Below are 143,562 nucleotides of genomic sequence, written 5' to 3' on the forward strand. Positions count from 1 at the left end.
ACTAAACAAAAAATAACTGGGTGGCAGGGAAAATTCTTTTTATGGCCTAAACTTGAAAAATATGAAAGGCAGTCTAGCTTTAATTAATACTACTGTATGTTACATATTAAAAACATCAAACAAAACACACTGGAATATACTTGAACATTCTGTGAATGAATGAATGAATGAATGAATGAAAGTTGAATTTTAAAGATGTTCCTATTGAAACCAAATTAAGTTTTTGCTGCTGCACTGGTGATGACAGGCAAGTTTATGGTCTATTGACATATTAAATGTAAATTGTTGACTGCACTCATTTTCATGTTTCGATGTTAAGATATCAAACAAAAAGTTGGAAATGTATTGAAATGGAATCAAATGAAATGAACAGGAAATTAGCCGCGTCGTTTTACTGATTCCCAATGAAAGTGTTCAAAACTTCTTGAATAAACTAATCATTTTGCCCTACACATGTCATACGTAGTTGCCCTTTTTAAATGGATGTTCAGTGATTATTTGGCTCTTAATGACCTAGAAATTTAGTGATGTGGCCCTCAGTGAAAGAGTGTGACGCCCCTGGATTAGCAGGAGGGCGGCACGGTGGTGTAGTGGTTAGCCCTGTTGCCTCACAGCAAGAAGGTTCTGGGTTTGAGCCCAGTGGCTGACAAGGGCCTTTCTGTGTGGAGTTTGCATGTTCTCCCCGTGTCTGCGTGGGTTTCCTCCAGGTGCTCCAGTTTCCCCTACAGTCCAAAGACATGCAGGTTACGATAATCGGTGGCTCTAAATTGACCGTAGATGTGAGTGTGAATGGTTGTTTGTCTCTGTGTCAGCCCTGCGATGATCTGGCGACTTGTCCATAGTCGCCTCTCGCCCATAGTCAGCTGGGATAGGCTCCAGATTGCCCGCAACCCTGCACAGGATAAACGGTTATAGATAATGGATGGGCTAGCAGGAACGAGAGAGCGAGGAGAGACCCTGTGTCTGAAATTGCTTCCTACCCACTATACAATGAGGACGCCATTTTGTAGTGCTGTCCAAAACTTTAATGAGGATTATTTACACCCTATATAGTGCACTCAAAGTATCCCACAATGCATCACGAAAAGTAGTGTACAACCAATGGTCACTAACCAAAGCAATATATCCCATCATGCATTGCGGTCGCGCTGAAAGAAATCAAATTAAAAGCCTCAAATTTGATTTAATAAAAGGCAGCGGCAAAGAAGAAAGGATTCAGCCTTGATTTAAAAGAACTGAAAGCTGCAGGTACTTTGTATTGATTAATGTGGGAAATACGCTCAGTATAATATGGATTTATCACAAAAATACATATATATTATTTACCAGCTTAAGGTTGGTCCGTATCGTGAAATACCATGACCTCGGCCTTGAAAATACTGACCTCGGCCAGTATGGAAAAAATATGCTTTTTTTTTTTTTTGCGGTCTGGTTTCCATCAAATCGTGCGCTCTGATTGGCTCGCAAGCGGTCCAGAATCCTACGATCCAGACCCCGGTTACAGACCTTTGGCGACTCGCTCGTTCATAACAACAACAACAAACGTAGCAATTTTTTGTCAACATTTATTTTTGCATTTCTCAGTATAATAGCATTAATTTTACAGCATGGATAGCGATAACGACAGTGTTCACAGCGAAAGCAAGTTTTACTACCCTGATGAAGATGAAATAAAAGAAAACGTTTCAGGAGAAAGCCAAAAACCTGTAACTGTTGCTAACGCCGAGCAAAAACATGGCTGACTCAAGTTTGTATAAATAGGGGACTACATAGGCGGCAAAATGTAGTTTTTTTCCTGCCATGGAAGTGCACTTGTATACCGAGGAGGAAGCCATTTGCAGTACAGCCGTGAATGAGGATTCGAAATGCCGGCTCGCCTTGGCTTTGTTTTCCCTTTCGGGTGCTCTCGTTTTCTGTTAGAATTTGGTAAAGAAAAAAAATTATCCTCCTGAGAACCAACCCATAGACTTGTGTCCTCTGTAGATGACATTAGTTTTACGTGCACACCCTCTAACTCTTTCAAGCTATTCACTTGAATCCTGGTGTCTTGTAAAGAGTACATCCTGGGCTTTCCAAGGATATATCATGTGACTAGGAGGGTTGCTGGGAAATTCCTAGTAAGGAAATCACAACAAAAGAGAAATTGAGAGACACATTTTTTTCTTGGTTCCCAGGACGTTACTATTTACCAGCTTAAGGTCGGTCCATATCGTGAAATACCGTGACCTCGGCATTGAAAACACGGTCGTTTTTTTCCATTTTACCAATGAGCTCACTATATAGTCCCCTATATAGTAATTCCCTATGTAGGGAGTAGTGAACGAGTGAGCGATTTCAGACACAGTTGAAAGATTTATTAGTATGGTATAGGTAATCGTATGGGACCGAGTAAAATTAAGGATCAATTTCATGAGTGATTTCGAAGTTTTGAAAATTGCCAATCTGAAAATTTCAAAACTTTGAAATCACGAGTGAAATTAATCCTTAATTTTATGAGGCACCATACAATTACTTGTTTATAATATATAGGGCCAAATTCATACTTCGGAAGCCATTCAAGTTCACAACATTTGTCATTCACGTTTTCTGAACCAATCAGGGCGCGAGACTATCTTGCACGTTTGAATCAGTTTCTAAAGCATCTTTCATCATGACACAGTGACACAACATGAGGATTTACATCTTTCAGGATTGATCCCGGATATTTCTCTTGTCTCAGATGCCGATCCACTGCTACCTACATTGCTTTAAGAGAGTCTGGTTTGTAGTTTTCCCCATTTTCTTTCCTCACTTCTGCATAAAAGTGCGATAGCACCTTGTCTAACTCACAGCATTCATATGCCACTAGAGAGTCGTTTATGGGCAATTCCATGTAAATGTCAACCTCACCATGCAAAAATAAAGCAACATGTAATACATCAAAACCACTCCCAGAGATCTCACCTAGGCCTGTATTTTACAGATGTGAATAAGTTGAACCAATTTGTAACCAACCTAATATGTCACTGTCAGTCTTTCTTTCTTATAATGTAAAACCCAAGCTAAAATCAACTTTGATCATGTACAATTCTATATTATTGCCACAAGCCACAGAAATGTATGCAAAAATCCACAAAACAGCAAAACAATAGCCATCCTAAATATTATTTAAGAACTTTGATAGTTTTAGCTGATATTTAGAGAGTTTTTCAAAGGGTTATGGTGGTTAAATTGCTGATTTTCTAAACATATGCCATGTCTATTTCAGACGCGTCACATCTATAACGGAATTTCGTCACATCCATAACGCTGACTTTTCCTTCCGAAACTCTGCATGAAATACAAAATATTTTAAACAAAGATTTTTTAATATTCACCTTGGACCCCTCTATCAAATTGATATCTCCATTTCGACATTAGGTTTACAATTTCACAGAGTTTGATAAAAATGTACAGTCACCCAAGAAAAGTGATACTTTTTCTGTCACATCCATAACGCATCTTTTATTGGCGTTTTCTGGCATGCCCTAGATGTACTATGGGAATTGTTCTTGTTCTATCACTTCTCCAGTATGGTACAGCCTTAAAATATGCAACACCTGTTTAAATACTGGGAGACAATAAAACATGCACTGGGTCATTTGTTGCCATTTTGAGTTCAAGTGTCACGTCCATAACGCTGGAATTGCTCTGATTTGTCTTTCTGCGGCCCATTTCTTAAACACGGAAAGCCAAAAATTGGTACTTTTTTTTTGGTATTTTCATTTTCGCCTGCAGCTTTCAATTGGTTTATCATTTCTTCGTCAAATATAGCGAAACGCGGCATTGCTGAGTCAGCAGAGTCAGCCATTTTGTTGACAAAATTTGCTAATTTTTCTAACTGTAACCAAGCAACGAACTAGCCAATAGCATTTCAGAAATATGGCCCCGTGTTAAAGGGCATATTCTGGACCAATTTCAGGTTTTTTTATATGAAAGTATGTCCCTTTGCACTCACCCAGAAAGGTAATTTTGCACAAGGCCATCTGTCTACAGCAGAAAAAAATAAAATAAAAAAACACGTCTGGAAAAATCCCAAGGGAGTCTGGAGCGAGAATCGTGACGTTATCTGCGGAAGCGCCAGCAGGCTGCGCGAGCTTTGCGTGGTTTCAGTGCACAGCCTGTGTAGCCCAAGCGCTCCCGTTTCTCTCTCATTGTCCCGTCTTTTGGGAAACGATGAGTACTAATCTCGTCATGATTGGTGTTGCTACACCCTCCTACGATACATCTGTTAACCATTTTAATAATTACGTGATAACGTTGAAGAAATTTGCAGAAAACCACCAGGTCGTTTTCTCATAAACAAACCAGCGCTGACGTAGGATTCAGAGGGAGGAGTCCCGCACGCGATGTCACGAAAATCAATGTTTCCCGGGAAATCCAAATGCCAAGTTTTTTCAGAGGCGGACCAATTCACCTCAAATGGCTTGATTTCAACTGAATTTTTCTGGTATTGCGCAAGGTAAAAAAAATTGCACAAAATGCAAAATGTGACAGATATTTGACCAAAGTTTAATATAAAATAGGAGAATTACATTGATCTTGCTTCTAAATATACCCGTGATATGCACTTTAAGAGAGTCTGGTTTGTAGTTTTCCCCATTTCCTTTCCTCACTTCTGCATAAAACTGCGACAGCACCTTGTCTAACTCACAGCATTCATATGCCACTAGAGAGTCATTTATTTGTCTTTCTGCGGCCCATTTCTTAAACACGGAAAGCTAAAAATTGGTACTTTTTTGGTATTTTCATTTTCGCCTGCAGCTTTCAATTGGTTTATCATTTCTTCATCAGGCGGCACGGTGGTGTAGTGGTTAGCGCTGTCGCCTCACAGCAAGAAGGTTCGGGTTCGAGCCCCGTGGCCGGCGAGGGCCTTTCTGTGCGGAGTTTGCATGTTCTCCCCGTGTCCGCGTGGGTTTCCTCCGGGTGCTCCGGTTTCCCCCACAGTCCAAAGACATGCAGGTTAGGTTAACTGGTGACTCTAAATTGACCGTAGGTGTGAATGTGAGTGTGAATGGTTGTCTGTGTCTATGTGTCAGCCCTGTGATGACCTGGCGACTTGTCCAGGGTGTACCCCGCCTTTCGCCCGTAGTCAGCTGGGATAGGCTCCAGCTTGCCTGCGACCCTGTAGAACAGGATAAAGCGGCTACAGATAATGAGATGAGATGAGATGATATTTCTTCATCAAATATAGCGAAACGCGGCATTGCAGAGTCAGCCATTGTCTCATCTCGTCTCATTATCTGTAGCCACTTTATCCTGTTCTACAGGGTCGCAGGCAAGCTAGAGCCTATCCCAGCTGACTACGGGCGAAAGGCGGGGTACACCCTGGACAAGTCGCCAGGTCATCACAGGGCTGACACATAGACACAGACAACCATTCACACTCACATTCACACCTACGGTCAATTGAGGTGGGGTTTACATTAGACCGTATCAGCGGATCATCAGATTAACGTTTTTAAAACGATTCGCTTGCACACAGCAACGCCAATACACGGATACGCTCGGCTCCGCAGGCATCCTGCGCTCCAAATCACTCCGCCCTGAACAGCGAGTGCCCTCTGGAGGGTGCGCACTCTGGCCCTGCGCAGCTCACAGAGCGCGCGAGTGGAGCGCACGAGCAGTGATTCGGGACTGAGCTGCTGTGTGTGTGATCCCAGTGCATATCGGGCATGCGCGTTACTTACCACTTGCAAGTGGAAGGATGGCAAGCCTAAAGACAATCATAACTACACAATAGGCAGTATTTGCATCAGTATTTGCAGTATTTTCATACTTTTATACTCTTTAATGAAAGGTGATACAAGGCGGAAGTCCGCGCCGTTTTTCAGCAGTCGCGTCACATGACCAACGCCAGCGAATCAGGAAGGTGGATGTCACAGTGACGTTGTCCAATGACGACGCCAGCTAGAGCTCAGCACAGCGTATCCGCGTATTCTCAATGTTTACACAGCACCGGACCAGACACGATCTGGATTGAATACGTGGACCCTGGCGGATTCCCGTTTCCAGGTGGTTTAATGTAAACGGACAGTGCATCCGCGAAGAAAACGAGACAGATACGGTCAAATGTAAACTTGGCCTTAGAGTCACCAGTTAACCACTGTAGTGGTAGGCGACAGCGCTAACCACTACACCACTGTGCCGCCATGAGTCAGCCATTTTGTTCAGTGTTACGGAAAAAAAAAGCCCTCCTTGATTGACCAATCAGAATTGAGTTATTTGGCCCTGCGTATTACGATAACGATTAGTAGCACTGTCTCTTTAAGGGAACTCTACTGCCGTCTTGTGGACAAAGTTTTAAAAATTTGACTTAGAGTTTTGAAGCGAGCCTGTGTGTATTTTTTCCTGCTGTTTTCAAGCATCGGAGTAAAACTAAACAAGCGCGGTGTGGAAGTGGAGCTGCGGCAGATAAATTCCAGTCCGGATGGATGTTTACATGCCGGTCATGATCGAGGAGACTTTTCAGATGATCGCCAGGATTTGACAATCTGACACTTGAGTGTTTTGTTTGTTTTTTCACTGTCGGATGACAGCAGCGATCGATCGGACTGTCGGAGCAGATTCAGCGTCTGTGATTGTTGTCTTGAATTCAGCAGCGAGGTCAAGTTTGGCTTTGTTCATCTGATGACTTGTGAATGCGTAACAAGGCTCAGCTCCAGGACGACTGCTCAGACCACTTGTTGAAATTTCGGAAAAGTTTACAGTTGCCAATGCACGAAAACAAAAACAAACTTTTCGTTTGTATTTTGCTAGTTTCGGGTGGATATATTGCTGTGCCTCGGTGGTTACAGTGCTTTGACTTACTTGCATAATAACTTGGACATCTACAAGAAGGAAGGAGTTGAATTGTGATCACTGAGAGCTGCCTCGGTGCGGGCTGCTGCTAGCTCTGTTAGCTTTACCTCACACACACACTTCACTCTCGGCTACATTAGCTGGCTAGCAAAGAAGCTAACTGAACAGTTCACAAGAGTTACTCGAAAGCATTTTAATTCACAAACAGTTTGTCCAAGATACACTTTTTTGACAACTTTCCTGCCTGGAGCGTTTACCTGAAATGTCAATTTGTAGTTATCAAGTTGGCTATTTCGCGAACTAGCCCAGGCTTACAGTAGCTTGCGAGCTAGAAAAGTTGCTATTGAGCTAAGCTAAGCTAAGCGTCAGGTAAAATACTTGCATTATTATTATCGCCCATTTATTACCAGTTCATAAATATACAACTTCAGGTATATTTGAAAAAAAAAAAAACAACAACCTTGACAGCTGCAGAGAGAGAGAGAGAGGTAATGCAGATACGAGCTAGCGTTAGCTACCAAGCTAATGTTGTGTAGCTAGCGCGGCTAAACCGGCTAACGAATCAGGACAGTGAGTAAAAAGTTATATACTCATAATATAATATTCCTTATTTTCACGCCTATATATATATATATATATATATATAAATATTTTTTTAAATGATAATAATATTGTCCTTTTTAGTTTAGACACTTTTTTGTTCCCCCTTCGACTCGCGGACTGAGTTTGACAGCTCTGCAATATTTATTTATTTATGTATTTATTTATTAATTATTAAAAATGATTTTCATCTCGAGACTAGAGGAATGTCAACCATGGGAGGACAGCTGAAACATATCTGACATTTAACTGCAAGCACAGAGCCAGTGGACATTTGTTTTTGCTGTGAAGTCGGTCTCTAAACTCTTGCGGCCTTGACGATGTCCGGGTCCCCGGGCTCGAGTAGCTCCTCTAACCCGAGGAAGTTCAGCGAGAAGATCGCGCTGCATAACCAGAAACAAGCGGAGGAGACCCGGGCCTTCGAGCAGCTCATGACGGACCTCACCGTCTCAAGGGTAAAGTAGAGGCAAAATCTGGGAATATGGCTTCATCCTTTATGATCTTCAAGAGAAAACTGAGCTGCAGTGTGTGTGTGTGTTCGTGGTAAACCAACTCCAGCGCATTTAATCGTGTGTCAGTGCTGAGAGTTCGCTTGTGACACCTGAGTACTGAGCTGTCAGGAGTCAGAATTTACCGTAATGACGTGTTTCAGTGATTGTTTTTCAAAAGAGTTTTCACCAGTTCTCTACATTCACAAAGACATGAGTACAGAAGCCTGTTTACACCAAAATAATAATTAGAAGGGTTCTCATAATTATGACATCAGGTCTTATAATAATTACTGTCTCATCATTACAAAATTCTACCTCATAACTTAGTATCTCATAATAATGACTGACTTTCTCACAATAATGACGTACTCTCTCGTAATAATGCCTTAGTGTCTCATAATGATGGAATCCTACCTTATGACTTACGAGCTCACAATAATGACTTGGCACGTTCTTATAATGAGATATTATATCATTATAATACATAGGGCCAAATTACTCAATTCTGATTGGTCAATCGAGGAGGGCTTTTTTTCCTTAACACGGGGCCGTATTTCTGAAATGCTATTGGCTATTTCGTTGCTTGGTTACAGTTAGAAAAATTAGCAAATTTTGTCAACAAAATGGCTGACTCTGCTGACTCAGCAATGCCGCGTTTCGCTATATTTGACGAAGAAATGATAAACCAATTGAAAGCTGCAAGCGAAAATGAAAATACCAACAAAAAAAAGGACCAATTTTTGGCTTTTCGTGTTTAAGAAACGGGCCGCAGAAAGACAAGTAAACAACTCTCTAGTGGCATATGAATGCTTTTGTAAAGAAGTTCCAATAAAATTTTGTAAACCACTTTCAAAATCCTTGTGTCATGATGAAAGACGCTTCAAATGTGCAAGATAGTCTCGCGCCCTGATTGGTTCAGAAAACGTGAATGACAAATGTTGTGAACTTGAATGGCTTCCGAAGTATGAATTTGGCCCTATATATTATAAACAAGTACTTGTATGGTTCCTCATAAAATTAAAGATCAATTTCATTCATGATTTCAAAGTTTTGAAATTGTCCTCGTCGCTTCGCGACTCGGGCAATTTCAAAACTTTGAAATCACTCATGAAATTAATCCTTAATTTTACTCAGCCCCATACGATTACCTATACTAATAATGACTTGATATCTCACGACTTAGTATCTTATAATTATGACTTGGTATCTCAATGATGACTTACTATCTCATAATAAGAACTTAGTATCTCATAATAATGACTTACTTTCTCACAATAATGACTGTCTCAGAATTATGATGTACTATCTCATAATAATAACTTAGTATCTCATAATAATGAAATCCTACCTTATGACTTACTATCTGACAATAATGACTTACTATCTCACAATAATGACTTGGTACGTTCTTATAATGAGATACTATCTCATAATAATGACTTGGTATCTCACGACTTAGTATCTCAATTATGACTTACTATCTCATAATAATAACTTAGTATCTCGTAATACTGAAATCCTACCTTATGACTTACAAGCTCACAATAATGGCTTAGTACATTCTTATAATGAGATACTATCTCATAATAATGACTTGGTATCTCACAACTTAGTATCTCATCATTATGACTTACTGTCTCATAATAATGAAATCCTACCTTATGACTTACTAAGTCATTATTGTGAAATAGTATTTCATGATTTACTATCTCACAATAATGACTTAGTACGTTAAAATAATGATACTGTCTCATAATAATGACGTACTATCTCATGACTTAGTATCTCATTATGACTTAGTATCTCATAATAATGAAATCCTACCTATGTCTCACAATAATGATTTAGTACCTTTATAATAATGAGATACTATCTCATAAATAATAATGACTTACTATCTGATGACTTAGTATCTCATAACCTTGACTTGGTATCTCAGAATGGTGAAATCCTACCTCATGACTTAGTATCTCATAATAATAATAGTAATAAGATCCTATCTCATGATGATGAATTATATAAGTCATAATTTTATAAAGATGAGAACATTTTCTCAAAATAGCAAGTCATTATTATGACAAGTCTGAATTATGACCTTGCATCTCATAATTATAAGATATTTTCTCATTTTTATGACTTACTGTGTGACTGCATTTTTCTCCCCAAGTGGTCTGAAACAGGCTTCCTTACATGAGGGTGTAGACTCGCCACACACTCCTGATCAGTTGTTGATGGATGTAAACCATGCAGTTGATTTGTTTATAACGTCTTCTCTGTGTATTGGTGCGTCGTGAAGCAGTGCTTCATCACCTGTACTGGCGTAGCCTGGTTCTTAGAGGAAATGACTGTAGCTCTGTAAGATCTGCATGATAATGCTCATTTATTGCTTCAGCAGTGCATCTGTTCGCCTCTTTAGTTTCAGCCCTCTCTGTCACCCAATTGGTTTGGACTCCCAGCCACTCACAATGGATGCTATTAACATTACCCCATATTCCCTTCAGATCTTTTATAAACGAAATGAAGCTGCTTTTTATAATGTCACAATTAAACTAGCAGGCTTTTTTCCATTTTAAGGAAGGAGGATTACTCACACACTCTCCCCACACCCCACTCTGCACACGTCACACCTTGAACTAACTTCCTTTTAACATCTCTTCCTAAACTGCTTCCTGTCCTTTCTTTTAGCTTAAAGTGCCATTCCACCATTGGATGTATTCTTTGGCATAAAATACAATATATTTTAACAACATGTATATAAATGGTATCACTAGATAGAGAAATCTTTTAGCTTCAAAATTATCTCATCTCATTATCTCTAGCCGCTTTATCCTGTTCTACAGGGTCGCAGGCAAGCTGGAGCCTATCCCAGCTGACTACGGGCGAAAGGCGGGGTACACCCTGGACAAGTCGCCAGGTCATCACAGGGCTGACACATAGACACAGACAACCATTCACACTCACATTCACACCTACGCTCAATTTAGAGTCACCAGTTAACCTAACCTGCATGTCTTTGGACTGTGGGGGAAACCGGAGCACCCGGAGGAAACCCACGCGGACACGGGGAGAACATGCAAACTCCACACAGAAAGGCCCTCGCCGGCCACGGGTCTCGAACCCGGACCTTCTTGCTGTGAGGCGACAGCGCTAACCACTACGCCACCGTGCCGCCTTCAAAATGATATATCAAACATAATTTTTTGACAACGACAAGTATATTAATTTTGCGACCAAAGTCACCTACCCTTTTAATTTCCGCGCGTGATGTCATCGGCAGGTTCCCCTTCTTGTGTACCACGTGACGTGTGACGTGGCACATATTATCAGCAATGGCGGATAGAATGCGATAAAAATAATACCAATAAATCTAGCTAATACCAATAAATCTAGCTAACTGAAAGATTAACTCAATTTTTCGCAATTTTTTTGGCCCCCATATACGAGGAGAAATGACTCTCTCACTTTGGGGGTTTCCTGGTCTAAAAATAGACCGACACATGGTACACAAGAAGGGGAACCTGCCGATGACATCACGTTTCACTACCGCGCGGAAATTAAAAGGGTAGGTGACTTTGGTCGCAAAATTAATATACTTGTCGTTGTCAAAAAATTATGTTTGATATATCATTTTGAAGCTAAAAGATTTCTCTGTCTAGTCATGTTGTCATAAAATATATTGTATTTTATGCCAAAGAATACATCCAATGGTGGAATGGCACTTTAACACTACGGGGATGGTCATTCTCAGGGATGGCTGGTATAAATGGGCCATCGGGGTGAAGCTCCTGTACACCACGTCATTTTTATTATGCCGTCAGTGAAACCTTGTGATATAATGTGTTGCTTAACACGAATAGTTTTATTGTCGAGCTGTTTATAGATATTAGATTTTCACACTCCTTTCTACTATCACCACCACTCGTCATTGATAGTTCGGTCTTTACAGATACGCAGGTTTCTCCATCATACCGTTATGCATCAAGCCCCATCTGACGTGCTTTAGTTCATTCGCTACGTTTCCGTCCTCCGTGATGTTCTTAAAGGGACGAATCAGTCAATCAATCAGTGGTTGAATCATCAAATCAGAAAACATCAAAGACCTTAGAAAGCCCTTTGGGCTGTAATTAACATTTTCTTTCATAAATGTTCAGTCATGATGTATTTCACAGTTATGATGTAACAGCGCAGGCAGAGGAGCTGTTTAAGACTCTGGGATGATTGTGCTTTTATAAAGGGTTCCTTTCTTTACTAAATAGTCTTTTTTTCACTCAAATGTGGGCTTGTGGCTTTTTTTTTTTTTTTTTTTTAAATTATTGGTCTGAATGCCTGTAAATATGACTCAGTGTTGACACTTTCATTGACAGCATTAGTGCAGAAAGGGAATTGATTGTGGTTTGCTTTTCATCTCATGTACACACAGTTGTTTAACATTTTAGTTAATTACGTTTATTAATTGCACCTCTTCGCTGTGTAGGACAGGAATGTTTATTAAACGTGTGCTTTTTGCATTAGGGATGAACAGAGACTTTAAAAGTGTATAGTCCGTGGTAATAATAATAATAATGGGGCGGCACGGTGGTGTAGTGGTTAGCGCTGTCGCCTCACAGCAAGAAGGTCCGGGTTCGAGCCCCGTGGCCGGCGAAGGCCTTTCTGTGCGGAGTTTGCATGTTCTCCCCGTGTCCGCATGGGTTTCCTCCGGGTGCTCCGGTTTCCCCCACAGTCCAAAGACATGCAGGTTAGGTTAACTGGTGACTCTAAATTGACCGTAGGTGTGAATGTGAGTGTGAATGGTTGTCTGTGTCTATGTGTCAGCCCTGTGATGACCTGGTGACTTGTCCAGGGTGTACCCCGCCTTTCACCCGTAGTCAGTTGGGATAGGCTCCAGCTTGCCTGCGACCCTGTGGAACAGGATAAAGCGGCTAGAGATGATGAGATATTAACCTATTAAAAAAACTATCCTTAAAACGCTCAGTGTTTATCTTAGGTCTTATACAGGTTCTATTTCTCAGACACTCAGATGTTTCTTTATAAATAGCGAGGAAGCTATGTAAAGGATTGTCTCTATTTTTTTTTAAATTTTATTAAAAAGGTGGTAGTCACAGTTCTCCGAAAGCTCTAATTAAAACTAGTTGATGTATAGCGTCTCTTGTAGCATTTTTAAAAAATGCATTGGACGCTGGTAAGATCTGAAGCTCTAGCAGCGTAAACTGGAAGGCTGTACAATATTTTCGGGAGAACGATCACATTAAAGAGATGATCGACTTCATCTTGCGTATAACCTTCATTGCACAGTCTTCTAATTACAAATAGGCATTTGTTAGCTTCATACAGCTTTTCCTTAACGTGAACACTGAATTTACAGTTATTCTGAAAAGTTACTCCGAGAATAGGCATACTACTATACTGCCTGATATTAGTCAGTGGTTTGTATGATTGAATGGTTACTGATTGTCGGTTATGACAGTAAGCTGACAGACTCGAGCTCGAGTGTTGGACTCTTCTGCCTTCAGATGCATGTCTGCTTAACTCCGTCCTGGGTTTCCACCTCTGATTCTCTGCATGGCTTTGTGTGGTGAATGGTGTGGCTTTATGGCACCGCGGGCTTTGGATCCAGTTAGATCATAGCAACAACTTTTCATGGGATCTGCTAGACTGTTTTCTGTTTGTTATTCGACTTATTGTGTTTTCTTCCTGAAATGTAAAGAAACCAACATTGAGCCTCATTCAACAGTCATAATGTCTGTGCAAGCCAAATCAAACCAAAAACTTATTATTATCCCCCTCCATGAAGTGCGCAGGGGGATATAGGAATGGAGCCCATCGGTCCGTTTCAATCTGGACAAGTTTTCTCAAACTACGTAAGTTACATCAGTGAAACTTTGTGTGCTCATATTACTATTCACGATCGACGTTGAGTTCGAAAATCATTTACGATAAATTATTATTTTCAGAGTTACGGCCCTTGATTTTCATTATTGGATTTTGTACAGGTGGACTCAATCTGGACAAGTTTTCTCAGAAACTACATAAGCTACATCAATGATCATCAACTTTGCATGCTCATACTACTGAAAAACGCTGGGTAGCATTTTACGAAGGTGTCCTAGCATTTACGACATCATAAGTCAGTATTAAAGCAATGGGCTTATAAGGGCGTAAGTGTTGAGAGGTCTTCATAAAATGCTCGTGGCGGGGGATAGTGATGGCCGTGTCGTCTTGTTCCAAATTTTCCAGGTTTACAAAAGTTTTGTAAATGATCTGATGTTCGTTGTATTCGTGTGTGTGTGTGTGTGTGTGTGTATTGATAAATGGGAATCACCTGGGAATTACCATGTGAGTGTATATACCAGAGCTGATTTGCGTTTGATGGTGCCCTCAAAACGATGTAGAAAGCCCAAAATGGATACTAAACAGCCAAAGACAAATTTCTCTTAGGAAGAAGTTGAAATACTTTTGACTCATGTCTGTGAGAATAAAAAAATATTATTTAGTAGTGTATCCAGCAGAGTCGGAGCATCTGAAGAGGTCTAAATATGGAGAGAAATTACAGAAGTGAATTCAGTGTCCTCCATCCAGCGCTATATACAGTACCAGTCAAAAGTTTGGACACAGCTTCTAATTCATAGTTTTTTTCTTATTGTTATTCATTAAAAGTCACTTAGGGTGTTCACACGGCACATATTTGCATCGATGCTGCACCGATGCATTTTGTTGCGATATATCTTACACCGGTGTAAATTTTGCGCAGCGTTCACACGTCACAACCCTGCTTACTAGAGAGAAGCGTGTTAGCACCGGTGCAGCCCCACTTGCGGTCACACGGCAGTTTCTGCGACCGTGTTATAGTAGCAAAAACTTTATTACTATCATTTCCTTTGATAGTAATAAAGTTTTGATATTTCCTTTTATTACTATCATTTCCTATCATTATTATCATTTCCGATAGTAATAATGCGGAAATGAAATATGCGCATGCGTGAAAATGTACTTCTTTTTCCCGGTTGTCATGGCATCACCAAGCGCCGGGAAAACAACGTGGATGAAGACACCAGTGTTGCCAGATATTGCTGACGTTTTCCATCCCAAAATATGTTCGAATTCGTCAAAATGCACTTAAAACTGCCAAATCTGGCAACACTGGAAGACACGCAGTTCTGTTGTTGTTGATATTCGCCATTTTGGAAGCGCAAAATACCAGGATGCAAGTTATGCAATGCCCGTATGTAATCAACTCTCCTCACGCGTAGCGAGTCGACCCCTGTAGCGTTCAGACGTCCCATTTTATATCGGTGCTGCCCCGCAAACTAGCATTTACTCCGGAGTAAATTTCTTAAACCACCTCCCGAGCAGGGTTAGATTTGCACCGGTTTAAGCAGCTTTCAGGGGCTACACCGGTATAACTTTGTACCGTGTGAACGCTCTACCGGGGCAGCCCCGGTGCTACACCGGAGTAAAAGTTGCCGTGTGAACACCCCTTTAGTTGAGCGGTTCTTGATACAGTTGTGGAATAGGGCTATTTACTGTATTTTTATTATTTACTGTTTGATCTCAAACACATTAAAGGGCATATTCTGGACCAATTTCGGGGTTTTTTATATGCAAGTATGTCCCTTTACACACTCATCCAGAAGGGTAATTTTGCACAAGGCCATCTGTCTACAGCAGAAAAAAATAAAATAACATAACAAAACGCGTCTGGAAAAATCCCAAGGGAGTCTGGAGCCAGAATCGTGACGTTACCTGCGGAAGCGCGAGCAGGCTGCGCGAGCTTTGCGCGGTTTCAGTGCACAGTCTGTGTAGCCCAAGCGCTCCCATTTCTCTCTCATTGTCCGGTCTTTTGGGAAACGATGAGTACTAATCCCATCAAGATTGGTGTTGCTACACCATCCTACGATACATCTGTTAACCATTTTAATAATTACGCGATAACGTTGAAGAAATTTGCAGAAAACCACCAGGTCGTTTTCTCATAAACAAACCAGCGCTGACGTAGGATTCAGAGGGAGGCGTCCCGCACGCGACGTCACGAAAATCAATGTTTGCTGGGAAATCCAGACGCCAAGTTTTTTCAGAGGCGAACCAATTCGCCTCAAATGGCTTGATTTCAACTGAATTTTTCTGGTATTGCGCAAGGTAAAAAAAAATTGCAGAGAATGCAGAATGTGACAGATATTTGACCAAAGTTTAATATAAAATAGGAGAATTGCATTGATCTTGCTCCTGAATTTACCTGTGATATGCACTTTAAGAAGGCAAGAAATTGCACTAATTACCTTTTGACAAGGCATAGCGGTTAATTGAAAAGCGTTCCAGGTGACTACCTCATGAAGCTGGTTACGATAATGCCAATAGTGCCAAAGTAGCACTTTTTTTTTGTTTACTGCATAATTCCATAGATGTAATTTCATAGTTTTGATGTCTTCAGTGTTGTTCTATGATGTCACAATACAGAAAAGTGATGAGTAGGGGTGTCCAAACATTAGACTGGTACTGTAATTGAGGTCTAAAGAAAATGGTTTGACACACAAGAAAAAATTACCGCGAATTGACCTTGTCCCTGCTGGAGGTCAAACCATGATGAAGCTTTTTAATGGGTGGAATCAAGAATTATACTAGTCTCTAGATCAGGGGTGGGCAATTATTTTTTCCATAGGGCCACATGAGAAACAGAAAATTTTGTGGAGGGCCGGACCAAAAGGCTGAACTAAATTCTGCATAATATTAATTGTATTTCTTTATATAAAGCAGTAAATAACATTGTTTTTACAAGCTGCTAAGACTGGTAAGAGTATGGAAAAAACGAGGTTGCCTTCCAAAAAATGTCATTTATTCAATCAAATTTCCCAAAACAATGGTTAACAAAATGTGAACGTTTGTACCTTTTTTTTTTTTCAGTCACGTTCACCCCAAAACACAATAAAGACATCACAATATTGTCTTTCTACTCCAAATATCAAGCAAGATACATCATATTATAATAATGATGCCCACATTTGTAGTCTAATCACCTCATTTGGTGTTTTTCAGTTCTTTATTTGTTCAGTGAGAGAAATCTCGTCTCTGTTGGTCTTTAACGAGTGCATCAGAGTCAGGCTGAATGTCTGAGGTGGAGATGCGAAGCACAGCTGACAGATGATCATCAGTTGATTCGGTGTAGGAGTCAGATCTTTTTTTTTATTAAATTCAAACAAACAGAATTATTTTATATTACAACATAAAATCACACCTCCTCTGAAAATATAATCTAAAAAGAAAACTTATCAAATACATATATACAATATATGTAAAATGGAAAACAAAAGGGGTTTATGAAAGGTTAACTTGTGCTCTGAATGTGTGCAGTATATTTGCATGGGGATTGTTTATATATTTCAGACATTGTTGTAACAAGGACAGTTCATTCTTAAGAGCAGGCCATGAAGGGGGGGATTTGGCATATCGACACTTGTGTATGTAATATTTTGTAAAAATAATGAGATTATTCACCAAAAAGTAGGAATCAGATCTACAGATCGGCTCCGGCGCCTGCTGGTGACGTCGCACTATGTGATTGGCTGGACCGTTTGAAGATGACGTACAAGTTTGTGGTTGGTCTGGACAAATTACGGAAGTAGTTATCGCGGGATTAGGTTTCGTGGGATTTCATGTCATGTTCATGTCGCACGTATTGTGTTTTTGTTGAACACAACTTCAAAATAAGAGCAATGCACATTCAGTCCATGCATGAGGTAAAATTAGAAAATACGTTTATTTTGTAATTTCTAATTAACCTTACGCGGGCCGGTCAGAATGAACCAAAGGGCCGGATGCGGCCCGCGGGCCGGAAAATGCCCAGGTCTGCTCTAAATAGAGGTTGTGTATTAATTACAATAGTAATAAATGCAAGTATGTCTGTCTATCTATCTATCTATCTATCTATCTATCTATCTCTCTCTCTCTCTCTCTCTCTCTCTCTCTCTCTCTGGGTTTCCCATACATAGACCATAGACCATTGTGTGGCGCAGCGCCACACAATGGATTCCTAGCGCCACACAATCAGACTCGCCATTTTGAAAAAAAAAATCTGTTGCGTATCGTTCTGTTCATTCATAGTGCTCTTTCTTCTCGTTCGCGTGCGCGCACACAGAGAGAGAGAGACGGAGGGGCGTGTCCACAGGCCTGCCGGTGCGCATATAGATAGTTTTCACTGACATCACGGCATTCCGGGGAACGCCCCCCAGCTGCCATCTTGGAGGGCAAACAAAACGGACCATCGCCACTACCGGCTACGTTATCTCGGACGAATTTATGAAGTTATATAGTCAGTTTTCTAAAATAAAGATCAATGTCGGCAAAATCAAGCAAACAGAAGTATATAGATACATTAGACGACATCTCACGACAACGGTATGCAGCCAAACTGGCCTTGATTGGGGGAATTGACCCCTACGAAGTGGACAAAGATGCATTTTCAAGTGACTATGCAGGGCTGCCAAAGCCTGAAACTGCCAAAGCCTGCTCCAAAGCCTGAAACTGACTTCATCAAACTTTAAAGGCTGTCTGATATATACAACTTTATATATTCACAGCGCGCCTTTTGGCGGATGCTGCCTGAATCGCGCAGATCCGGGTTTTTTTTTTAGGGGGGGCATTGGGAGTGTCTTATTGTAATTTCAATGTAAATTCTGTATTAAAATTACTAAATAAGCAAATCCGTTACAGTCCATGAAACAGGAAGTATAAACATGAGAAAAAAAACAGTTTAAATCGGGAAGCTGCGCACATTTGTGCAGCCCGAGCGGTGTGCAGGACTGTAACGGATTTGCTTATTTAGTAATTTTAATACAGAATTTACTTTGAAATTACAATCAGACACTCCAACGCCCCCCCCCCCCCCCCCCCCCCCAAAAAAAAACCCGGATCTGCGCGATTCAGGCAGCATCCGCCAAAAGGCGCGCTGTTTGCATCCCAAACACAAATTAAATCATACAGAATAGACCTAAAATGTTTTTCAAAAATGACCCTTGTGTGAGTGAAGTGACAAGTTTCAAATAGAAACGTGACAAACGAGCGATATTAAGTGTACATTACAATGTAAACGTACACTCAGCGGTTCCAGTTAGGCATTCTCCAGAGATTGTTTACATGATGTTTTGGTTTCCAAAAACAAACTTAAACACAATTGATTGTTTATTTAAACAACTTACCACTTATAAAATAATCGGAGCAGACTTTGCTGTGTTTGGAAGGCTGATAATCCTTGCGGTTGATTCTCGCAAGCCATAGATTTCTCCTTTGTATGCTGAGTTTGTTTGCTCGCCTTCGTGCTCCCGTACAGTGGGAATTCCATAAAAGCGCCGCTTGACTTCATCATCTGACCTATTACGACAGCTGTGAATACAATAGGTGTGCACCATTGCTAGCTTTAAATAGTAGTAATGTAACTATAAATGTAAATAATATAAAAATGAATGTAACTCGCGCGCTACAATGTGTGCTCAGTGACCCGTACGGTAAGCTAGCCCTCCAAGATGGCCGCCACCAGGGAATCCCCGACTCTGTGACGTCATGTGAAAACTATCTATACCCGGACTGCAAGTCGGCCTGTTAGGCTAATTAAAAATGATGCAGCCTTCCCGATTCGCCTCCAACCCCTTATTTTAAAAGGTAGCCTACGTCGTGCTCGTGATGAGCTTTATCATAGCCTTCTTGGCTTACAGGAAACGGACATCCCTGAGTCAGGCTATAAACCAATTTTGATGCATACAGCAGCAGCTTGACGCGAGGAACCGGCCTTATTGCATTATCCCGTTTATCCCGCTTCAGCAATGACTTCCCTTACGATAGGGCACTGGAGTTTTTTTTCAGGAAGCCACGCAGAATTAAATGTTCTGATAGGGCATGCAAGCTTTGCACCAATTAGGGTAATGCTTTTCATTATTGTTAGTTGCCTTGATGTTACCTTAAGTAGTTTCTTACATCTAATTATGATATTTTATTATTATTTTGTTGTTACATTATACTATTTATTTCATTTTAGTATTGGTTGAGGTAAGTGTTGAGTTCAATATTTAAAATAAAAACCTCCAGCTTGTTTTTTGCAATTTATTCCTTGAATGTCAACTAAAGAATGATTGAAAGATTACCACCAAAAAGGCAAAAAACTAAGGTAAAAACCAGAGATGCACCGATTGGCCAGCTGCTGATCGGAATCGGCCGATTTTCACGTGATCGGCCATGACCGGCGACCGGCTGGTCAAAATTAAAATATGCCGATTTTCTGCTGATCAAAACTTGTGTATCACATAGAGATGAAAGTGGAAATACTCGCAATTCGCAACTAAAAAGACTGCAGCTACACTGGCAGCTTGAACATGCTTTCTAGTGCGATTGTGTTGCGCTTGTGCAGAACGGTGTCAGTCCTGCGCGCCTAACTGGCTCTGGCGCGCACGCCGTTAACAAAAAAAAAAAATTCACTATATTTGGATATCCAAATATAGTGAATTTTTTTTTGTGCCAGATATTGGATGTGAAAAGAAGAAAATGTTTGTGGTTGTGTGAATTTCCCATTACAGGAATTAATACGTTAGCCTATTACCAAACATCTAGTTAGATTTGTACAAAGAGAGAAAGAAAAAAATGTCTTTTTGTTTGTTTTACAGCCTTGGTTGCACTTGATTGCATTGGAAATTACTCTACAAATACACATTTGACAAAGATGATAGAATGGCTATGGTACAAGTATGACTGGAAATTATTTTTGTATTTTGATACTGAATGAAGAAATGGGTTGTTCTATAAGGCATAAGTTTTCAGATCTAAATAGGCTTATGAAAGTGTGTTCCATAGCAGTAGGCAAATAATATATGAGGGGGAAGTTGTTTTTGTGCCAGATATTGGATGGGAAAAGAAAAAATGTTTGTGTGAATTTCCTATTTCAGGAATTAATATGTTAATACCAAACATGAAGAAAGATTTTGCAAAGAACAATGTCTTTTTGTTTGTTTTCAACCTTTGAGCTGTTGAAAATTTATTACTGAAAATCTGGCAGAATGTTCTATTAAAGAAAAGATAAAAAGAAAATAGTATTTGTGTGTGCTGTGAAGTGGTTTGAAAAAATGAAATTGGAATCGGCCAAAATCGGTATCGGCAGGTCATACTCCATCGGAAATCAGAATCGGCCCAAAAAATTGCAATTGGTGCATCTCTAGTAAAAACTAAACTTTAACTTCAATTTTGGTGAGTAATTTTCATAAATTTAAAAGACAGGTTTTCCACCAACATCAAGCCCAGCAAACTAATGGCCGGCCCTGTAATGTAAAGTTGGGTCGAGGAATGAAACCAGGCAGGGTTCTGGTAAAAATTGTTTTAGCTGTCTTTTCTTAAAGAACTTAAAAGAATTTAGATTGAACTGAATAATCTCAAATGCTTCTTGTAGCTTTAAGATAGTCCCAGCAGGTGACTCTGAAGAAAAATACTGTGTGTTTGAACACCGCCCGCTGTAAACACTTTGCATACACCCCAATGACCGACTCCACCGACACAGTGGAGCACCACAAATTGCTACCTGGTCTGTGGGAAACACTCTATTTGTCTGTCTGTCTGTATTATGTGAGGTGTAATAAACATTGAATAAATATTACTTAATCAAGCCCATTCTCACATCTTTGAAAAAGTAACTTCCTTTTTAGTTTATCTGGCTGCAGGCCAGGCCGGATGAGCTTATGCGATCACACGTCGTTCGTCCACAATTTACAAAAATCACTGCTCCTCCTATGGGATTGATCAGATTTCGATCAAACTTGCATACAGTGGTCCCCAGTTGGGTGTGCATAAAACTTGTCAAGATGGTGGCACCACCTGTCATATTTATGATTTTTATGGCTGTTTTGGCCGATATGAGCTACAGCTTCGTTGAAACTATTTTTATCTTTAATAAGACAAGGTTACAAGGATTTAAAAAAAACAATTCTCCGAAGCCACACTGTTTTTTCCTTGAGCCAACCTTCTAGCATATCAGCTTAGGAAAAGCATCATGGACTACCGGTAGCAGAGAGCAGGAGCTAGAAGGTTCCCCCAAATATTTTAGGCTCTGATCACATTACAGCTCGCGATGGGTTAGATGGCGATTGAAAAATTGTTAGCATCACCACCAAGCGTGCCATGCATAGCGAATGTTCTCCAAGCTTCACGAGTTGTTTTTGGCGCGTCTCCGCCTCATGAGCGGCCAAAAATCTCGTGAAAAATTTCAATGCTTGCAATTTGGTGGTGATGGGTTTGGGAATACTTTTGTGACGCCTGGGGAACCTTTGCTGAGCCTCTTGAGATGTATTTGTCTCGAATCCATATCCCTGATGCTGAGACTTGGCGACACAGTAGCGAAGCATAGCCTAACCTTCGCGGAGACTTGAAAAGTGCATTTAGATTCGGGGATCCTTTGCTGAGGTTCGTAATTGGTTGGGTGAAGGGTTCATGAATATTCAACAAATGTTTGGCGACAGTTAGACGACACGTTTGTGATCGTCGCTGATTGGTTGGCACTGATGTCGTGCATTGTCAAGCATGACTCCAAGGAAAAACTCCAGGTCTCCTCAAAAGAACATCGTGTTCACCTGCTGTGTGACCGCAACTTTGAGCTCGCCTGTACGTCACCACGCATCGTCACCAAAATGCCTCATTTTCATCGATAACCCATCGTTAGCTGTAGAGTGATTGTAGCCTAAGCTCTGGTGTACGGGTAGCCTGGCAAGCCAGACTAAATGTGAATATTTAGTCTGGCCTCGATCCGTAGACATTTCCGAAGCGGGTAGGAGGAACAAACCGCTGCCTTTCAAACTGTCTCTGTGCGTATAGGCCAACGCTCTGACCAATCAGCGCAACAGTGACTGTGACGTAGTCAGAGCGACAGAAAGCAGTGGGGGAGACCTTGAAATAAATAATTTTTCAAAATGCGTATTAATTAATAAACAGGTTCTAGATATTAAGAAGTTTGGAGATAATGACCACATGTTTGGAGTCTGTACCACATACACGTTTTTTTCCAAGTGTTTCTCAAGGGTTTGCTTAAACTGTTTTTGAGAGTTTTTATTTAGTGGTGTTTGGTGAAATAATTTCCCTTAAATTTAAAATAACGGGAAAATAAGAAACAATCAAAAAGTAATGTTTCAAAGCTGTTTATTAATTCTTCGTACTGCACAAACTGGCCCCATCCTTTTGGCTACAAGCGGAGCCAGCTGGTAGATCAGACTTTTGCCATAGCCGGTCGGCAAAACAGCGAAAACGTCCTTCTTGAAAAGGAATGAGCGGAGAGCCTCTTCCTGCTCATGTTTCAACGAAGACTCCAAGTCTAATTCTTCTAAAACTGATTCCAAAGCGGAGTCAAACGCGCGCTGTTCACTAGCTGTAGCCATCTTTCCTGCTGCGCTTTCTCCAGCGTCGCGCAGCTTTGTCGTCACTCCTGCAAAAGCCCGCCCAAAGAATCCAAACAAAAACCTTGCGTTGTGATTGGCGGGCACGATTTGATGCCCGGGGTGTTTTTGTTTATATGGTGCGAGGCTAGACCCATTTGCTAGGCAAAAATATTTTTGGCCGCTAGGCGGGTGGGTCTAGTTTACTAGGCTAGTGTACGGGAGCACTTTTTGGCTTTTGACATCAGCCTTTTGTGTCTGTCTCACACACACAGCAAACTGTGCTGCATTCAAGCAGCCTTTCCTCACTGAATCAGTCCATATTTATATGGAAATATGATTGTAGGATTAGTGATTAATTCACTTCAAATGGTTCTGATGAGCCAAAATAATTCCACTTACCTGATTATGCAATAAATGCGAATCCTAAAGCTGGCAATATACTTGGGTGATATAATAGATGAAAAAAGTAATCGAAGTACTGCTGAAGACAGTCTCCAGTGTGCTCAAAAAGACCTCGGTATACATCTTTGGAGTATTGGATGCTCTGAGGTACAGGATGGTGTCAATTGACATTTCGGTATTGTCACATTGCTGCTACAGGCTCTACGTTTTGCCCATCGGCATTTTGAACGCTTGTGATGCATGCACCCCTTGTTCGATTCTTCAGCATTCGCGCTACACAATTCTGTACTGTGCATCAGCGAATTGGTTCACTCATTCTCATAGTTATTCTTATTTCTGATAATATCTTCAACCTTTTTGTAGGACTGTAGTGAAAAAGCTGGTTCGTGTTTGCAAGTTTTGCGTGCCATTAGAGGTGTGACGATTCAGTTTTTTCATGATTTTGACCTTCCGATTCAATTTGAATCACGGTTCACGTTTTTTGTCCTCTGTTTTATAACTGACGCAAATCATTGTCGATATTCTGTTAAATGTCAGCCTAGAAATGTAGAGCAATAAAAAAACAAACAAACAAACGAGTAGTGTTGCTTTTGTAGTCTTTATTCAGACTCCAGTCACTCCATCGACTTTGAATGTAACTATGAATGTACAACCCCGATTCCAAAAAAGTTGGGACAAAGTACAGATTGTAAATAAAAACGGAATGCAATGATGTGGAAGTTTCAAAATTCCATATTTTATTCAGAATAGAACATCGATGACATATCAAATGTTTAAACTGAGAAAATGTATCATTTAAAGAGAAAAATTAGGTGATTTTTAAATTTCATGACAACAACACATCTCAAAGTTGGGACAAGGCCATGTTTACCACTGTGAGACATCCCCTTTTCTCTTTACAACAGTCTGTAAACGTCTGGGGACTGAGGAGACAAGTTGCTCAAGTTTAGGGAGAGGAATGTTAACCCATTCTTGTCTAATGTAGGATTCTAGTTGCTCAACTGTCTTGGGTCTTTTTTGTCGTATCTTCCGTTTTATGATGCGCCAAATGTTTTCTATGGGTGAAAGATCTGGACTGCAGGCTGGCCAGTTCAGTACCCGGACCCTTCTTCTACGCAGCCATGATGCTGTAATTGATGCAGTATGTGGTTTGGCATTGTCATGTTGGAAAATGCAAGGTCTTCCCTGAAAGAGACGTCGTCTGGATGGGAGCATATGTTGCTCTAGAACCTGGATATACCTTTCAGCATTGATGGTGTCTTTCCAGATGTGTAAGCTGCCCATGCCACACGCACTAATGCAACCCCATACCATCAGAGATGCAGGCTTCTGAACTGAGCGCTGATAACAACTTGGGTCGTCCTTCTCCTCTTTAGTCCGAATGACACGGCGTCCCTGATTTCCATAAAGAACTTCAAATTTTGATTCGTCTGACCACAGAACAGTTTTCCACTTTGCCACAGTCCATTTTAAATGAGCCTTGGCCCAGAGAAGACGTCTGCGCTTCTGGATCGTGTTTAGATACGGCTTCTTCTTTGAACTATTGAGTTTTAGCTGGCAACGGCGGATGGCACGGTGAATTGTGTTCACAGATAATGTTCTCTGGAAATATTCCTGAGCCCATTTTGTGATTTCCAATACAGAAGCATGCCTGTATGTGATGCAGTGCCGTCTAAGGGCCCGAAGATCACGGGCACCCAGTATGGTTTTCCGGCCTTGACCCTTACGCACAGAGATTCTTCCAGATTCTCTGAATCTTTTGATGATGATATGCACTGTAGATGATGATATGTTCAAACTCTTTGCAATTTTACACTGTCGAACTCCTTTCTGATATTGCTCCACTGTTTGTCGGCGCAGAATTAGGAGGATTGGTGATCCTCTTCCCATCTTTACTTCTGAGAGCCGCTGCCACTCCAAGATGCTCTTTTTATACCCAGTCATGTTAATGACCTATTGCCAATTGACCTAATGAGTTGCAATTTGGTCCTCCAGCTGTTCCTTTTTTGTACCTTTAACTTTTCCAGCCTCTTATTGCCCCTGTCCCAACTTTTTTGAGATGTGTTGCTGTCATGAAATTTCAAATGAGCCAATATTTGGCATGAAATTTCAAAATGTCTCACTTTCGACATTTGATATGTTGTCTATGTTCTATTGTGAATACAATATCAGTTTTTGAGATTTGTAAATTATTGCATTCCGTTTTTATTTACAATTTGTACTTTGTCCCAACTTTTTTGGAATCGGGGTTGTATCACAGTCCAGTCATTTATGGCACATTTTAATTTTTAAAACACTAAGAAACAGAACAACAATGAAAACTTCATGACTTTTGTCTCAATCTTTTAAAACACTTGTGTTAAAGTGAACACCACCTCTTGAGACACAGCTTTCATTGTCCAGAGAGTATATAAGGCACGGAGATTGTAAGAAATGCCGCCAAACTGGGCTTTTAAAATCCGGTGACTTCAGGAATTCCGAGTCGTCCGCCATGTTGTTCACAAAGTAACATGTGATTTCGCAAGATTGCTATCGCAACCACAAACATGGCTGCGCCCGCAAACGGCTCTGGATACCGAATCGAATTTTTAATATCAAAATTATGCCGTTTGTCGAGGTTTGTTACGCATCTAGGGTTACTGGGATGAAATTGTTGGTAAATCGTCAGTGAATCATGATTTGTTAAATTTTAATCGATTTTTGAATCGCAAATTGAAATGGACCGATAGATCGGGACTCGATTAATCGTCATACCTCTAGTGAAAAAGTCCTGCATGATGTATTTTCTAAATATTACAGAACACTGAATTATAATGATGATGATAATAATAATATCCATCCTGTTAGACTTTGAAATGAGTGAGTAGGGGTTGAAGTGTAAGCCTGCGTAAGTATTCTGGGAATGCAGCCCCCACCATCTGTTCAATAAATTACAAATCTTTAAATATAGTCCAGTCATCACTGTTGCCAGTTTGCTGTGGGGGTGGAAATGTGACACGTGTACAGTAGTAGTCAAGTCAAGTTTATTTATATAGCGCTTTTAACAATAAACATTGTCGCAAAACAACTTTACAGAATTTGAACAACTTAAAATATGAGCTAATTTTATCCCTAATCTATCCCCAATGAGCACGTCTGTGGCGACGGTAGCAAGGAAAAACTCCCTCAGACGACATGAGGAAGAAACCTCAAGAGGAACCAGACTCAAAAGGGAACCCATCCTCATCCGGGCAACAACAGACAACATGACTAACATTAACAGTCCTAACATAAAGTCAGCTTCGTTGACGCTATAAACCCCCCACCGATGGAAACCCGAGCGCAAAACCGTTCACGACAACCGTAGTCCTAAAGTCAGCAAGTCAACTGCAGTCCCCAGCCACAAAAGCACCACTGCAAGAGTCCAGAGCGTCCTCCAGGCGCGACCCCCAACTGTCCACGTGGGTCGCCCTCCACAGGAGCGATGTGCCCTAAATATGTCTTGACAGACGTTCCTCGTTTGATAGAAATTAAAATGAACCCTACTGAGATTTATTACAGTGAAAACAGCGAAGAGTAGGGTGCATCAGTTGCCCTCACTTTCATAAAATCTGCTGCATTTTTGTTTGGGTGTTCCTTTTCACCAATAAAGACATCCTGTAAAATGTTTTGACCACATTCAAAAGTCTAATGGTGGCACCATGAGGTTCATTTTTTGCCAAAAAAACGCTTATTTTATGTTTTCGTGTAAGGTTTGAATCACAATGTTGGACTCCATTTATTGATTTCTTGTGAGCCAGAGATCATGTTAAGAACCTTTGCAAGGGATTGAGAAGCGTTAATGTGATTCATAATACGTTTGTATTGTTTAAAAGTAGTTGAACAATGATTCAATGAACAGCTAAAACTCAAACTGTGCTTGAGAATATATTTAGAATATGGACTAAAAATGTGTATCGAAGATATTTGGTATACTCTATAAGGTGCCATAATGTTTCATGAAAAGTGATCGAAATGTCATAAAAGTCATAAAATAGCAGCTTTTTCCATAACTTTGAGCTCCTGGTGCCACCATTAAACCTTTGAATTTTGTCAAAATATTTCACCCAGTGTGTTTTCTTACCAAAAGGAACATAAAAACAAAAATGCATCATGATCAGAGGAACTTTTCATTTTTAGGGGGCAACTGATGCACCCTAGCGAAGAGGCAAAGGGGCTTCGTTTTGGTTAGCCGTCACTGAGACGTATTGAGATTATGTAAATAATCACCTGACCGTGATTTACACAGACACTAGTAGGGCTGGACGGTATGGACAACATCCTGGGTCATTTCATATCTTGAAATGATCTATATGTAATCACAATATTTTACATTTTTTTTCTAAAAAATGATTATCTGTGCATCGAAAACAGCTCCATGCATTCATGACCGGTCTGTGGCATACCTTACAAATGAGCGTTTTATGGTCAGTGTCTGATTTGTTCTACCCAAACCACTTCCAAATGACAGAAGTACCTCCCTTTTTAGGTACAAGTTCCTCATCTTTTAGTTGAGCTCATGTCTGTTGTGGGGAGTTTCACATTGTGTCATGTTCCTCCATGCTTGTTTTTGTTCCAGCGCACTGATACTAACTAGGGTATTAGGCAGAAAAAGAAATTTACCAGTCAAAAATAATATTTTATATAATCCTGATAAGCGCCGCAGGTGCGAAGACGAGCGGCGCAGGCGCGAAGTCCCTCTAGGGGGGTCTGGGGGCATGCCCCCCCAGAAAATTTTTGAAATTTAGACTTAATTTCCTGCATTCTAGGACATTTTCAGGGTGAAATGGCGTGTAATTTTTGATCAGAAATATTGCATATTTTTACTTTGTATTTTTTTCAGTTTCACTCCTGAATGTATCAGATGTATGTATGGTGTTTGATTTGGTAACAAAAGTGAAAAGAAAATAAACAACAATGAATTGTATATAATCTTTTGATCTAGTTACAGTATTTAATAAAAAAAAAAAAACCCAACAGTATTCTATTTTACCATACCCCAATGAACCCCCCTTGTTAATCAATGTATCACACATACCTTTTCTGTCTTTTTGTGGAAAAACGAATCAGTTTTTGTCACATTCAATTTGGGGCGTTTGTTGGGATTCATCTTGATCCAGAAGAGTGAGTCAGCAAAAAAAAATGCGGTTCTCCCGCCAAGAAAGAGGAAACTACAACGCAGGGTGTTTGGCAATTTTCGACCAATCAGAATTCGCGATTTATTCAGTCCGCATGTTACAAGATTCAGTGCGGGCCAAAATGGCGGAAACGATGAAATATTCTGATTTTTCATTTCAAGTTTTCAGTATTTTTCGTATTAAACTGTGTTTCTTACGATTTGTAAATGATGGCGGAACCACACACGGACTGGCCATCGGGAGTAGCGGGAGTTTTCCCAGTGGGCTGGTGGTTCAGTGTGGGCCGGCGGAGAAAAAAAAAAAAAAAAAAAAAACAGTTGCGCGCTGGCCTTTAATATGATAAGCAATGTTAACAGTTTCTTTAACAAACTGTTAACATTGCTTATCATATTAAAGGCCAGTGCGCAACTGTAATAAGCAATGTTAACAGTTTGTTAAAGAAACTGTTAACATTGCTTATCATATTAAAGGCCAGCGCGCAACTGTTTTTTTTTTTTTTTTTTTTCTCCGCCGGCCCACGCTGAACCACCAGCCCACCGGGAAAACTCCCGCTACTCCCGATGGCCAGTCCGTGTGTGGGCGGAACATAACTGGATTTATCGGATGACATGTGGGAGTATTCATGTGCGAAAATTTTCGGCATTATCGTCCGTTTCAGTATCCGTCTGTGTGTATACTTGCCCGTTGAAATCGGCAATTGCCCGTCAAATTTACGGGTGGACGGGTCTCTGCCTAATACCTTAATACTAACTCCTAGCTCCAACCTTCGTGGTAAACACTCACTGTTCACTTTCTTAGGAACACCTGCACATTCATGCAGTCATTATTTAATGTTTTACCTCATGAAATTTTTTTTTTCCCAAAATAAGCACATTACAAGTTCGATTCTTGCAGCACATTTCAAAAAAAGTTTGGACGGTAAAACATTTACCACTTTATAACGTTGCCATTCCTTCTCATAACAGTTGAAAGATGTTTAAGCACTGAAGACACCAAGTGATTGTTTCAGGTGTTATTTTGTCCCATTCTTCCTGCAAACAAGTCTTAAGGTGTGCAATAGTACGCAATCGTCGTCATATTTTTCACTTCAGAATTCGCCAAACATTCTGTACTGAGGACATGGGGGGCAGCCCTCTCAATATATTTCTGAGAAAGGGGCAAGTAAGAAAGAGTAGTAGGCAGAGGTTAAGCCAGGGATCCCAGCAGTAATTGAAAAAAAATAGAGGAATGTAAGAAACTATCAGCATGGGTCAAGGGTAGCCTGGGCCCGCCCATCCTAAGTGTGATGCAACACGAGGGCCTGTTGCGAGCTTAGTCTGGCAAGGCAAGCTATCTCCAGCTCTTCCAAGCTCCCGAAAAATCGGGAGCCAATCAACTTTGAGCATCTCCAACGGCCCTGGGTAGAGGCGTGTTCAAGGCAGTGACGTAGTAGAACTGCGACCGGAAGCCATAGATTGTTTACACAATCTATGCCGGAAGCGCTTCATTCACTAGAAACATTATGAACGTGGAGCAGCGGCAAGCCTTTGACACAGCGGTAGATGCTGTATTGAAAGCATTCAACGGGAAGTTCTCATTGAAAAACGGAGCAAAGAGCAGCCCTGGAGGTATTTATCTTCTTCCTGTTACTCAAGCAGTTTCCGTCGCATCACATACGTCAGAGGAAAGAGTGATGTGATTGGTTTAAGCTTCATCACAGCCTTTTCTGGCTTCGATCAGTAGCAAACTGAGGCATTTCAGGGAGGCGGGTCAACCACGCCTTTGGGAAAAGGTTGGGCTTAATATCTTTGCCAGACCAAATGCTCGCAGAGCTTTGAAGTCGCGTTAGCCAGACTAGGTCAAGGGGGCTGCAAGCCCTTTGCGGGGTGCAGGGGCAGCGCCCCTGCTGGGGGTACAGGGGGCAAAGCCCCCTGAAGCTGTTGAGATTTTAACATTTAAAGATGCTATAGAACACATTTTTTACATAGATTTAACATAGAAAAGCAACAGAATTTAACAATAATGTGTATCTATTTGATGCCATATTTTATAATCTATTACACAAGTGGCAAAAAAAAATTATTTATAAAAATTAGACGAAAATGTAGCTTTGAAGAATATACTTGCCTAAATATTCCACTGATTTTGTTATAATATACAGTGGGGCAAAAAAGTATTTAGTCAGTCAACAATTGTGCAAGTTCTCACACTTAAAAAGATGAGAGAGGCCTGTAATTTTCATCATAGGTACACTTCAACTATGAGAGACAGAATGAGAAAAAAAATTCCAGAAAATCACACTGTCTGATTTTTAAACAATTTATTTGCAAATTATGGTGGAAAATAAGTATTTGGTCAGTAACAAAAGTTCATCTCAATACTTTGTTATATACCCTTTGTTGGCAATGACAGAGGTCAAACGTTTTCTGTAAGTCTTCACAAGGTTTTCACACACTGTTGCTGGTATTTTGGCCCATTCCTCCATGCAGATCTCCTCTAGAGCAGTGATGTTTTGGGGCTGTCGCTGGGCAACACGGACTTTCAACTCCCTCCAAAGATCTTCTATGGGGTTGAGATCTGGAGACTGGCTAGGCCACTCCAGGACCTTGAAATGCTTCTTACGAAGCCACTCCTTCATTGCCCGGGCGGTGTGTTTGGGATCATTGTCATGCTGAAAGACCCAGCCACGTTTCCTCTTCAATGCCCTTGCTGATGGAAGGAGGTTTTCACTCAAAATCTCATGATACATGGCCCCATTCATTCTTTCCTTTACACGGATCAGTCGTCCTGGTCCCTTTGCAGAAAAACAGCCCCAAAGCATGATGTTTCCACCCCCATGCTTCACAGTAGGTATGGTGTTCTTTGGATGCAACTCAGCATTCTTTCTCCTCCGAACACGACAAGTTGAGTTTTTACCAAAAAGTTCTATTTTGGTTTCATCTGACCATATGACATTCTCCCAATCCTCTTCTGAATCATCCAAATGCTCTCTAGCAAACTTCAGATGGGCCTGGACATGTACTGACTTAAGCAGGGGGACACATCTGGCACTGCAGGATTTGAGTCCCTGGTGGCGTAGTGTGTTACTGATGGTAGCCTTTGTTACTTTGGTCCCAGCTCTCTGCAGGTCATTCACTAGGTCCCCCCCGTGTGGTTCTGGGATTTTTGCTCACCATTCTTGTGATCATTTTGACCCCATGGGGTGAGATCTTGCGTGGAGCCCCAGATTGAGGGAGATTATCAGTGGTCTTGTATGTCTTCTATTTTCTAATAATTGCTCCCACAGTTGATTTCTTCACACCAAGCTGCTTACCTATTGCAGATTCAGTCTTCCCAGCCTGGTGCAGGTCTACAATTTTGTTTCTGGTGTCCTTTGACAGCTCTTTGGTCTTGGCCATAGTGGAGTTTGGAGTGTGACTGTTTGAGGTTGTGGACAGGTGTCTTTTATACTGATAACGAGTTCAAACAGGTGCCATTAATACAGGTAACGAGTGGAGGACAGAGGAGCCTCTTAAAGAAGAAGTTACAGGTCTGTGAGAGCCAGAAATCTTGCTTGTTTGTAGGTGACCAAATACTTATTTTACCGAGGAATTTACCAATTAATTCATTAAAAAATCCTACAATGTGATTTCCTAGATGCTTTCCCCCATTCTGTCTCTCATAGTTGAAGTGTACCTATGATGAAAATTACAGGCCTCTCTCATCTTTTTAAGTGTGAGAACTTGCACAATTGTTGGCTGACTAAATACTTTTTTGCCCCACTGTAACAATAGTATCCATAGTTCATCTCATTTGTTTATTTTTTTGTTTCGAGTTAATGTCAATACTAGTCTAATATAAGCTACATTCATTTTTCAAAAGGCAAGGCAAGTTTATTTGTATAGCGCATTTCATACACACAGGCAATTCAATGTGCTTCACAAAAAATAAAAGCATAAGAACAGTAACAAAGAATTAAAGTAAAAGTAAAATCATTAAAATCCAAGATTAAAAAGAAATTAAAATAAATAAAGAAAAATCATTAAAATCAAAATTAAAAGAAATTATATTAAAGGAAATTAATTACACTTTAGGTAAAAATTAATCAAGTGAAAGCATCTGAAAACAGCTTTGTCTTGAGCCTGGATTTAAAACTAACAACAGTAGGAGCATTTTTGATATCCTCTGGAAGTTGGTTCCAAAGCTTAGCAGCATAGCAACTAAAGGCTGCTTCACCACACTTCGTTTTGACAGCTGGTATTACTAGCAAGTTTTTCTCTTGTGATCTTAGAGACCTAGTTGGTGCATATAATTGAAACATATCCAGTAGGTAGCTGGGTCCCATCCCATTTCATGTTTTAAATAGAAGAAGTAATGCCTTAAAGTCATTTCTATAGCTCACTGGGAGCCAGTGCAGAGACCTTAGGATTGGAGTGATATGGACTACCCTTTTTGTTCTTGTAAGAACCCTTGCTGCTGCATTTTGGATTAGTTGAAGCTCTTTGATGGTCTTTTTTGGAAGACCTGTGAAAAGGCTATTGCAGTAATCAAGCCTACTGGAGATGAGAGCATGAATAAGTTTTTCTAGATCATGCTTTGACATGAGACCCCTGAGTTTAGAAATGTTTTTTAGGTGATAGAATGCAGACTTTTTTACCACTTTCATATGACTGTTGAAGTTAAGTTCGCTGTCAATAAGGACACCAAGGTTTTTGACAGTATCCTTTGCTTTAAGCCCCTTAGTTTCAAGAACAGTGGCAATCCTAAGCCTTTCCTCCTTTTTGCCAAATATAATTGCTTCAGTTTTATCTGCGTTCAGCTGAAGAAAATTGTGAGACATCCATTTGTTAATTTGGTCAATGCGTCTATGAAGAGACTCAAGAGGGGCATAGTCATTAGGTGATATAGCTAAGTAAAGCTGAGTGTCATCTGCATAGCTATGGAAGTTTATTGAGTTATTCTTAATAATTTGTCCAAGTGGGAGCATATAAAGGTTGAATAGTAATGGTCCCAGGATTGAGCCCTGGGGAACCCCACAGTTCAAGGACACGGGTGATGAACTGTGGCCTCCAATGGCCACATAAAATCTTTGTTGTAGGTAAGATATTAACCAGTTGATTACTATACCAGTAAATCCAACCCAATGCTCCAGTCGATGTAACAGTATGGAATGATCTACCGTGTCAAATGCAGCACTTAAGTCTAAAAGCACCAAGACTGATGTTTTACCAGCATCAGAATTAAGACGTAGGTCATTCATGACTTTAGTAAGAGCTGTTTCAGTGCTATGATTGGCACGAAAACCTGACTGAAACTTATCAAAACATCCGTTTAATGTCAGGAAGGCAGTTAATTGATTTAAAAACAATTTTTTCAATTATTTTACCAACGAATGGCAAATTGGATATGGGCCTGTAGTTGTTGAGTACTAAGACATCTAGGTTATTCTTTTTCAGTAGGGGTTTTACAACCACTTTTTTCAGAGATGAGGGAAACATGCCAGTTCGTAAGGAGGTGTTGAAAAATCATGAATATGAGCAGAAATCAGTGATTCAGTAATATTAGATACATACATATGTACAGCAAATATTGGAGATATTTGATGTAAACCTTTTCTCTTTTTGAAAGGTTTCACTGCAGAGGAATTTAATGCTCTTTTCTGGGGTGCATTCTGTAATCTTTCCTCCAGTTTTCTCTGCTTTTGTTTCTCTGATCTTTCCTTCTGCTTTTTCTGATGTTCCTGCAGTGCTGTTTTGGATAGTTTCTTGGCTACTCTGTTCGCATGAGCTTTTGTTTCAAGTTCTGTATTCACCACATTCATTAATCTCTTCTTGGATTCAACTTCCTCTCTGGCTAAGCGCAACTACGCTTTCCACGACATATTGAATGAAGTTCAACGCATTAGAAACAAAAGCACGACTGGAGTTAAAACACGTTTTCTAGCAACTGGGTGCAGCCATATTGTTTTCTCGTTCTATCGCGTACAGTCTCGCGGTATTTACATCAATTTAACTTCCGAGTGTTCCCGAATGTCAACGAGAACAAACGAAGCCGATGAAAACATCGCTAAACAAGCCAACCAAATCGGAACGTATTCTGCTGGTCATTTTACTTAAACATATTTTTAACGGATATGCAAGAGATTAAAAAAAAAAACACTTTGGCTAGAAAAATAGCGGAATTCCGCTAAATAGCAGCCGTCTGGGATCCATGTTAAACGTAAGCTGAGCGGAGGCTGCGTTAGCCGCCGCCGTGATGTATAAAAAAGAGGGGGGTCCGAGGGTCCTCCCCTGGAAAATTTTGAAAATGTAGATGTTAAATGGTGAATCCTGAGTGATCCTGAATGCAAACTTTTTTATTTTTATGAAGTATAAATTATGAAGTAAAAACTTATGAATTTCAATTCTTTGAAAAACCATTGTGAGTAGCCGGCAATGGAGCGTTTGTAGGTGGCAAAATCGCCGGTTGCCGGCAGTTATTGAGAGGACTTGGGGGGCAGGCACCCTCTTCTTCCACAGCCATGTCTTTGTAATGTGTGCAGAATGTGGTTTTGGGTTGTCTTGTTGAAATATCCCTGGGAAAGATCTCATCTTGAAGGCAGCGTACTTTTCTGCATTAATGCTGCCATCACAGAAGTGTAAATTACCTTTGATAAGTTCACTGATGAAACCACGGTCCATCCCAGAAGCCTCCAAGCCCAGAGAAGTTTGACGGTGCTTCTGGACACAGTTAGCATAAGGCTTCCTTTTTGCACAGTAAAGTTTTAACTGGCCTTTGTAGATGTAACTCTGTATCGGAGCGCTTGACAAAGATAATCCTGAGCCCATGTGGTTACATCAGCTATAGATGAATGACAGTTCTTGATACCGTGCCATCTGAGGGATCGGAGATCATGGGTGTTCAGATCAGAGGCTTAGCCAGGATTAGGAAGGTTGGGAGTGTTTTTCTGAAAGTAGAGAGCAGGTCACGACCGGGGGAGTATCCCCCAGGAAAATGTAAAAAATTTCATCTTTTTGGTGCAATCTGGTGGCTTCTGGAGCTGCAATTGAGCCTTAAAAAGAAATGGAAGAGAGCATTAATTTTAAGTGTGAATTATATTTTATTAGGCATTTAACATAATTTTTTTCTTTGCAGGAGGCTGAGGGTCTGCCTTGGTCTCTTGGCAAAACTTTGCTTTCCCAATGGTTTCTTCTATTAAAACATTTCTTAGTAATGCAGGGTTGAACTTAAAGCAGTCCCCATTGGGAAAATACTCTACAAAATCATAAAGGACTCCATTTTTGAAAGACCATGGAGTCCAGGGGCTCGAAAATTTGAAAGTCTTAGTCAAACCCTGTACCTTCTGCACGGACAAAATCTTGCTGTATTTGCATATTAATCAAAAGCAACGCAGTACATCTTTCACAGACAGAATACTCACTGTTACTTTGAAAGTTAGTTATAAGCAGGGCTTTGAACCAGAATTTTTTTCCTATTGGTTCGTTCCGAACAGAAATGGAATTTTAACGTTTCCGGTTTTGGGTTCCACCATTAAATAGACGTTCCCGAACCGGTTAGAACAAAAAAATTTCGTTCCCGGAACGGTTAATTACGTTCCCTGTCAGCTGTTTAACAAATGGCTATAAAATTATGTCTCTGTCTCATCCAGCTTAAGCCAAATGTAGGCTAATTCTATTACAACCTTCATTAAATAACACAAGAAATAATTCAAAACAATTATTATTTCAAATGTTGGCGATTTGGATTCTCAGTATGTCTTCCCATCTACACAAACAGAAAAAGTGCCAAAAATGAAAGATAATTCGTTTAGTGTGTTACCAAAGGCTAGTCAGGCCCTATAGAGGGCTACCGCATGACGTCACCGCGCCGTGAGATTTTGTTAGGCGCCATATTGGAAGGCCAAGTACACATCTATGCAAGTACATACATACATTAAACAAGCTACACCTGAAATGTAGCCAGGGCCGGTTCTGCCCTAATCTGGACCCGGGTGCAACATCACACAAACCAACCCCCCCCCCCCCCCCCCAAAAAAAAAAAAAAACCAAACAAACAAACAAACAAAAAAACACCAGTCTAAATCAGGACAACCATCACATAACTATAAACATTTTATATCAACTATTTTAACTAAATGGGCTATAATAAATAAGCCTGCAGGCAGCCACAGCGGGCTGCCTCAGAAAAGTAACCATTTGTCCTACCTTAAAACTCATTTTGCATTTTCTGCCTCCTTTTTTGTATTTTCAACCCTCCGTTTATTTTCTTTCCTTTTCTGAAAACCCGATTTGTGTCCAGACATTTTGTTCTGCTACCAACGAACTAACTCGTCAGGTCTCGTCTCTCGAGCCCGCGATGATTCCCGTGGGAAGGGCAACAAATGATACATTTTTACAAACAGCCAATAGGGAGGTTGCATCGTTCAGGCTCTTCTTTGCTCAGACACTCAGTAATGGAGACGTGATAGTCCACCCTCCCGCTCTCTCCATTCAGTCAGCGAACGTCACACAGGAAGTGAACCCCAGCGGGTCATAGAAACTTGCGCAGGAGAAGAATGGCTTTTTTATTTGTAGGCTACGGAAACTTTGAGGAACGAAATAAAAACCGGTATTAACCGGTTACCATTATTTTTAATAAGCGTTTCTGTTCCGGAACATAAAAAATAATAAAGTTTCTGGTTTCGTTTCTGTTCCATGTGAAATAGAAAAAGTTCCCGGTTTTCGTTTTCGTTCCTTGAACCGGTTCAAAGCCCTGGTTATAAGTTCCTTTTTGGTCAAAGGATTAGTGTTTTTCACTACCCAATATTTCCTCTAAATTATCAATGTAACAAATATAGATGTCACAAAAACCTATAACGTATATATTGTAGTACATTGGTACTTAGTGGTCACGTTAAAAAAAAAAGTTTTACCTACAAATAGCCTGAACTTTGTCTGACAGATTTTATCCTGTTTACGGTGGGTGTTCCCACCACGAAAGAGAAACCAATCGAAACCGAAAGAGTGAAAGTGATTATCATTCCGTTACCATGTGAATAGTCTTTTTATGAATGCGTAAGTGGGAGCTCAGCGCTCCGACTCTGGTGTGTCTGAGGAAGGTGACAAGTTTTGTGTTTCATCTAATTTAGGTCATTTAAAAACTATAATATTATTTGGCAGTGGGCACATAAGAAAGTGTAATGTATAAAGTTTCTATCAATATGTTTGTCATGCTTGTATGATGGAAGAACTTGCGAAGATATTTATCTAAATGCATGACTTACTCATTCTAAACCTGCCGAGCTTCGCCAGCGAAGCTCTCAAAACTTGTAGTATTTTGCTTCCATTCAAGCCTCGTTTCGAAGTCTGACCAATAAGAACGCTACATTTTTGGCAGTAAATTTGATTTTCGCGATTTAACTTCCATATACAGTATGGAAAGCACATGCCCCGGGAAACCTCTGGTCGTTGACAAAAATGTCCACAGAAATGCACAAAATTACTTCACAAAACGACAAAATTTGGTTTAACACGGGTTAGTATAAAATTTATTGGCCGTGTTTTTTGAGAACCTGCCGTGGAAAACACAGCTGCACGGCTAGCTAGCTAGCTAAGCCTATGGTTCAGATTAGGCTTGTGCCCTTGCCCTTTATGCACCGAAATGCCTCCAGATTCCTTGAATCATTTAATGATGATATGCACCATAGAAGGTGAAATATCCAAATCCCTTCTTAGCTTTCTTTGAGGAACGTTGTTTTGCAGCATTTAAATAATTTTCTCATGCATTTGTTGACAAACTGGAGATCCTCAGCCCATCTTTGCTCCTCAAAGACTAGGCCTTTCTTATGGCGTATTCACACCTACGTTGTTTGGTCCGGACCAAACGAACCAAATTTCCCTTGGTCCGGACCTTTTGGGTTGGTTTGAATACAAACCACCGAACTCTGGTCCGGACCAAACAAGCGGACCGAGACCGAGCTGCAAGGTCGGACTCGGTCCGGACCAAAGGAACCCTGGTGCGGATCTTTTGGAGGTGTGAAAGCAGACCGGACCTAATCCGACAGTTTTGCTTTTTTGTACCTCGGGAGCTTCCGTCGTTTGTTGAGCATTATGGGAAACAGAGTCTTGACACTCCACTGCAAAGTGCAAACACTGTTTCGGTTGTCAAGGGAACCTTACAACAGTCGTTCAGTCATTCAGACCAGTGGTAGGCTAGACTACAGAGTACAAAAAATGAGTAGGGGGCAAACGTGGGCCGAGGAAGAAACGCGTACCCTTGTGGATATATGGGCAGATGTCCACATATCTGAGCTTCTGGAGAGAACACACAAAAATACCGACGTGTTTGCTGTATTCAGTGAGAAAATGAAGGAGAAGGGGTTCACGCGCTCCTCAGAACAATGTCGGCTAAAAGTGAAGAAACTCCGTCAGACCTACATTAAAATCAGGGACATTCTTTCAAAAAGTGGCGGTACTAGCGACGCAAAAGAGAAATTCATCTATTGCGTGAAGAGCCAGAACTGTCACAACATGATATGTGCTCATCAGCGCTATCCTCCGTAGCCGCCTTGCCCTTTGTCGTCGTCGTTGATAAATTACTTGTACAACAGCATAGTAATCGCACAATTGTGAAAACAGTAAAAACTGGAAAAAACATATAGCTTTGATGACATTAAAAAGAATAACAGCACGGAAAGCCTCCATGACTACTTTTGAACTTAACGCTTTGTGCGCGTGTCGTCTCTGACCAATAGCTGAACGACCTCAGGGCGCGTGGCTTTGTTGACAGATTTTGGTCCGCTTACTAAAATGTACAGTGTGAAAGCGAACCGCACCAAAATGAAAAAATAAAAAAAAAACATTTGGTTCGGACCAAAGCAAGTGAACTATCGAACTATCCTGGTCTGAATACACCCTTAGATACTGAGAATGCCCAGACTGGTCTGAGCTGGCAGGATGTCTGTAGTAACTCAAATAAGCACTGTTTACAACCACGGTGAGCAGAAAAGCATCTTAGAATACACAAAACATCAAACCTTGAGCTAGATGGGCTACAACAGCAACAGACCACATCAGGTTCCACTCCTGTCATCCAAGAACAGGAATCTGAGGAGATCATGGGCACAGACTCTCCCAAACTGTACACTTGAAGACTGGTAAAAGATTAGGCGATTTTTCAGCTGTTCAGTTTGGCGTTGCGCTGCTGCCACATGATTTGGCTGATGAGAGAATTGCACGAATATACAGGTGTACAGATGTTCCTATCTGTTCCCGTCTGTCGTTTCTTGTTACACTGGATGAAAGCATGATTTTTCTATATGGTACTTCACTTTGTTGCGTATTAATTTTACACTGCGTATTCACGGAATAGCTGTGGATTTCAGTCTCGTTACAAAGCCAATCACATCATCACGGCTCTACTTTTTAACGCAGACGAAAAAGGAGAGCGCAGCAACTTTTGAGGAGGCGTTTTGTCATTTTTGTAATAAAAAGATGATGAGCATGAGTCCACCACTTCACCAAATTCACCAAACTGGGAAAGCAACTGCGGCTGGAGTAATTTCTCAGAAGCCTGCTATTTTGAAAGCTTTCTGGCAAAATATCTGCATGGTCGTACCAGATGGTTTATATTACAAACAGTGAGTCGCAGTTTATAGCCAAAGGAATTCTGCTGTTCAGTTATTAGGGATGTATTAAAAGGAAAATAAATTGGTTGTTTCATAGATTTTTCCAACAAAAACTTCATGATAAATGATGGATTTTCATTCTTGGAGAACTAGCACGTTGAACTTTTTCTGAGCTTCGTAATTGTTTTTCTTTAAATTGTTTAAAGTTTCTGTGCTGTTATGGTATGAGAGTTACAAAATGTAATAAAAGAAGTAAGGGATTTTAGTGTTCAAGATGAAGCTGCTTCTCATCTCATCTCATCTCATCATCTCTAGCCGCTTTATCCTTCTACAGGGTCGCAGGCAAGCTGGAGCCTATCCCAGCTGACTACGGGCGAAAGGCGGGGTACACCCTGGACAAGTCGCCAGGTCATCACAGGGCTGACACATAAACACAGACAACCATTCACACTCACATTCACACCTACGGTCAATTTAGAGTCACCAGTTAACCTAACCTGCATGTCTTTGGACTGTGGGGGAAACCGGAGCACCCGGAGGAAACCCACGCGGACACGGGGAGAACATGCAAACTCCACACAGAAAGGCCCTTGCCGGCCACGGGGCTCGAACCCAGGACCTTCTTGCTGTGAGGTGACAGCGCTAACCACTACGCCACCATGCCGCCGAAGCTGCTTCTGGACAATTAAAAAAAAAAAAAGTCTTTAGATGGCTTTCGAAACAATTATTGGTGTCCCGTGCCATTGACCAGTGCACTGTGCTTTAGCAGAAACTCACTCTGTTGACAAAACAAAGATTCAAATGTTGTCTTTTGGTTAGTGCAGAAAATGAACTAATCCCAGTTTCTTTTTTTTTTTTTTACACCCCCACTTCGAAGGGGGGGGTATACTGGTTTACTTCTGTCCATCCATCCATCCATCCATACGAAACACAAATCATGGCTACCTGGTACCGAGCTTCAGCTTGGGGTTCTATAGACCCTTTTTAGTCACGTGACCTTCGTAAACGCGACCACCATTTTGGACATGTAGTGGACTTCGGCTCGAATCAGTTTGAATGCGAGGAAGGCGACAAACGAAAAACATAAAAGAAAAAGGAGCAAGATGCAGGAAACACCTTCACTATCCAGCGACGTAGGGCATTTACAGGGCGAGCAGAGGGAGAGGTATTTGCAAAAATTGAGGTTAGCAGGCTTAGAGAACGACGTTTACCTGCTTCCACCAGGATTGTTCACTGACGTACGCTCCGGCTTGCTCCCCCTCAAATTAAGCAGCGCGCTCCGGCTTGCTCCCCCTCAAATAATTTGAGGGGGAGCAAGCCGGAGCGCGCTCCGGAACCTCGGCCGGAGCACTCCGGGAGCAAGCCGGAGCGCGCTGCTTAATTTGAGGGGGAGCAAGCCGGAGCGCGCTCCGGAATCTCGGACGTTGGCTCCGGCAGCTATTTACACTGGATCCGGTGTAAATACCTGCTGGATCATAATCACAGTAAACTAGTAAATACAGTAAAGGAAAAACTTGAGACTGAAAGGTTTTAACAGTCATCCAAATGACTGAACGTAAACATTGCTACAGTAACACACTAGCTACTATGTTGTTGACATTAGCTAGTCAACAATAGCTACTACAGAAGAACAAAGAGGTTACAATGGGTTATTTTAACCTATTTGGTTACACACTCGCCACCACAGAATGTTAACAGCAATGTAATGCCTTTTCTGGCTAATTTTATTCGTCTTACCTCCAACAAAGTGGTCACTACACAAGCGTTGGTATGCCGAGGGCTGCCAATCTTTCCTGTTAATGGCTGCTATCCATCTTCTCCATCGGGATCCGATAAAATGATAAGCCTTGCCTTGTTTGTTGATGGTTACTACATCCAGGTGCACAACAATATAGTGGCATGATGGAAGTCTTGCTGAAAGTAAAAACTTTCTTTGCTGCCGTTCCTCAATGTTGGCTGTGGTAAACTACTGGTAGTACATGTCCAAAATGGCGGCCGCGTTTGTCGTGACGTCACGTGAAAAGGGTCCATACCGTTTTCAGGTCTGCCGTGCATCAACTTCCTGTTTACCAACCGAATGTATTTACGAAACATACAGGGTGGATTTTGATGCTATTTCAAGAAGCAAAATGCTATTTCAAAATGACAGTTTACCAGGATGCTATTTGAAATCCCTGGGGAGAGACACTGCTCTTTACTTACTCGTTTCAGGATTAATCATTTGTTGAAGTCAACATTCCTAATAAGTGTCCTATTCCTTCGATTGCTTGCATTCTGACCTAAGCGAGAGCGGGGATATACGTAAGTGAGCAGTAGCTCACAGTTGATCTTGTTTCTGATCAGAATCAATCTTTTACATCTTTATCTCACACTCTGAAGGAAATGTACTTTGTCCTCTTGCAGAGACTCGTACTGCATAAAGTTGAACTGCTTTACCCATTTCAGAGTTTATTCTTAAACTTTTAAGTTATTGTCCAATCATTAATCGAATGGTCAGTTTGCCAGTTCTTTACTCATGCAAAAAAAAATAAAAAATACTGACCATCAAGCCACTGACAGTTTCACTGCTTGTTATTTTGCAGGTGCAGTTTCAGAAACTCCAGCAGCTCCGTTTGTCTCAGAACCGTGCCCAGTACTATGGTGGTTCCCTCCCAAACGTCAACCAGATTGGCAATGCCAGCACTGATTTCCAGGTAAATGGCCTGTACTGCTCTACTTAAGAAGTCAAGTCAAAGAGGTCAAAGCAGGATGTTTTATTAAGGAGAAGATAAACTTCAATAGTATCCTCACTGCATTAACATAAATGTTGTTCGGAGATGGTAATTGCAAACCTCGGTCATGTAAAGAAACAAAGAATGTTTGGTTTTTTTCCCCTCCCCCTTCCACTCAGATCACAGTTGGTCTTCTCAATCAGTAGCTGGCCAGTCTGGGTTATAAACCTGATCTGGCAACATGCTCCAAGGGCTGAACAACTGTATCTGTTTAGGTTCCCTTAGGAGAATAAGTGTTGTGTACCTCCAAGTGAAAGTGCTCTTGTTGCAGCGAATAAAGCTTCTTTTGAGGAATTGGATACTGATCCCAAGGTTTTTGTCATCAGAAACTGAATCCAGTAAGGTAAATTCATGCTTTGCAACCTCACTTCAGTTGAAAAATGAGACTAAATGGTTGCACATCTCCTTTTTGCATGCGTTGTCTTTATCAAAGATACACCGTTGTGGTTGGAGGAAATCTTCAGATCGCTGAAGAGTAACTGGTTTAACAAGGATCCTCCTGGTCACTCCTTTTCCACTCTACCTCTCAGATCTCTGATACAGTTCACCCTGCTGGACAGTACCATTTTCCACGGTGCACTCCTTTTTCTTCGTCCACCATCATTCACACGTGTATCTAAAGCCTAGGTCACAACCGGACGTACGATTTTTTTGGCCGTGCGATTTTTGGCGTTTCCCAAATCGCTGCGTTTTTTTTGTTCGTGGAGAAAGACGCGCGTTGGCTGTAAGTTTGTCTTGCAACCTGAAAAAAACGTAAGCGCCCGTAGAGTTTGTTTGACATGACAAAGAACCTCTGCGGCCGGTCTACGGCTCGAAAATCAGCACGTCACACGCGTGCCCTCTGTGCGTTTCATGCGTGCCTGCCGTGCGTTTCTTGCGTTTTTTTGCACGTAGACCGGCCATAGGAGCACGTACGGCCGGTTGTGACCGAGGTTTAATGCTGTTGTGCTTGTCTAAACACACTGGTAGCAGGAACGTATGCTACGTTTGACTTGCCTTTGCAGTGGGAATTCATCTCATCTCATTATCTCTAGCCGCTTTATCCTGTTCTACAGGGTCGCAGGCAAGCTGGAGCCTATCCCAGCTGACTATGGGCGAAAGGCGGGGTACACCCTGGACAAGTCGCCAGGTCATCACAGGGCTGACACATAGACACAGACAACCATTCACACTCACATTCACACCTACGGTCAATTTAGAGTCACCAGTTAACCTAACCTGCATGTCTTTGGACTGTGGGGGAAACCGGAGCACCCGGAGGAAACCCACGCGGACACGGGGAGAACATGCAAACTCCGCACAGAAAGGCCCTCGCCGGCCACGGGGCTCGAACCCGGACCTTCTTGCTGTGAGGCGACAGCGCTAACCACTACACCACCGTGCCGCCCTGCAGTGGGAATTATTATATAATATTCGACCTCCATCCATTCCAAATACAAAGTGGGCAACGTCATGAATGCCTCAATGTTTTTTGTTTTGTTTTTTTTGCTAGCAACAAGCTAGCCAGATAACGGTGAATGTGTGTTTACTGAATTTGTCTGTATATTGATTGAGCTAAAGCAAATACTTGTATGTACAGCACAAAAGGAAAAAGTGCTATTTTTACGGTTCATGCTGTGTGCAGCCATGTTGATTTGAGGTCACTTGCTGAACTTGGGATTGAGGAGACTGTCTTGAGTTTATAAGTAGGAATTCTGAGTTTGGTGGGTGGGGAGGGTCTTTTGTTTTTTCCTGGTTTAGTGATGAGTGCAGCTTTAAAGTACTTCCCATAGCCCCTTCAGTACTTACCAGTAGCCCCTTTCCACCCAAAAGTCCTGTGTCTTCACTTAAAGAGCCAGTTCTCAGTCCAAACCAGTTCGCTTTGGTCTGAAACCAGTAAGTGGTGGTGCTATGGCAATGAAATATTGCTGCTCCCAAGCCTTTGACATTAACTCACAGCTTAACTTAATTACAGTGGTTTGAAAATTCTTGGTGAAAAGACAAAAAACAAATATTTTAATCTTGAATCAAAGGTCTGAGAAAGGAACAAGTTGTACTGGCCCAAAGTTTCAACGATGCCAACAAAACTTCATTTGAGCAGCTGTGTACTCCTTATAATAATAAAACGTAATCTAAAAAGCAGTCACACGTATATCTGTGTTGTAGTTGTCTATGCTGAACAAATCCTAAACTGGTGATAATGCTGGCTGATTCTTAAAAATAGTGAGCCAAGGCTTCCGGGCTTGTTCAGGCAACTAGGTTACTAGTTTTCTGAAAAAGCATTGGCACCACTTTGGTGGAAGCAGGTGAAATGAAAGTTGAGGAAACTCGGCTTAAAAACATAAGGTTGTAGGAGTTTGTAGGCTTTTGCCAATGCCCTGGTCACACTACAGCTCGTGATGGGTTTATGAATATTTGGCGATGAAACATTGGTAGCATCACCACCGTGCGACACATGGTGATTGTTCTCCAAGCTTCGTGAGTTGTTTTGTGGTATGTCTCCGGCTTGTGAGCAGCCAAAAACATCTGGAAAAATTTCAATGCATGCATTGAAATTTGGTGGCACTGTTTTTGTCGGCAAACCTAAGCAGCAAATACTTCCAGATGGGTTTGGGAATACTTCCCGAAGCTCGGGGAACCTTCTTCAAGGCTCTTGAGATGCATTTGTCTCAAATCCATGTCCCCGATGCTCACAGGAGCCTCAACACAACGGCTCGGCATAGCCTAACCTTCCCTGAGACTTAGAGGGCACATCTTGGGTAAATTCAGGAGCAAGATCAATGTAATTCTCCTATTTTTTATTAAACTTTGGTCAAATATCTGTCACATTTTGCATTTTGTGCAATTTTTTTACCTTGCGCAATACCAGAAAAATTCAGTTGAAATTAAGCCATTTGAGGCGAATTGGTCCGCCTCTGAAAAAACTTGGCATTTGGATTTCCCGGCAAACACTGATTTTTGTGATGTCACATGCGGGACACCTCCTTCTGAATCCCATGTCAGCACTGGTTTGTTTATGAGAAAACGACCTGGTGGTTTTCTGCAAATTTCTTCAACGTTATCACGTAATTATTAAAATGGTTAACAGATGTATCGTAGGAGGGTGTAGCAACACCAATCATGATGGGATTAGTACTCATCGTTTTCCAAAAGACCGGACAATGAGAGAGAAATGGGAGCGCTTTGTGCAAGGCACCCGGAAAAAGCCGAGGACCAAAGCAGAGCCGAGAAAAAGACCAAGAAAATCGGCAATTCACAAGTTGACTGTTGCCAGGGTAAGAAATAAGAGCGACTATACTCTAAATTAGGTGTTCCTGTGTTTGTGTGGTACGCGGATAATGTTATTTATTGACACACACAAAAGTAAACAACACGAAAGCGCTGGGCGATAATACACTTACTTCATATGTATCAAGGGATATGCGTGTCAGGGCTTGAGATCTTGGGACCTGTCAAACACAACCCTGCTTAGCCGATTCCATGTGTGTAGCTTATGAAATCTCTCTCCTACAGTAGCCAGTACTCTTCTAAATGAAGAAATATATAAATACATAATAGTAATTAGAAAAAAATATGATTTATGTAACAATAGATAGATGAGCATTGATGCATGAATCCATGGGTTTAGAAGCTCAGGTGATAATTCCATATTTCAATGCAAAATCGCTAGCTGCTAAACTTAGTCTACACAGACTGTGCACTGAACCCATGCAAGCGCTCTCAGCCTGCTGGCGGATCCACACGTGACGTCACGATTCTGGCTCCAGACTCCCTTGGGATTTTTCCAGACGCGTTTTGTTATTTTATTTTTTTCTGCTGTAGACAGATGGCCTTGTGCAAAATTACCCTTCTGGATGAGTGTGTAAAGGGACATACTTTCATATAAAAAACACTAAATTGGTCCAGGATATGCACTTTAAAGTGCATTTACATTTGGGGATCCTTCGGCGCGCTTGGGACCCAGTCATTATGGAAAACACCTGTTGCTGATTTGAGCGCAATCAGCACACGCGTATAAGGACGCTGTTTTCAGACACTTTGCAAGTATTCTGTCAGGTATGCAGCGGTTGATGGATCCAAGTGCAAGAAGAGTGTTTGTTAAAAGGCGTGATATTTACAAAACCGAAAGCATAAACATGGTGAGAAATAAATGTGACCGTGATGATGAAAATACTTTGCAAAGCCTCTGTGCCTTTATATGTGTGTGCTGATTGCGCCCAAATCAGCATCAGGTGTTTCCCATAACGACTGGGTCCTGCAAGCGAGTGTGGCCACTCGAGCGTACGAAGGCGTGACAGTCAAATGTTCGCCTGCTGTGTGACCATAGGTAACCCAGGCTGATGATTTATATAAAGATGTATGTCTCATCTCATCTCATTATCTCTAGCCGCTTTATCCTGTTCTACAGGGTCGCAGGCAAGCGACTACGGGCGAAAGGCGGGGTACACCCTGGACAAGTCGCCAGGTCATCACAGGGCTGACACATAGACACAGACAACCATTCACATTCACACCTACGGTCAATTTAGAGTCACCAGTTAACCTAACCTGCATGTCTTTGGACTGTGGGGGAAACCGGAGCACCCGGAGGAAACCCACGCGGACACGGGGAGAACATGCAAACTCCACACAGAAAGGCCCTCGCCGGCCCCGGGGCTCGAACCCAGGACCTTCTTGCTGTGAGGCGACAGCGCTAACCACTACACCACCATGCCGCCCCAAGATGTATGTACTATATACAAATTAATATTTTAAAAAAATAAACGATTGTCCAAATTTCACAAATAAAGCTTAGATTGCAAGAAAACAAGTGCACTTACTGTTTCATGCATGTATTTGGTCATTTTAAGCGTATTTTAGCCATTTTTGGGGTACCCCATACTCTTCTGTTAGCTAAAAAGACAGAAGGTTGGAGACTCTAGTGAACCACCACGCCAAGTCACTCTGCTTCCACCTGATTTTTTTGACTAAAAACGAGGATTGTTCCAGATTTAAACCCACCAGGCAAAAGAAGAATGTCTAAGGATATCCAGGAGGTATTTCAATACAAAATATCTTTTAACTAATAGTATAGGTTTCACCGTTTAATTACAAAAAGCAACAAGCCAAACTTCTTGCCACGGAAAACCTGGACGGAAACGAGTACGTTACGCCACAGGAAACCCGAAACCAAACATTATCTCAAGCTGATTGGACCGTTACAAACAATAGATAATTCAAACACTCTTACTACGGGGGAGTACCGAGGGCAAAAGTAGCCCGACAAATCAAAGCTAAGCGGGGGAGGGTACAATATTACGGCAGCCAATCAGAAACACATCTGATGAAGCAGGGAAAAGTGTTGGCAATTTTAAATCCCAAACCGGCTCTGTAACAATTGTAAATAAACCAAAATGTTAAACGAAAAGCAAGCTACGATTCTTCCAGCAGTCAACAGTGGCCACAATATTCTTGTTGGCGGCCCTGCTGGGACTGGAAAGTCATTCCTTGTAAAAGATCTAGTTAGGTCACTACGATCTCAGGGGAAAAAAGTGGTTATCTTGTGCGCCACTGGTATTGCCTGCACTGTCTATAGTGCGGAATTTCACCATTTTGTCTGGACACTGGACAGTTTCTTTGGCATTGGAACAGCTGATCTCCCAAGCTCAGTGGTCGTAAGTCATGCTCTCACCAAAAATCTAGTTCGTGAACGTGTAAAGGAGACTGACACTATTATACGAGAAGCATGGTGAGTCGCAAAATTTTTGAAATCGTAAATCGCATCATCCGTGAACTTTGTGATGACGAATTGCCTATCAAGTTTTCGCCTTTTGGTGGGAAGCAGCTTGTTTTGGTTGGAGATTTTCTGTACCCTCCTCCGCTTAGCTTTGATTTGTCGGGCTACTTTTGCCCTCGGTGCTCCCCCGTAGTAAGAGTGTTTTGAATTATCTATTGTTTGTAACGGTCCAATCAGCTTCGAGATAACGTTTGGTTTCGGGTTTCCAACCTTCTGTCTTTTTAGGTAACAGAAGAGTATGGAGTACCCCAAAATGGCTAAAATACGCTTAAAATGACCAAATACGTGCATGAAATGGTAAGTGCACTTGTTTTCTTGCAATCTAAGCTTTATTTGTGAAATTTGGACAATCGTTTATTTACTTTTTTATATTAATTTGTATACAGTACATACATCTTGTACAAATCGTCAGCCTGGGTTACCTGTGGTGTGACCACAACTTTTATCTCACCTGAATATCAACATGTGTCGTCACCAAAATACCTCATTTTCATCGACAACCCATCGCAAAGCATTGCGAGCTATAGTGTGACCGTACCCGTGTAGGGCTCGAGTTTGGAAAGGGTGGCTGTTGTATGTATGTGTTATGTCTGGACCTGGTCCCTATTGCCGCTTTTCCACTACAAACGCGGCTGAGTCAGGCTGAGCCGTGCCGTCCTGAGTCGAGCTGAGTGGGGCTATTGGAGTTGCATTTCGACTACAACCGCGCTGAACCGTGCTGGCTGGAAGTGGGTGGACACATTGGGTGGAGTTAGCGAAAGTGGGTGGACGTCACGTGATGTCGTTAAGCAGCGCAAACAGTGACATCAGTGATCTTTTAAGCGGTAGTCTCACGACCCGGATAGTAAACAATAAACATGGAGGACATGGAGTCGTTAGTGTTGCTGGTCTTGGTGCTGTGGCTTGTTGTCACCGACAACGCCAACAGATACTGGCAAGAGCGTATAGATGAGACGAGGCGCATAAGGCTTCAGAAATTCTCGTAATTCGTAATTCTTCTTCCGGGTTTACGGTGTTTACAGATCCCAGCGTGCTCGCGGGGCGTGTGTGGGCATGTGAGGACACTCCTCCTCACCAATCAATGCACAGGGGAGTGTCTGCTCACGCCCCCAGCCTCACTCGGCTCGCTTCAGCCCTACTCCAAAACCGTGCGAGTTTTAGGGGCTAAGCAGGGCTGAAGCGAGCTGAGTCGGGCTGTTTTTTGGTAGTTGAAACGCGAGCCGTGTCAGGCTGAAGCGAGCTGAAGTGAGCTGAAAAAGGGTAGTGGAAAAGGGCCATAAGAAAGGCCAACCAAATGGCTTGAATTAGAAGTCTGCGCGGGTCGGATTTTTCAGTCCCGCCCGCGCCCGCAAAGAATTATGATTTTTCAGTCCCGCACCCGCAAAGAATTATGATTTTCAGTCCCGCTCCCGCCCACGCCTGCCATATTTTGTCCCGCTCCTGCCCGCAAATCCCGCATGATGCAGACATTCGCGTTATTTCTCAGGAAAGTTCTTGTCTTGACACAGCGTGATGGTGCCCTGCCCCCTACTTTGAGTGGATTTGAGCATAAATATCTACAGCTCACGTTCACATTTGTTATTATTTACCTTGTTTCTGAATTCGGAATGTTGAAATGGCAGCATGTAGACCTAATAATAATAATTATTTAAGTAGGCTAATCATTTAAGTATGCGCTCTCCCGTGGTGCGTCTCCTATGAATAATTAGTGTGAAAGGAGAGATGGATCGCACTCTTGAACTTATTCTTTTAGTTACATTTCTTTTCAGTTGTTTTTAGCAGCAGAAGGAGACAAACGTTTCGGCTGTTGCCTTCGTCAGTGTCTCTAATAATAATAATAATAATAATAAAACAATAAAAAAAGACAGGCGAGCACATAATTCCAAGTGGAAATTTGGTATATTTATTGTTCAGCCATACAAAACATTAGGCTAACCCAGTTTACATTTGTAAAGCATTTCTAACTAAAATGTCCGATTTCAGGACTCTTGACTTTTAAACGGTAAATGTACCTCTTTTTAAAGCAGCACTTACTTTTGAAGCACTGTGAGCTTCAGTAAAGGAGCTCTGCTCTTCTGCCATGATCAGAGATCTCAAACACGGAAGAGGAAAGGAATCGGAAACGTACGAGAGTTATTTATCCTCTCCTGGATCAGAATCAGAATTCTGATGACCAGCTCATCTTAGGTGGGGTTTACATTAGACCGTATCAGCGGATCATCAGATTAACGTTTTTAAAACGATTAGCGTGCACACAGCAATGCCAATACACGATTCGCGTGCACACAGCAACGCCAATACATGGATACGCTCGGCTCCGCAGGCATCCTGCGCTCCAAATCACTCCGCCCTGAACAGCGAGTGCCCTCTGGAGGGTGCGCACTCCGGCCCTGCGCAGCTCACAGAGCGCGCGAGTGAAGTGCACGAGCAGTGATTTGGGATTGAGCCGCTGTGTGTGTGATCTCGGTGCATATCGGGCATGCGCGTCACTTACCACTTGCAAGTGGAAGGATGGCAAGCCTAAAGACAATCATAACTACACAATGGGCAGTATTTGCATCAGTATTTGCAGTATTTTCATACTTTTATACTCTTTAATGAAAGGTGATACAAGGCAGAAGTCCACGCTGTTTTTCAGCAGTCGCGTCACATGACCAACGCCAGCGAATCAGGAAGGTGGATGTCACAGTGACGTTGTCCAATGACGACGCCAGCTAGAGCTCAGCACAGCGTATCCGCGTATTCTCAATGTTTACACAGCACCGGACCAGACACGATCTGGATTGAATACGTGGACCCTGGCGGATTCCCGTTTCCCGGCATTTCCAGGCGTTTTAATGTAAACGGACAGTGCATCCGCGAAGAAAACGAGACAGATACGGTCTAATGTAAACTTGGCCTAAGGTGTCATTGAGGCATCATGTTAGTGTGGGTCACTGGAGGCTGGGTGTGAACAGCGAGTCATTAGAGTGATCAAAGGATTGCCCGTTAGGGTGATCAATGGCAAATTTAAGATGCCATTCCTCACTCAATCTGGCAATCTGACTCTCTCTGCAAATTTAGGCATCTTAAAATGTTTTTATTAATGCCAAATAAAATATCCAGCACAAATTATATATGATAGACATAAATTAATAATTTATAAATTTTATTTTAAACACGTTTTTAGTTAGCGGGACTGCAGCTTATCACCGCTCCCGCCCGTGCCCGCATATGTGCACTCCCGCTCCCGCCCGCGCCCGCATATGTGCACTCCTGCTCCCGCCCGCGCCCGCAATGAGCTTTCAAAATTTGTCCCGCGCCGCACTGCTTTGCGGCGGGTCCCGTGAGTCCCGCGGGACTCCCGCGGGAGTGCAGGGCTCTAGCTTGAATGACTGACTGACTGTTGGTTAATGGCGCCGACATGGCATATGATGAAAACCCTGGACAGGCTGATGTTGGTTCCCCAGTGACTCCAGGTCAAATGGGTCTACATCTGCTTTAGCTTCTCTAACAGGGCCATATTGATATTGGTTCTCTGCTTGTACTTGGACAAAACCAAGTAACCGTGCATGAAATACTGTATGTTTTTGGCATTTCTTGTGCATCGAGTATCATACAACCTGTGCTGTTGTCGAAGAACCTTTGGTTAATGAAGATCGATGCATCCACTGTATCCGGAATATGAGACAATCTTACTGGTAAAGCACAGTTTCTGCAGCTTCAGCACTGTGTGTTTGTGTAAGTGAGACACTGCTGTGAGCACCACAGGCATTCCACAAGGAACAGTATTGGCTCCGTTTCTGTTTACCCTGGACACCTCAGACCTTTAGGTAGAACACTGAGTCATCTCATCTACACAATTTGTCTGATGACACAGCTGTAATGGGATGCAGCAGCTAAGTAGGAGGATGAACACACGGCCTTGGTGAAGTCGATGGTGCATGTCAGGAAGAGCACGCCCCTTCAGTCTCATGTGGTCATGACTTTGTGATACATTTGGCTCAGATTTGAGTGGCCTATTAAGGCCGCCTTTGCTTTTTGAGAAGGCTCGGAACCTTTGGTACAAAACTCTTTGGATGCAGTGGCAGAATTGAAGGACATTTGTGTAAACTCAAGGCTGTACTGGATAATAGCTCTCTTGGTCTGCATATCATCTTAGCTAAGCAGAGGAGTTGCGTCATTATCAGACTGAGACATACGTGATGGCTATTAGGTTCTTAAACGAATAGGCTCCTTACTTCTAAGTTTATATCAGTCTCGGAAGTGGATTTGTTTTCTCGTTAATAAGACATTTCAGATATCCTTCATAAAATGGTCTAGTTTATCTGATTCGTGATTTAAATAATGTGTATATTTTCCTTGCCTCAAGCTGCGTTACCTATTTTTACTTACAACCCCGATTCCAAAAAAGTTGGGACAAAGTACAAATTGTAAATAAAAATGGAACGCAATAATTTACAAATCTCAAAAACTGATATTGTATTCACAATAGAACATAGACAACATATCAAATGTCGAAAGTGAGACATTTTGAAATTTCATGCCAAATATTGGCTCATTTTGAAATTTCATGACAGCAACACATCTCAAAAAAGTTGGGACAGGGACAATAAGAGGCTGGAAAAGTTAAAGGTATAAAAAAGGAACAGCTGGAGGACCAAATTGCAACTCATTAGGTCAATTGGCAATAGGTCATTAACATGACTGGGTATAAAAAGAGCATCTTGGAGTGGCAGCGGCTCTCAGAAGTAAAGATGGGAAGAGGATCACCAATCCCCCTAATTCTGCGCCGACAAATAGTGGAGCAATATCAGAAAGGAGTTCGACAGTGTAAAATTGCAAAGAGTTTGAACATATCATCATCTACAGTGCATAATATCATCAAAAGATTCAGAGAATCTGGAAGAATCTCTGTGCGTAAGGGTCAAGGCCGGAAAGCCATACTGGGTGCCCGTGATCTTCGGGCCCTTAGACGGCACTGCATCACATACAGGCATGCTTCTGTATTGGAAATCACAAAATGGGCTCAGGAATATTTCCAGAGAACATTATCTGTGAACACAATTCACCGTGCCATCCGCCGTTGCCAGCTAAAACTCTATAGTTCAAAGAAGAAGCCGTATCTAAACACGATCCAGAAGCGCAGACGTCTTCTCTGGGCCAAGGCTCATTTAAAATGGACTGTGGCAAAGTGGAAAACTGTTCTGTGGTCAGACGAATCAAAATTTGAAGTTCTTTATGGAAATCAGGGACACCGTGTCATTCGGACTAAAGAGGAGAAGGTCGACCCAAGTTGTTATCAGCGCTCAGTTCAGAAGCCTGCATCTTTGATGGTATGGGGTTGCATTACTGCGTGTGGCATGGGCAGCTTACACATCTGGAAAGACACCATCAATGCTGAAAGGTATATCCAGGTTCTAGAGCAACACATGCTCCCATCCAGACGACGTCTCTTTCAGGGAAGACCTTGCATTTTCCAACATGACAATGCCAAACCACATACTGCATCAATTACAGCATCATGGCTACGTAGAAGAAGGGTCCGGGTACTGAACTGGCCAGCCTGCAGTCCAGATCTTTCACCCATAGAAAACATTTGGCGCATCATAAAACGGAAGATACGACAAAAAAGACCTAAGACAGTTGAGCAACTAGAATCCTACATTAGACAAGAATGGGTTAACATTCCTATCCCTAAACTTGAGCAACTTGTCTCCTCAGTCCCCAGACGTTTGTAAAGAGAAAAGGGGATGTCTCACAGTGGTAAACATGGCCTTGTCCCAACTTTGAGATGTGTTGTTGTCATGAAATTAAAAAAAAAAAAATCACCTAATTTTTCTCTTTTAATGATACATTTTCTCAGTTTAAACATTTGATATGTCATCTATGTTCTATTCTGAATAAAATATGGAATTTTGAAACTTCCACATCATTGCATTCCGTTTTTATTTACAATTTGTGCTTTGTCCCAACTTTTTTGGAATCGGGGTTGTACCTCAGTGTAATTATTTGACAATTTTGTGTTGTAAAGCATCTCTTCTGTTTGCTCCTGTGCTCTGCAGTTTCTGTAGGAGTTAATCCTCCATTCTCCCATTTCTGTTTCTGTTCAGGGCACCTTCCCGTCTGGTCTTGACTCAGTGAGAGGCACCAGACACCACGGTCTGGTCGAGAGGGCAGTCCAGAGAGACCGCAACCGCATCAATTCACCACACCGTAGACCTATCGACAAACACGGACGGCAGATATCCTTTACATGCAATCCACACTGGTGACTCATTAAACTCAAATATAACGTAACGTCTCAAATACTACCCCAAAAATGAAAAACAAACAAAACAAAACAATTTTTTTTAAATTATATAAACAAAAAGTGTTTATATAATTAAAAAAAAAAAAAAAGAGGTAGCAATCTGTGAACAGCAGTACGGGTTTATGCCAAGGAAGAGCACGTCAGATGCAATTTTTGCTTTAAGAATGTTAATGGAGAAGGCCAGAGAAAGCTACATTGTGTGTTTGTAGACCTGGAGAAGGCATACAGTGCCGAGAGACGAGTTATGGTATTGTACGAGAAAGAGTGGAGTGTATGAGAAGTATATTAGAGTGGTGCAAGACATGTATGAGAACAGTGAAACAGCAGTGAGGTGTGCGGTTGGAACGACTGAATGGTTCAAAGTGAAGGTGGGACTCCATCAAGGATCTGCTTTGAGTCCTTTCTTGTTTGCCATAGTGATGGATAGCTTGACGGACGAAGTGAGGCAAGAGTCACCATGGAACATGATGTTTGCAGACGATATTGTGATATTTGGTGAAAGGAGGTTGAGTTGGGTTTGGAGAGATGGAGGTATGCAGTGGAACGAAGATGAATGAAGGTGAGCAGAGAATGGGGATGAGAGTGTAGTGAAGATGCGAGGAGTAGACGTAAAGAAAGTTGGTGAATTCAAGTACCTGGGGTCAACTGTGCAGGAAAATGGGGGCTGCGATAGTGAGGTGAGAAAGAGAGTGCAGGCAGGCTGGAGCAATTGGAGAAGGATTTCGGGAGTCGTTTGTGATAGGAAAGTCCCAGCAAAAGTGAAGGGTAAGATGTATGAGACAGTAGTGAGACCAGCTGTGATGTACGGATTGGAGACCGTACCCTTAACGAAGAGACAGGAGGCAAAGTTGAGGATGTTAAGGTTTGCGATGGGAGGTTGGACAGGATAAGGAGCGAGCACATCAGAGGGACAGCACATGTGGAGAGCTTGGGAATGAAGCTAAGAGAGATGAGACTGAGATGGTATGGGCACATCCTGAGAAAAGATGCAGAGCATGTTGGAAGGAGAATGTTGAGGATGGAGCTGCCAGGCACACGAAAACGAGGAAGGCCAAAGAGGAGATACATGGATGTGGTGAGAGAGGACATGAAAGTGGCAGGTGTGGTAGAGAAGGATGCGGAAGACAGGGAGCGATGGAGACGAAAGATCCGCTGTGGCGACCCCTAATCGGGAGCAGCCAAAAGAAGAAGAAAATTAATTTTTTTTAAAAAAGGGCTGTCAATTGATGAAAAAAATGACGAATTAATCACATTTTTGTAATGAATTAATCACGATTGAAAAACTTGTTTTTCTTCTTAAGACTAACGTTTGTTATCATGCATATTTAAATGTAAAATCACCAAATTAATCAGGAATAATCACAAAGGATGTATATTTCAGACACCATTGGTTCAATAGCATCTTTAAACACAAAACTATGCAGTTGCAGAAAGAAAACTCAGGCCTATAAAGTGCCAGTTGATTTCAAAATCAAGGCGCCACACACAGAGAGAGAGAGAGAATACAGAAAACACTATGCTCATGGGTCGGAAGTTTTTAGCTATCCAGGTAGCCGAAGCATTGGTAACCTTTTCACTTCCTGGTTTAGTTATTCGCCCATGAGTAGCACACTCATGTAATGTAGACTGGCGAGTACAGTTGTGGAAACGGATGGTTTCTACAGGGTGTTTTGCGTGAAGGTGATTATTTTAAAGACGAGGTGCTTCTGTGATGATTGAATTCGGCTTTGCAAGCTGTGCAGATTACTTTTTTGTTTTCTCAGTGGTTCCGTCGGGCAAATTTTTGTATTGAAACCTTCCGCCCAAAACTTCTTCACTGTTCGTCTCCATCTTTAGCGAGAGATTGTCTCTGGCTAGGATCAAGTTTCGTGACATCGGTGTCATGGTTCAGCCCCCACACAGGAAGTAAACAAATTGCAGCTGCGTTAATTTATTTTAATGCGTTAAGTGTTTTTAAATTAATCGTAACGATTAACACGTTAATTTTGACAGCCCTAAAAAAAAAAAATTATATATAAAACTTATCGGGGGTGAGTCCAGTTTTCTATGTATGAACAGGATTTACATGCACATTTGTGTGTGAGCAAATGGTTATACAGGAGTGCACATTGACCTTTGTTCATGTCGGCAGCTGTTTTTAAAGCCATAGGGTCAATGCTGGTCTTGACTGTTCCTTACTGTGGGCTGCTCATCGAAGTATGGTGACGTTCGTGTGGGTGAGTAGTAGCCGTGTGTGTGTTGAGGGCTTTTTGCATATGTAGGCTTTGGGGTTAGTCCACAGTAACAGATGGACTTCATCTCTGACCACCTTACACAGCTTTATGATAATGTAGTGATGATACTGGTTACATTACTTAGTCTTTTCTGGTGGTAAATCTGTTCCAATTGAGTGGATTTCTAGGTGTTAAAGTTTATTCTGCTCTACCACCTACATTATTGTTAACAGTGCGAAATTATGCGAGATGGTTGGAAGGGGGTAGGTGGTGTCATTTTGATGATAGAGAGTTCAAAAGACTTATGCAAATCATTGAATATTTATATGCCAGTTGGGCAATTTCTTGGTTTATTAGATAGAATAAGACTGCTCGTTTTTTTTTTTTTTTTCTTTTGTTTTTTTTAAGTGGTACACCGATTGTTAAATTTCAGAGCTCCAGTGCAAAATGTGTAAAGGGTGTCAGGCTTGGTAATATAACCGGAGTAAATGTCACTGGATATTTTGGCCTTGAAAGACTAAATAAATTGAAATATGAGCAACGTAGTCATTCTGTTTATTGCATACTAAAAGCGTTCATCAGCAAACTGAGATGTCTCCGTTTTGCTTGATGGTCTGAGATTTGATATATACCGCTCAAAATCCCAATTTAGCTTCAGTTATAGATTAAATGTTTGTTTGTTTTTGAAGCTGTAGCATTTCTGCATTTGAGTTTTATACAGTCCCTACCAAAGCTTCTAGAATTGCAAGGCCATTTCTTTTGTTTTTGTGGTACATCGAAGACCTTTGGGTTTGAGATCAAAAGATGAATGAGACGATTCATTTGAATTTCAGCTTTGATTTCCTGATAGTGTTTTATATCTAGATGTGTTAAAATGTTTATCAGCTGCTGCTGTTTTTCTTGGTCAACCTGGTCGATGTCCACTTATGAGTAGACCAGTAGTTTTTGCCTGTTTCAGGAAGGTCCAGGTTGTTGTGTTGGCTTTGCCAAATGCTTGAGCAATGGTTCTGATCAGTGTTCCCTCTTTACTCAGCTTCAGAATGGCTTGCTTTTCTCCCAGTGACAGCTCTCTGGCCTTCATGTTGGTTTATCTTTTTAACAACAAATAGTTTTCATAGGTGTAACCTAAGGGCCCAGTCCCACAACACTGATAAGTGTACCTATAACTACAGCTATGACTATATCGATGCCTGAATTTAGTTCCCGTCTGGAGCAATCACACCTCAACTATAATATTGGTTGGTCCTGCCACTCAGGTAAATAAATATACGTGGTTGTTGGTTGAAACAATTACCTGATTGGTCAGATGTTTTATTGGATCAGGTCCAGATCTGGTAAAAAAAAAAAAAACACTCCAGAGGCAATCTCACCGATGCCAATAAACCCAGGCCTGGGCTGTAGGTATTGTTATCGGTCTGGTGTGACCACCAACCACATAAACTGCAGGGGACTGATTTATTTATAGTTATAGTTATCGGTATTGTGGGACCGGGCCTTAAGGCTCAAACTAGGAGTAGACATTCAGAGCTGTTAATTGTTAAAACAATCAGTGTAACAGGATATGCCTGAGCAACAAGAAATACCTGTCCATAATGTATTCCAACATTTTTGGTCACTTGAAAAATGGGTGGGTTCAAACAAAAGGTACCATGATGTAAGTTGTTGAACACATTTAGATGTAAACTATCATCTCGTATTCATCTTTTCATCTCAAACCCAAAAAAGGACGGAATATAAAACCAGTGCTAAGAGCTTGGTCTATATTTCAAACTCCATATTTGCAGATATTTAAAGGACCCATGGCATGGTGGTTTGTTGATGCTTTAAACGGGCTCGTGGAGGTTTCCGGATGTTATATCCACAGCCTTTCTCGAAATGAACCCTCGGCACGTAGATATAGCCTCCTGGGAGAAAGCCCCATTTCAGCCCTTTTCCCAGTGCGTTGTTTTGCTAATGAGAAGCATGGAGGCGGGGAAGGGTAGAGGGTGGGGGCGGGTCTTATCATTAATATTCATGACATGTAAACGTGTTCCTCTGATTGGCTAACAGCACTGTGACGCTACCTCCAGTGGGTCAGAACAAGCGGATGTGGGTGTCTTACTATGGCGAGAGAGAAGGAACAAACCGCGAAGGGAAAAATACCACGCGCTGACGTCATTAAGGTGCGACACGAGGAAATAAAATAAATTCAACAAATGTTTGGGTTTTTACTGAACAAACAAACAAATAAAATGAACGAGTGACTTAAAAAAAAGAATGTGGGTGTCTTTGTGAAAACTGTTTTGATTGGCTATTATAACAGAGCATGCTGCATGCTTTTTGGTTTTGTAGCGCAGAGTACCTGGCTAACTGCAGGAAGCGGTTAGCTGCACAGCTAATGTAGCCATTGCAAGGCTAACGTGGCACCGATTTTAAAACACGGCAAAACAACTTAACAGTTATACACTTACTTGTTCGGTGTTTGTGGCTGATGCGGCAGGGATGCTTGGTACGGACCCAGGCTTCAGTGACAGTTGATGTGCAAAACCTGCCCTGTACTGTCCCAAGTTGTGGAAACATTCCTCAGGAAAATGCTTCCGACAAACATACACCGTCTTAGGTAGACTCGACGGCGTATTATTGGAGTAAATAAAATTAAGCCACTGCGTCTTCAGGGGCTCTCCCGTCGGCAGTAAAAACAGACTCCTTTCTGTGTTGTCACATCCATGTACAGCGCAATTTCCATGTTTCGCTCGCTTAGGTGATGCCATGTTGTTGTGTCCTCTATGGTCTCCTCACTACAACTGGGCGGGCAATTCATACAGTGGGGTGGGAATCCAGAGGGGGGGCGTGGGGATCATCTCCCTTGCTGACGTAGTAAAGGGAAGAGCTTATCAACGCGCCGTTTTGACGCGCCATTCTCAAATGTTGGGCATAGTTTGGTTTACACATTATGAAATTTCTAGCCACTGGGGTGACTTAAGAAGGTCAGAGGAACTCATTTTAACGTTAAAAAACCTCAGAAAGTGAAAATTTCATGCCATGGGACCTTTAAGACAAATATGACAAAAACACCTTCAGCTGGATTATCTCGTAATTTGATTATGTCTGAGTTTAAACAAACAAAATAATAATAATCAGCTACTAGCCAACTTTAAAAAAAAAAAGTTGTAGGTTAGCCTTGGATGTGTTTCGAGGACCATGCCATGTACAGTACATGTATTTGGGCAGGGTATTTCATTCATATGCTGTCAATGTTTTATTTTTGTGTTCGCCTTTCCAACACGAACATGCTCGACTACCCCAAAGTAGCTCCGGTACTGATAAAGCTAAATAGTAGGGATGTGCATTTGAGGAAAAATGATTCGTTTTTTTTTTTTAAATGTGAAAAATGATGTTCAAGCACAAGAAAAATAATTGCCAAAGAGGATGAAAAGTCATAAAAATTTCAGATCTCTTCGAATCGTGGTGATCTCATGCTTTGAGCAGTTGTAGACTTTCTTCTTTGTGGAGAATGAAGCTTTTGTGTTTGTCACCAGTCATTGTAAGGATTGCAGGACCTGTTTTTTAATAATTCTGCTTCATCTGTGAAGCTATTATATCCTCAGTGATCCAGCTGAGCTGCAATGATGGGTGACATTTACTCGGTTTATTACTTTATTTGTCGCTAAGTGCTATAATTGCTATAGTAAATAATCCTATTTTTAGGTGTATTTTAGTGTTATTTTAGTTTTAGTGTTGTTTCACTGTGTTTCCAGAAGTGAGTGTTCTGTTCATATAAGAGATCTGTCAAGCAAATACGACAAATTACAAAATGAGTGCATAACGTGGACAAATTACAAAAATTAGTGCGCTTTCATTGAGCTCTACACCTCAAATCGCTTGGGATAAATTTAATTAATTATGCTTTTCCACCAATTTAAATTTTGTTACTGAGGAGAGGATTTGGTTCTAAAGAGCAAATTTGCCAGATGCATCTTTTACAGTATTGACTTAGTTTTCCTAGAAATCATTTTAACACAAGTTTAAATAGCCGGTTACGCTCCACCCACCCTTCATAATGAACGCTAGCCAGACGTGAAAGTGTGTCTTGGAAATGGCGCTGCACATCGTTTTAGATGAACCAGAATGACTCGAATGTTCCGGTTTATTTTCAAAGAAAGGGAAAATTTTCGTGGTCAGGTTTTGTTTGCTGGTGGTCATTCACATGGTGTCATGCTCCAGGTCAGCAGTTGAACATGTCAGTGCTGTGGTAGTCGTACTGCAGTATAGAACGCTGTCTTCTCGGTGCAGAAATGATGACTCGGCTCTTCTGGCTTCAGCAGATGTTAAACAGAACGTGCCAGACTCACTCCTGTTCTGTTTCTCCTTTCCACCTCCCTCTGACAGGAGATTTGGCACAAACGTTTATGATGAGTCGGTATTGTTAACACAGCAGCTGAAGAAACCATGTTTACTTAAGATGTTCTTCATAATCTTTCTAGGCTTACTTCATTTATCTTTTTTTTTTTTTTTTAAATGAATCCGTAAAAATTAAACCACATCTGTAAGTGATTTTCATCACATGATCTTATTCGGGCTGTTTTTCTTACTTCTCTGTAGACTGAGATGGAAGATCTAGTATTCATTTTAAAATGTGCATGTATTCGTGTGTGAGGTTAGATCGTGACCGTGACACTTTTTTCCTTGACTGAAGCACGCAGAGAGTTCTCCTTATGGTACAGTGTACCTGTCACCTCCCCCGGACAACAGCTGGAGAAGGTGAGTCCTGTATGGTCCTACCTGTCGATACTACGCACATAGGAAAAAGATAACACCCAAAACCTGTCATACTTTGAGGTGTGGTTTAGAATGTCATGCAGGCAGGTGGAATGCGAGTGCGTGTTGCTCGCTCAGTTCCAGCTTCTAGCTCTTACAGAAAACGACATCGATTAAAGGTTTTTGTTTCATTTTGCCTGAAGGAAAACCGGCTCCACGGTTTTCTATTTTGGTAGCAGAACAAATGAAACAGTGGCACACTTTTTCCTCGTGCTCTCATTCATGCCTGCGTCTTTTGAAGTGAACACACCAGCCCAACACCACAGAGCATAGCGCTAGCTGGGTTTCTTCCATCAAGATTAAGATCTCGAAAAATAAACACTAACAAGTCTGCTTTGCACGTTTCCCCGTTCTCAGTAAACCGTAATCGGGGAGGGTTTCTTCCTCTCGTGGTTACTAGAGAGTGAATAGCGCCTGTAATAAACAGCCTAATGCAGCCCCTCCTCTCCGTACACTCATGTTTTGCATGTTGGTCTGGACTCCAGCCAGCATGGCTTCTTCCCAATAGCAGTTCTACCGTGACCTCCCTGACAAACTGTACTCGGTGTAAAACTGAACGTGTAAAACCACACCCTCTGTCACTGTTTATACCTGAAAACAGGTTGGTCAGAGCAGCTTGAGCCTGACCTTCTGTTCCCTAAATGCTGCGACAGCCATATGCTACACTACACGTACGTGCTTGCTTACATGAGGACCTGCCGCTCTAAATGCTATCTAGAATAACTTTTTTTTTTTTAATGACTTGTTTTTCTGTAATGCTATTATTTATATTACAGTCATAATTAATCATAATTATATAGTCTGTTTAGAAACGCAACGTTTTAATTCATTTCCTAATTTCAAATCATTAAAAAAAAACCTTTTTCACGTTGTACATGTACAGTGCCTTAAAGTATTCATACCCCTTGAACTTTTTCACATTTTTCCACCTTATAACCACGAACTTAAAAGTTTTTTTTAATTGAGATTTTATGTGATGGACCAACACAGAGTAGCACATAATTGTGAAGTGAAACGAAAATGATAAATGGTCTTCAAAATTTTAAACAAATAAAAATCTGAAAAATGTGGTGTGCATTAGTATTCAGCCCCCTGTACTCTGATGCCTCTAAATACGATCCAGTGCAATCAGTTGCCTTCAGAAGTCATCTAATTACAACCCCGATTCCAAAAAAGTTGGGACATAGAACAAATTGTAAATAAAAACGGAATGCAATGATGTGGAAGTTTCAAAATTCCATATTTTATTCAGAATAGAACATGGATGACGTATCAAATGTTTAAACTGAGAAAATGTATCATTAAAAGAGAAAAATTAGGTGATTTTTTTTTTTTTAATTTCATGACAACAACACATCTCAAAGTTGGGACAAGGCCATGTTTACCACTGTGAGACATCCCCTTTTCTCTTTACAAACGTCTGGGGACTGAGGAGACAAGTTGCTCAAGTTTAGGGATTGGAATGTTAACCCATTCTTGTCTAATGTAGGATTCTAGTTGCTCAACTGTCTTAGGTCTTTTTTGTCGTATCTTCCGTTTTATGATGCGCCAAATGTTTTCTATGGGTGAAAGATCTGGACTGCAGGCTGGCCATTTCAGTACCCGAACCCTTCTTCTACGCAGCTATGATGCTGTAATTGATGCAGTATGTGGTTTGGCATTGTAATGTTGGAAAATGCAAGGTCTTCCCTGAAAGAGACGTCGTCTGGATGGGATCATATGTTGCTCTAGAACCTGGATATACCTTTCAGCATTGATGGTGTCTTTCCAGATGTGTAAGCTGCCCATGCCACACACACTAATGCAACCCCATACCATCAGAGATGCAGGTTTCTGAACCGAGCGCTGATAACAACTTGGATCGTCCTTCTCCTCTTTAGTCCGAATGACACAGAGTCCCTGATTTCCATAAAGAACTTCAAAATTTGATTCGTCTGACCACAGAACAGTTTTCCACTTTGCCACAGTCCATTTTAAATGAGCCTTGGCCCAGAGAAGACGTCTGCGCTTCTGGATCACGTTTAGATACGGCTTCTTCTTTGAACTATAGAGTTTTAGCTGGCAACGGCGGATGGCACGGTGAATTGTGTTCACAGATAATGTTCTCTGGAAATATTCCTGAGCCCATTTTGTGATTTCCAATACAGAAGCATGCCTGTATGTGATGCAGTGCTGTCTAAGGGCCCGAAGATCACGGGCACCCAGTATGGTTTTCCGGCCTTGACCCTTACGCACAGAGATTCTTCCAGATTCTCTGAATCTTTTGATGATATTATGCACTGTAGATGATGACATGTTCAAACTCTTTGCAATTTTACACTGTCGAACTCCTTTCTGATATTGCTCCACTATTTGTCGGCGCAGAATTGGGGGGATTGGTGATCCTCTTCCCATCTTTACTTCTGAGAGCCGCTGCCACTCCAAGATGCTCTTTTTATATCCAGTCATGTTAATGACCTATTGCCAATTGACCTAATGAGTTGCAATTTGGTCCTCCAGCTGTTCCTTTTTTGTACCTTTAACTTTTCCAGCCTCTTGTTGCCCCTGTCCCAACTTTTTTGAGATGTGTTGCTGTCATGAAATTTCAAATGAGCCAATATTTGGCATGAAATTTCAAAATGTCTCACTTTCGACATTTGATATGTTGTCTATGTTCTATTGTGAATACAATATCAGTTTTTGAGATTTGTAAATTATTGCGTTCCGTTTTTATTTACAATTTGTACTTTGTCCCAACCTTTTTGGAATCGGGGTTGTAGTTAATAGAGTCCTACTGTGTGTAATTTACTCTCAGCATAAATACACTTGTTCTGTGAAGGCCTCAGTGGTTTGTTAGAGAACACTAAAGAACAAACAGGATCATGAAGACCAAAGAACTCACCTGACAGGTCAGGGATAAAGTTCTGGAGAAGTTTAAAGCAGGGTTAGGTTATGTTATAAAAAAAAAAAAAAAATCCCAAGCTCTGAACATCTCAAGAAGCACTGTTCAATCCATCATTCAAAAATGGAAAAAGTATGGCACAACTGCAAACCTACCAAGACATGGCTGTCCACCTAAACTGACAGAGCGAGCAAGGAGAGCACTGGTCAGAGAAGCAGCCGAGAGGCCCATGATCACTCTGGAGGAGCTGCAGAAATCCACAGCTCAGGTGGGAGAATCTGTGCACAGGACAACTATAAGTTGTACACTCCACAAATCTGGCCTTTTTGGAAGAGTGGCAAGAAGAAAGTCATTGTTGAAAGACAGGCATAAGAAGTCCCGTTTGCAGTTTGCCAGAAGCCATGTAGGGGACACAGCAAACATGTGGAAGAAGGTGCTTTGGTCAGATGAGACCAAAGTTGAACTTTTTGGCCTAAATGCAAAGCGCTATGTGTGGCGGAAAACTAACACTGCTCATCACCCTGCACACACCAACCCCACTGTGAAACATGGTGGTGGCAGCATCATGCTATGGGGATGCTTTTCTTCAGCAGGGACAGGGAAGCTGGTCAGAGTTGATGGGAAGATGGCTGGAGCTAAATACAGGGCAATCCTGGAAGAAAACCTGTTGGAGGCTGCAAAAGACTTGAGACTGGGAAGGAGATTCACCTTCTTCCAGCAAGACAATGACCCTAAACATACAGCCAGAGCTACAATGGAATGGTTTAGATCAAAGAATATTCATGTGTTAGAATGGCCCAGTCAAAGTCCAGACCTAAATCCCATTAAGCATCTGTGGCAAGACTTGAAAATTGCTGTTCACAGACGCTCTCCATCCAATCTGGCTGAGCTTGAGCTATTTTGCAAAGAAGAATGGGCAAAAATTTCAGTGTCTAGATGTGCAAAGCTGGTAGAGACATATCGTACCACAAAAGACTTGCAGCTGTAATTGCAGCAAAAGGTGGCTCTACAAAGTATTGACGCAGGGGGGCTGAATACTAATGCACATCACATTTTTCAGATTTTTATTTGTTTAAAATTTTGAAGACCATTTATCATTTTCGTTTCACTTCACAATTATGTGCTACTCTGTGTTGGTCTATCACATAAAATCTCAATAAAAAAACTTTTAAGTTCGTGGTTGTAAGGTGGAAAAATGTGAAAAAGTTCAAGGGGTATGAATACTTTTTCAAGGCACTGTACAAGCCTGTGTATGAATATCTGAATGAATACAAACCGCGGCATTTTTTTTACACTGGGTACATATTGCACTGCAAAAATTGATATCTTGGCAGGTGAAAATAGTTGAAACGATCGAGCATTTCCTATTAGAAGAATACAAGACACCAATTCCGAGATTATTAAATTTTAGTTCTAGATTGCAACCGACTTATTCTAAGATGTCTTATCAAGTAAAAATATCTGTCCATGCAGCAAAATAATTTCACTACTATTTAAGTGATTTTCTCCTCAAATTCAGCTTTCAGTTTTTTGCAGTGTGTAAATGATAAAGTTACGGGCATGCTGCTATCAAAAATAAATCATCAGCAAATCATGGTCCAAAATGTCTAATCATCTTGTACCACAATGATTTGACCATTTATTATAAATAGACAAAATAATTTAAAAAAAAAAGTGATTTTTTTTTTTTTTTAATTGGTCAGTGTATAGTTATGTTGAATGTTGTGGATTGGCAGTGAAGCATGTTAGTTCCTGTTAACACTTGGATTATAATAATAATTATAGCAATTTCAGTCTCTATTGAAGTTAAGACGACAAGAAAACGCATCTCATTACCGAAAAACCTTGAAGTCTTCCGTTCTTGGACTTTTATGTGTTCAGTTGGTCGGGTTCAATGCCCGAACTGATGATCACATCATGAGTTTTTCTTTGGCTAATCAGACACAAGGTACGCCACCACTCTTGCCAGAGCGGTTGGGGGTTAGGTGCCTTGCTCAAGGGCACTTAAGTCAATCCTGCTAGTCTGGGGAATCGAACCAGCAACCTTTTGGTCCCAAAGCTGTTTCTCTAACCATTAGGCCATGACTTCCCCTTTTATGTGATTGTTACAAAGAGCTGACGCCGGAGACTTCTTTCAAAACGCTAACTAAATATCTCCTTACAGAAAGCTTCACTATAACGAGCATAATTTTTTTTTTTTTTTTTTGTTAAATCACATTACAAACAACTCACTCCGTTTATTATTTTAATTAAGTTATGTGGCGTGTCGGTCATGCAGCTCAGCAGCGGTGCGCTATAAATTGAATTAATTGAGGAAGTCAGAAATGATCTCTAATGGTTAGAGAAGCAGCTTTAGGCCCTTTTCCACTACCCTTTTTCAGCTCACTTCAGCTCGCTTCAGCTCACTTCAGCCCGACACGGCTCGCGTTTCGACTACCAAAAACCAGCACGACTCAGCTCGTTTCAGCCCTGCTTAGCCCCTAAAACTCGCACCGTTTTGGAGTGGGGCTGAAGCAAGCCAAAGCGAGCCGAGTGAGGTTGGGGGCATGAGCAGACACTCCCCTGTGCACTGATTGGTGAGGAGGAGTGTCCTCACATGCCCACACACGCCCCGCGAGCGCGCTGGGATCTGTAAACACCGCAAACCCGGAAGGAGAAGAATTACGAATTGCGAGAATTTCTGAAGCCTTATGCGCCTCGCCTCATCTATACGCTCTTGCAAGTATCTGTTGGCGTTGTCGGTGACAACAAGCCACAGCACCAAGACCAGCAACACTAACGACTCCATGTCCTCCATGTTTATTGTTTACTATTCGGGTCGTGAGACTACCGCTTAAAAGATCACTGATGTCACTGTTTGCGCTGCTTAACGACATCACGTGACGTCCACCCACTTTCGCTAACTCCACCCAATGTGTCCACCCACTTCCAGCCAGCACGGTTCAGCGCGGTTGTAGTTGAAATGCAACTCCAACAGCCCCGCTCAGCCTGACTCAGCACGGCACGGCTCAGCCCGACTCAGCCGCGTTTGTAGTGGAAAAGCGGCATTTGAGACCAAAAGGTCGCTGGTTCGATTCCCTGGATGAGCAGAAATGGTTGAAGTGCCTTTGAGCAAGGCACCTAACGTCCAACGGCTCCGGGTTTGTTGTACGTCGCTCTGGATGAAGAGCGTCTGCTAAATGCCATTAACGTGGAACCTGAAGGTTCAACTCGGACTATGAGAGAGCAGTGTGGCGAGGCAGACAGAGAGGGGTTTTCTGAGCTCGTCTGATATTTTCTCTCATGCAGAAATCAGCCGAGTAGGCCAACTTCGGGCCTGTGATTACATATGCAGTGAGACATGATCCCATGTGGTCTTGCATCAAAGGATGCACGCAAGGTTTTGTGATAAATTATTTAACACAAGAACACCACAACGTTTTGATTTTATATATGATATACATTTTAGTGTATAATGATGTTGCATTCATTAAAGTTGAATGTGTTTTTAATTCTGTCCAGTTAATGTTTCATGATTTCAGATGTGTTGCCTTTTTTTTTTTAATCTGTTTTCCATGAGCTCCTGGTGAAGTTCCAGCACTAACTAAACCTTGCTCTCTGATCTAACCATGTCTTTCTTCTTCAAGGATCAGTGTGTAGCTATTCCTCCAATGTGCGCGCGCTCCCCCAGAGCGAACAGCACTAACTAAATCTGCCAGATCTGCACGCCGCCAAGCTTGTGCCGTCTGCTGCCTCCTATAACAGATTGTGCCCTCGCTGTGTTCGAAGTTCACTTCCTTTCTGCCCAGGACCTTCAGGACTGGACCGGACCTAGCATGACCTGTGTGCTTGGCTTAATGTGTGAACAATAGCAGAATTGTACGATTGTGGTTCGTTCCCTTTTGATGTTTCGAATTGAAAGGTGGGTGTCGTCTGTCTTTGGCAGTGTGAAGTCTGGTGTCACCTCAGTGAGGCCAGAAAAGAGATTTTCTCTGCCTGTGCAGAGATCAGAGGTTGACAAATGTCGGATGAGTCTGAAGGTGATTTCATCCTCACGTCCTTTTACCGTTTTTGTCATCGCGACCGCCTTGTCTCTGCAGCCCGTTTTGTCTCGGATGACTGTATTTATTGGTACTTATTTTACATGGCAGGAGGAGAGTTGTTTTACTGGGAAGGTTTATGAAGACTGGCTGTTAAAGCTCTGAAACTGCTCTCGTTGCTTAGGGGCAACAGGCTTATGCTTCAGTCTTTTTGCCAATGTTTGCCTGACTGTTTAGCAGAAGGTTATTGAAAGGGTAGAAGGGAGCAGAAAGTTAAGCAGTTATTTACTTTGGTCTGTATTAGACTTCATGGGTTGGAGTTTGCTTCAGCTAGCCAAGATTTTCTGAGCTGTGGTTAGGTTCTCGGTTAACAGTAGACTCCATTGTTTCTCTTTTGGCTGGGTGACGCTCGATTAGCGATGGTTAGCCGAAGCTGAGGCTGCAAATTTTTTTCAGCTACCCGAGTTAAGAGAGGACATCTAATTGGGCAGGAGGATAAGTTGTCATCAGTCGGAGTACACTCAAACGTTTGTAATAATTTCCCTTGGTGTATCAGTCGGCCACAGGTGCTGAAAGAGTGACCGTGGGATCCGAGTTTGAGCATAACGTATCTACTGGCTAAGACCAGCATTTGGCCAGCAAAGATGGAGAGTCCTTTCCATTTGGGAACCAGATGCTAATGTACAGCCTTTTGGGAAAAGTAGAGCAGGACATGTTTACAGCTGTTTCCACATCTGTGATGCATTACTTCAGGACATGTTGGAGGCAAGAGACACTCGTTTAACCCCCTTTGTCCTGATGAGCATTTACGGTTCTGTATCCGGACCAGGATCAAGCTGTTTTGGTCATCCCCGTGAGTGTGGGTGGCTCTTTTTGTTGTATTGTTGTACATTTGTACTTGGCTAATATAGAGGCCTCTTCATTTCTCTTCTGAGATCAAAGTGTGGTTTGCTGCGGCTTTTCAGTTGTTCAGCGTCAGACAGCAAGTCGGTCGCTCTGTATGAAACTCTCGAACAGCTGAAACATTTGTTGACCAATGATTTCATAGTCTATTTTTCATGAACATATTTCAGATGCTATTTTTTTCTCTTTTTTTGCCAGAAACCTTTCTCACGTCTTGATAAATGGTGCATGAATCTTCCAAGTCTGCTTTGATGATAATATTTATGTAGTGTAAAATTGGAAGCCTTTCAACGCAGCAAAAATGCCCATTTCGGTCAACAGCTTGTTCAGTGATGTCCAGTTTTCATTTGTTGACTAGGACTGAGCTCTCCTGAGGGAAATGCAGCCCCTCTGAAGTGTGGGTCGAATGGTTTTGGCCTGGTTCTGAGGACTGGGCAGGGTCGATATGGTGTCCCAATGGAACCCAGCTGGACCAGGTCAAATCTCAGGGTCAGGGCTGCGCTCCAGGTCCCACGCTCCCTCCACCCTTTCGCTGTTTTGTCAGTCGGGCCTCTTGTGGAAGGGCACCCTCAAAACATAACCTATCTCAGAGACATGTAGTGGAAGAGTGGTCCAACAGCAATACTCACCCATTCAACAATCTGTCGAGTGCCTTGGTGGCTCTCATGTTTTCCTGCTCGCTATAAAGAATCTGCCTTTATTATGACACGAAAAAAGATCACAAGTGGCCCACGGTGTATATAAATCGCCCTTTAGTGGATCGGAGTTTTTAAAATGATCTCTGCATGTGTTTGACGTGCGCTCCATGATATCTGCAAAAATGGAGGATGAGGTCTGCGCTCCCTCCTGCTAAGTCCTAATATGGTTCGGAACGTCGTGGTAAAAGGCTCTACATGGAAATGTGAAACATTGCTGATGTCCAGTATATGATGCAGCAGGTAGATGGCCTTTGCTGATCCTTTTTCTTGTGTCTTATATCCAGTACCAGTCAAAAGTTTGTGCACCCCTACTCATTCATAGGTTTTTCTGTATTTTGACTATTTTCTACATTGCAGAGCAACACTGAAGACATCAAAACTATGAAATAATATCTGGAACATATATGGAATTATGTGATAAACAGAATGGTTCATATTTTAGATTCTTCAGAGTATCTACCGTTTACCTTGATGACGCTTTGCACACTATTGGCATTATCTTAACCAGCTTCATGAGGTAGTCACCTGGAACCAGTGTTGTAGTCGAGTCACTCAACCTCGAGTCCGAGTCCAATCTCGAGTCCCCAGTGTTCAAGTCCAAGTCATTAAAGAAAATTTCGAGTCGAGTTTGACACAAGCCCCGCTATCAACAGAGCAATGAACATAGCGTGTCACTCACTTCTCTGGGTGGAGTCTTGCCAAATGACGATTGAAGTTCAAGGTTGTCCCCGTCGTCTCCTCAATAGTTCTTCAACATATGGAACACATAGCAGTGCATTTTTTTTTTTCCCCCCACTGCACGAGAAGTCTGTATAAGCAAAGCGGACAATCGTAGGGGCTTCTCTCCAGGCATTTTAGCACCATTAACGTTAGTTTGTTCCTGAACATGATGTATGAACAGGTGCATGCGCATTCTCTTGCACAAAAATAGTATAAAAATTAATGTAGATATAAATATCTTATGCCAAATTATTATGCCATGTTACAAGAAATAAAGAAAAAATCCGAGTCCTTGTTTCCAATTTACAAGTCCAAATGCAGGGCGGTACGGTGGTGTAGTGGTTAGCACTGTCGCCTCACAGCAAGAAGGTCCGGGTTCGAGCCCCGTGGCCGGCGAGGGCCTTTCTGTGCGGAGTTTGCATGTTCTCCCCGTGTCCGTTTCCTCCGGGTACTCCGGTTTCCCCCCCACAGTCCAAAGACATGCAGGTTAGGTTAACTGGTGACTCTAAATTGACCGTAGGTGTGAATGTGAGTGTGAATGGTTGTCTGTGTCTATGTGTCAGCCCTGTGATGACCTGGCGACTTGTCCAGGGTGTACCCCGCCTTTCGCCCGTAGTCAGCTGGGATAGGCTCCAGCTTGCCTGCGACCCTGTAGAACAGGATAAAGCGATAAATCCATATTATACTGAGCGTCTTTCCAACATTAATCAATACAAAGTCCCTGCATCTTTCAGTTCTTTTAAATCAAGGCTGAATCCTTTCTTCTTTGCCGCTGCCTTTTATTAAATCAAATTTGAGGCTTTTAATTTGATTTCTTTCAGTGCGACCGCAATGCATGATGGGATATATTGCTTGGTTAGTGACCATCGGTTGTACACTACTTTTCGTGATGCATTGTGGGATACTTTGAGTGCACTATATAGGGTGCAAATAATCCTCACTAAGGTTTCGGACAGCGCTACAAAATGGCGTCCTCACTATATAGTGCCCTATATAGTGGGTAGGGAGCGATTTCGGACACAGGGCAAGTCAAATCACGAGTCCTTAAAATTAGGGCACAAGTCGGAGTCAAGTCAAGTTTGTTTGTATAGCGCTCTTAACAATAAACATTGTCGCAAAGCAGCTTTACAGAATTTGAACGACTTAAAACACGAGCTAAATTTATCCCTAATCTATCCCCAATGAGCAAGCCTGTGGCGAGGAAAAACTCCCTCAGACGACACGAGGAAGAAACCTCGAGAGGAACCAGACTCAAAAGGGAACCCATCCTCATTTGGGCAACAACAGACAACATGACTATAACATTAACAGTTTTAACATGAAGTCAGTTTCATCGATGTTATAAACTCTTCATTGATGGAAACTTGAATGCAAAACTGTTCATGACAACCGCAGTCCTAAAGTTAGCAAGTCAACTGTAGTCCTCAGCCATAAAAGCATTACTGTAAGAGTCCAGAGCGTCTTCCAAATGTGACTTTCAACTGTCCATATGGGGCCGTCCTCTACAGGAGCGATGTGATGAGACTCCAACCAGACACAGGGCACCAGGATGGATCAGGCAGGTCCGAGCAGCAGAAGATAAGGGGGGCGGGAGAGAAAACACAGGTTGTTGGGTATGCCCAATGTCACCTGAATAAGTAAGAACAGTCTAGATTTTGCGCTGAGTGCAAGCAGGGACTCCAGCAAAACTAACTATGACAGCATAACTAAAAGGCGAGAGCCAGAAGGTAACACCGGCATGAGGGAGCCCCGGGACATAAAGCAGCAGCCGCTACACCGTCAACAAACTCGAGCGAGTGGGGGACTGACAGCATCCATACATCCCAGTTTACCAAAACACTCTGTCTGAGGACCCTCCAGAGCTACACCTTTACCTCATAAACACCATTAACAAAAGGCCTGACTAAACAGATATGTTTTCAGCCTAGACTTAGGGCGTATTCACACCTACGTTGTTTGGTCCGGACCAAACAAACCAAATTTCCCTTGGTCCGGACCATTTGGGTTGGTCTGAATACAAACCACCGAACTCTGGTCCGGACCAAACAAGCGGACCGAGACCGAGCTGCAAGGTCGGACTCGGTCCGGACCAAAGGAACCCTGGTGCGGATCTTTAGGAGGTGTGAAAACAGACCGGACCTAATCCGACAGTTTTGCTTTTTTGTACCTCGGGAGCTTCCATCGTTTGTCGAGCATTATGGGAAACAGAGTCTTGACACTCCACCGCAAAGTGCAAACACTGTTTCGGTTGTCAAGGGAACCTTACAACAGTCGTTCAGTCACCAGTGGTAGGCGAGTACAAAAAATGAGTAGGGGGCAAACGTGGGCCGAGGAAGAAACGCGTACCCTTGTGGATATATGGGCAGATGTCCACATATCTGCGCTTTTGGAGAGAACACACAAAAATGCCGACGTGTTTGCTGTATTCAGTGAGAAAATGAAGAAGGGGTTCACGTGCTCCCCAGAACAATGTCGGCTAAAAGTGAAGAAACTCCGTCAGACCTACATTAAAATCAGGGACATTCTTTCAAAAAGTGGCGGTACTAGCGACGCAAAAAAGAAATTCATCTATTACGATGACCTGGATACTATTCTGGGGTCAAAATATAACTGAGGCGTGGCTTTGTTGACAGATTTTGGTCCGCTTACTAAAATGTACAGTGTGAAAGCGAACCGCACCAAAATGGAAAAAAAAAATTTGGTTCGGACCAAAGCAAGTGAACTATCGAACTATCCTGGTCTGAATACACCCTCAAACGCTGAAACTGTGTCTGGTTCCCGAACACTACTTGGAAGGCTGTTCCATAACTATGGGGCTTTGCAGTACTCGATTCCAGGACTCGAGTACTACAAGCCTGCCTGGAACGCTTTTCAATTAACAGGTGTCTTGTCAAAAGTTAATTAGTGCCTTTTTAATAGCTTTGAGATTAAATAGTAAATAATAAACATACAGTAAATAGCTCTATTCCACAACTGTAGTAATCCATATTTTCAAGAATTCCGAAACTAAGTAAAGAGAAACAACATCCATTATTACTTGAACACACGAGTCTTTTAATGACTAAAATAAAGGAAAAAAAACGTATGGATTAGAAGGTGGGTGCAAACTTTTGAATGTGTATGCACTTTAATTATGTTAGAAAGCAACATGGATGATGTATACAGCTCATGGTTTTGACTACGTACAAATCACAGCTGTTGCTTTGGCATCTGGCTTCCTAACACGGCGTCTGGTGTAGACACTACGCCTTTGCTGCACGCTTGATTTGCTGTTCTGCATACTGACTTTGATTTGCAGCGATCAAATGTATGTGGGCACGTTAGAGGTGTTCGATTAGAACAGTTTACGTCAGCCGTTTTATTTCATTTGTCTTCTAGATCAGCTCGGGTAATTGTCTTTTACCTCGTGTTTGTTGATTGGCATCTTTTCTTCATCTCTTTAAATGCTGTGCATATTGCAGCACTTTTGTTTGTTGTCTGATCTGTTCCCAGACGTGGCTGTCCCTGTAGTATAATGGAAGCAGTAAATCAGCAAAGTGTGCCTGGGACGAGTTAATGCTGGGAAATGAGCTGCGATTTATGCAGCTGTGTGTGTGTGTGTGTGTGTGTGTGTGTGTGTGTGTGTCTGCCCGCCCGCAGGCCCACCGAGGCTCCTGTTGACTGCAGAGCGCCACATTAAGCTGCCACAATCTTTCTTCACAGCTTGTCTTTCTGCCGTTCTCGCTGTCCTGTTGCTCGTTTCCCTCTACTAACCCCCTGAGCCATGAGCTCCAGGTCCTGTGTGTGTGTGTGTGTGTGTGTGTGGTGGTCAGTAACGCATGATTGTTTCCATTTCCAAAGGGAACAGCAGCCATGGACCGAAGAGAAACGGCCTGGGTTTAGGTTAATATCACAGCTCAACAGGTGACCTTTGAACTCCTATTTCACAGATCTGCTCCTCTGGATTTCTGTCTCTTTTTCCTGTTTTCCACTTTCCGTTCCTCACCCATACTGTAGCATACTCCTCTTATTTGATTGCCTTTTAATGTACTTCATGATTACATCTCCTCTCACAAGGTCATTACAACCAAATCACAAGGTCATGACAACCAAATCACTAAATGCGCTCTCTCTCTCTCTCTCTCTCTCTCTCTCTCTCTCTCTCATAACAAATGAATGTGGCAGACACTTTTTTTTTTTAAATTATTATCTTCAACTAACCTGAAATCAAAGATTCTAAGTTTCTACTAATCTGTAATTTCTTTTAAGAACACTGGACCTGAATCTTTCCACTGGAAATTAAAGCATGAACTTGGAAATGTATGCGAAGACGAATTTAGCCTTTCGGCTCCTTTTGTTTCTTTTTTAATTTGTAATACAAGTCGGCTCTGAGATAATTAACGTTTTACTTTTTATTGTAAAGATAAGAATTCTGTTTCTATTCACAGTAGATTCAGTGTAAATCGCTATTAATCCTGGTACGCCGCTTAGTTTGGAAGAAATTAGTCACTGTATTATAAGGTAACGTTGCACAAGTGGTATATTTAGAGCTTTTTTATTAATCGACACCATATTATATTGTGGAATATTGATAATATCCGTGGATTAGTTAGAAATTGAGAAAATGAATTGACATTTGAGTTTAGTCTTGGTGTGGCATACCAAAACACACTTTTGTAGCCTGTTCCATCTTTTCTGTCCCAATGCACACTTAGAGCATTAGCCCCCTGCCAGAGAAAAATGCTTTGCATTTACCTTTCATGTGTAATGAGTAATGTTTGAGCTCTGTATTGAGTGTGTACTTGGCAAAGAGAGCCAGAAAAGCACCGGAGCTTTCTGAAGAGCCCCTGAGAGAGGGAGAGAGAGAGAGATATCTCGGTGTAACTGGTTAAAGAGGACAGTGAGGAGAAGGGAGAGATAATTGTGTATCTTACTTGCATATGCAGGCTTTCAGGACTGAGACTCACTTAAGCCTATATGGTTCTAAGCCCAGCACGGCAATAACCAAACCCCTTATTTCCATCTTTCCTGCACTCCTCCCCACAGAACCAACTCCGATTCAGCCCTGCATACGAGCGCGATGAACCCGAACCCACAGGATCCATTCAGCGGGAACCAGCAGATGGGCAGAGGGCCACCCCAGCGCAATGGTGAGCGTCTCTCGCTTCACCTTTCACGGTGTAATTATAATCCATTGTGTTTATATAGGTCTGTTCAATAACCCAAAAGCACTTAAAATGAGCGAAACCATCCACAGCACACACCCATGAACAAAGCAGCATTTGTGTGGGTGGCATGCAGGCCGGAATAGGGTGCTGTGTGTGTGTGTGGGCGATGACCATTTAATATAACCTTCCTGGATTATTACAAACACATGTCCAAATGAAAGATATGTTCGTATTATTTTCTGGTAGATGATAAACTGTTGTTCATTACTGTGTGTTCTAGAAGCTGTAGGTTACAGTGTTGGGATTCTCTGCTATGTGTGTGTCAGTCAAGCTGATTCTGGTTATTTGGGTGTTTGTTGTACAAGTTATGGTTTACTGATTAACAGAAAACAGTTTGTAGTTCATGCAGTGTAACATCGACGTCCCCGATGTGTGCCGTCCATGCAGACGTGGCCCTCTGGGAAGTGCGTCGTTTCTGTGTTCAGCCTGTTTATCTCATCTCATTATCTCTAGCCGCTTTATCCTTCTACAGGGTCACAGGCAAGCTGGAGCCTATCCCAGCTGACTACGGGTGAAAGGCGGGGTACACCCTGGACAAGTCGCCAGGTCATCACAGGGCTGACACATAGACACAGACAACCATTCACACTCACATTCACACCTACGGTCAATTTAGAGTCACCAGTTAACCTAACCTGCATGTCTTTGGACTGTGGGGGAAACCGGAGCACCCGGAGGAAACCCACGCGGACACGGGGAGAACATGCAAACTCCACACAGAAAGGCCCTCGCCGGCCCCGGGGCTCGAACCCAGGACCTTCTTGCTGTGAGGCGACAGCGCTAACCACTACACCACCGTGCAGCCTGTTTATTTTGTTTCAAAATGACAGTACTCCTGGGGATCCGATCCACTGCATGTTTTTGTTTGTTTTCTCTGCTCTAACACACCGGATTCAACTCATTTGGTAATTATCAAGCCTTTTATGGGCTTTAATTAGATGCTCGAACAAAAAATGAACAAAATTACGCAGTGCATCAGATCCTCAGCACCGGGATTAGAAACAACGCTGCTGCAGTATTGTAGCGCTGCAGAATAATAGCTAAACTAATATTGCATTTAATTTTAGTTGAAATGACGCTGATCCTTCAAGATGCTTTGTTTGTTTTAATAAGTTTTGTTTTTTAAATGATATACCAGTCAAAATTTTGGACACACTTTCTAATTTGGTGTTTTTTCTTTATTTTTATTAAATAAGACACTTCCTTTGTTAAAGCAATGATGTTCTGTCGTTTCTTTTTATTTAGCTGAGCGGTCCTTGACAACATGGATTACCAGAGTTGTGGAATAGGGCTATTTACTGTGTGTTTTTATTATTTACTGATCTCATGCATTAAAAGGCAAGACATTGCACTAATAAACTTTTGACGAGGCAAAAAAAAAAACATTCCAGGTGACTACTACATGAAGCTGGTTAAGATGATGTCGACAGACAGACAGCTAGCTTTATTAATCCCCAAAGGGAAATTGCAGAATAGTCTGCGAGCTGTCATCAAGGTAAATGCTGAGTACTTTGAAGAATCTAAAATGCGAAACACATTTTGGTTTTGTTTTTAAATGTTTTTTTTTTTTTCATCTACCATAAAATTCCATTTATTTTCTGTGTCATTTCATAGTTTTGGTGTCTTCGGTGTTGAAAATTACAGTGGCCGAGAAGCACAAAACAAAATTACAAAATGTGAAACACTTTTTTAGATTTTATAAAACAAAATTACATTCGCAGAACACTTTTACCAAGGACAAAACAAATTTAAATCTTGGAAAACAAATTGAAAAGACGCAAAACACTTTTACGAGCGCTGAGACAAATTTACAAGCGACGGAACGCTTATCAGTCCTGAAACAAGTTTACAAACGAAAATCTTCACAGAAAGGGAATGTGCCAAATATCACAAGCGACCCGGAAGTGGTAGAGTGAGCGGTCAATTTGTGTCGTCTTCTATGGAGTTAATGGTGATGGAACGTCGATTGTGACCAAATGATGTTTTGCCCCTTTTGTGGAAAACACATGAACTGGTTAATGCGGTTCGTGTGGACGGTCTCTAGAATTTTTAAAGGACACGGACCAGACAGAAGGACCAAGCACACATGGAAGAAGACAACGGCTGTGTCCGAAATCACTCACTCATTCACTACTCCCTACTCAGTATATAGGGAATTCTATATAGAGGACTATATAGTGAGTGATTTCGGACACAGGGAACACGAATTGACCGCTGACTTGATCATTTCCTGGCCACCGTACTTCCGGGTCGCTTGTGGCATTTGGTGTATTCCCCTTCCGTGAAGATTTTCGTTTGTAAATTTGTTTCAGGACTGGTGAAAGTGTTCCGCCACATGTAAATTTGTCTCAGCGCCCATAAAAGTGTTTTGCGTCTAGTCAATTTGTTTTCTAAGATGTAAATTTGTTTTGTCCTTGGTGAAAGTGTTTTGCGATTTGTCTCATCTCATTATCTCTAGCCGCTTTATCCTTCTACAGGGTCGCAGGCAAGCTGGAGCCTATCCCAGCTGACTACGGGCGAAAGGCGGGGTACACCCTGGACAAGTCGCCAGGTCATCACAGGGCTGACACATAGACACAGACAACCATTCACACTCACATTCACACCTACGGTCAATTTAGAGTCACCAGTTAACCTAACCTGCATGTCTTTGGACTGTGGGGGAAACCGGAGCACCCGGAGGAAACCCACGCAGACACGGGGAGAACATGCAAACTCCGCACAGAAAGGCCCTCGCCGGCCCCAGGGCTCGAACCCAGGACCTTCTTGCTGTGAGGCGACAGCGCTAACCACTACACCACCGTGCCGCCCAGTTTTGCGATTTGTAATTTTGTTTTATAAAATGTAAAAGCGTTTCACATTTTGTAATTTTGTTTTGCGCCTCCCGGCCACCATAGAAAATAGACAAAATATGGAAGAACATATGAATGAGTCGGGGTATCCAAACTTGACTGGTACTGTGTATATAAACACAATTGGACTCTAAATAAGTAGCAAGTTTGTCCCTACAGTCTGGCACAAACAGCTAAGCACATTAAACTTGTGATTTCATTTTCAAGCGTCAATAAACACTCTCATCTCCTCAGTATTAAAAATTATTATTATTATTAAATAGTTAAATAATATTGGCTGGCTTTTTTTCATGGTATATCAGATATATTCCATTCAGCTGGCATGATATTAAACGAGTCGAAGACAAGTTCAGTATGATGCTAGCTGAAGGGAAGATGTCTGATATACCACGAAAAAAAGCTATTATTATTATTATATACACATTCAATGGAACAATTATAGATTTTGCAAAAATTTAAAGGAGAACTGAAGGCAATTTTTTTTTTAATCAAAATTCTCTCATTTTATACAATATCGGAATGCATTTTTAATAGCTAAACGAGATTCGCTGAGACCTGTGCGAGACTTCGTAGGACAGAAGTAAAACGTACAGCGGAAATCAAAGTGACCAACATCTGCCAACGTTGTCAAAAGACGCGCGCGCCCTCTTTCGAATGCTGACATGATCAAGCTGGAAGTTTTGTTTGCTTTGATAGCAATCAGGAAAGTTTGAAAAAAGTAGGCGGTAATCGTCATTTAAACTCGTTTTTGTGCAATATTTCATTTGGAAAACAGTTTTCAAAATGGTGGCACTGACACCTGGCTGACACTTCACGTTTCGAAGTCTCGCACAAGAAGATCGCGTGGATAAGCAACGCCTGCCGCGGACCAAACAAACTAAATTCAACACGGCTAAAAACCAAATAGGCCGATAAGTATAATATTTAATTGCCAATACGAGTCACGATATAGGGCAGCATGGTGGTGTAGTGGTTAGCACTGTCTCCTCACAGCAAGAAGGTCCAGGTTCGAGCCCTGAGGCTGGCGAGGGCCTTTCTGTGCGGAGTTTGCATGTTCTCCCCGTGTCCGCGTGGGTTTCCTCCGGGTGCTCCGGTTTCCCCCACAGTCCAAAGACATGCAGGTTAGGTTAACTGGTGACTCTAAATTGAGCGTAGGTGTGAATGGGAGTGTGAATGGTTGTCTGTGTCTATGTGTCAGCCCTGTGATGACCTGGCGACTTGTCCAGGGTGTACCCCGCCTTTCGCCCGTAGTCAGCTGGGATAGGCTCCAGCTTGCCTGCGACCCTGTAGAACAGGATAAAGCGGCTAGAGATAATGAGATGAGATGAGTCACGATATAAGGTTACTAAAACGGAAAACGTAATTGAATAACACGTTAATTAAGAAATAAAGCGAGTTTAAAAATGACTTCAGTTCTCCTTTAAGAACGGGGGGGTAGCCTTGCATGTTGAATGTGTCTTTCTCTTTCAAAATTCTCTTAAAATCTTCCATATTTAACTAAGCAAACCTGGCGGCCATGTTAGTTTACAAATTGTCGCAGTCGCTCGCTAGCACGGAAGTTTTACGTGTAATACGTATCTTATGGCATTTTCAATTCACTGTGACCAGTGTACTGCGGGCGCTGCCAGCGAACAAAAATGTTCCTGTGCATGCGCAGCAGAAAACTTTCTCATTGAATATTCGCATCACCTCCGACATGTGACGTCACGTTGTCTTGACAACCATGCAATATCGTAAACCATATTCAACGCTCATTCTCCATTGGGTAGAGTGACGTAATACATGCAGGATAAGCGATATGCTAACAATAGTGCATGCTATCGAACCAAACGAATGAAACCCGCTAGAAGGGAATAGAATACATGTTTTTATTCCATTGAAAAAGTGTCCTGTACCGTATGTATAATATGAAATATATAATTTTTTTTAAACTTGGCATCATGTTCAGCCTTCAGATGTGATTTTTATACAAAAGTGATGTCTCTTGTGCACGTTTCTAGCCACAAGTTTTGGAATCCTGAATGTTGCAATCTGATTGGCTGTCTGCACGTCTGTGCATGCGCACTTCCCCTGACAGGAGGAAAAAAACTGTGACACAATGAGGTTTTCGGAAGCAATTGATTGTTACTGGATTAAAAATAAAAATCCTCCCAGAATGCAGCCTTTGAAAGTTATTAAGGCTTCTGTTTCAACAGCTGCTGGTAGATAATGTTTGGTAATGCATGCTTCAGTGGTTGGGTTCCTTCCAGAACTAGTGGAGTATTTCCGTATGCTTTTTTCCATGCTGAATAAAATTAGGAATGTTGTCACCTGGGGGCGGCACGGTGGTGTAGTGGTTAGCGCTGTCGCCTCACAGCAAGAAGGTCCTGGGTTCGAGCCCCGTGGCCGGCGAGGGCCTTTCTGTGTGGAGTTTGCATGTTCTCCCCGTGTCCGCGTGGGTTTCCTCTGGGTGCTCCGGTTTCCCCCACAGTCCAAAGACATGCAGGTTAGGTTAACTGGTGACTCTAAATTGACCGTAGGTGTGAATGTGAGTGTGAATGGTTGGTTGTCTGTGTCAGCCCTGTGATGACCTGGCGACTTGTCCAGGGTGTACCCCACCTTTCACCCGTAGTCAGCTGGGATAGGCTCCAGCTTGCCTGCGACCCTGTAGAACAGGATAAAGCGGCTAGAGATAATGAGATGAGATGAGATGTTGTCACCTGTTGTTCATGACCCTAACCTTACATGAGTAGGTGAAAGTCGCTGCTACGTCACGTCTGTCCTCTGGCCATTTTCGTCCACCCAAATGACCCGGGTCGCCTTGCACTCTTCCACTTAGATGTGGAGCAGTAGTTACATGTATATCATTCTACTTCCTAAATATTCAGACCACCGCAGCAATGTGTCTGGATAGTGCACACTACCAGACAATAATAGCGCTTTTTCCACTGGATTGTGTCGCACTCTTTGGCTCGGCAAATTGCACGAATCCTTTAGCATCGTGTTCGTTCCTGCCCCACTGAGGGACCGTGGTCGTGCATGGAAGTTGATATCACAACCTTTAAAGAAAAGTTGTAACTAGTTTGTGTTCAGACAACGCTGCCATGTACACCTTCAGTTTAGACCCAGACAGATGCAGCCACCCAGTCTTCCATTTGCATATATACAAACTCCTGCATAGGTGAAACAATCAAATTCGCACAAGTGTTATGACCTCTTGTGAACCAGCCTGTGCGCTGCAGTTGATCCAGAGGGTCATGGCCCATTCAGAGAGAATGGGGCAGGAACCTTGGTTGTGTAGTCTGTTGAATGGACTGCAGTATCATCCAAAACAGCGACAGTGGTGGAAAAACATACAGTTGTAGTCATGTGCCAAAGCATCCTGGCCACAAGCCTGTCTGTCTCTGCCATGGCCATGACCCACATTGGACTGTGAGTTCACAAACAGATCGACTTCCATAGGTGTTCCAAATTAGTTGAACCACCCTGGGTACAGGCTCACTGCGAGAGAGCACATCTACCGTCTTATTGCAGCAACCTGGCAGGTAGGCAGCTCGTAGACACAGGAGGTGTGGATCCTACCCACTTCCAGAGCTTGTTCTCCCAAGCAACTTCTCCGCATGTTTGCCCAAGAGTATGCATAGTGGTGCTTGAAAGTTTGTGAACCCTTTAGAATTTTCTATATTTCTGCATAAATATGACCTAAAACAACATCAGATTTTCACACAAGTCCTAAAAGTAGATAAAGAGAATCCAGTTAAACAAATGAGACAAAAATATTATACTTGGTCATTTATTTATTGAGGAAAATGGCCCAATATTACATATCTGTGAGTGGCAAAAGTATGTGAACCTTTGCTTTCAGTATCTGGTGTGACCCCCTTGTGCAGCAATCACTGCAACTAAACGTTTCCGGTAACTGTTGATCAGTCCTGCACACCAGCTTGGAGGAATTTTAGCCCGTTCCTCCGTACAGAACAGCTTCAACTCTGGGATGTTGGTGGGTTTCCTCACATGAACTGCTCACTTCAGGTCCTTCCACAACATTTCCATTGGATTAAGGTCAGGACTTTGACTTGGCCATTCCAAAACATTAACTTTTATTCTTCTTTAACCATTCTTTGGTAGAATGACGTGTGTGCTTAGGGTCGTTGTCTTGCTGCATGACCCACCTTCTCTTGAGATTCAGTTCATGGACAGATGTCCTGACATTTTCCTTTAAAATTCGCTGGTATAATTCAGAATTCATTGTTCCATCAATGATGGCAAGCCGTCCTGGCCCAGATGCAGCAAAACAGGCCCAAACCATGATACTACCCCCACCATGTTTCACAGATGGGATAAGGTTCTTATGCTGGAATGCTGTGTTTTCCTTTCTCCAAACATAACGCTTCTCATTTAAACCAAAAAGTTGTATTTTGGTCTCATCCGTCCACAAAACATTTTTCCAATAGCCTTCTGGCTTGTCCAGGTGATCTTTAGCAAACTGCAGACAAGCAGCAATGTTCTTTTTGGAGAGCAGTGGCTTTCTCCTTGCAACCCTGCCATGCACACCATTGTTGTTCAGTGTTCTCCTGATGGTGGATTCATGAACATTAGCTAATGTGAGACAGGCCTTCAGTTGCTTAGAAGTTCCCCTGGGGTCCTTTGTGACCTCGCTGACTATTACACGCCTTGCTCTTGGAGTGATCTTTGTTGGTCGACCACTCCTGGGGAGGGTAACAATGGTCTTGAATTTCCTCCATTTGTACACAACCTGTCTGACTGTGGATTGGTGGAGTCCAAACTCTTTAGAGATGGTTTTGTAACCTTTTCCAGCCTGATGAGCATCAACAACACTTTTTCTGAGGTCCTCAGAAATCTCCTTTGTTTGTGCCATGATACACTTCCACAAACATGTGTTGTGAAGATCAGACTTTGATAGATCCCTGTTCTTTAAATAAAACAGGGTGCCCACTCACACCTGATTGCCATCCCATTGATTGAAAACACCTGACTCTAATTTCACCTTCAAATTAACTGCTAATCCTAGAGGTTCACATACTTTTGCCACTCACAGATATGTAATATTGGATCATTTTCCTCAATAAATAAATGGCCAAGTATAATATTTTTGTCTCGTTTGTTTAACTGGGTTCTCTTTATCTACTTTTAGGACTTGTGTGAAAATCTGATGATGTTTTCGGTCATATTTATGCAGAAATATAGAAAATTCTAAAGGGTTCACAAACTTTCAAGCACCACTGTAATTGGTCATTTTTGCTGTCAATGTAGGCATGTTGGCCATGTTTAGTGACAAAAAGTGCAAGGCTCTAGCAAAAGTGTTGGTGTTTCATTGTTGAACTTAGTGGTTTTAGCGTTCTCTTTAGTAATTTCTCTTACTTGTCCATCTGGATGCAAACCTGTGCCTGCTGACAGTTGACAAAGTTACCATGGTAACCGCCCCAGTGATGGTTTTAAAAAAGAAAACAACTTTGCTATTCATTTCATGCTAATCAGCATAAGCAACGCATGAACAAAATTGAAGTTTCAAACATGTTGGGTGATGTGGTGATATCCTACAATAGCACGCATCGTTTACAAAATACAGACGAGTCACAGAAACTAAAAAATAATAATACAAAGTACGGATCTTTTATTCACGGACGTGATATTTTCCATGAAATATCAATAGTAAATTAATAAACATATAAATCCAGGTAATATATTTTAATTATGAACTTCGGTAGTCCAAACGTTTAATTGTTTTAGAACTTCTTAATGTTAGCATTCATAGTTGTGATCATTATCCAGTGTTGGCCACCAGTATTAGAGTGTGTGTTTACTTACAAGAGTCATCCGTGAGTTCTATTCCAGCGGCATCAACACTCGAATTTAACCTTCTTAACCTCGCTGTCTTCAGGATATTCATACTCAACGTTACCTGGTCTTGGTTGTTTTTTTCCTGGCTTTTTCTTTCCTCGAGCATTTTTCCATAGTACAGTAAGGTTCACGGACTTTGATGGCACGGACGCTTGACCATCCATCCGTAAAGACATTTTCACGGACAAAACGTGACAACAGTTGTTTGGAGACAATCTTTGTGACGTCCACGTCATTGTTCCGTAGATTCGTAGCAACGTCTGTAAAATTAACCATCTCTGATGCATCATCTGTAACCGCTCCGTAATATACGGAAATGTCCGTGATCAAGCCATAAATTACCAGCGTCCGTGATGCATCCGTATTAAAATCCATAACCATATTGCGTTTTGTATAATTTTTATTATAAAATGCTTAGGTAATACGTTTCCGGTTGAGAATACGTTGTGTGCATTCTGGCTGCCACTTCTCACTGGAGCTTTTTTTGTTTTATGTTCCCTTTTGTCTTTCGTTTTTGTGTTGTGTTGTTTGATGGGTTTTTTTTTCTTTTTTAGTGTTTTGTCTGCCATTTATGGTGTAGCTCCGGGCCCAGTTTTGGGTGTCTGTTCCCTTTAGGCCTTGGTTCGCCGTGGGTGATGCCTGTGCTCCTCGCTATGGACTGCAGTGAGCTCGTTGCTCTTTTAACATCGGGGTTGTCCAACGCTCTGTGCAGCGGTGCTTTTGTGCTTGGCGCCGTGTTCTGAGCGATGTTGCTCGGTGGCGTCGCGGCGGCTGTGCAGGTGGTTTGGGACATACTGGCGCTCCGTGTGGTGGTGCTTCTGTGCTCGCTTTGTGGGTCCATGGCACAGTGTTCCGAGCCATGTTGCCCGGCGGCATCACAGCGGCTGTGCAGGCAGTGTGGGACTTATCTTCGTGCGCCTGGTGGGACTGTGGTAGCTACACCATTTGGAATGACCTCCTGACCTCCTTTTGGTTGACTTTTTTTTTTTTTTTCTTTCCTAATTGTAAAGCGACCTTGGGTATGAGAAAGGCACTATATAAATTAAACATTATTATTATTATTATTATTATTATTATTATTATATTTCCGTAGTCTGTGGCCTAGCCGTATTTTGTCAACCACTCATACCACATTTATTATACCACGCATAGATGACATTAATCTAGGAGGCAGATATCATTCCTCGGTCATACATAATGCATCCTATGGCATGTCTTTCATTTTTCATAGCATTATTATTATTATTATTCATTCTCATCTCATTATCTCTAGCTGCTTTATCCTTCTACAGGGTCGCAGGCAAGCTGGAGCCTATCCCAGCTGACTACGGGCGAAAGGCGGGGTACACCCTGGACAAGTCGCCAGGTCATCACAGGGCTGACACATAGACACAGACAACCATTCACACTCACATTCACACCTACGCTCAATTTAGAGTCACCATTTAACCTAACCTGCATGTCTTTGGACTGTGGGGGAAACCGGAGCACCCGGAGGAAACCCACGCGGACACGGGGAGAACATGCAAACTCCACACAGAAAGGCCCTCGCCGGCCCCGGGGCTCGAACCCAGGACCTTCTTGCTGTGAGGCGACAGCGCTAACCACTACACCACCGTGCCGCCCTATTATTATTATTATTATTATTATTATTATTATTATGTGTAACACTTATGAAATAAAAAGTAAAGCAAAGTAAAAAAATAACGGTCTTGATCCCAACCACCCAAACACACACGGTTAACTGAATAAAACGACTCTGTTACCGGTTAGAGTTAGTGTTACAGAGTTCTGTTACGGTGACTTTTTACAGTTTAACATTAACCAGCATGTGGATTATTCACTGCTGCCATCTTTAAACGCTCGCTCAGTCACCGTATCGTACAGGCGCTTAAAATCAACTTCAGGCCACGGAGACGAATCACTTTGTTTCAATCCCATTTTCTGGTTGCATGGTAGCAGTGTATCTGCCTTTACTTCATTAGTGGCACATGAATACAGCAAATCCATTATATTGTGTGATTTATTATTTTATTGTGACATTACTGTATCGTAAGAAAAGACGACTACTGTAAACAAGGAAGTGTAGTTATCTAACGTGTCCTGCATTCTGTGCTTCTGTTTTTCATTTATTGACAGTTTAAAAAAAAAAAAGTTGAGATGATTTCTAAACCGCAGCAGTTTGGGTGCTGTGCCAATTCCATTGGGTAAAACTATAGCTTAGCGGATATGATTCTGTTTTAGTAAAAGCAATGACTGCCAGTGAGCCACTGTTGTGCCCTTGAGTGAGATGTTTAACTCTCAGTTGTGCGCATGGATTAAAAATTGCTTTGTCCCCAAAAACTTTGCCAAGTGAATAAATGCAGATGTAGTGGCAGTCTGTATCGAACGCGTATGGCTCCCTGTGTGACTTGCAGGCAGAGAGTTGATGTAGCTCAGGCAGCGTGCGAATGTAGTTGTCAATATGTTTAAGCAGGATGTTGGGTGAAGTAGCCAGGGCAGATATGAGACTGAAACAGCCTGCAGCTCGGAGCGCTTGTCTTTTTTTTGTTTTGTTTTTTTACAGCTGACTGACAGTTTGGATTAAATAGGTGTTTGGCACCGAGATGGCAAACTCAGCAAGTCAGACACACTGTCAGATAGCTTTAGGTAAAACCAACTGATTTGTTCGCAACATGAAGAAAAACTGGCTTTTTCAGTCAGTTTAACACAGGAGTTGAACTAAAGGCGGTTTGAAGCAGCAGTACGTCCTCCATAGAAACAGGGTGAAACTGTTTTATTTATATGAACACCTCCTAGAACAGACCTGGGCATTTTACGGCCCGCCGGCCGCATCCGGCCCTTTGGTTCATTCTGACCGGCCCGCGTAAGGTTAATTAGAAATTACAAAATAAACGTATTTTCTAATTTTACCTCATGCATGGACTGAATGTGCATTGCTTTTATTTTGAAGTTGTGTTCAACAAAAACACAATATGTGCGACATGAACATGACATGAAATCCCACGAAACCTAATCCCGCGATAACTACTTCTGTAATTTGTCCAGACCAACCACAAACTTGTACGTCATCCTTCAAACGGTCCAGCCAATCACATAGTGCGACGTCACCAGCAGGCGCCGGAGCCCGAGCCGATCTGTAGATCTGATACCTACACCGAATCGACTGATGATCATCTGTCAGCTGTGCTTCGCATTTCCACCTCAGACATTCAACCTGATTTTGATGCACTCGTTAAAGACCAACAGAGACTAGATTTCTCTCACTGAACAAATAAAAAACTGAAAAACACCAAATGAGGTGATTAGACCAGAAATGTGGGCATCATTATTATAATATGATGTATCTTGCTTGATGTTTGGAGTAGAAAGACAATATTGTGATGTCTTTATTGTGTTTTGGGGTGAATGTAACTGGGAAAAAAAATGGTACAAACGCTCACATTTTGTTAACCATTGTTTTGGGAAATTTGATTGAATAAATGACATTTTTTGTAAGGCAACCTCGTTTTTTCCATACTCTTACCAGTCTTAGCAGCTTGTAAAACAATGTTATTTACTGCTTTATATAAAGAAATACAATTAATATTATGCAGAATTTAGTTCAGCCTTTTGGTCCGGCCCTCCACAAAATTTTCTGTTTCTCATGTGGCCCCATGGAAAAAATAATTGCCCACCCCTGTCCTAGAACAATATTTATTATGTTCTCTAGTTTCACCTCAGGCAGTTCAGCATCCTGTAAATATAACTAGGGTTTAGATTTGGGACATAGGTTTGGTCTTGGATAAGCCTTTGATTCAGAAGACGCATAGACATGGCCGTAGCCAGCTATGAGGCCACCGAGGTCCGGGCCTCGGTCATTTTTAAAAGCTGAAAATACATTTGTACGCTAAATATTCAACTGGATAAAAAAATAAAGAATAACATTAAAACGTCTCCATAAAAAGTGCATTGTGAATTATGTTAAACGTTGATTCTGTGTGTGTTTCGTGCGCGCGGCTCTGAGACCAAGAACACAAAAGCGAATGAGCGCGCTACTCGGGGGAGGAACGCAGTGCAGGGGACACGGGTTTTTCATGGTAACCATCAGCGCACTTTCATCAAGCTGTTAAATTTACATTTTCGAAGCAGCGCAGTTTTGTCCTCATTGCTTGGGCCAGATCAAACCATTAAACAAGCTTAAATTATTCTTACTCTTGCCACATACATGATTTTTTTTTTTTTTTCAAAACTGATGATATTCAGTTCAAACACCATTAAAAGTAATTTCAGGAATAGATCTCTTGTGTGGCGTGTAATTCACCCCTCTCATTGAAATATGTCGAAAATTTTTCGGCGCGCGCTTTGTGCATCACGGACCTCGGTGATTTTAAAATGCTGCCTCCGGCCCTGCGCATAGAGTCAAGGAATTTATTTACATTTTGTTGCTAGTCAGAACAATTCGTGTGTTGCAAAGTGAAAATGATGGAAAATGTAAATAATTTTCATGGATACTAGTTCGAGGCAGAGCATTTTACATTCTAGTTGTTAGAATAGTGCATTTAAGAGAAAAATCAGGTGCGCTCCCCCCCCCCTTTCCTTCCCTTGTCCCATTATGTGTGTTGATTGGGGTGCTGAGATGATCTACCCTGCTGGAGCTGTGGAGCAGAGCAGAGTCCTGGCTTGAGGCCCGAGGCGATCCTGCACTTAGCCAGAATTGGCCCAGTGCACCCAGGGGAAGGAGAAAGAAGGCCTGTTCTCGAAAGGATCTCTCCGTTCTGTGCTAAACAATGCCTCTCCTTTGATTCTCACAGTGCCTGTAGTCACTGAGACACACACACCATTCCCTTCTTAGAACAGCCCCTCTTATAATTGTCTTGAAGAGGCACAGCATTGTATCTTATTCTCCAAAATCCGGGCTGCACTAGAAGGCCTTGACTTGGGCCTGAGCTCTGTAACGGGTGGAGCAAGTGTGCACTTCAAGTGACTCAGTTTGTATGAATCAAATATTTGCGCTTTGTGGAGTGAGGGCCATCCCAGTGTGATTTAACGTCCACCAGTGCAGCTTTAAGCTCTCAGGCCATCTTTTACAGAAATACAAGTTACACACATTAGTTCCTAGCTGCGCTGGTTTTCTCTGTTACTTTTCCTTGTATGAACTGGTTCTAAACTGAGATTATGACCGTTTCATCAAGTTCAAAAGTGTTTTCTTACATCGACAGCTAGACAGTTAAAACATACGTATTTTCTAGAATTAGTATTAGCTCATTTATAAACCATATGGAGAAGCATTTTGTTTGCGTAATAATGTAGTATCAGTGTGGAACTTGCGGTCATTCACGCATGCTGTTATTAGCGATTATATGCAGTTGTAGCACTGTTAGATATTTGTGTTAAATGAATTTATTGCATAAAGTAAGATATTGCTTTGTGTTTTAAAAGATTTGTCTTGTCTTTTCTGCTTTGCTCTGTTGGTGTGGTGATGCAGCCAGCATGAATGAAGCGGAGGTGGATGGAACAGGAGATGGTAAGTGTGCGTGTGTGTGTGTGTGTGTGTGTGTGGGCAGAATATGGACATGCAGGTAATGTTGCATCAGGTTACTGACCCTGCTTGTGGCGTTCTACACCCTGTACAACCTTCACTAAACCTCTCTTGAACCCAAACCACTGCTGTATAAGAGTGGGTTTTGTTTGTTTGGGCTTTTTTTTTGGTTTGTTCTTTCTTTCTTTCTTTTTTTTTTCTGCCTGCATTTTAAAATACCCAGTGGTTTTAACTATCTACATAACCATGGTTTTGTTGCTTCCAGGGCTGAGATTCATTCTGTACTATTCTTGTGTGATGTTTGTTAGTGTCCCCTACTGGCAAGACTGGTCGGGCACAGGGAGAGACTGTTCTTTATTATTAATTTCTGTCTTTTATCCTTTAGCAAATGAAGACTTTATGAACTATATATGAACGATATGCTAAATAAAAATCTTTCTCGCGTATAATTATGCCTCGTAGCAAGTGTTCTTCACTTGCTTTTGTTTTTCTGTGTCTGAGTGTTGTTCTGAGGTCAAATGGATGTCTTTCTCTCTCTTTCTCCCCCCCCTCCTGTTTTTCTGCAGTCTTTTCTTTCCCTGCTGTTCCTAACGAGGAGAGTCTTATTGGTGTGAGTAAGCCATTGCCCAGGCAGCTGTGGGAGGCCAAAAAGGTGAGGGACTGAATGTATTCGAGCTGTGCAGTACATCATATGTTATTAACACAAAGGTGATCTCTGTAGCATGATGCTGCAAAATAAAATTCTTTCTTCGTGTCATTATTTACTCGTTATTATAGGTGCACTGACCGAGTTCGGATACTTTTTTTTTTTAAAGCGCATCTTGTAGAGTTCATCTACGTGATTCCAGTCGACAGAATGAATGATTGATTTTTAAAGATACCTTCGACAAACTGTAATGTGCAATATTGCAGTGAAATTGATCGGGCTAGTTTCTTTATTTCAGGCTTTTTGTTTTTCCTTGTACTCTCAGTAGAATAGCTCTGCCTTCAGCCAGAATAGCTTTTCCTTAAAATTCAGTACTCTGGGCAGCAGAGAGAACAGGGTTGGGGGGAAGGGAAGACTTGTCAGTGATTTTTCACTGCAATTGCAATTCACGTCACAGGTATCAGTGGGCTTTTTTAAAATTACAAACTGCTCCTTTAAAGGAGAATTGAAGGCGATTTTTTTTTTTCATCAAAATTCTATTTCTCTCATCTCATTATCTCTAGCCGCTTTATCCTGTTCTACAGGGTCGCAGGCAAGCTGGAGCCTATCCCAGCTGACTACGGGCGAAAGGCGGGGTACACCCTGGACAAGTCGCCAGGTCATCACAGGGCTGACACATAGACACAGACAACCATTCACACTCACATTCACACCTACGCTCAATTTAGAGTCACCAGTTAACCTAACCTGCATGTCTTTGGACTGTGGGGGAAACCGGAGCACCCGGAGGAAACCCACGCGGACACGGGGAGAACATGCAAACTCCACACAGAAAGGCCCTCGCCGGCCACGGGGCTCGAACCCAGACCTTCTTGCTGTGAGGCGACAGCGCTAACCACTACACCACCGTACCGCCCTCTATTTCTCTCATTTTATTAAATATCGGAATGCATTTTTGACAGCTATTTTGTCACTGCTGTAGCACGTTATGAGTGTTTTAAAATACGCTATGTAATATATCAGTCCGTATGTCAAAGCAACGGCCGTGAAATGAGATTCGTTGAGACCTGTGCGAAACTTCGTAGGGTGGAAGTAAAACATACAGCGGAAATCAAAGTGACCAACATCCGTCAATGTTGTCAAAAGACGTGCGCGCCCTCTTTCGAATGCTGGCGTGATCAAGCCAGAAGTTTTGTTTATTTTGATAGCAATCAGGAAAGTTTGAAAAAAGTAGGCGGTAATCGTCATTTAAACTCGTTTTTGGGCGATATTTCGTTTGGAAAACAGTTTTCAAAATGGCGGCACTGACACCTGGCTGACACTTCACGTTTCGAAGTCTCGCACAAGTCTTGTGAAGATCGTGCGGATAAGCGACGCCTCCCATGGACCAAACGAACTAAATTCAACATGGCTAAAAACCGAATAGGTCGATAAGTATAATATTTAATTGCAATTAGTTGCCAATATGAGTCACGATATAAGGTTACTAAAACCAAAAACGTAATTGAATAACACGTTAATTAAGAAATAAAGCAGTGTTTAAAAATGACTTCAGTTCCCCTTTAGTTGGTGCTCAAACCAGATCGAAGCACTCAACAGTTCATATGGACAGTATTATGCTTTACTTGGGTTATTGTTACGATTACAACATTATGGGCAGGTGTTTTGCTGTTTTTACACTGGCCTACAGAGTCTGCACCTATTGATTTTTATTTTTTATAAAACAAAAGTTTTCCTTGGGTGTATTGCTATGTTTAAAGGGCTGATGACACGAACATGACTCTATGCAATTTCTTAAATAAACTATACAACATGGCAAACGTTAGATTTCTGTTATAATTACGTGAAAAGAAGCTGTTGTTACGCGAATATCCAACTTTTAATTGCACAGCGCAAGAAAACTGGGTCAGTGGCTCGCAGCCATGCTGTGACGTCAGCGGAAGAACACGCTGCGGTTCACTGGCTGTTCTACTCTGGTTCTACCCAATGGAAATGGTGCATGAAAACGCCGGTGAACTCTCTAGTGCTAGCTCTTCCTCTTCTGGGAGTCTAGAATTGTGTTGATCTCTTCCGAATAGAATCTATGATAGCCTACCCTCTTTACCCTTTGCCTCTCGTTGCTAGGCGGCAGTTACATGAAAGCCGCAAGCTTTCACAAGCAAATACATGACTGATATCACGCCGACTTTATGATTACATTTATGATTATCATGTAGAATCTATAGCTCTACATACCTTTATCTTATGTCGTTTCACAACACATGTTCTGACAGGAGGACTGTCTTTGGATCCGGCATGGCTACTAGTAGACCCCCTCCGGAATACTGGCAGTGTTGCCAGATTGGGAGGTTTCCCGCCCAGTTGGGCGGTTTCAAGTGCATTTTGGTGGGTTTTCAACATATTTTGGGCTGGAAAACTTCAGCAGTATCTGGCAACAGATACTGCTGACGTTCTCCAGCCCAAAATATGTTCAAAACCCACCAAAATGCACTTGAAACCGCCCAACTGGGCAGGAAACCTCCCAATCTGGCAACACTGTGTAGGCACTGCTGATGGTAGTAACACACGTTTGTGCTGAACTGAACACCCAAGAGATTCTTTTAAGCTGGGAAGGGTGTCAAAACAATCCAAATCGAAGTGTTCAGAGCACAGGACGGATGTTGGTGAGGGCTCCCACTTGTCACGAGTGCGCCTGACTTGCTTCACCCACTTCGCATGCAGCTCGGGATCTCTGGGAAACTTGAATAAACTTACCCCATCCTTGTGGGTTTTGGAGCAAAAGCCAGCAACACAACGCGAAGGCATAATAACTATATGTATAATAATGTCTAATAAAAATACTAATAATGATAAACTGAACACCTGTCGCATCAACAACAAACTGGTAAGTGAGGAGGAAGGTTCTTTCGCTGACGTCATATAGCCCCTCCTCCTCTTTCGTCTCCTGGGTGCTGCAGCCCCGTCAAATTTGCCCAATTAGCCGCGTTTTTTATCATAACTTGTAAAATAATAGGCGCCTTCGTGAATTAATATATGGATCATCGGGAATTACTTTTTATGTTATAAAACATCGCCAAAGATATCAAAAACGTGTCATCAGCACTTTAAACTCCAGTGTTGCAGCACACGTCAATGCTTTAACTATACACTGAGTGCAGAATTATTAGGCAAGTGAGTATTTTGACCACAACATCCTTTTAATGCATGTTGTCCCACTCCAAGCTGTTTAGGCTTGAAAGCCTACTACCAATTAAGTATATCAGGTGCTGTGCATCTGTGTAATGAGAGGGGGTGTGGTCTAATGACATCAACACCCTATATCAGGTGTGCATAATTATTAGGCAACCTCTTTTCCTCTGGCAAAATGGGTCAGAAGAGAGATCTGACAGACTTTGAAAAGTATAAAATTGTGAGATGTCTTGCAGACGGATGCAGCACTCTTGAAATTGCGAAGATGTTGAAACGTGATCACCGAACAATCAAGCGTTTCATTGCAAATAGTCAACAGGGTCGAAAGAAGCGTGTGGGGAAAAAAAGGCGCAAAATAACTGCACATGATCTGCGGAAAATCAAGCGTGAAGCTAACAAGCAGCCATTAGCATCCAGTTCTGCCATATTCCAGAGTTGCAACATTCCTGGAGTGTCAAAGAGTACAAGGTGTGCAATACTGAGGGACATGGCCAAGGTAAGGAAGGCTGAAAAACGACCACCACTGAGTAAGGCACACAAGATAAAACGTCAAGACTGGGCCAAGAAATATCTTAAGACTGATTTTCCTAAGGTGCTGTGGTCTGATGAGATGAGAGTGGCTCTTGATGGGCCAGATGGATGGGCCTGTGGCTGGATCAGTAATGGGCACAGAGCTCCACTCCGACTCAGACGCCAGCAAGGTGGAGGTGGAGTACTGCTATGGGCTGGTATCATCAAAGACGAGCTTGTTGGACCTTTTCGAGTTGAGGATGGACTCAAACTCAACTCCCAGACCTACTGCCAGTTCCTGGAAGAAACCTTCTTCAAGCAGTGGTATAGGAAAAAGTCAGCATCTTTCAAGAAGAACATGATTTTCATGCAGGATAACGCTCCATCTCATGCGTCCAAATACTCCACTGCGTGGCTAGCCAGTAAAGGTCTGAAAGGTGAAAAAAATAATGACATGGCCCCCTTGTTCACCTGACCTAAACCCCATAGAGAACCTGTGGTCCATTATAAAACGTGAGGTCTACAAAGAGGGAAAACAGTACACCTCTCTGAACAGCGTCTGGGAGGCCGTGGTTGCTGCTGCACACAATGTTGGTCGTGAACAGATAAAGAAATTGACAGAATCTATGGATGGAAGGCTTTTGAGTGTCCTCATGAAGAAGGGTGGCTATATTGGTCACTGATTTGTTTTTGTTTTGTGTTTGAATGTCAGATATGTTTATTTGCAAATCTGGAGTTGTCATATCAGTGTACCTGGTGAAAATAAATAAGTGAAATGGCTACATATTTGGTTTTTATTAAGTTGCCTAATAATTCTGCACAGTGAAAGTTACCTGAACACATACATATTCTCCTAAAATGGCCAAAACTAAAAACACCCCACTCTAACTTCCATACATATTCAGCTTTGATATTTATGAGTCTTTTTGTTTGATTGAGAACATAGTTGTTGTTCAATAATAAAACTAATCCTCAAAAATACAACTTGCCTAATAATTCTGCACTCCGTGTAGATAGCGGTATAATCCAAATCTCACCACCTGCTGCACTACTCACATTGGCCAAAACACAATCTGCTTGATGGTAGAACGGTTTTTACTAGATGGATTGCAGAATAGTGTGTATGGGTTATCTTTTTTGAACAAGGAACTACAGGTACAGTATACACGGAATTTAAAAATTAAGTTTAGCACAAAGCTGTCCTATAACTCGCCAGTTTACTGCATGGCTTCTGAACAAACAAAACATGGAACTTGGCAGCATACTGGAGCCTTTAGCTGCCTGGTGGGGTAGCTAATAAATGTATGATTTGTCCATCCATGTGTTCAGTAGTTGTAGTGCCATAGTTGTTGTGGTTTTTTTTTTTTTTTTGCATCACACTCTGAAGTCTTCAGTTTTCTGAAATAATAAACTGCTGCTTGAAACACTCCAGCCTAATGTTTGTCTTCCTTTGTGACAGGTGCAGTCCCTTTCATCGCGACCCAAATCGTGTGAAGTGCCTGGTATCAAGTATGTCTGAAGAGCTTTTTCTATACTTGATGTTATGAACACCTTCTGTTCTGTTTGCTTCAATTGACAAAGCCTATCTAAATCCAAATCTTCAAACGAATGTTGTTTGTTTTGCTAAGAATGGATCTCTGTTCTTTGCAGTATATTCCCATCTCCGGAGCAGAATGTTGGTCTGTCTCACTATCAGGGCACATTAAATACAGGTGGCTCTCTACCAGACCTCAGTAACCTGCACTTCCCTTCTCCTCTCCCCACCCCACTTGACCCTGAGGAGGGGGGCTACCCCAACCTGAGCGGAGGCAGCAGCACAGGAAACCTGCCTGCTGCCATGATGCATCTTGGAATCGGAAATTCTCAGGGTGAGGTCACTGTGTGCACTGGTGACAAAATACGAAACTTTTTATAATTACTGATTACAGGGCAAAAAACTTAGTAAAGTGATGCATATTGTCATGAATCCTACACTGTTCATAGGGTGGGTGTGTTTTGGGTCTGGTGATTTGCAGAATATCTGTGACTGATCCTTGTACAAAATGTACATTTCCTCAGCTGAACTTGGCAGAAGTCATATTGCACAAGTGCCTTGGTGAACACTCCGCCCTTTGTTTCGTGGTTCTTTTAGACATAGTGTGATGAATAAATGCGGCTTGTTCTCGGCACAGGCACATCCGTGCCTAAGAGCAGCCAGACTCTTGCTCTCCTGCCCCCCCCCCCCCCCCCCCCAACCCAATCCACCCACCTCCTCTCACCCCCCCAGCTTTCCACTATCTGATTGCTCTCATTCAGTTCAGCTCTCTCTTGAGCTTTGGACCTTCCATTCAGGCCCATGTCTGGGAACTGAGTTGTCCCGCTGCTCCTGCCAACATCCCCTGAACTGGATGCAGGTTGGCAGAATTTCAGAATCACCATGAACTTTGACCTCTGAATTGGCTGCCTATCAACAGCTCTTTTCTCCCTGTCCTCAGTGGTCCAGTGGCTCACAAACAGTCTCTCAGTGTGTCGGTGAGAGAGGACAGATTGAGACTACAAAGATCCGGCGGGCTCTTAATGTACTTGTTCTCTTTCGGCAAGTTTCCATCAAGTTTTCCGAACCTTTTGAAGATTTAATGGCTTCTGAATCTATCCTGAGCGAGAAATATGTAGTTCCTGGACTTGTGACCTTTTATGTAAAAAAAAAAAAAAAAATCAAGTGAAGCAAACCATGTGACTGATAAAAGCACAGTGTGCCGAAAAAGCACAGTAATACAGCAAACGTGGGGCGGTTTGATGTTCAAATTACACTTGTGTTCAAAATAATAGCAGTCCAACACGACTAACCAGATCAATCACTGTTTTTGGTGGAAATTATATTACTACATGGCAAATAATTTACCAGTAGGTGTAGTAGAGTCATAGAAAACCAACAGACCCAACATTCATGATATGCATGCTCCTGAGTCTGTGTAATCGAATAATTAAGTGAAAGGGACGTGTTCAAAATAATAGCAGTGTGGAGTTTAATTAGTGAGATCATTCATTCTGTGAAAAAACAGATGTCAGTCAGGTGGCCCTAATTTAAGGATGAAGCCAGCACATGTTGTACATCCATTTCTCTCTGAAAACCTGAGAAACATGGGTCGTTCCAGACATTGTTCAGAAGAACAGCGTGCTTTGATTAAAACGTTGATTGGAGAGGTAAAACGTATACTGTAAAGAAGTGCAGAAAATGATGGGCTGCTCGGCTAAAATGATCTCCAGTGCTTTAAAATGGACAGCAAAGCCAGAGAGACGTGGAAGAAAACCGAAGACTACCATTCGAATGGATCGAAGAATAGCCAGAATGGCAAAGACTCAGCCAATGATCAGCTCCAGGGTGATCAAAGACGGTCTGAAGTTACCTGTGAGTACTGTGACAATTAGAAGATGCCTGTGTGAAGCTAATCTATCGGCAAGAAGCTCCCGCAAAGTTCCACTATTAAAAAAAAGACGTGCTGAAGAGGATACAATTTGCCAAAGAACACATCGACTGGCCTAAAGAGAAATGGAAAAACATTTTGTGGACTGATGAAAGTAAAATTGTTCTTTTTGGGTCCAAGGGCCGCAGACAGTTTGTCAGACGACCCCCAAACACTGAATTCAAGCCACAGTACACTCTGAAGACAGTGAAGCATGGTGGTGCAAGCATCATGATATGGGAATGTTTCTCTTACTATGGTGTTGGGCCCATTTATCGCATACCAGGGATCATGGATCAGTTTGCATATATCAAAATACTTGAGGAGGTCATGTTGCCTTATGCTGAAGAGGAAATGCCCTTGAAATGGGTGTTTCAACAAGACAACGACCCCAAACACACCAGTAAGCGAGCAGCATCAGGGTTCAAGACCAACAAAATGAAAGTTATGGAGTGGCCAGCCCAATCCCCGGACCCAATCCACCGATAGAAAACTTGTGGGGTGACATCAAAAATGCTGTTTCTGAGGCAAAACCAAGAAATGCAGAGGAATTGTGGAATGTTGTCAAATCATCCTGGGCTGGAATACCTGTTCACAGGTGCCAGAAGTTCTCAGAAACCGTGGTTTTACAACTAAATATTAGTTTAGTGATTCACAGGAATACTAAATCCTTAAGATTTTTTCAGTTTATACAGTAAACATTTGGAGTTTGTAATGAAAAATGCAGACACTGCTATTTTTTTTTGAACAGCCCAATGTTCATTTTTCTTCATTTTCTGTAAAGTAATTAAAATATTGATACGTTCTTCATGTTTTGATGTAGAATATAATGTGCATTGTTCCCAATGCATGGAAATAAAAACTATTATAAGGATTTTGAGCTTTACTCACATTTTTAAACACACTGCTATTATTTTGAACACAACTGTATGTGGTAATTTATTTAAAAAAAATTTTTAAATTATTTAATATTAACGTTGATGTCGTATGCCTTTTAGAATGTCAGGGTTGTTCACTCTGTTCAGTACAGCAAGCACCACCCCAGTAGTTCCTGGTCTATAGAGGAAAAAAAAATCTAATCTGAGTAGAAACTGTAAAGTGTAGAGGAAATTTGGGCGAAGAACTCATTTGATTTCTTTTGTGTAGTTTGATTTTTTTTTTTTTTGAGTGTTTTGTCCACCGATTGTGGCATAGCTCGGAACCCAGTTTTGGTGTCGGTTCCCTTCAGGTCTTGGTGCACTGTGGGTGGTACCTGTGCTCCTTGCTATGGACTGCATTGAGCTCGTTGCTCTTTTTAACATCGGGGTTGTCCAGCGCTCTGTGCGGCGGTGCTTTTGTGCTTGGTGCGGTATTCCGACCGATGTTGCCCGGTGGCGTCACAGTGGCTGTGCAGGTGGTTTGGGACGTTCCAGAGCTCTATGTGGCGACGCTTCTGTGCTCGCTTTGTGGATCCATGGCACGGTGTTCCGAGTCATGTTGCCTGGCGGCGGCGCGGCAGCTGTGCAGGCAGTGTGGGATTTATCTTCGTGCACCTGGTGAGACTGCGTTAGCTACGCCATTGGAATTACATCCTGACCCTCTTTTGGTGGACACCCACCCCAATTGGGTGTGAGAAAGGCGCTATATAAATTGAACTTATTATTAACCCTGGTTCCTCAAATGGACATGCACCTAATTTCTAAAAGTTTCTGAGTTCCTGAAAATGGTTCCAGGAGAGAACTGTGCCGCCTTTGTGCCACGAAACAGTAGATTATAATTTTCTCTCTTAGTTTAAAATTAACAGTTTTTCTGGTCTCTCTCTTTAGGTCTATCGTCTTCCCTGAGCAACCCCTCCATCCAGGCATCACTCAGTAACTCCCAGCTGCCCTCGTCTCTGAGCAATCCCTCCATCCATTCTTCTTTGCGGCTTTCTTCGCTCTCCAACCCTCCTACAGGGGGCATGGCCACCTCGCCCAGGAGACGACCAGCTCCCATCAGCCCCCTGACCCTTTCTCCTGGCTCTGAGCAGCGCCGCAGCCTGGGGAAGCAGCTCTCACCCACCATGTCTCCCTCCCTCTCTCCAATCACGCAGGTACGGCCCTCCACAGCAACTCCTCAGTCAGTATGAGCTTGAAAAGTTGAAAACTGGCACCTCTTTGGGTGCACTGGGGAGAAAGGCCAAGAACACACTGTTCCATAACATCCTGTACAAGTCTTGAATGATGTGTATATATATATTTTTTTCCTCTCTGCAGGGGGTCCCCTTGGACACCAGCAACCTGCCGATGGAGCCACCTCCTCCCTACCCTCTCTACCAGCAATCCCCACAGACCTTGCAGCAGCAGTCGACCCAGTCCCATCCACCCAACCTCCAACAGCGCCAGCCTCAGGGAGGACAGCAGCAGCCTGTTTCCCCTTTGCAGAACATTACCCTGGATTTCAACTCCAGTACTGTGAGTCCCTCTTCGGCTTTTTTCACCACAGAAGTGGGAGGAGTTACAAAAGATAATTATTTGCATGTTATCTTTATTAGTATTTACTCCTTACTTTTTGATGCAGTAGTTTTGGGAAAGCTCTTGAAATGGTCCTGGTTGTATATGTGTGCCTTGCAAAGAAAATCTAAATTAAAACAATTAGAAAATACCCTTTTTCATGAGTTTGATTAGTTATTAGAGACAGTAAACACTGGGAGCTTTAGGAACTACTGAGGTGACTGGAAAGAAAGCCTTGTTAATGACAAGCCATGGAAATGAAAGTCACGAAGCAATAAGCTTTTATACATACAATTTTCGTAAACTGTAAAATACTCCATGACGCAGCCATTCCAGGTTTTGTTTGTTTTTTTAAATGATTATTTGTGTCTTAGCCAGAGCTTAATTTTAGCTGGGAATGTACAGAGTGACAAATTAGGCACTTTTAAAGTTTTCTAACTAAGCCTAGGCAATATAACATTGATGATTAAAAGCATATCCTTGGCCCATTTGTACGAGCATAAAGTCTAAGAATAATTTTACACTAAAACTCTGCTAGAGAGGACTTGGTGTAGGACATAGAACAGCGATGAAAATGGATCACAAGATCTATTGAACCCTTAAGTCTTAGTTTGAAGACAGACGGTGACCCGGCTTTTCGGATTACCAGGGTTCCAGTACAGAGAAATGCCAGTATTGCCTTCAACTATCATGATGTGGCATTTTTGTCATGTTACCCAGTAGTATGTTAGGAACAGATGACAGCCTTGGAAAAGCTGCAATTATTCTATCTACATTCACTGGATAAGAGCAATCGTGCACTCTGATTGGCTACTCTACGACTAGGATATCAGCTCATATACCGTGAGTAGAGAAAAACATAATGGCGGAGCATTTTGCTGAACCAACCGAGGACGAAATAAAAACTCAAAACAAAAACAGTAACAAAATATAGAAAGAAAGTATTTGGTGGTAAGAACATTCCCCCCCCCCAAGAATTATTATAGTAGCATTATTCACAAATTGCTCCTGTCATTTCACCGGTTTGTTAAGGGGAAATGATTTTGTCGGACGTTTTGTACAAAGTTTTTATTTATCAAATTTGCAAAAAAATAAAAATGCTGTGTTTCTCAAAATCCAGTGAATGTGGACAGAATAAAACGGTTATTCCACTCAATCTCATCATACGTAGCTTATAGCCAACTCAGCACTACGCTCCTCGTCGGCTATCAGCTCATGTACGACTCGATTTCATGGAATAACTGTTAAATATTTTATGATTGCGTTTGCCAGTGCCTTTGCTTTAATATATTGAAAGGACAGTGTAGTGCAAAGCTAGCACAAATGGAGTCCGAGTTCAACACCCAGTAAAAACCTAGAATATGGTACCTAATCCTCAAAATGGTGCTTGTGCCTTAGGAGAGTGATGTACAAATTCACACATGGAAAATAGCACCAGTTACCATTATGTGTGTGTGCAGCTTTTAATAATAATTAAATTCCCTATTTTTTTTTTTATTATTAATTCTGATTATACTGTTCTACATCAGCCTTTTAATTCAATACTCACAATGATTATACACTGTAAGACACACATGGTGTTCTTGTGTAATGTGAGTAACACAAGTAAATGTCGCGTTACAGTTGCCATAATAGAATTTGCATGTTTTAAAGGAGAACTGAAGGCAAGCTTTTTATTCTCAAAATTCTATTTATCTCATTTTATTAAATATAGGAATGCATTTCTGATAGCCATTTTGTCACTGCTATAGCAAGTTATGAGTGTTTGAAATACGCTATGTAATATATCAGTCCATATGTCAAAGCAACGGCTGTAAACGAGATTCACTGAGACCTGTGCGAGATTTCGTAGGGCGGAAGTAAAATGTACAGCGGAAATCAAAGCGACCAACATCTGCCAACGTTGTCAAAAGACGCGCGCGCCCTCTTTCAAATGCTGACGTAATCAAGCCGGAAGTTTTGTTTGTTTTGAGAGCAATCAGGAAAGTTTAAAAAAAAAAGTAGCCAGTAATCGTCATGAAAACTTGTTTTTGTGCAATATTTCATTTGGAAAACAGTTTTCAAAATGGCGGCACTGACACCTGGCTGACGCTTCACGTTTCAAAGTCTCGCACAAGTCTCGTGAAGATCGCGCGGATAAGCGATGCCTGCCGTGGACCAAACAAACTAATTTCAACATGGCTAAAACCGAATAGGCTGATAAGTATAATATTTAATTGCAATTAGTTGCCAATATGAGTCACGGTATAAGGTTACTAAAACCGAAAATGTAATTGAATAACGCGTTAATTAAGAAATAAAGCAAGTTTAAAAATGACTTCAGTTCTCCTTTAAGAGCACATATATATAAAAAAAAAAAACCCGCACACAGTTTTTTCCCGATGCAGTTAATGCATGGCTTATTGTTCATGTGTGTGATGAGATTGAAGATTTGACCTGTTCTCATTGTCCTCTGTTAGCCAAACAACATGGGCGTGTTCTTCAACGATCCATTCCTGGAGCCGCAGTTCTCTGGTCGCCAGTCCAAGTGTCCGTCCTACCAGGTACAGACAGACATTGTGTACAATCAGTATTTCTCTCAAACACACACACACACACACACACACACACAAAAAAAAAAAAAAAATCTATTACATTAAAAAGTGTTTGGCCCTTGCAGTCTCAACAGCTGTGGCTATGGATGTTCTTGATGTGTATGCTGTATAAGCCATATTCATCTAGTTGTAGATTTATAATGAATGTAACTAATGCCAATTCTGTTTATCCTGAAAAAATAGATTTCATTACATAGATTTCACTCAAAGCAGGCGAGGGGTATTAAACAAGAACGAGTCTTTACTGGAGATAAGAATAACAGGCTTTCCCTGTGTCCGAAATCACTCACTACTATATAGTGGACTATATAGTGAGTTTGCCATTTTGTAGTGTTGTCTGAATATATAGTGAGAATTATTACACCCTGTATAGTTCACTCAAAGTATCCCACAATGCACCATGAAAAAATAGTGTACAACCAATGGTCACTAGCCAAGCAATATATCCCATCATGCATTGCTGTCACGCTGAGAAAAAAAAAAAGTGTTGGGGTGAATGAACGGAGGAAGAAACACATTATAAACGTACATTCAAGTACAATTAAAACTAGTAAGAGAATAGAAAATAAGCTAAAGTAGAATAAGACAGATAAAATACAAGAATAAAAGTGCAGAGCGAGGAATTAATCAAAAGCCTCAAATTTGATTTAATAAAAGGCAAAGAAGAAAGTATTCAGCCTTGATTTAAAAGAACTGAAAGATACAGCAGACACAAAGTACTTTGTACTGATTAATGTGAGAAATACACTCAGTGTATATATATGATGTGTTATTTACCAGCTGGGAGGTCCGTATGGTGAAATACCGTGACCGAGGCCTTGAAAGTAATGACTGAGGCCCTCTGGGCTGAGGTCAGTATTCAAGGCCGAGGTCACGGTATTTCACCATACGAACCGACCTTAAGCTGGTAAATAATATCTCATCTCATCTCATTATCTCATCTCATTATCTGTAGCCGCTTTATCCTGTTCTACAGGGTCGCAGGCAAGCTGGAGCCTATCCCAGCTGACTACGGGCGAAAGGCGGGGTACACCCTGGACAAGTCGCCAGGTCATCACAGGGCTGACACATAGACACAGACAACCATTCACACTCACATTCACACCTACGGTCAATTAAGAGTCACCAGTTAACCTAACCTGCATGTCTTTGGACTGTGGGGGAAACCGGAGCACCCGGAGGAAACCCACGCGGACACGGGGAGAACATGCAAACTCCGCACAGAAAGGCCCTCGCCGGCCACGGGGCTCGAACCCAGAACCTTCTTGCTGTGAGGCGACAGCGCTAACCACTACACCACCGTGCCGCCCGGTAAATAATATATTTATTTTTTTCTTTACCAAATTCTAACAGAAAACGAGAGCGCCCGAAAGGGAAAACCGAGCCGAGACGCCATTTTGAATCCTCATTCACGGCTGTAATGCAAATTGCTTCCTCCTCGGTATACAAGTGCACTTCCATGGCAGGGAAAAAAAACTACATTTTGCCGCCTATATAGTCCCCTATTTATACAAAATTGAGTCATTCAGGATTCAGCCATGTTTTTGCTCGGCGTTAGCAACAGTTACAGGTTTTTAGCTTTCTCCTGAAATGTTTTATTTTATTTCGTCTTCCTCAGGGTAGTAAAACTCACTTTCGCTGTGAAGACTGTCGTTATCGCTATCCATGCTGTAAAATTAATGCTATTCTCCTGAGAAATGCTGGCAAAAATTTATAAGATTTTTAATAAAAATAAATCTTAGATAAATGTTGACAAAAATTGCTACTATGTTTGTTGTTGTGAGCGAGTGAGTTGCCAGAGGTCCATAACCGGGGTCTGTAACTGGGGTCCGTACCGTAGGATACAGACCAGCTCGCCAGCCAATCAGAGCGCAGGATTTGATGAAAACCGCACCGCGAAAAAAATAAATGTATTTATCACAAAAATGCATGCATGTATTTATTATTTTGAAAACCCACCAGCCACCTGATCTGGCACGTTTTAATTGTGCGACAGTAATGACGTAAATAACGGTGCGGCGGAGTAGTGCCCGAAAGTGTTTTTACATTTTGCCAATGAGTGATTACTGTTAAATATAGCCATGCCAGTGCTGATAATTTCTTATGCACCAGAAACATGTCACGCTGGGCTGCTGTGTAAAATATATTTTGTGTGTACGCTGTTTTTCATGCAACAGGACCAGTATAATATGCTGGAGCATGCCATGAGCTCTATGGCCGGAGGATTTGACCCCTCCTCTAACCTTTATTCCACCCAAGCTTCGCTTATGGGCCTGAGCGGTAGCCATGGCAACCTGCAGGACCCCTTGCCGATGAAGGCTAACATGCTGTACTCTAACTGTGGAGGTGCAGTGCCCAATATCATACTCACAGGTAAAGTCTGTTACAGAAGACACTTGGTAAAAGAAACACTCTATGAAGCACAGCCTTAGTATTTTTAAAATGAACCTTGATTGCACCTGTAGTGTGCGAACGAGTAGCGTTTGTCCCAGTTTTTTACATTTCCCTTTCCTCAATAAATCAATGATGGAAGACTAAGGCCAGTTGCTGGGTCATTAATAAATATTTATTCAAAAGAAACATGGAAATTTTACAGTCTAAGGTGTCTTCTAAATTTAGCTTGAACTCTTATGTAATCTTGCTTTCATTCTGCCTTCTTTATTGACATGCAAGAATTTTCATGTAATATTTTAGGGTTTTTTTTTTTGTAAAAGTAATGTTTGGAAATCTAAAATGTTTTTGTAATAATGCAATAAGTCATAAAATAAACATCTGTGACTTTTTTTTTTTAAATTGGCTGCCTAAGACTTTTACACAGTACTGTAGTTCAGTGAAAACATGCAAGTGTGTCGGTTTTGGTCCGATTGCAAGTGAATACAACAAGATCTTAGGAAATGCGTAAATGTTGGAGAACCCAAAGTAAAAAAAAAAAAGTTTATTTCAATGTTCGAGAGTTGGATAAAATGTTTTAATGTTTAGTTTTGGAGTTGATTGATCGATTGAAGTATTGATGCATCATCCTGATGTAAAAAAACAAAAAACAAAACAGCTAATTGTTCAAACACTGTACCAGAGCTACACTTTCTCTAAAACGCATTAAATGATGATCTTGCTGTCTCCCCCTTTCAGATGAGTCAAATCTGAGCCTGTCTAAGGATATCAGCAGTGTGTTGTCAGTCGTGCCCGAGTGTTTCGATTCGGAGGGGGTCTTCCCCCTGGAGGACGAGCTTCGCATTGAACCTCTGAGCCTGGACGGACTGAGCATGCTGAGTGACCCCAACATGGTTCTGCCAGACCCCTCTGTGGAGGACAGCTTCCGCAGTGACAGACTCTGAGGAGCTGCGTGTGTTCATGCATATTCATTCTCTCTCTCTTTCTCGAACACACAAACGAACTTGTTTGTCCAGTGCTGAGTAAAACTCCAGCAGTAGAACTCGATCCTACTTCACACCCGCACACAGGCCCACACAAAGGAAAAACATACGGCCCTTTTTCCTGCACAGACATACACTACAGCTTCACGTACAGTGACTGGTGAGATGTTCGCGCCTTACGATGAATCACAGGAGCGTCGTCTCTCAGGGGCCGTTCTCACTCTGGGTTCTCCATCTGCCACTCGAGACAGTGACGACTGCGATATTCACAGTGAGCATGCTCCGTGAATTCTGTCCGATCACTTCGTACACCCGTTTCTCACACACACAGGAAGCCTGATCCAGGACTGAAAAATACTTTTTAATCTGTTGATCTGTGGCCAGTCTTTCATGTTAACTCTTCAGATGAGAAATGATGAACCCCTGCAGGATTCTGAGATGAGAACATGTGCATAAATCCGTGTCACATCCTGTTTTTTTTTTTTTTGTAGCATCATTACCTTTCAGGAGTGACGCCAGCAGCAGTGTGGTTGTTATTTCGATCTTTAATCGTTTCTGACTTGCCTTCGTAAAAAGAACCCGTCTGAGTCAAAAGCAATCCTAAATAACCTGACAATCAGGCACTGTCAAATGGATGCAGCTTTACGACACGAGACTTGTCCGACCTGCTCCACCACATCGCAGGTTATTTCCAGTGGCTAGAACCAAAAGAATGGGCTATTTTTACATTCAGAAAGCCATGTTTGCTTTCAGGCACGATTGTTAGAAATCAGAAACGGTTTCCAATTGGATGCCAAATAGCAGCTGACTGCGGGGCCTTTTATCTGTCCGGCACAGCCCGATCTGCAGTGTGTGATTATGTATGTGTGTTTTATATATATATATATATATATATATATATATATATATATATATATATATATTACACACACTTTCATATAAGAGAGAGAGAGAATATAAAACAGCACGGTGCGTTGTGGAACAGAAGGAGCTAGCAATCTGCCTGATCGCAGCTCATATTGATACACCACATGCGCCGTGTCTGTGCACCAGCAGAATGGGTCGAGCCATTTCCCTTCCCTCTAGACTGCATAGCACGAGCTAAGGGTTTCGGTGAATTTTGTCCCTCGTAGATACATTTTAAGAATGGAGAGATGAGGGAATCAGGCTTTTCTGTACAGAGCATTATTTTTCAGATTGCTTTGCTTATCTAGTTTTTTTTTTTTTTGTATTGAAAAGAATTGTTAATCACAAATACATACGCCTCATAATTTCAAAAAGGGAAAACTGTTTACAAAAAGGTTAAAGAATTAGTACTTCTAAGTAGGAGTTAAAAGTTTCTATCATTTTGGTATCATTCTGGAAGAATATATTTGTATCTTTTATCGGTCTGTGAATGGAAACCCTTTTCATGCTTTCAGCTATGCAGAACTTAGTATCAGAGTAAACTCAGTGTCCCATATGAGAGGAACTATTTTATGTGTATATTTAATACTATATACCAGTTCTATACATATATATATTCACTTTATACATTTTATACTGACTTGTACTATGTGTTGTATGGTGGGTTTTTTTTTTTTTTTTTTTTTTGCTTTGTTTTTTTTAATGTCAATCTGTCAAGCTCTGAATTTACTATGTCCCGTTTTGTGGTGGTTTTATTGAACGCTTGGCCTGTATTCCCTCTGTGGTCAGAATGTGTAGGCGTGGACATGGTACACATTAAACACTGCATTTATTGCTGGCTTCGAAAGATTGCGCTGATCATCCGAAGCGGCCGTACGCGTTTATTTTTAAAGGGACTGAATTCCTTTTGGCTATGGATGTCGCTATAATGAGCGGCACGGTGGTGTAGTGGTTAGCGCTGTCGCCTCACAGCAAGAAGGTCCGGGTTCGAGCCCCGTGGCCGGCGAGGGCCTTTCTGTGCGGAGTTTGCATGTTCTCCCCGTGTCCGCGTGGGTTTCCTCCGGGTGCTCCGGTTTCCCCCACAGTCCAAAGACATGCAGGTTAGGTTAACTGGTGACTCTAAATTGACCGTAGGTGTGAATGTGAGTGTGAATGGTTGTCTGTGTCTATGTGTCAGCCCTGTGATGACCTGGCGACTTGTCCAGGGTGTACCCCGCCTTTCGCCCGTAGTCAGCTGGGATAGGCTCCAGCCTGCCTGCGACCCTGTAGAACAGGATAAAGCGGCTAGAGATAATGAGATGCGATGTCGCTGTAATTTTGCACATGACGTGTGCAGCAAAAAAAAAAAAACCCGGAACCTTTGGAATGTATGCACTAATTTGTTTTGTTTTTGACTTGCCACACTAAAATGACCAATCTATTTTGAAAGGAAATGTTACTGTGCAGTAATGTTTGCTCAGGAATGCACATTCTTTGTTTTGATCACTACATCATATCACATATCAGCAGTTTTTGGACTGGCTGCGTAAGCTTTTCTTCTAAAAGGAAAAAAAAAATTAAAAAGAATTGTGAGATTCTTTCTCAAGGCAATAGCAGTACTATGTGTATACCATGTCCACCTTTATTTTAATCGACGCTCTGTGGTCTGTGCACTTGAAGGGATCAGGAGAGGTTGTGTACGTACAAAGCAGGCAAAAAGAGATGATCACGAATCTCTGCAGGTAAAGAAGTGGGTTTTGTTCTTTTTCTTCTTTCATAGCATGATGCAGCTCAGAGGTCAGGGTTTCTGCTGCGTCTTGTTTTGCATAGCGTACTTCTCTTTATATAGCTGATAACTCTTACTGCCTGGAACACTTTGTATGCAGACCTTAATGTAGATGCTTCTACACAGTTCATTTTGTTGTAATTGAGCTCCAGCTATAGAGGAGTGTTGTTTTTTTTTTTTCTTCTTTCCACAGACGACTCGAGCAGCCTGTTTTGCTTTAAAGAAGACGTCTAGTCGTCGTCATTTTTTGCCTTATTGTCGCTAGGCTCTGACCTCGTGACCCTCGTCCCTCTGATTTGTACTGTGATGTTTCTCCCTGTTCTAAGCCCTGTGCTCAAAATGTTCATTTGATTTATATATCACTTTTGTTGTTGTTCTGGTCTGTATTATGATTAATAGTGGTAGACATGTATTGTTTGTAGAGTAACTTTTTTTTTTTTTTAATTGTAGGTTTTTTTGGTGGTGTTTAACTATTTTTCTTTCTCTTTTTTTAGCCACCTTTTAAAATGTACAGTCCTGTTATTTAAAAAAAAAATTCTTGTTCATTAGTGTTGCAGTTTTTTTTGTAATATGGCATTTTAAACCTTTCTTTTTCAGATATTAAAATATTACTTCACCATAATGCTTTTGGTTTGTGACATATAGTGCTTAACTTTGATTTAATGTAAACAATAAAACTGTCTCTCTTTATGAATTGTCAAACACCCCTTTTCTATCATCAATCGTTTATTCTCTTTTTTAATGTAGAACTAAATTTAGCTTTTATTTTGCATCACGTTCTTCATGAAAGAATTATCTTACTACTGTACGCTCTTTCTTATCTTTTTTCTGTCTTTTTTTTTTTTTTGCCAGTAGATGGAGGCAACGAGATACCGTATATTTCTCCTGTTTGTCTTCAGGAAACAGAAAACCCTGGTGAGAAAAGGACTTTTGTTTTCATTTCGTGATGAACAGCTTCAAAAGGTGATGGTTTCATGAGAAAGCTGCACCAGATTCATGTTTTACAGAACATTCACAGCACTTAAAGGCTTTCAGGGTGTTCTTTATCACGCCGGAAAAACTATTGAGCGAGAAATGCTTGCTTATAATAAAACAGCTGTTTATATTTTCCTGGTGGCCAAAAACATGTCGCTTTTATTGCATTGTTTATGAACTGAAATGTGCGTAATAATTGAATCAATGAAGGAGGAAATTTTTTGTATGGTCGAAAACAACTGGTTTGAAATCGGTTCCGTTCTCTGCTTTGAAGTTCCAGCTGTTGTTTGCTTGTCTAGATTTGAGCAGATTTTTCAGTTCATGTACAGTGGGGCAAAAAAGTATTTAGTCAGTCACCAGTTGTGCAAGTTCTCCCACTTAAAAAGATGAGAGGCCTGTAATTTTCATCATAGGTATACCTCAACTATGAGCCTGGTGCCGGTCTACAATTTTGTTTCTGGTGTCCTTTGACAGCTCTTTGGTCTTGGCCATAGTGGAGTTTGGAGTGTGGCTGTTTGAGGTTGTGGACGGGTGTCTTTTATACTGATGACGAGTTCAAACAGGTGCCATTAATACAGGTAACGAGTGGAGGACAGCGGAGCCTCTTAAAGAAGAAGTTACAGGTCTGTGAGAGCCAGAAATCTTGCTTGTTTGTAGGTGACCAAATACTTATTTTACCGAGGAATTTACCAATTAATTCATTAAAAATCCTACAATGTGATTTCCTGGATTCTTTCCCCCCATTCTGTCTCTCATAGTTGACGTGTACCTATGATGCAAATTACAGGCCTCTCTCATCTTTTTAAGTGGGAGAACTTGCACAATTGGTGGCTGACTAAATACTTTTTTGCCCCACTGTATATAAAGCTCATGTACAGGTTTTGTCTCCTCTTTTTGTCCAGAGTGAAAAATGCTGTATGTCAGCTTCAAAGAGTGCATGCCATCATCTGAATGTGGAGAACTGCCTGAGCAGGTCTGTTATTACTTGTGTGATACAGTGCCTCTGATAATGGATTAAAAAACACTGGTAATAACATGGTACACAGCCAGAGGATGGGCATGATAAGAGCACGGTATTTACACTCGCCAGCTCTGGTATTCACTTAAACTGTTAGGAGGCCGACCACATGGCTAACCTTGTTTTCTCTTTCCGTCAGACATAATCTCCAGTTTCACTTAAATGCTTTGAACTCTATTACACCCGTGTGTGTGTGTGTGTGTGTGTGTGTGTGTGTGTGTGTGTGTGTGTGTGTGTGTGTGTGTGTGTGTGTTCATTTATTATTAAAAACAAAAACCATAAGAGATCAGGACAAATCAATCAATCTGATTATGACTAGAGTCGAAATAGAATTTAACCAAAGCTACGTTTAATCTTTGAAATAGTAATGATGCTACAACTCTGTTGGCACAAAACAGTGTTTTTGTCCCTTTGTTTTCTTTTTTTTTTTTTTGGACTTGGGTTTGTTTCAGACGACAACCATTATCATCTTCTGTTATGAGCCAGTGAGGGAATGTACTGTAGGATTTGTTTCACTTCACGTGTCTCCACTGATGAAAGTAACCCTTCCCTTGAACTCTCCCAGGAACTCGGTGAGGTGTGTTTCATCAAACAAGTCCTTCTTTGGCTATGAGAGGCTTAGTGAGAGCTGTAAAACTAAAGATAGAAAGCTGTTTGACAGCTCCGAGCTTAAGTCAGGATTGTAAATCTTCAGACTTAACAGTAATCCACTGGTTTTTAAAAACCAGTCCAAGAAAATTGTTAATTGGCACAATGGGCTTTCTTTTTTTTGGGGGGGGGGGTGAGGCCTTCATTTGGAAATGCACTGAGGCGAGTAAACTCTTGTGAAAAATGAAGCTTGTTCACAATGGAATCAAACTCGGTGATGTGCAGCATAGGAAAGCTATGGAGTCAAAGTTATTATGCTGTGCATTTCAATGTGTATTCTTCTTTTTTTAGCAAATCTACTCGTGAACTCGCTTCAGACCTTTGGCTTGCGCGCTGCAGGGGTTTAGCACTGAGTTAATGACGTTAGACTCTAATTAGAGTTTCTTGTGCATTTTTTTTTTTTTTTCATGCTCTAGTAACCTTGTAGAACATTACAGCATAGATCCCAGACCTCGCTTTACGGTACATCATTCAACTCTCATTGCTATCGTTATAGGTTTGGATTTTTAACGTTTTTATTTTTTAAGCCCATCGTCTGTCTTGCACCATCTTAATTTACAGATTATACACTTTCCAAGTCCAGTCTTACCCCGACCTTTCTTAAAGCTAGGCTAGATCATTCATTTTGGAGAAACCAGCAAGAGTAAGCTAGATTTTGAAAGTATCTAACTGCACATGAGCAGGATCCAATGCAGCAGAATGTCCATTTCTTGTGACCTTGACTCTGCAGCTGCTCACTCCAGTGCTCCTGATTTTCAAGGTCACTGCAATCTGGGGTCTTTTCTGATGAATGGTATTTCCTTCTGAGCGTGAAGTAAACTATTCCTGATTTACGTCCAGTGTCCCGATGTGCTGCAGACGTTCTTACACGTTTGCCATCCGGTCTGATAAACACCAGGGCAAAGGGGTCCCGCTGTGATGAAGAGGGTGCATGTAGATTTACATGTATTTTGTGATACGAGAGTAGCAGATCAGAACGGCTTCTTTAAGATGTCTGCTTTGAAACTCGAACATCTGCTCTCGTTGCTATAGTTATAGGAAAATATTGGCACTTTCATCATAGAACTAAAAACCAGCCATAATATTCATCCTCCGATAGCTTGCCTCAGGCTTGACCTCCATCCATAAAATGAATATAATACGGTGAAGTATGAATAATGCTGAGAGGCTGCTTCTGTGGCGCTGTCGTACACTCTTATGTTTCTGTCCTGATGGGTGTGGCCTCTTCCAGGATGACCCACAGGACACGAGTGCGTAAATGAGCTCATGTCATGGCCTTCATAGTCACCAGATCTCAACCCAGTTAAGAACCTGTGGGAGATTTTGAGATCATGTGTTCAACAGCACTCATCATCATCATCAAAACACCAGCTGAGGGAATATCTTTTGGAAGAATAGTGTTCATTGCTTCAGTACAGTTCTGAGAATTGAATAATCTATGCCATGGTGTATTGAAGCTCTTCTAATGACTCATGGTGACCCAATAACTTAATAGGACACTTTAATTAGGTTTATTTCCTTTAGTTTTGTCACTGGGCTGTATCTCGAACATGAAAACGCTGTTTTATAATTCAATATACAGCAGAATTACAGAATACAGTCCAAGAGATTTTTAGGGTGCAAGAATTACATTTTGTGAATTTAGGAACTTTAATGAGTTCTGGGTTGTTGGGTTTTTTTTAATTTTTTTTTTAATTTGGAGTTTAGGTGGTAACATTTTTCCAGGCTCTTCTTAATCTGGTATTATCGGATTCTTCCCCTCAATATGATATTTGTTTTGGGTATAGAGCTACGGAAAAAATTTGCGACCAAAGTTGTCTCTTAATTTTTTCCATAACTGTATTAGATGCATCACGCAGATGGTATATTATGAGCTCACCAATGCAACATATGGGCAGAGATTAAAGTGCATATCACGGGTAAATTCAGGAGCAAGATCAATGTAATTCTCCTATTTTATATTAAACTTTGGTCAAATATCTGTCACATTTTGTGCAATTTTTTTACCTTACGCAATACCAGAAAAATTCAGTTGAAATCAAGCCATTTGAGGCGAATTGGTCCGCCTCTGAAAAAACTTGGCATTTGGATTTCCCGGGAAACATTGATTTTCGTGACGTCGCGTGCGGGACGCCTCCCTCGGAATCCTACGTCAGCGCTGGTTTGTTTATGAGAAAACGACCGGGTAGTTTTCTGCAAATTTCTTCAACGTTATCACGTAATTATTAAAATGGTTAATAGATGTATCGTAGGAGGGTGTAGCAACACCAATCATGACGGGATTAGTACTCATCGTTTCCCAAAAGACCGGACAATGAGAGCGAAATGGGAGCGCTTGGTCTACACAGGCTGTGCACTGAGGTGGGGTTTACATTAGACCGTATCAGCGGATCATCAGATTAACGTTTTTAAAAACGATTAGCGTGCACACAGCAACGCCAATACACGATTCGTGTGCACACAGCAAAGCCAATACACGGATACGCTAATCACATGACTAATTCGGCACGTAAGTTGAGAAATGTGTCAGTGCGGCTCATCGCTTCCTCCTCAGCGGCTGCGCTCCAAATCACTCCGCCCTGAACAGCGAGTGCCCTCTGGAGGGTGCGCACTCCGGCCCTGCGCAGCTCACAGAGCGCGCGAGTGAAGTGCACGAGCAGTGATTCGGGACTGAGCCGCTGTGCGCAAGTCACTTACCACTTGCAAGTGGAAGGATGGCAAGCCTAAAGACAATCATAACTACACAATGGGCAGTATTTGCATCAGTATTTGCAGTATTTTCATACTTTTATACTCTTTAATGAAAGGTGATACAAGGCGGAAGTCCGCGCCGTTTTTCAGCAGTCGCGTCACATGACCAACGCCAGCGAATCAGGAAGGTGGATGTCACAGTGACGTTGTCCAATGACGACGTCAGCTAGAGCTCAGCACAGTGTATTCTCAATGTTTACACAGCACCGGACCAGACACGATCTGGATTGAATACGTGGACCCTGGCGGATTCCCGTTTCCCGGCGTTTCCAGGCGTTTTAATGTAAACGGACAGTGCATCCGCGAAGAAAACGAGACAGATACGGTCTAATGTAAACTTGGCCTGAAACTGCACAAGCTCACGCAGCCTGCTGGCGCTTCCGCAGATAACGTCACGATTCTGGCTCCAGACTCCCTTGGGATTTTTCCAGACGTGTTTGTTGTTTTATTTTTTTCTGCTGTAGACAGATGGCCTTGTGCAAAATTACCCTTCTGGATGAGTGTGTAAAGGGACATACTTTCATATAAAAAAAAAAATGAAATTGGTCCAGGATATGCACTTTAACGTTACCTGCCTGTTACTGAGCCTAGCGCACAGACACACATGCGTTGATATATCTGCCCATGGGGAACCCCACCTCTCGCCTGAACTCAGCTAGAATTGGCTCCAGCTTCCCCGTGACCCTGATGGATAAGCAGTATAGGGGATGGATGGATAGATGTTTATATATTAAAATGAAAATTCAGCCAAAAGTTGCTGGAAAACAACAAACACACTCCTGATTTAAAACTTTGAACCAACAACTCCAAAACTCAGTGCATACTATACAAAAAATATGTTTAAATGAACTTCATGAAGAGCTTCAGAATTATTGAGACACTTTAAGCCTTTATGAGATAACCAGTATTTGTTCTTAAAACCTGGAGTAAAATTCATCATGTCTGATGATAAAAAATAATTTTAAACAAAAGTAGAGTTACTTTTGGCACCCAATCAAAGTTAATTATTTTCCTATAATGTCTGCTTAATTGTTTTATTGCTCTTGTACCACAGCAGTTTGCCAGCATGAACAATTTTACAGCACATTATACTTTTGAAGTGTTTATATTTCCTGTCATTTACATTATAAAAGCTATAAAAAGTCATTTCTCATCAGCCTCTGTTTATATGCCTCCACTACCTGCTATCTTATCAGGTTGTGTCTGTCTGTCTGTCCATGTGTTTATCCGAGAGTCTCGTAGATCTCATTAGTTTGCACAGAGACATCGCCATGTTGGAACAGCCATATAGTGTAGATTTGGAATTGATCTGAACAGGATCAAGGTCAAATATCTGAAATAATTTTTCCTCTGCTGACACCTTTCTGTTTTAGCCAGCATTAACTTTTTCAGCAGTTTGTGCTACAGGAGCTCTTCTGTGGGATTGGACCGTATGAGTTATCCTTCATGCCCTATGAGGATCAATGAGCCTTCGGCACCCATGACCCTGTTGCCGGTTCACCGGTTGTCCTTCCTTGGACCACTTTTGGTTGACCACTACTGCATACCGGGAACACACCACAAGATGTGCCATTTTGGAAATGCTCATACCCAGTCATCTAGCCCAGGGGTTCTCAACCTTTTCTGCTTTAAGGCCCACCTATTTATACTTGTAATGAGTCGGGGCCCATTAAAAAAGATCCCCAATTATTTTGGCTCTTCTATTATAATCTAATAATCTATTTTAAAGTGCATTAATGGGATGCAACATCACTCCCTGTTACAGATGGAGTCCAGGAATTAAATAAATGCAATAAAAACAAACTGTTTTTAATTGTAGGTATTGTATTTAAAACTGTATGGATGTGCCAGAAGCCAAACCATACATGCAGGGCATTCTCACGCAAAAGGGATTAATGATCCAAAAGTGGAGTCTGGTCCATTAACACAAGAACTTATTGCCGTGTTTGTGTCCAGCAAACAAGCAAGTTATTAAAACCAAGAAGTCCACTCAAAAGAAGTGGATCTAGAAACCACTCAGTGGGATTAGATCCTGACACGCTAACAAAGAAGGATTTTTCCTATTTGACATTAGTAGAATACATTTTTTTTAAATCCTATTGTAGCCAGAGCTAAATACGAAGACAAGTAGTTATGCGTACTATTAATTAACTTAATGTGATGATAATTAATAGATAATCAGCAGATTTTAAGGTTTTTTTTTTTTAAGATTGTGTATATTTTTAGTCTTTTGTATTTGTAATTATTTGTATCTGTACATGCCCGACCCCACCAGCTCTGCTGATCAACTTTATTGTGTTTTAAATAAAGGTATTCATTCATTATGAGCTGGAAAATTATCCATCCGTTGAATTCCCCGACATCTCAAACTACCTGGTGCTGCAGACGTCGTTCTACACGGACACACCGATGAAAACCTGAAAGAGCATAGAGGAGTGCAACTTTTTATATGTGGCTGGGTTAAAGATCTGAGAATCAGGACACTACAAGATAAATCCTATATCGTTTTTGCCCGGATAAGGAGGAATTTCTGGGTTTTTTGTACACGTCTTTGCGATGGTTGCTAGGACGCTATAAGTTTTAGTATTGGGTGTAAATGAACCACAGCCGCTCGATTCTCAATCCTCCTTGCTCTTCTCTTCCAGCATGCATCACAGATCTGTATAATTTACCCACAAACGGATGTATTTATTTATTCTGCCCACTGCGTGCGTACGGTCTAAATGCAAAGGAGGAACATAATAATAAATTTACCCACAAATGTATTTATTCCACTTGAAAGATGTACGTCAAACCAGCTACCGGATTTGGGACACTATGACATCCTGAACTATTTAGTATTTGGCTTCAAACTTTGTAAAAAAAAAAAAATTCGCAGCCCAGTGGTTGAGAAACCCTGACCTAGCCATCACAATTTGGGCCTTGTGAAAGTCACGCAGATCCTTCCACTTGCCCATTTTTCCTGTTTCCAACACATCAGCTTCAAAACCTGATTGTTGTCTTGCTGTAATTCACTTCACCTGTCAATTTTTAGTCAGTTTTAATGTTATGGCTGATCGATGTAAATACAAAAGCAAGAACAAATGCACCTTTAATTGTGTGTGTAAATGTAACTTAAATGCTTGGTTTGCTAGAGTGTTAGTGTGTGTTTCCCACAGACATCTGCTTTGAAAGCTGTGACTAACTGAAATGGGCAGTTACCGTGTGGCATCGTCTTCCACTTGACATTCACTTCTGTTCGTGGTTTGTGGTAAATTATGCACATCTCACAATGTGTCTTTTGGAAAGTCTGTTTAGTCCCCTCTAACGTTACCCAGAAATGTTTTCTATTCCCTCTGCCACCTTTGATGACCTCAGAGCTCTGTAAGGACCAGCATTCTTGTGTGTTTTCCTGGACTTGTTTTCCATCAGTTATCCCAAGTTGAGTTAAACTCCTTCAGATTTATCTCATTATCTCTAGTCCACAGTAGATACACAGGGATATTTTGATGTTGAGTTACTGTGACTATAATGTTTCTGTGCAGTTTTTAGACAATCTCTTTCTTTCTTTTTGCATTGATCTCGAACTACTACTGTGCCACACGCATACACAAATCTCAAACAGACCCTGTGCTTTACACACCCCAAGATGCCCACTGGTTTATTTTGGGATCCCTAACCCTCATCCAAGACAGGCTCGGTGGTGTTCAGTCGACATCTACAAAGGAGACAAGGCAAGGTTGAGTTGTTATTGGCCCAGAGCAAGGGTTGGTGGCATTTGTACACCAGCTTGTAAAGGAAACATTTTGTTTTTAAAGGATTTAAAACGCAGGACGAATGGTGTTAAGATGCACTAGTTCTTGTTTGCACTGTGAGTCTTTTCAGCTACCATGCAGATGTTCTGTAATTTAACTTTGAGAAATGAAATTTCCATTTTATTAAAATGGGATTTTAAAACTTATCTACATACAAATGGAGGCTATTGACACCTATATATACACACACGCATACTGTATCTTCATCTCATCTCATCTCATTATCTGTAGCTGCTTTATCCTGTTCTACAGGGTCGCAGGCAAGCTGGAGCCTATCCCAGCTGACTACGGGCGAAAGGCGGGGTACACCCTGGACAAGTCGCCAGGTCATCACAGGGCTGACACATAGACACAGACAACCATTCACACCTACGGTCAATTTAGAGTCACCAGTTAACCTAACCTGCATGTCTTTGGACTGTGGGGGAAACCGGAGCACCCGGAGGAAACCCACACGGACACGGGGAGAACATGCAAACTCCGCACAGAAAGGCCCTCGCCGGCCACGGGGCTCGAACCCAGGACCTTCTTGCTGTGAGGCGACAGCGCTAACCACTACACCACCGTGCCTCCCTACTGTATCTTTCAGCTGTTAATTCTGAAAGGTACCACATCTGACACGTGGACACTATTGTAGTGCAGTTGCCCTGGAGAAGGAGGAGGAGAACTGCTCCTCCATCTCTCTGAAAACTATGTTGAGATGAACAGCACGTTCCTAATATCAGCACAGTGATTCGTATGAATGAGAATCGTTCCACTTTTTCACGTTTACAAAGTTAAAATGCAGCTTGTCATGTCAACAAGAAAGCACAAAGTCCACTGTCCTGAAAACTCCTCTGTGACCGAACACTTAAAGGGACAGCTTTATTTCTATCAAATAAACATCTCCTTACAGAACGCCTCATGATGTTGATGACTATAATTTTTTCTTTGTTAAATAGCATCTGTTTATTGTTAACCTTCATACTAGCTGTAGAAAATTACTCAGCACCTTCTGACCAATCACAGACAAGAATTCGACACGATGATATATTTATAGTTAATACATTTTAAGTTAAAATAAACAAAGCTTTAAGCCAAACTAAAGAAATGTTCATATCAAATATGAGAATGGTGAAAAAATGTGATCTCCGTGACTTTGACTCTGGCATGGTTGCTGGTACCAGATGGGCTGGTTTGAGTATTTCAGAAACTGCTGATCTCCTGGGGTTTCATGCAAAACAGTCCCTAGAGTTTGCACAGAATTGTACAAAAAAAAAAAAAGGGGGGGGGATGTTGAGAGTGATAGGTCTGTGGATGAAAATGTCTTGTTGATTGATGAAAGAAGTCAGAGCAGAATGGTCAGACTGGTAAGAGCTGACAAGAAGGCTATGGTAATTCAAATAACCACTCTTTACATCCGTGGTGAGCAGAAAAGCATCTCAGAAAGCTCTTTTGTCAGCCAAGAGCTGGAATCTGAGGTTACATTGGGTACAGGTTCGAAAAAACCAGATGGTTGAAGATTAGAAAAAGATCAAGTGTTGTTTTCTTCAACTGTCCAGTTTTGGTGAGTTTGTGCCCACTCTAGCTAGTTCAGTCCAATTCACCTAACTTTATACTTGGTTATAGTAATTACTGTCCAACCTGAGTATCCACGGAGAGACAACGGGGGTCGCCATGACACCCACCTGTCCCAGATACCGGTCTTTTGATTTCCAGTTTATTCAAGCAGCTGAGACTGAGGTAGCGGAACGTAGCCGAGCAGCGCTAGCTACGACAACCATATTTTAGTCAGAGGACAGCATCTTTTTAAATTATGTCTTTTTCTGGTTCGACATGTGCCGTTATCGGGTGTACAAACAACTTGCGAAAGTTTAAAGAGTTTATGAATGAAATCCATTTTGAGCACAAATGGACTTGTAAGACGTGTTGTCCAGCAACATACGCTGCTCGTCTGTACATGCGATTCTTGTCTTTCCAATAACCACTGCATTTTGGACCTGAATCAGCAACATTTAATTCTATATAATCGTTTGAATAATCTACAATATCTAAGCATTACAGTCATTTAGCTGACATTTTTATTCAAAGTGACGAACAGTAAGTGCAGGTAGCCAAGCGAATCCAAGAGCGATCAGTGCTGAAGTACAAGTGTAAACACAAATAACCTATAAATACCAGCCAATATCTGGAATGATCAGGGGAGTTAAGAAGTTGAAGAAGCTTGGACAAATACATCAACAAGGAATTATTTAAGTATGGTATGTTTATTGTTTCCAAAGTTTGACAGCATCTGCATTAAAATGGTTAGCCTGTGCTTCTCTCCTAGCTTTTGCTTCTTGAGCCTATACATACGGTATACATATTGAGCCTATATGGTATTTGGCAGACGCTTTTGTCCAAAGCGACTTACAAGATATAAACACTACATTATTCGTAAACCAGTACAATTATGCAGTCGCTCTACTCTGACACAGCCTCCCTTTCCAGATGATAGCTGCTGCATGACTGCAGGATTTCCCTTTTTTTGCTCTGGCTCGGCTCAACCTCGGCCTTTAAGCAAACAAACTCGCCCTCTCTTTTACACATAATTTTGCCAATAGTATTACTGTGTAGATAATCGTACACGTCTGTGCTTTTGCAGTTCCTTAGCTCCTCGCCATCAACACTCTTGCTAAGAATAAAATAATTAACAATGTCAAGGTAGCTGACGTCGGGCCACAACTTTATGTCGTCTATCTATTCCATGAGGGTAGACGGATGGGGCACTTTGATTGTATTATCCCCAGAGCACGTCAGAATATCAGACCCATGTCACCATCTTTTAGTCATCTTTGATCTTACCTACCTAGCAGTTAGCGTTAGCTACAAACATCAACGCAATGGAGCGGAAGAAAGAGCCCGGCTTCTGCTATGACGCAGCAGTGAATCATGGTAGGGTGACCAGACGTCCCGGTTTTACGGGACAGTCCCGATTTGGGGTTGTGTGTCCCGAGTCCCGACAAAAGTCTGTCGGGACACGGATATGTCCCGGTTTTCACCACTCGCGACGTTTGCGACTGAGCAGCGTGGGAATCATTAGCGGAGAAATCTCTGCATTTACTATTTTGATGAATTGACAGGAATCGCAAACTTTCCTGGTTACTGCCCCCTGGCCCTGTGGCATGGGTGTTTATTTAGCCACATTATTCCAGACAACAGAACGTGTTGCCATGCAACAATAAAATAAACATTAACTGGCACGAATGTTCTTTGTCTAGCAGCTAGCAGCAGTAATGCCGCAGCAATTATGCCGAAAAGAAAATGTACCTTTTCCAAAGATTTACAGGGCACCTACCCCTTCCTCCGAGAGGTGCAGAACAATGCGCACGAAGCCTACTGCACACACTGTACAGTAAGTGTTTTGTTCTTGTCCTGAGTTGGGTAGCCTATGTTGCAAATGCTGTGCGCTCCTGTGGGGGCTTTCCTCGGGCTGTCGCCCCTCTCCTCCTTTACTGCTGTTTTGTTTGAGTGTATATTTACGGAAGCCGCGAGAGGCCCTTCATATAATCTTTTTTTATTCACCTTGTTATCCCGAAATAAGGACATAATTAATTCAGGATCTCGAGAAAACAACACAACTAATTCGAGATCTCGAGAAAACAAATCCGTTATTCCGAGATCTCGAGAAAACAAAACCGTTATTTCATGATCTCAGCTGGATCACTGTATCTCCATCAGTAGAGACGAAGCCGGGCCAGTCTTCTGTGGAGGTGCCGCGGACTAATTTTGAAATTATCCCTTATTAAAAGACTTAATGCAATCTCTCCCTGTGTCAACCCCTGATCAAAATATTGCCTTATTAGGTGATCGATTATTCCAGACATTCTAATGACCAAAGTTGCGTCTATACAGAATGAGAAATAGCCCCAAAGTCAGCATATCACATGAACCATTTCTCAGCTGTTTACTTGAGATCATGAAATAATTGTTTTGTTTTCTCGAGATCACGGAATAATTGTTTTGTTTTCTCGAGATCTCGGAATAACGGTTTTGTTTTCTCGAGATCTCGAATTAGTTGTGTTGTTTTCTCGAGGTCCTGAATTATGTCGTTATCTCGGGATAACAAGGTGAATTTTAAAAAAAAAAGGATTATATGAAGGGCCTCTCGCGGCTTCCGTAGGTAGTATATATTCTCAAATCACTTGTCTCTTTTTTGTTTCTGTTTAACATACCATTCTGACAGTTTGGCCATATTGCTGTGTTGAACAGCTTGTTGCACCTTCCATTAAAGTGTTCACTTTTGTACACATCTTCTTGCTTTATTCATTCAGTTGTGGGGAATGGTTAGTAAGGTTGATTCTGACCTAGGCTATGTTGAGGTCACATATCTACTTTTTAAGTTCATGCTATAGTGCATACAATTTTAGAGATATAGCCTACATGTGCATATGCATTCTTCTTGGTGTTCTCACAAACAGGTGAAATAAATCAGTTTAAATTTGGCCTATGGACATAGCCTGGCCTATTCTCAGCCATTACAAAATCTGTTGTCACCATAATTTAACTGATCTGTATACCACCATGCTACTAGATAACAAAATGCCTGTTTTATTTCATGTGAGATGTTGATAAATGTGAGCTTCAACAAAATGATCAGAGCACCTCTGTGAGTGTCACGTTTACGTAAAAAAAAAAAGGTGTGCGTGCACGAGCATGGTCGCGCGCAAAAGTGTCCCGGTTTCAGACTAGGGAAATCTGGTCACCCTAATCATGGGAAAGGTCAGAGTTGGGGAAAGTTGTAGATAGTGTAGTGCATTTTATTATATATGTTTTAGGCAGTGGCGAATCATTACTATTAGACCTGGGACTTGAGCTCTGCCAAAACTTAGCCAGACACCAAAAAAGCAACAGGGCAAAGGATTTTGCAAGGGATTAGCAGCAGGCTGCCAGGTCACTCTGTTGTGTATAGCTGTCGATGTTGATTTTAAAAGTAACTAAGTAAATTACACAGGGAAATGAATACGAGTGAAAAATACTGCAGCGAGTGTGTGTGGAAGAAGAGTCTGGAGACCGAAATCTTAGTTTCTCAGTCGTTAGCTTGTGCTACTTGCTCTCGATAGCACTGGCTTGACTGCTTTATTAGCATTCGCTAACACTACTGACGAACGCTACACTGGCTGAAAGGTGACTTCACTGCTACACTGTCTGCGTCAATTCGCGGTTGTTGGCCTTTGAGAAGGTTGAGGGTGATGAATCTTTGGTCCCTCCTACTATAATTTAAAATCTGATATTGGTTAATTCATCTGTCACTTCCTACATAAACATACACTGCCATGGCCTTCTGTCCCGGCAATGAAGTCCTAACCAATAAGTGAGCCAGCTCTAAACTCTTCTCAGTGTAGAGACAACAAACAAAAAATCTCACTGGGTAACTCAACTTTAATGTTTTTAGGACATTAACCCTTTCATTTCTGAAGCAAATTTGATAGAACATGAGGCTGAATTAGAAGAGAATAATTATAATAAAATTATGAGAGCTCGAAAGAAATTAAATATAACATTTGAAATGCTGGGCGGCACGGTGGTGTAGTGGTTAGCGCTGTCGCCTCACAGCAAGAAGGTCCGGGTTCGAGCCCCGTGGCCGGCGAGGGCCTTTCTGTGCGGAGTTTGCATGTTCTCCCCGTGTCCGCGTGGGTTTCCTCCGGGTGCTCCGGTTTCCCCCACAGTCCAAAGACATGCAGGTTAGGTTAACTGGTGACTCTAAATTGACCGTAGGTGTGAATGGTTGTCAGTGTCTATGTGTCAGCCCTGTGATGACCTGGCGACTTGTCCAGGGTGTACCCCGCCTTTCGCCCGTAGTCAGCTGGGATAGGCTCCAGCTTGCCTGCGACCCTGTAGAAGGATAAAGCGGCTAGAGATGATGAGATGAGATTTTAAATGCTGATATGTTTGGACCTTCTCTGAAGGCTTAGAAGGCCGTGACAGTTCCCCTCTGGTTTTAGGAAGCTCGTAGGTGTTTTTTGGTTACAAATTTCAAACACTACCTCAATTCAAGTCGAACCAAACAGGATGTTCTGCATGCTGAGTTCAGTCACTCCTGTAGAAGGATATAAGTACTTAGAGCTGCTACGGTCATTGACTAGTCAAACCTGCATGTGCTTTATTTTAGCGTGGATGTTTGTCTGCAAGACGAAACGGCTGACATTAACCAGCACGAGGTCAGCCACAGAGGAATGTTCATAAAGTGGACAGTGTGTACCATGCTGAATCAGTTTATAGGAGCATCAGTTTACAAACCCTTGCTGTTAACATCCACAGTTTATAAACTCCCAGATGTGTGTGATTGGCTGCTCTTGAGGTGATTCATGTCTGTTTATGTATTTTTGTGAGAGCATTTAACCCCTGCACTTAACTAAATAAAACTAGGCATTTATCATACACCGCCGGTGTTGCTTCCACGGTCATGTCATTACTAGAATTGCAGGATGTGTAAGAGTTATGATGTGCTATCTGCTCTTCCTGTGCATAGATGATGTATTTTGAACAGCATATCCGAAGGAGTTTGCTGATACGGTGTCGAGTTCTGTTATCCACGTCCTCTCTGGCTGCAGCAGACTTATCGTAAAACTTTTGAGACCAGCTCGGGATGGAACGTGACTCTATGCACGTCCTGATTTTCTTTTCCATACTTTAGGACCCTGTAACTGTAAACTGTAAACAGCACTGTAATGAAAGCCCATAAAAAGCACATTCAGCGAAGACAAAAGGTTTGAGTCCTCTGGTTGTACCTCTGTTCACATTTTATCTTCAAAATACTCGTACTCCAGAATGTTAAGAAATGATATGTGGGTGCATCATGTAAGAAATTAATAATTCAAAACAGATATTTGTCAAGAAGAATTGGAGTGAACGTTACAACTGAATGAGCAAAAAGCTGCTTGGTTGGAACAGTTTGAAAATATTGGCAAATACGTTATTAGAGAATTTGTCACTTTCAGAAAGGGTGATGCTTTTGAATTGACAGCAGTTTGCATCTCATCTCATCTCATTATCTGTAGCCGCTTTATCCTGTTCTACAGGGTCGCAGGCAAGCTGGAGCCTATCCCAGCTGACTACGGGCGAAAGGCGGGGTACACCCTGGACAAGTCGCCAGGTCATCACAGGGCTGACACATAGACACAGACAACCATTCACACTCACATTCACACCTACGGTCAATTTAGAGTCACCAGTTAACCTAACCTGCATGTCTTTGGACTGTAGGGGAAACCGGAGCACCCGGAGGAAACCCACACAGACACGGGGAGAACATGTAAACTCCACACAGAAAGGCCCTCGTTGCCCACGGGGCTTGAACCCGGACCTTCTTGCTGTGAGGCGACAGCGCTAACCACTACACCACTGTGCCGCCCCAGCATTTTTGCATATTTTTTTTTCCAGCCATTAATACAACCCCAATTCCAAAAAAGTTGGGATGCTGTGTAAACTGTAGATAAAGTCAGAATGCGATAATTTGCAAAACATGGAAACCCTATTTTTCATTGAACATAGTACAAAGACAACATTTCACATGTTGAAACTGAGAAATTTCATTGTTTTTTGAAATATATCTGCTCATTTTGAATTTGATGTCAGCAACACATTTCAAAAAAGTTGGGACAGGCATGTTCACCACTGTGTTGCATCACATCTACTTTTAACAACACCCGGTAAACGTTTGGGAACTGAGGAGACCAGTTGCTGTAGTTTTGAAAGAGAAATGTTGTCCCATTCTTGCCTGATGTACAATTTCAGTTGCTCAACAGTTCGGGGTCTCCTTTGTCTTATTTTGCACTTCATAATACACCAAATGTTTTAAATGGGAGACAGGTCTGGACTGCAGGCAGGCCAGTTTAGCACCCAGACTCTTTTACTACAGAGCCATGCAGTTTTAATATGTGCAGAAAGCGGTTTGGCATTGTCTTGCTGAAAGAAGGAAGGCCTTCCTTGAAAAAGGTTTTGTCTGGATGGCAGCATATTGCTCTGAAACGTGTATATATCATTCAGCATTAATGATGCCTTCCCAGATGTACAAGCTACCCATTTCATGTGCACTAATGCACCCTCATACCATCACAGATGTTGGCTTTTGAACTGTGCACTGATAACAAGCTGGATGGGCCCTCTCTTCTTTAGCCTGGAGGACGTGGTGTCCATGATTTCTAAAAAGAATTTCTACTTTTGATTCGTCAGACCTCGGGACAATTTTCCACTTCGCCTCAGTCCATCGTAAAAGAGCTCGGGCCCAGAGAAGGCGCTGGTGTTTCTGGATATTGTTTATATCTGGTTTTAACTGGACGCAGTAATGAACTGTTTTTCACAGACAGTGGTTTTCTGAAGCGTTCCTGAGCCCATACAGCGATTTCCACTACAGACACGTGTCTGCTTTTAATGCAGTGTCTCCTGAGGGCCTGAAGATCACAGGCATCCAATGTCAGTTTTCAGCCTTGTCTCTTGCATACAGAGATTTCTCCAGAGTCTCTGAGTCCTTTAATGATATTATGGACCATAGATGATGTGATCCCCAAATTCTTTGCAATTTTACATTGAGGAACGTTATTCTTAAATTGTTGCACTGTTTGTCCATGCACTCTTTCACAGAGTGGTGAACCCCTCCCCTTCTTTACTTCTGAGAGACTCCAACTCTCTGGGATGCTCTATTTATACTCAATCATGTTACTGACCTGTTGCCAATTAACCAAATTAGGTTTTTTTTTGTTTTTGTTTTTTTAGCATTGCACAACTTTTTCAGTCATCTGTTGCCCCGTCCCAGCTTTTCTGAAACATGTTGCTGACATCAAATTCAAAATGAGTATATATTTTTCAAAACCAATAAAATTTCTCAGTTTCAACATTTGATATGTTGTTCTTGTACTATTTTCAATGAAATATAGGGTTTCCATGATTTACAAATCTTCACATTCTGTTTTTATGTACAGTTTACACAGTGTCCCAACTTTTTTGGAATTGCTGTTGTATCTTACGTAACCATATTTGCTGCATGCGATCATGAAGGATACTAAATCTCTTGTTGCTATAAATTAAGTTTGTGTTTCCTATTCTCAATTACTCAACTCTTTTTCTATTCATCACCAGAAACATATATATTTCTACTATTAATGGGATCTGGTCTCAAATCATGCATTGTACAAATACAGCCTATGTAATGGCATCTCCAGATTGCACACACAGACCAGCTATGACATGAATGTTTATCTGAAAAGGCGTCAAGGTTACAAGATGAAACATGGGCTCCGGGCTTATGTTGATACAGTCGGCTCCTGTGAGAAGCGTGGCAAGAGATGGTGAGAGATGATGGCATGCGATTGGAAGGATTCTGTTCCTGGACTCGCAAGGTGAGGACAGCTGTCGACGTCAGAGTCTTGAGGATTAGTACTGCAGACATGCAGGTTCTCTCTATATCTGAGGACAACTGACAGTGCGTCTTAGAATGATTTGGATTTTGGAGCTTGAGAAGATTTAGTTTGGTGTCAAAAAAGAATTAGGAATGACCCTCGGGGGGGAGCAATTTTTTCATTTTATTGCCAATATATACTTAAAGCAGAAGGTCCTGGGTTCGAGCCCCGGGGCCGGCGAGGGCCTTTCTGTGTGGAGTTTGCATGTTCTCCCCGTGTCCGCGTGGGTTTCCTCCGGGTGCTCCGGTTTCCCCCACAGTCCAAAGACATGCAGGTTAGGTTAACTGGTGACTCTAAATTGACCGTAGGTGTGAATGTGAGTGTGAATGGTTGTCTGTGTCTATGTGTCAGCCCTGTGATGACCTGGCGACTTGTCCAGGGTGTACCCCGCCTTTCACCCGTAGTCAGCTGGGATAGGCTCCAGCTTGCCTGCGACCCTGTAGAAGGATAAAGCGGCTAGAGATAATGAGATGAGATGAGATATACTTAAAGCTAGACTGCCTTTCAGATTTTTCAAGTGTAGGTCATAAAAATAATTTTCCCTGAGATGCAATTATTTTTGTTTAGTGGAAGAAAAGCTACTGAATTCGAATCACAGACCTCCAATTTTATTAGTTTTTTTTTTAAATAGAACAATTAATGAATTTGGAGCCATGTGGCCCTAAATCCTCTGCTATTTTTTTCCTGCTTCACCATGACCCAATTCAAGATACTATGTCATGCGGTGCGCTTTCCCCGTTCACGCAAGGCATTTTGGGATACAAATTTGAAACAGGAGAGCAAAATAGAGGACGGGAATGAAACGTGAAAGACCGACTCCAGTAACGGAAAGCAAGAAGAAAAGATGTTATGTTGCAAAGGAAAGGAAATGCAGGATGAGCGACAGAATGATGGAACTGTCAGTGCACAGTCAAGGTAAACCTGTAGATGGCAGCCAGTAATGCAACACTGTGGATGCCAGCTGCTGTCAAACCCAAAAGAAGAAAGTGGTAAACCTGCACATGCGCACACGGACTTCCTCTGTGTGCTTGACTGCGCCAAGCCAGCGATTTCGTACACATTTTTTTTGCTCAGGAATTAATTAAATTAAATAACTTCCCAGCCACAGAATGGCCTGATGTTTTTTGAGATATTACAGAAATAAATGTATATCACGATGACCAAATTTCAGAGGGAACTAAATTTCACCGATTTCATGAAATCAAAAGGCCGTCTAGCTTTAAAGGAATACTTCAGCTTTCTTCAACCTAATCTCTCTTTACAGAATATGGAGCACTGTGTGATCAACATGGACAAGAAGTTTGACCCATTTCTCTTGAACAAAGAAAATACAGAAAACCTGCTGACCTGAAACTCAATTATCATGAAAGCCGACGGGCAGTTGTTTAAAATATTCTGAACTATATTACATACTGAAGGCATTTTCACATTAAAGGAGAACCAAAGTCATTTTTAAACTTGCTTTATTTCTTAATTAATGTGTTATTCAATTACGTTTTCGGTTTTATTAAAGGGGAACAGAGGGCAATATATAGAGTAAATATAACAATAAAACACACATTAACGAACCTTATTCAAGACTTACAAAAGTTTTTTGTTCTAAGGTTGGAAAGTTATAGTGTTTTGAAAGTAGCTCGAGCAAACTATTTCCGCAGTTTGAACAGCCCGCCATGATATTAATTTTATCCAATCAGAATGCACGTTCATTTTCTCTGCGTAACACTCATGACGTATGTATGTGCCCAGTTGTGTTGACTCATTGAGGTTGGGAATAGCACGTGTGAAATACCTGTTTCTGCCTCTTGCGACGATTTCGCAAGTCCACGGGTGGCGCCTATCTCATTGCAGCAAATAAATTCTGCTGGACTCGTGAGCAACTCCACGTTACATTTTCCGCACGAGCACCACGCCGTGTCACCTGCATGCAGACGCTCTGCCCCACGCTCGCCATGCCCATGGTCAGCATCAGTCTCATCCTCGCCGTCATCCGAGCTTTCTTCTCTTATTTCATCACCGGAGTCGAGAGTACCTCTCCTAGGTTCAAACTGGTACCCTTCTAAGCCATAGCCTGCTTGCAGTGTGTCTTGCGGGATCTCTTCGTATGATTCGACAGAGCTGTCGCTTTCACTTGATGCGCCCGACGCCATGATTACACGCTTATCTCCTCTATTTCGGAGAGTTTCGCTAGTGTAGTGGGTAGCGCTGACGTCACGGTCAATTACAAAAAGATCTTCAAAAATAAATATCTTACAATTACCAAGATATTTCGTTGTTTTCTAGTATATAAATTTGATAGAATACTTAAGAATACGTTACTTTGTCACATCAGCAACTGTATATATTATATTTGGTACCCCTTTAACCTTGTATCGTGACTCGTATTGGCATATTATATTACACTTATCAGCCTTTTCAGTTTTTAGCCATGTCAAATGTAGTTCATTTGTTCCACGGCAGGCGTCGCTTATCCGCGCGATCTTCACGAGACTTGTGCAAGACTTCAAATGTGAAGTGTCAGCGCCGCCATTTTGAAAACTGTTTACACAGCGGCCAGCTCGCCATATCATTCCAATTTAGATTAATTTCGAGATTTGCCAGCTTCATTAGTGATGGAGTGTCAGTCCTGCGCGCTGTGGCGCGTGCACCTGAAGGTGCGCCTCGGGCTGCGCGCGTGCCAGGTGGACTCCAGTACATGCGCCATGAACAAGGCGCACCTGAGCTCAATTAAGGAACTGTGTGTTTGCCTATTTAAGGACTGTGCTGATGCATTTGCATCGTAAAGTATTACAATACGCATTACCGAGCCTTTCTACCAATTGTCTTGATTTCCTGTTTCACGATCCTTGTGCCTGTTTCTCGTTCTTGTCCTCGCTTAGCCTTTGATGTACTGTTTGCGCCCCGACTGACCCTTTTGCTTGTGTTCTCGTTTTTGATCTAGCCTGCCGTTTTGGATTGTTTGCCTGTGTATATATTCTGCACTTTATTAAACTGCCTACTTCTGCACATACGTCTGCCTCCCTCGCGTACGTGACATGGAGATTATTCCATATGACTTCAAACCAACATGGAGTAGACAAGAGTTGGAAAGACGACAGGATAAGGACGAGTCCGTCGCACTGGTATTTACGTCATTACTGTCGCACAGTTAAAAAGTGCCAGATCAGGCGGCTGGTGGGTTTTCAAAATAATAAATACACACGTATTTTTGTGATAAATACATATTATACTGAGCGCATTTCTCACATAATCCTCACTAAGGTTTCGGACAGCACTACAAAATGGCGTCCCCACTATATAGTGCCCTATATAGTGAGTAGGGAGTGATTTCGGACACAGGGAAAACTTCCGGCTTGATTACGTCAGCATTCAAAGGAGGGCACGCGTGTCTTTTGACAACTTGGCAGATGCTGGTCACGGTGATTTCCGCTGTACGTTTTACTTCTGTCCTACGATGTCTCGCACAGGTCTCAGCTAATCTCGTTTACGGTCATCGCTTTGACATACAGTATGGGCTGATTATATTACATAGCATATTTCAAACACTCATAACTTGCTATAGCAGTGACAAAATAGCTGTCAGAAATACATTCCTATATTTTATAAAATGAAATAGAATTTTGATGATAAAAAAATTTGCCTTCAGTTCCCCTTTAAGTCTGAATACCTGAGTCCACACGCAGTACTGATCTGGCCACAGGTGGGGGAGCGGCTCATAATCATAGTTTTATACGTATATCAATAACCACACTGACCCTTCCTCTGAAATCCTGAAAATACAAACAGGAAGTAACTTGCCATGTTGAACCAATCACATTACTTGTTATGTGGTGCTGAGTGAGGATAGCTTCCACACCTGATGTGGACCATCATTTTCAAGAGGAGCAGTGATCAGTTCTCTGGACAGCTCCTAAGCTCAAAAACGGCACTCACACTTCTGCAAATACACCAAAATCTGGGCTTAAACCATCCTGGGAAATAAAAGCGTAAATGTTAAAAATATTAAGTCAATAAAAATGTGTCTTGCACTCGAATTTCCATCCATCCATTATCTGTAGCCGCTTATCCTGTTCTATAGGGTCGCAGGCAAGCTGGAGCCTATCCCAGCTAATTATGGGCGAAAGGTGGGGTACACCCTGGACAAGTCGCCAGGTCATCACAGGGCTGACACAGAGACAAACAACCATTCACACTCACATTCACACCTACGGTCAATTTAGAGCCACCAATTAGCCTAACCTGCATGTCTTTGGACTGTGGGGGAAACCGGAGCACCCGGAGGAAACCCATGCAGACACGGGGAGAACATGCAAACTCCATACAGAAAGGCCCTCGCCGGACCTTCTTGCTGTGAGTCGACAGTGCTAACCAGAACACCACCATGCCGCCCTGTGATCATCCATGCTTCAGCAATTTTTCTCTTTAACCAGTGGTCTTGAGAAATGAATACACTGCTGTTATCCCATGCTACATCATGGCCCAGGCTGGTGGCATGGTCAGCTAAAGCCGAGGTCTCACATTTAACCAACAGAACACTTACCTTATGTTCTTTTATTCTTGTATCAAGTGAACATCCGGTCTCACCAATATACTTCACCTTACAGTCTTTACAAGCCCGTGTTTTTCTCTTTTGAAATGCATTTTTTTGGTTTTGATAAGATCTACTTCAGCATTTGGACTTTAATATTAATGTATTGACTTAATGATTCTCATGTACAAACAAACTTTGGATATCTAAAAATAGCATGATGATGAGACGGACATCAGAGAAAGTCTGTCCAAAGTCGATCTAATACTGTTCAAATGTCGTTGTAAAAACTAATAATGCAACTTTTCCCTGTGAAAGATATTCCCAACCCCTAAAGCATCAATTGTGCACTTATACAAGTACTGAAGTTTGACTCATAAAAGCATCTACAAAATAATTTTGCCTTGACCTTTAGTGATGGATTTCAACAACTGCCCTTCGACTCTCACTGTAAACAGGTTTTCCACAGGAAACCATCAAAAGTTTAATATGGATTAATAACACATGCTCCAGATGTTATAGATGAAGATTCGGTCGTAAAAATTCTGCCGTATTCCTTTACCATTTTCATTTGTCCAAATTTAAAACACACACACATCCAGTTCTTAAAGCTAAGGGAGGCAACGTGGGAAAATCCTGCAAGAGTAAACTAGATTTTGAAATTATCCAACTGAAAAATCCCACCCCTTCACTTCAGGCCTCCCCCAAATCCACTCCTCCAAAACACATGAACGCGCACTGCCTGACTACTGCTGAGGACAAGTCTGAGAGAGAGAGAGAGAGAGAGAGAGAGAGTGTTGTGGGAGGAGCTTAGCACATCATTGTTATATCCAAATACCTCATGTCTCATTCACATGTAAGAAAACACTTGACATTATCATACTGAATGTAAACAATGAGCATGGTTATTGTTAGTACTCACAGCTTTCGACTAGCTCTCTGGCTTTAGCAATAGGTGACTTGCAATCTCATCTCATCTCATTATCTCTAGCCGCTTTATCCTTCTACAGGGTCGCAGGCAAGCTGGAGCCTATCCCAGCTGACTACGGGCGAAAGGCGGGGTACACCCTGGACAAGTCGCCAGGTCATCACAGGGCTGACACATAGACACAGACAACCATTCACACTCACATTCACACCTACGGTCAATTTAGAGTCACCAGTTAACCTAACCTGCATGTCTTTGGACTGTGGGGGAAACCGGAGAACCTGGAGGAAACCCACGCGGACACGGGGAGAACATGCAAACTCCGTGCAGAAAGGCCCTCGCCGGCCACGGGGCTCGAACCCAGACCTTCTTGCTGTGAGGCGACAGCGCTAACCACTACACCACTGTGCCGCCCCTGACTTGCAACCATATGATCAAAATGTGCTACGTCATGAGTGTCCGTCATAATGATGGATATACAAGCAAGTAGGATGGCAGCTGCTGAAAGCATCTGTAAACAATGCTGAATTTTCTCAGTATTACCACGATTTGAATGGTCGAGTGAAGATTTGATACAAAGAGAAGATACAGTGGGGCAAAAAAGTATTTAGTCAGTCACCAATTGTGCAAGTTCTCCCATTTTAAAAAGATGAGAGAGGCCTGTAATTTTCATCATAGGTATACCTCAACTATGAGAGACAAAATGGGGGGAAAGAATCCAGGAAATCACATTGTAGGATTTTTAATGAATTAATTGGTAAATTCCTCTGTAAAATAAGTATTTGGTCAACAACAAACAAGCAAGATTTCTGGCTCTCACAGACCTGTAACTTCTTCTTTAAGAGGCTTCTCTGTCCTCCACTCGTTACCTGTATTAATGGCACCTGTTTGAACTCGTTATCAGTATAAAAGACACCTGTCCACAACTTCAAACAGTCACACTCCAAACTCCACTATGGCCAAGACCAAAGAGCTGTCAAAGGACTCCAGAAACAAAATTGTAGACCTGCACCAGGTTGGGAAGACTGAATCTGCAATAGGTAAGCAGCTTGGTGTGAAGAAATCAACTGTGGGAGCAATTATTAGAAAATGGAAGACATACAAGACCACTGATAATCTCCCTCGATCTGGGGCTCCACGCAAGATCTCACCCCGTGGGGTCAAAATGATCACAAGAACGGTGAGCAAAAATCCCAGAACCACACGGGGGGACCTAGTGAATGACCTGCAGAGAGCTGGGACCAAAGTAACAAAGGCTACCATCAGTAACACACTATGCCGCCAGGGACTCAAATCCTGCAGTGCCAGATGTGTCCCCCTGCTTAAGACAGTACATGTCCAGGCCTGTCTGAAGTTTGCTAGAGAGCATTTGGATGATCCAGAAGAGGATTGGGAGAATGTCATATGGTCAGATGAAACTAAAATAGAACTTTTTGGTAAAAACTCAACTTGTCGTGTTTGGAGGAGAAAGAATACTGAGTTGCATCCAAAGAACACCATACCTACTGTGAAGCATGGGGGTGGAAACATCATGCTTTGGGGCTGTTTTTCTGCAAAGGGACCAGGACGACTGATCCATGTAAAGGAAAGAATGAATGGGGCCATGTATCGTGAGATTTTGAGTGAAAACCTCCTTCCATCAGCAAGGGCATTGAAGATGAAATGTGGCTGGGTCTTTCAGCATGACAATGATCCCAAACACACCGCCCGGGCAATGAAGGAGTGGCTTCGTAAGAAGCATTTCAAGGTCCTGGAGTGGCCTAGCCAGTCTCCAGATCTCAACCCCATAGAAAATCTTTGGAGGGAGTTGAAAGTCCGTGTTGCCCAGCGACAACCCCAAAACATCACTGCTCTAGAGGAGATCTGCATGGAGGAATGGGCCAAAATACCAGCAACAGTGTCTGAAAAACCTTGTGAAGACTTACAGAAAACGTTTGACCTCTGTCATTGCCAACAAAGGGTATATAACAAAGTATTGAGATGAACTTTTGTTATTGACCAAATACTTATTTTCCACCATAATTTGCAAATAAATTATTTAAAAATCAGACAATGTGATTTTCTGGATTTTTTTTTCTCATTTTGTCGCTCATAGCTAAGGTATACCTATGATGAAAATTACAGGCCTCTCTCATCTTTTTAAGTGGGAGAACTTGCACAATTGGTGACTGACTAAATACTTTTTTGCCCCACTGTACGTAGATATGTGTGGGTTTGTTCCATATTACAACCCCGATTCCAAAAAAGTTGGGACAAAGTACAAATTGTAAATAAAAACGGAATGCAGTAATTTACAAATCTCAAAAACTGATATTGTATTCACAATAGAACATAGACAACATATCAAATGTCGAAAGTGAGACATTTTGAAATTTTATGCCAAATATTGGCTCATTTGAAATTTCATGACAGCAACACATCTCAAAAAAGTTGGGACAGGGGCAATAAGAGGCTGGAAAAGTTAAAGGTACAAAAAAGGAACAGCTGGAGGACCAAATTGCAACTCATTAGGTCAATTGGCAATAGGTCATTAACATGACTGGGTATAAAAAGAGCATCTTGGAGTGGCAGCGGCTCTCAGAAGTAAAGATGGGAAGAGGATCACCAATCCCCCTAATTCTGCGCTGACAAATAGTGGAGCAATATCAGAAAGGAGTTCGACAGTGTAAAATTGCAAAGAGTTTGAACATATCATCATCTACAGTGCATAATATCATCAAAAGATTCAGAGAATCTGGAAGAATCTCTGTGCGTAAGGGTCAAGGCCGGAAAACTATACTGGGTGCCCGTGATCGTCGGGCCCTTAGACAGCACTGCATCACATACAGGCATGCTTCTGTATTGGAAATCACAAAATGGGGCTCAGGAATATTTCCAGAGAACATTATCTGTGAACACAATTCACCGTGCCATCCACCGTTGCCAGCTAAAACTCTATAGTTCAAAGAAGAAGCCGTATCTTAACATAATCCAGAAGCGCAGACGTCTTCTCTGGGCCAAGGCTCATTTAAAATGGACTGTGGCAAAGTGGAAAACTGTTCTGTGGTCAGACGAATCAAAATTTGAAGTTCTTTATGGAAATCAGGGACGCCGTGTCATTCGGACTAAAGAGGAGAAGGACGACCCAAGTTGTTATCAGCGCTCAGTTCAGAAGCCTGTGTCTCTGATGGTATGGGGTTGCAGTAGTGCGTGTGGCATGGGCAGCTTACACATCTGGAAAAACACCATCAATGCTGAAAGGTATATCCAGGTTCTAGAGCAACATATGCTCCCATCCAGACGACGTCTCTTTCAGGGAAGACCTTGCATTTTCCAACATGACAATGCCAAACCACATACTGCATCAATTACAGCATCATGGCTGTGTAGAAGAAGGGTCCGGGTACTGAACTGGCCAGCCTGCAGTCCAGATCTTTCACCCATAGAAAACATTTGGCGCATCATAAAATGGAAGATATGACAAAAAAGACCTAAGACAGTTGAGCAACTAGAATCCTATATTAGACAAGAATGGGTTAACATTCCTATCCCTAAACTTGAGCAACTTGTCTCCTCAGTCCCCAGACGTTTACAGACTGTTGTAAAGAGAAAAGGGGATGTCTCACAGTGGTAAACATGGCCTTGTCCCAACTTTTTTGAGATTTGTCATGAAATTTAAAATCACCTAATTTTTCTCTTTAAATGATACATTTTCTCAGTTTAAACATTTGATATGTCATCTATGTTCTATTCTGAATAAAATATGGAATTTTGAAACTTCCACATCATTGCATTCCATTTTTATTTACAATTTGTACTTTGTCCCAACTTTTTTGGAATCGGGGTTGTATTTTAAAAAGTCAGACTTTTCTGAAGATAAGACGCTTCTTATCTGAAGCTAAGGTGGCACAGTGGTGTAAGTGGTTAGCATGGTCACCTCACAGCAAGAAGGTCCGGGTTCAAGCCCAGTGGCCGGCGAGGGCCTTTCTGTGTGGAGTTTCTATGTTCTCCCTGTGTCTGTGTGGGTTTCCTCCGGGTGCTCCAGTTTCCCCCACAGTTCAAAGACATGTGGTTAGGTTAATATGGGACAGCCTTGGGCTGAGGTGCCCTTGAGTGAAACGCCTAACTCCCAACTGATCCCTGGGCGCTGTTAGCATGGCTGCCCACTGCTCTGGGTATGTGTGTGTTTACTGCTTCAGATGGGTTAAATGCAGAGAGGAATTTCACAAGTGTGTGATGAATTAAGTTCTTTCTTTCTACCGACCATCAAGTACCCAGATATCACGTTCTATCTGTTTTGGCTGCCAAAGAATCATCTGACCTTGGATGAAACATCGCCCATTTTCTGAGTGGGTGCCCAGTCTGGATTGTTTCTATTATATAATTTTGCTGGCGCTCCTAGAAGCGAAATGGTAATATCCATCCATCCATTATCTGTAATCGCTTATCCTGTCCTACAGGGTCACAGGCAAGCTGGAGCCTATCCCAGCTGACTACGGGCGAAAGGCGGGGTACACCCTGGACAAGTCGCCAGGTCATCACAGGGCTGACACATAGACACAGACAACCATTCACACCTACAGTCAATTTAGAGTCAACAGTTAACCTAACCTGCATGTCTTTGGACTGTGGAGGAAACCAGAGCACCCGGAGGAAACCCACGCGGACACGGGGAGAACATGCAAGCTCCACACAGAAAGGCCCTCGCCGGCCACAGGGCTCGAACCCGGACCTTCTTGCTGTGAGGCGACAGCGCTAACCACTACACCACCATGCCACCCCGAAATGGTAATACACGTGTTAAAATTATAACAACGACCGACTGAACCACAACAAGAGAACGCTCATTTTATAGCAAAATTCTAGCAGCACGAAATACAATTCTTCCATGATATTATTGAGAAAGCGTTTGAATCTCACCTGAGAGAAAATACTTACTGCAAACACGAGCTGTTTTGGTTTGAGCCTCTGTTAGATCAGTCCTGCCGATGTTGTTCAGCCATGCTCGTCTCCTCTCCCCTCCATACTAAGCCTCAGAGTTTCCTCGCCCTCTTTCCGAATCACGAACGGAATTCTAAAAAATCGGAACATGCCATGGTCACGAGTACTGTTGTGACCATAACCGTATACAGCACAAAGATATGGCATAGCTAAAAGAACGTGGAAAAACAAAGACAGTTGTGCACGTGTGACTGTTTTGTATGGAATGTCACTTGACCCTGCATTTGTATATCCACCAACATGGCCAACATCCGGGTTTCTATTTTGCTTTGATGTCACTTGCAAGTCAAGGATATGTCTGTAATACATCTGCCTTGTGGAAGACTCCAGTTACATGCAAACTGTGCACAGGCAGAGTGCACACATGTACGCCATCCAATCAGTTCATTATTGGATGACGTACATGATTTCATGCAGGCTGAATGAAATGATTGGACGAGCTTTTTACAGGCTTGTGACTGCCAAAGATAACTGATTTTTTTTTTTAATTACCAGAGCATTTGATTTATTCATTGCTCTCAGGATCCATCCATCCATTATCCATAACCACTTATCCTGTGCAGGGTCATAAGCAAGCTGGAGCCTATCAGCTGACACGTAGAGACAAACAACCATTCACACCTACGGTTAATTTAGAGCCAAATTGGCACTCCTAGAGCCTAACCAGCATGTCTTTGGACTGTGGGGGAAACTGGAGCAAACCCGGGGAGAACATGCAAAATCCACACAAAGGCCCCCATCAGCCACTGGACTCGAACCCAGAACCTTCTTGCTGTGAGGCAACAGTGCTAACCACTACACCACTGTGCTGCCCCTGCTCTCAGGCTGTAAAGTAAATTTCAAGAGATATAACAAAAATGCTTCCTCTCAAATAAACGACCTTGCTTTAAAAAAAAAAACAACAACCCTGATGCATAAAACCATCCTCTCCAAAACTGTATATCTTTGTGTTCTGACTGGTATTTGTCCAATATATTGTCAAGTAAAGAGTGTGTCGTGCCTCACCCACTGTCAGCTCGTCATTCCTCATCACCTTGTAGCAATAAAGTAGGGCTTTGCTTGTTTTTTTCTTCAAGCTCCCAGCTAATAATGGCTGTATTTCAATAACCTGAGACATGATCCGGCGGCATGGTGGTGTAGTGGTTAGCGCTGTCGCCTCACAGCAAGAAGGTCCTGGGTTCGAGTCCTGCGGCCGGCGAGGGCCTTTCTGTGTGGAGTTTGCATATTCTCCCCGTGTCCCCGTGGGTTTCCTCTGGGTGCTCCGGTTTCCCCCACAGTCCAAAGACATGCAGGTTAGGTTAACTGGTGACTCTAAATTGACCGTAGGTGTGAATGGTTGTCTGTGTCTATGTGTCAGCCCTGTGATGACCTGGCGACTTGTCCAGGGTGTACCCCGCCTTTCGCCTGTAGTCAGCTGGGATAGGCTCCAGCTTGCCTGCGACCCTGTAGAACAGGATAAAGCGGCTAGAGATAATGAGATGAGACATGATCCAGAACGCCTTAACACGTTTATCTCAAACTTAATAGTGTATCGGCAGATATTCATTTCCTCAGGGACTGATGAACAAACGTACTTTCGTTATGTATTTCATAAACTGATACTGAATTTTAGATAAGGCCAGATGGAATCTGTAAGCTGTTGTACTCTCACTCGTCCTGATTATATGCAACTGTTATTTGTGTGAATTTGTGACTCCTTTATATGGACTTCTGTTGATAAAAATCCTATTAGTCTGAAGTGTGCTCATTGAGGAGTCTAAAGATGTTGTACACTTGCTACAGAAAACGTCTCTGCAAGCTGGAACAGGTCAGAGGAGGGCCCCGGGTGCCTCAGCAATCACTCTCTCTAGAGAAATGCTTCAAGCACTTAACCTTGTTTTCTGAGCGAGAAAAAAAAGAGCTTTCCGAGGATAGACATGACAGTGCTCTGGTGTGTGGTTGATGGTGAATTGAGGCTGATATGGTCTATTTTCGGAATGGTTTCCATGGCTGGAGATCAGGCATGTCTGAGGATTTGCTGGAACAGCTGCCAGCACTGCGTGGTGGCTGTCCATTGTTGTGGTGTTTACAGTCAGAAGCGAAATATATCACCCAGGCGTGTCACTGATTTCTACAAATAGCTACTGACTATCGAGCTGAATCATAATAGTGCCCCTCCTTTGTCTGATTAAGCTTTCTGGGAAGTGAAGAATGGTATTTTGTGTGTCAGAGTCAGTCTTTAGATTACTTGCAGCAGAAAATCAGGGCTGAATTAGTGTTTAGTAGGAGACAAACAACCTTAGTCCATTCAAAACTGCTGGTGGTGTTCTTATGGTCGGAGTTTTGCTGTACATTTTCCAGACCACTGAATAACTTCTGTTTCTGTAGTCACTTCTGATCATTTGATATTGTTGGTTAAAACTAAAACATGTTGTTCATCCAGCAAGCTTCAGTAATACTGTGATTTAAATTTGGTCATATTATGAAACGAATGTTTCTTTTTCGACTTCATTGCTTGTATTTTTTTCCCCTGACTTTTGTACCACCCTTAATTCCAAATAATATGGTAACATACAGTACATATTAATATGGTTATTGGAGCATGTTTAGTAGTGCCAGGGTTGCCAGATTGATATATTTACTCTCTAATTAGAATATGTTTAACCATGTCCTGGAAAAGACCATCTACTGTCTATACTGCTTATCTATTGCAGGTCGCGGGTGAGCTGGAGCCAATCCCAGGTGATATGGGGTGAGAGATGGGGTACACCCTGGACATGTAGGCAGTCTCTTGTGGCAGAGAGGCAGTCAGTCATTCACACTCATGGGCAATTTAGAGTAGCCAGTTGACCTAATGTGCATGTTGTTGGACTGTGGGAGGAAACCCTTGCAGGCACAAGGAGAACATGCAAACTCCACACAGAAAGGGTCCAGTTGACTGGCAGGTTCATGGCTAGAACCTTCTTGCTATGAGACAACAGTACTAACCACTGCAGCACCGTGCCGCTTTGGTACTCATTCATTCATTCATTCATTCAGCCAACCAGCCAGCCAGCCAGCTTGCCTATCCTGAGAACACTGGCTAATTCACCTACCAACATGTTTTTGGGATATAAGTTCTGAAATCGGGCGGCACGGTGGTGTAGTGGTTAGCGCTGTCGCCTCACAGCAAGAAGGCCTGGGTTCGAGCCCCGTGGCTGGCGAGGGCCTTTCTGTGCGGAGTTTGCATGTTCTCCCCGTGTCCGCGTGGGTTTCCTCCGGGTGCTCCGGTTTCCCCCACAGTCCAAAGACATGCAGGTTAGGTTAACTGGTGACTCTAAATTGACCGTAGGTGTGAATGTGAGTGTGAATGGTTGTCTGTGTCTATGTGTCAGCCCTGTGATGACCTGGCGACTTGTCCAGGGTGTACCCCGCCTTTCGCCCGTAGTCAGCTGGGATAGGCTCCAGCTTGCCTGCGACCCTGTAGAAGGATAAAGCGGCTAGAGATAATGAGATGAGAGAAGTTCTGAAATCCCATGGATTTATTCTTATGTTTAAAAGTGATGTACAAAACAGGATCTTTAACAAAAAACTTGAAATGTTCTTATGAAAACTGAAAATATTTTTTTTGTGGTCATCCACTAGTACTCTATGGGGCCTTTCTGTGTGGAGTTTGCATGTTCTCCCCGTGTCCACGTGGGTTTCCTCCGGGTACTCTGGTTTCCCCCACAGTCCAAAGACATTCAGGTTAGGTTAATATGGGGCGGCCTTGGGCTGAGGTGCCCTTGAGTGAAACACCTAACTCCCAACTGCTCCCTGGGCGCTGTTGGCATGGCTGCCCACTGCTCTGGGTATGTGTTTGTGCTCATTGCTCACGTGCATGTGTGTGTTCACTGCTTCAGATGGGTTTAAATGCAGAGAGGAATTTCACAAGCATGTGATGAATAAAGTTGTTGTTGATATAGAGATAAATAGAAAGATAGATAGCATGCATTTTATCTTCACTTCAAACCCAACATCACAGTGGAGTGTGATATTGGGTTTGAAATGACATCAACATTACACATGCTCTCCCTGTATCCATGTGGGTTTCCTCTGCGTTCTCTGGTTTCCTCCTCCCTCCCAAAAACATATCAGTAGGATCCATGTCAGCCTCACACCTTACTGAATGAATGAACAACTCTGTGTCATGTGCTGTTTTCAAGCCGGTCTTTTTGTTCCTGTCTTTCACTTATCTTGCAATTTGAACAGAAATCTATCACAACTAATTACCAAGCCTGTGGTTTACACTGACCGTTGTGTGTGTGTGTGTGTGTGTGTCCATAAGGATAGGCATTCTCTGTATGGAGTCGATGTCTTCAGGAACGTGTGATCATTTTACAGAGGAATCGAGAGGTTTTCTAAAGGCTGGGGCAAATTAGAGGATTTTCAAATCTTAAAAGTAATGATTTTAAAAACATGACAGACCACAGACATAATGACAGATTTAACTGGTTTTTAATAGTTTAATCATAAGAATGCACATACCAGATAATTCAGACAAGAGGCAGGACAATAAACTTGGCACTTATACTAAACAGTTTCAGAGTGGTGATTCCAGGACCTTGCCATCTCACAGAAATTCTAGTGATCAAACATGACTTCAGAGCAAAACAAACATGGAGGCAGACTGTCATTGTCAGCTGCTTGCATTTGTGTGTGCTATGTTTTGCAAAATACAAGGAAAAAAACTGTGGATGACATCATGGCTGAGGAGATGGAATCAGCATGGCTTATACATT

General features: G+C 42.0%; 1 protein-coding gene across 2 annotated transcripts; it reads left to right on the top strand.

Moving 5' to 3' along the window:
* Positions 1-6,345: 6,345 nt before the first annotated feature.
* crtc3 (CREB regulated transcription coactivator 3) lies at positions 6,346-109,080 on the top strand. Of its 2 annotated transcripts, XM_060911645.1 has the most exons (15): positions 6,346-7,874; positions 43,003-43,113; positions 55,039-55,170; positions 62,130-62,191; positions 75,310-75,372; positions 76,495-76,598; positions 90,837-90,875; positions 91,457-91,542; positions 96,695-96,744; positions 96,886-97,103; positions 100,484-100,749; positions 100,913-101,110; positions 103,609-103,692; positions 105,921-106,116; positions 106,873-109,080. In XM_060911645.1, exons 1-15 carry the CDS (start codon positions 7,740-7,742, stop codon positions 107,076-107,078), a joined length of 1,950 nt encoding a protein of 649 aa, XP_060767628.1. In that variant the 5' UTR covers positions 6,346-7,739; the 3' UTR covers positions 107,079-109,080. The 2 variants fall into 2 exon arrangements, with proteins under 2 accessions (XP_060767628.1, XP_060767630.1); XM_060911647.1 differs by lacking the exon at positions 75,310-75,372.
* The last annotated feature ends 34,482 nt before the right edge of the window (positions 109,081-143,562 follow it).

This window comes from Neoarius graeffei, chromosome 27 (assembly GCF_027579695.1).
Source record: "Neoarius graeffei isolate fNeoGra1 chromosome 27, fNeoGra1.pri, whole genome shotgun sequence".
NCBI lineage: Eukaryota > Metazoa > Chordata > Actinopteri > Siluriformes > Ariidae > Neoarius > Neoarius graeffei.

Excerpts from the sequence above, each read along its gene's own strand:
- crtc3 (XM_060911645.1), top strand. The coding sequence starts at position 7,740 with ATGTCCGGGTCCCCGGGCTCGAGTAGCTCCTCTAACCCGAGGAAGTTC. Across the intron at positions 75,373-76,494 it reads TTAATATCACAGCTCAACAG|AACCAACTCCGATTCAGCCC; the intron begins GTGACCTTTGAA and ends TCCTCCCCACAG. Across the intron at positions 76,599-90,836 it reads AGGGCCACCCCAGCGCAATG|CCAGCATGAATGAAGCGGAG; the intron begins GTGAGCGTCTCT and ends GTGGTGATGCAG.